This window comes from Rhinopithecus roxellana, chromosome 16 (assembly GCF_007565055.1).
Source record: "Rhinopithecus roxellana isolate Shanxi Qingling chromosome 16, ASM756505v1, whole genome shotgun sequence".
NCBI classification, from domain to species: domain Eukaryota; kingdom Metazoa; phylum Chordata; class Mammalia; order Primates; family Cercopithecidae; genus Rhinopithecus; species Rhinopithecus roxellana.
The window spans coordinates 102,643,422-102,787,600 of NC_044564.1; the positions used below are offsets into that span (position 1 = coordinate 102,643,422).

At 39.6% G+C, this 144,179-nt stretch overlaps 1 long non-coding RNA gene across 1 annotated transcript; it reads right to left on the reverse strand.

The window, feature by feature from the left end:
- Positions 1–12,363: 12,363 nt before the first annotated feature.
- Positions 12,364–70,497, reverse strand: LOC104682734. Its single transcript, XR_750732.2, has 5 exons — positions 70,487–70,497; positions 67,589–67,594; positions 57,506–57,617; positions 28,639–28,726; positions 12,364–13,403 (listed from the first exon to the last, which is right to left on the reverse strand). It is a non-coding gene; the product is annotated as an uncharacterized LOC104682734 (long non-coding RNA).
- Positions 70,498–144,179: the final 73,682 nt, after the last annotated feature.

Consider the following 144,179-nt stretch of genomic DNA (forward strand, 5'->3'; position numbering starts at 1 on the left):
TAGCTGGGCGTGGTGGCACATGCCTTTAATCTCAGCTACTTGGAAGGCTGAGGCAGGAGAATTGTTTGAACCGTGGAGGTGGAGGTTGAAGAGAGCTGAGATGGCACCACTGCACCCCAGCCTGGGTGACAGAGTGAGACTCTATCTCAATTTTTAAAAAAATGTATGGAGCTCCTACAGGTGACAAGCAGTGTTCTAGTAACTGAGACTATAGGTGCAAACAAGGCAGGCAATGTCCTTACCCTCCTGGAGTTTCCATTCTGGAAGGAAACTGACATTAAGAGTAGTTATCAAAAATAAAGTCACAGACAAGGCCCGTGATAAGAACAACATAGACAAAGCATATTACCTTGAAACCTCATAACAGCCATCCAGCAAAGCAGGTACAGGTTGTTTCATGTTACATGAGGATGAGCCCTGAGAAGCCAGTAACCCCACCAGACTGCTAGGAGACAGGAGCAGAGGTGAAGTTCTGCTTTTCCATGTCCGCCACACTGCTTCAGGGATCATGTGGGGGCCAGTGGTGCAAAATAAATTAATCCTCAGTTTCCTCATGGTAAAATGGGGAGAGTTCCTCCCTGTTCGGGTCATGAGGATTAAAGAAGCTAATAGAAGAAAAGCACTCAGAATTGTACCTTACACTCAAGGTTCATTAGAAACACATGGTAGCTGCCATCAGAAAGTCCATAGAAAACAAATAGCTACAAAATGGGGTAATAAAAGTACTAAGAAAAGGTGCTAGAAGCTTCTGGAAGAGAGAGTGACTAACACTCATTAGCCAGAGGAGAGAAGGAATCTAGATGGGTTTTGAACACAGAATAGGAGTGTGCTGTGGGCGCCAGGGCATTATGAGGAGAGGAAACAGCATGTACCATGCATGAAAGAGCACGACTCCTGGCGGGGGGTGGACTGTAATTGCTTCTTATGGCTGGAATATGACTGCCCTGGAGGAGGGGCAAGAGGTGAGCTGGCTAAGCCCAGAGAATAATCCCTCTTTCTATGGCTGTCAGGAGCTCTGGGAGGTGATGGGAGAATTGGAGAGCCAGAGAAAACCTCAGAGGCCCAGGCCCAGACGCAGTGGGCCATTTGAACCTCCATCATCTGAGAGGTAAACCCCAATCGTGTGCCAAATTGCCTCTTCAGGCTCCAGCCTCTTGCCACTGTGGACTGTTTCCCTGTCTGGAATGAGATAATTTGTCAGACACCAGCTGCTGATCATTCTTTCCTCATGGGCACATTTATTATTATGTTACTGTGTGCATGAAGAATCTTTACCATCACTGGAGTGAAAATGATTAAAATGTGGGGTTTTGTTGTTGTTATTGTGGGGTTTTTGTTGTTGTTGTGTGTGTGTTTTTTTTTTCCCAGAAATTCTCAAGTCTTCCCACTGCCGGGGACAGCATCATCGGTCATGAACCGTGTTCGGGTAGCAGGCTGTGGGGAATCATTGTCATAATTAACAAAACAACAAGCAGAGAACCCCAGGGTGTTGGGCTGGGGAAGGAGGACTGTTTGGAGCCTTTGTGATCAGAGCAGAAGTTCCGCAGCCACGAAGCTGGGCGACCCATCTCTGAAAGAGTGCCAAGGATGGGCTAGCTGGCTTCTAGAGCCGCACCATGTCTAATTATGTACCAGGAGGCAAGAAAAGGTGTAGGTCTGTCTTTCCAGTTCAGAGGGAGAAAAAAAATCTGTGGTGTCTCGAGTCTAAGAAACGAACAGGCTGACCTTTTCAGAGCGTCTGAAAGAAAAAACCAGATGTATTTCTCAAGAGTCACTGTGACTGAAGGCTTGCATTGTGCACTCACATAAAGGGAGAGCTAACCAGAAAACAGCAGCTGATGATCTGAAGCCAGGCTGTGCTATTGTCCGGCACACAAATGTTCTACAAGGACCCAGACCACCATGCAGTTCTCTGTGCACAGACTATGGAGGTTGGGGGGGTTGGGGGGTGAGGGCTTTTTTCCCCCCCTTCTTTTCTTTCTTCCCTTCCTGAAACCTTTTCCTTCCAATCCCTCTACAATCGCTCACATTCAACTGCTAGCAATTATTCCCATTGACCCTCTTTGCTCTCCAAATGGGGTGTGGGTCTCTGAAGGTTTTCCCTTTGTACCTGACAATCCCCTGTTACAGGCAGGCTCCAGGGAGGAGGTGAAGTCTCAGCTCCCTGGGGACAGTGACTGGGAATTGAGTGTCTGTGATTTATTTTCCATAGAGCAAAGTCAAAGCAAGGCAAGTATGTGCTGGGAGGCAGACAGGAGGATCCTCCAGCCTCATCAAGGGCTGCTTCTCTATTGTCCTTGGGGAGGCTAAGGGCAAACTCTGGCATTGTTGGAGGGGGAAGGGAGAAGCAGCAGCAAGATGAAAAAGAGTAGGCAGCCAAGTGAGATGGGGAAGCGAGACCCTTTTTCCATTCCAGCTCAGTGTTTTCAGGCTTTCTCCTACAGCGTCTACCTTCCTTAGCATTAGTGGACACATTTCGACTCTTCTGCAAACTGTAATGTTCTTGAAGGCAGATACTTGTCTTCCCCTCCTTCTTGTCTTTCCATTGCCTTCAGGGTTATATTTGCACCAAGCAGTTACTCAGTAAATGCTACTACATGGAATTAACCCTGTGCCCCTTCTGACTGGATCTGGCTCCTCCTATTCAGAGAGTACCTCCTTCTAGGAGCAGCCTTCCTTGACTGATGTAAAGTGGCTTCTGCTCCAGGAACTCTTGATCACTTAATTTAGCTGATTTTTTTTTTTTTTTTAGGTCATGTCTATAGTTACTAATACACCATATTTATTAGCTGGTAGGTAAAAAGTAGTTCATCTAGCAAGATGAAATCATAGCTCTTTGTTCTTTTAAGTGGTCTGACTACACTTTTATAAAAGCCCACAGGAGGCAGACTCAACAAAATTCCAGAAATATAATGTTACTACTTTTGTATTTGGGATTGGAAATCCTACTACCCAATGGCTGAACACAGGACCATTTGGGTTCAGACCTCAGGTGCTGTCCCTAAGGCTACAGGTTATAACTTGTTTTATATTTGCCATAGCACTTTGTATTAGAGATAATTCTGATCATATATATATTTGCTTTTTGTCTCTTGCCTCCACTAGACTGTAAGTTCTATATAATAACACCAGCAAGAAAAACAACAACTAATATTTATGGAATGCTTAGTGTGTGTTGGGTACTATTTTAAAAGCTTTACATGGATTATCTTTTTCAATTTTTCATTATGTGAAAGTATTCCCTGTGTCAAGAAGAGTAGTTGGCACTACATTGAATTTAATAAATACTTGTTGAACCAATAGAAGGAATGAATGCTATACCCTTCCAAGATTGCAACTAATAAGTCAAACCAAATCCTAGAAAAAGAGATGTTATGAGAACACGAGCAAGTCAAACGAGCATCCTAACGCATTCTTGAAAATACAGGTAAGCCTTGCATTGTGCAATAAATTGCAAGGACCCTGGATTTGTCAGAATATATTCTTCATTGAAATGCATCAGGGAGTTAACTATTTTGAGAGAATCCTGTTACAGGTTCTTTTGTTAAACAAAGAATTATTTTATAATGCAAATAAATTATCCCCCTCCTCCAAATTGTAATCACTGGCAAGAATGTCACAAATTAGCATTCTTCAAAGTGCTTTCTTATATATATATAGCCAAGTGCTTACACATAGGATTTTTGTGTCACTAGAGAACTCAGTGTGTTGAACATCCAGTCACTGACAGATCTCTTAAATACTGTAAGTAAATATTCCCATTGAACACATAAGAAAACGAGGTTTAGGGAGAGGATGAAATTTGGCCAGAGAACATCCCTTTGATGACTCTACATCTGAAGGGTCCTCTCATGACATGGGTTGATTGGAATTCAGAATTAGTCTGACTCCGTGGGTTGCTCCCCAGCCACGGATGCCTGTTTCATGCCTAGAATCATAAGTTTATTTAAAAACATTTATTGAAAGACCTTCATATACCAGGAACTGCTCTGGAAGCTAAGAGGTATGTCAAAAAGCAAAGTGGGAAAACACTGCTTTCAAGGATTCATCTATTACCACAAGGTCCAAATGGTAGCCACCAGCTACATGTGGCTATCTAAATTTAAATTAAATTAAGAAAAGTTTTAAAATTAAAAATGCATTTCCTCAATTTCACTAGGTGATCTCAAGACTCAAATACTTGAGTGTTAAGTACTTTCGTTGCAACCATACGTCTACTAGCTGCTGTATTGAGAAGTATAGATATAGGGTGTTGCCTCTACTGTAAAACGTTCTATTAGTATTGCTCTAGATAGAAAATAAATAAATCTATAATGTGTCTGCTGGTGATAAGGGCTGTGAAGACAATTAAAGCAGGGTCAGAGGAAGAACAGAGATGGACAGGGCTCATGTTTACAGGGTATTAAGGTAAGGTGCTCTGAGCCAGGGACTGAATGAATACCAGGAGCAAGTTTCATGGCTATCTCGGTGAAAAACATTCCAAGTCGGGGAGTACTTAGTACAAAGACCAAGAAGTAGCCTGCTTCTCAGTTGGAGGAGTAGCAGGGAGGCTTCTGTGGCTGGAGTGGGAATCACTGAATGCAGGAGCAATGATTGGAGATCAGAGCAGAAAGCAGGGCTGGGACAGAAAAACTGAGGCCTTGCAAGCTGCGTTAAGCTTTGGCTCCCCAAAAGACCTGAGGAAAAGTGATTCTGAGTTTTGTCTTTCTTCTCTCCTCTTCTTTTCACAATCTCTCTCTCTCTCTCTGTTTCTCTCTCCTCTCTCTGCACACCCCTGTACCTTATCACTCATGCCTTTGTGATAAGATAGCACCTTTTTGTCTGTAATACTCTAGGAAGTCAAAACACAGAACAGCATTTTGCATCAGGTAGCATCAAGTTCTCTTCTTAGTCCAGGACTCTGAGTCTGTGACTGTAGGACTTGGCAGGTCTGTTGCTTGTTGAGTGAGTGTGACAACTGGGAGATCTGGGCTCTGTTGAGGTTTGAACCTTATGGCTGGAGAGACAACATGGGTAATGAAGATTTCTTAAAACTAACGCTAGAGTTTATTATTCACGGGATAAAGGTGATACAGTATTTTTCTTTCTTTCTTTCTTTCTTTCTTTTTTTTTTTTTTTTTTTTTTTGAGACAGAGTCTTGCTCTGTCGCCAGGCTGGAGTGCAGTGGTGTGATCTCGGCTCACTGCAACCTCCAACTCCCTGGTTCAAGCGATTCTCCTGCCTCAGCCTCCCGAGTAGCTGGAATTACAGTCATGCGTCACAATGCCCAGCTAATTTTGTATTTTTAGTAGAGACAGGGGTTTTCCACGTTGGCCAGGCTGGTCTTGAACTCCTGACCTCAGGTGATCCTCCTGCCTCTGCCTCCCAAAGTGCTGGGATTACAGGCATGAGCCACCATGCCCAGCCAATATTTTTCATATTAATTCATTTAACACATTTACTGAGCACTTAATATGTACCCAGTGGTTTATCCAGTAATGAGGGGAAATTCCAGGACACTGGACTTTCTATGCTAAAACCAGAAAAGTGCTGGACAAATTCAGATGAGTTGGTCAGCCTATTTGTGGTGGACATTGCGACTGCAAAGATAAGAAATAGTGTCTGCCTTCCAGACAGCATAGCCTGTTACAGAAGACAGACCATGCACAATTCTCAGTGCTTTGATTGAGGGAAACACAGTTATTCTGGCATGTTGCATACCTGCAAGGCCCCAGTACAGTAAGGTAATGAGGGAAGACATCCTGGAGGAGGGGAATATCTGCTTTAATTGTTGAGGATGATTAAAGATGCCCACCTTGTGGCCCCAACTCTTAACACCTTCCCTGGGTCTTTTGTGAAGGTTCGTAACAAGTAGGTCAATGTGCACCCATATTCTCTTCTTGTTGGAGAACCAGATCACCACTGACCTCAGAGATTCTACTGCCCCTAAATGCTTCATATCTGATTGCTTTGTTTGATTAGGAAGCACTAGAAAGGAAAGGAATGACTACATATTTGTCCATGGGAGTATCACTATTTGGGCAAAAGGAGGTTGTCGATCACATCTGTCATTCTCTCCTGGCATAATAAGAACTAGAAGGCATCTACAAGAAGGTATATTCATCTAAAGTCGTGGGACAGAGGAGTCAGGCGGAAAGGCTTTTCAAAGGCATGCTGCATCTTGCTCAGTGAGTGCGCATTTCTCAATTCTTTCTCAGAAGCAGACATTAAAACCTGCAGCACAGTCATTTAGAATTTCAAAGGTTTCTTCTTCAGGGGGTGGGACACAAAAGACACCACCGTTATTCACATAATGCTGGGATGGTGGGGAACAGCAGCACACCATTAACGAAGACGGTGCAGCAAACCTTTATGGAGAAAGGCAAGAGCTATTCTGCCAGGATAAAGAAGATGCCTCATTACTGTTGCTTTTAAAAAAGATTATTATCATTATTCCTTTTAAAATTCACTCCTGCATTCCACCTAGGTTGGGAGAGCTTAAGAGGGGAAAGACAATTTTTAAAAGTAGTTCATAGATCACTAAAGAATCACAAAACACTCAACATTCAGTACACACATCTCTCTCTCTCTCTCTCTCTCTCTCTCTCTCTCTCTCTCTGGGGAGGGTGTCAATCAGAATTTGGAATAAAAGCAACATCCAAATCAAGAGATTTTTTTTTTCTTTCTTAAGGCAGACCTCTTATGGTATTGCTCTGTGTGGTTTAAATGGTGCCAAAATCCTACCCAATGGCTGAAGGACCAAATAAGATGAAGCTTCTCACACATAATGCTGCTGGTCCTTCAACATTATCTTGCATAGCTTTGCCCTTCTTCTCCCTCTCCTTTGTTTTGGAATTACAGAAGGCAAATGCCACAGATTTCAGTTGGAAAACCAGGAGCCCAAGCTGCAGGAACAGCCAGCAGACAACATTGTCTCTGAACTGCTATTGTTTCTATTTTAGCAGCACATTGAGTGATTAGCTTGGGTAACAGTAACATCGCATTACCTTGCAAAGGCTGGAAATGTCTTTCAATAAGGAGGCAACACCGAGTCCATGTGATACAATCCCGTAGACAGAGCCAAGTGGAATACATCAAAGAGAGCCTTGATGCAGATGTTTCATGCAGAAGAAAATTAGGTCAGAGACCACTTCAATTTCAGCTTCTGCCAGCCTCGTTTGAGAGCTTCCAGTGAATTCGTAATGAATAGCTTCTAGGGCACTTTTCTCTCATTCAGTCACAGGCTGCCACAGCCAGATGAGCGTTCCATGTGGAATCTTCTCTCATTATTTAAAACTGCTACTTTGTGTTCTAAAATTCCAGAACCCTTCCAATGCACCACAACTATGGGCCTGAAAGAAAAAGACTCCAAAAATACAGAGAGCCATTAATCTGTATCAGATTCTTGCGTGCTCTCTCTCTCCCCATCCATCATATACATGCATGTTTTTTAATACATCCCCAAGCCCTTTTTTTCATCTGCCTATGCAGGTACATAAACCGTTGCTGAGGAATATTGGAGATGTCGGGCTTTTTAAATCTTACTCAACTCTGAAGAAGCTGAGTGGCCTATAGATGACCAAAATGCTTTGTTGGCTTCTTGCCGGGAGTGTGCATGCGTGAGTGAGTGTGGCGTGCATGTATAAAAAAAAGCTTTTCTCTGAAAAGAGCAGAGAAGGGCAGTGTGACCTCGATGAAAGTGAATGATGCATCTTTTCCCTGCCCACCCCCCGCCCCATCTCACATGTTATTTATTATATTGGAGGGTTAGAATCTGGGGCACCCTGGTATCTTCCTGTATCCTGTGCTCTTGCTACCTACCCTTTTGGGGGTTCACAATGACAAATCCTTGCTGACTGGAGTAAGGGTGTGTGGAGTGGATCACTTCAATTCATGCCAGGAGAAGAATCATTAGATTCTAAATGCATTTGGAAGAGAGGGGGCAGAGAGACAGACTCGGAGGATCACAGAGGCTCCTCAAAGCTGGTGACGCTCCGATTTCCCATGGGAAAGGAAATGAAGTGGCAGCCCTAGCTTCAGCTCCCCGTGACACAATTGCTTTGTCTTTGCTACCTCCAAAGCACCAGGGCATTCATTAATTGGTTTTCTCAATTCTAGGTTTTGCAAAGCTGTGGCAGAAAGCCTCAGAAAAGTACTGGAAGGCTGGCTTCTGCTTCAATCCATCATGAGAAGCCATCAAGAAGATGTTGCCTTTCTTGTACTGCCATTAAAAATGCAATATCTGGCTTTAAAATATACTGGTCTTTCTGCCTTTCTTTCCCAACCTGGTCTCCTCCCTGTCAGCACTCTCCTGCAATCTTTTTTTTTTCTCTGTCACACACACACACACATACACACACAAACTCTCAAACTCACATGCTCAATTAAAATTTCTGAGGAAGGCAGAAGTGCAAGGGAAGAAGTGGCAGTGGAGTAGAAAGATGAGCTGACAGATAAACCTAGATTTAAGCTCTAACTCTGGGTGAGTTTGGCCAAGCAGCTCTCTTCTCTAGGTTCAGTGTCCTTACCTGGAAAAACATGAGTGCTACTCCCTGAGTCCCTCACGGCTTTGACAATAAATAATCTTTCTCTTGTGTTGTAGACAACTAATATCATTCTTGAAATGTCTGGCTATGAGTTGTAGCCACAGATCTACCTATTAAGGTGCTCACAAAGTTCTGCTCATAGGATTAGCGCCGAGGCATTAGGGGCATGTTCATATCAGCAGGATATTCTGATTTTTTCCAGACATGCTTGCAATGGGATGCAGCTCAATGTAGGAGAAATAACATTGCTTTTGAGTCAAACGGACTTGAGTTTGAATTTAGGATGTCACTTCCCGGCTGTGTGACTGCAGGTAAATCACTTAGCTTCTCTGATCTCTCTGATCTACAGTAACATAGGAATAATACCTGTAATGGAAGGTTGTTAGAAGAGTAAATGCAATCATATGAAGGTAGAGAGCTTGGCATGGTGCCTGGTACATGGCATGGCAGGTACTCAATACACAGTAGGGTGATTTTTTTTGCTCTTAAAAATGAATACTGGAGACATGCATGCATACATGCAGAAAAGGCACATATGACCTAGAGCAGTGAAAACAATTTAACATACTATTTGAATTGACTGTTGCTGCTCCATATGGAGAATATTCTAAGACACACACACACACACACACACACACACACACACACACACAGAGTTCAGCTTCTAAAGGCAGTAGCAACCAATCCTAATTTCTTTAAGGTAATACAGTTAAAATGCTGAGTAGAGATTTTGGCATATAAGTTCTCAGTAAATACTAGTTATACTCATTTTTATTTAAAATATCTTTCAGTATAGTAAATTCCAGTTTATTAATATACCTCTTCCCCATTCTCCTCTCTGAAAAGGCCTGGATTTTTTGTTTGTTTGTTTGTTTGAGACAGAGTCTCACTCTTGTTGCCCAGGCTGGAGTACAGTGGCGCGATCTCGGCTCACTGAAACCTCTGGAAGAGGCCTCTTTTTAAGAGCCAACATGGGGCACAGAAAATCTCTATAAGTAGGAGCCACAAGCCATCAGTCTGATGCTGAGTTCTTAATCACAAAATCATAGCATTTCAGAGCTTGGCTGGTAGAGAAACTGAAACACAAACGGTTTACGTGATTTGACCAAGGTCGTGGAGGAACCCCAGTTCTCACGGAGTTCTCCTCATATTCTTTGCCCTCGTAAGTTCCAACTAAGTCTATGAGAATGAAAATGCTTGACAAAGTCCAGGTGCTTTCCAAATGCCAGAGGCCCCTCTCCAGCACCTGCCAGCTCCTACAGCAGCCTTGGCAGAGGGCCACGGCCACTGGAGGTATTTAAGGCTGTCTGCAGCAACCGCACCACTGTCAAAGTAGAGCACTGCTGCCCAAAGCTGGCCTTGGTTTCTGTCAAGGCATGGAGCACAATACAAACTGGAAAGGGACTCCATGGCCCCTCATGCTGAGCAGGCTGCGCCAGCATCAAGACAGAGGGTAGCCCAGTTGGAGCAGCCCAGAGTTAAACATTAGTCTGCCAAACTCTGGCTCTGTGTGTGCTGGTATGTGGCCACGGGGATGCACAAAAGCTAGAAAGGCCAAAAGAAGGAAAGAAAAACATCTCTTTTTCTTTTTCTACATTTATTCATTCACTCATTGCTTAGTCATTTCCTTATTCAGTTTTTCTTTTTTACTATCATTGGAGAAAGGGCACGGCTAAGATTTCATTATTTAGTAAAAGAGACACAAATAGAGATACAAACCAATTATAATTCAATATGGCAAGTGCTCTAATAGCAAAATACTGTGGCAAAGGAGAGGGAAGCATTCAATTTTCTTGGTTTCCAAATATTAACGGAGTAGAGATTGTGTAATAATCAAAGTTTAATCAGAGAAATAAAACTGATAAATATATGTATATTCACAAACATATACATATATGCATGCATACATTCATGTATATATAATATACATATATACACCTATATACATACACATGAATGTACATACATATATACACACATGTGAATGTACATACGTATATACGCACACACGTGAATGTACATACCTATATACACACGTGCGCATTTAGGGATTTGACCTTACATGATTGTGCAAGTTGGTTTAATAGCCTGTATATGGTTACTGTCTTTGCTCAGATTTGGCAAACCTTTTCTTTAAAGCAGAAGACAATACATATTTTAGGTTTTGGGAGACATACAATCTCTGAAGCACAGAAGCAGCCCCAAGCAATTAATAAACACATGGATCTGGCTATGTGCCAATAAAATTTCATTTACAAAAACAGGCAGTGGGTTGGATTTGCTCTGCAGGTCATAGTTTGCAGACTACTGACCATCTTTGCCACTACTGGTTCTGGAGCCTGAAGTTAGTAGGGCAGAGAGTTGGGAAAGGAAGTTGATATGAAGTGTGGGAGAGCAAGGATGAACTGGAGCCTGCAAAGGTGGAGAACAGCCTAGAATCTGCCTCACTTTCTCATTGTCTTCCAGCCTCCAACTTTAGTAATGTTTGAGTCCTGAAGAGGTGGTGTCTCTTCATGCACTAAATTCACATGCAAGCCAGGAGTTAAAAAAACTGAAGAAGGATCCAGTGGGAGGTGGAATTGCTGCTAGTCTGGCTGTTGGCCCAGACCAACAAGGTTTGCAAGCAGATAAGTAGCAATGGACATGGTTTGCAATAGCACCTGGTGTTCCTGCATTGACCCTCTGAGTGTTAACTAACTACGGCTTCTGCTTTAATTTATCCTTCCAAAACTCACGCAAAATGTCTCCTATGACCCATGCTAACTTGAAACAATGTAAGAAAGGAAATTCTAGGAGGCATAAGTCTACTTGAACTAAGTTGACCCAGTAAAGTCCATACAGATGAGGAAGGTTTCAGACAGGAGCTTACATTGGAACTGGACCTCAAGTATGAATGAGCATTTTTACCAACTGAAAGACACCCCCAGAATCCTCAGAAAGCATTCTTTATGGGTGATCTGTTGTCACGTGACTCTAACACAGCGTTTATAAGGAGAAACAACCTGTTCTTTTGCTTGCCAACCATTTGAATAATTTATGTCCCCTTTTTTTTTTCACTAATTGACTACTTCCACTAGAATCCAGATGTGAGCAGGATGGTGACTTCTGCGACCATCTTGGCTCAAATTTTTCCATGAAAGTCCAGCCAGTTTGTTTGTCCATACCCGGCAGGAAAACCTACCTCTGGGAAAAAGAGGCTGCTCTGTCTAGGCGAATCATTCAATGCTCAAGCATATTCACATTTAACAATGCTTTAGCAGATAATTCCTATAAAAATTTTTTATTCTGTGTCACAGAACTGACTTCTTCCCCCCATTTTTAGCAACTTGTTCTTTCTTTTTTCTTCATTAACGTTGTCAGATTTTACTAGATGTTCCAGCACCAGATGTTATATTTAATTCCTCCTTCTTCCAGTTCTTTCATGTTTTGAGCTTACCTCCACACCTCTTGCAATCATCCACTCATTCACTGACTTTCCATATATCCATCTTGTTATTCATCTTCGTGTTTATTTATTCGCTCATCTATCCATCTATCTCTCCATTCATTTGTCCATCCATCCACTCATCCCTTCATCTCCTTTTTTTTTTCCCCTTGGGCTACTACCCTGAAATAGGGTAGAGAGAAGACTGAAATAGTCTTCTATCATCTCATTCTTAAATGATTACAAGGTCCAATAAACTGGTTTTCCTGAGAGGCTTAGTGAATGCATAGGATGTGGAGTAACATGGGCTTACATTTGAATTCTGTCTCTGTCCTTTACTAACTCTATGATCTTAAGCACATAATTGAAACTCTCTGGGTCCATTGAGGAACTAATAATATCCACCTCTCAGGATTGTTGTAGGCATTTATTGAAAAAAGGTTTATAAGGCAAGTAGTACAGTGTCGGAACGTGCAAGACACTCAATAAATGCTAATTCATTCCCTCCTCTCTATTTCTTATATCCTAACTACTTTATAATGTTTTTTCATATATCTTCACCAACACTTGAAATTGTCACCCAGCTCTTGGGCCTTTGCTGAAACCATCCTTCTTCCAACAACTGTGTCCACCCCAATTCCTAACTTCCTATCGAGACACATCACTCTTTCTAACTTCAGGTCTTCAATCATGTAAACTTTTCTTCTTGAATTATCTGTCTTCCTATTTCTTTTTGTAGAAAATGGATCTGATTTCTTGGACTCTCTCCTTCCCCTGTGAAAATGCTACCTCTTTCTATAACCTTCTTGAATCCCCCAATTTAAACCTTTACCCCCACTGTATTACTGTAAGACTTTATTTGCAAGTAAGAGAAAAGGGATCTTCATTTCTGAGCATACATCGTTGAGTGTGGATATACTTGTTATGTGCTTTTCACAGCAATTTCATGAAGTAATTAGTATCTTTATTCTTTTTTAGTAGAAGAACTTTCCCAAGGTCACTCAGTTAACAAAGACCAAAGCAAAAACATGAACCCAGGTCCAAATATCTTAATTCAAAATATCTTCCATTTCATACTACCTTGCCTTCCATCCTCTATCATATATAGTAGTAATTCTGTAAAAATGTTAAAAAACATAATTCTGACATTTATCAAAGATTTTGAAAAATGAAAAGCTATGATTGACCCCATAAATAAATGATATTAAAGGATAGGGATAGTGTTTTATTTATTCCTGTATCACCTTCACTGTCCTGGTGTAAAAAACCTACCAATAGGCATATGGTAAATGTCCAACTGAAAGACATCAAAAGCATAAATAGGACCTTTCACCAGAGTCGTATTCTTGAGATTCTGCCTCAATTTCAAATGTTACAAGTGATCATAAATCCTTCAGCCATCATATTGTCAGGGTAAGGTCAATTTCGGTGTTCTTTCTTTTTTGTAAGAATGTCTGCAACAAAAATGGAATTGTTATTGTTAAATTCTTATCATAATAAGACTCTTCATAAATTAGAGTCCTTGGCTATTTTGTGAAAATCCTTGGCCTGATTCCTGCAGCCAGAAGGCAGCAAGCTTCTTTATTTGTCTCTCCATAGCATTAGTAACCCTGTACAAGTTAAATTTGTTTTATTTATAGGTTGGAAGAGCTTTCACCCATAAGGAGTGCCGAATAAATAGACTTTTTCTATCATTCTCCAAAGAGGTTGGAAAGGAACTACTCAGGAGGAAAGCCTGGAGGGTACAAATTGTCAGAATGAAGTGTAGTCTTTTGTTCAGAATCAGAAGAGTTAACCACTCAAATCGTAAAACACCAGATGAAGCTCACTTCACCCAATAGGAGTAAGCAAAGTGAGAAGAAGGAAGACATGGTGACACAGAAAACCTCCAAGGAGTAATCTCTCCAGTTTAAGTCAAGACAAGTTCACTTGGGATTCTCAAGGTTATATTTTTGCCTAAAAGGCCAAGGAAGTATGCTTTCTGATAGCACAGAAAAGAGTCATAGTTTAAAAAAACAGAGATTGAGAGGGCAATGCAGAATAATCTGTTGATCTGTAGAGTGTCTAGGTCTAGTTATTTTTACTTGAGTGTGAGAAGAGCCACTCAAAGTTATTGAATTGAAGGAGTTCAAAGATCAATGCAACATGATTAAATAATCATATTGTGAATTAAATAAACATAAATAATCATATTAGACCTTACATCTGCTATCTCTTTGGAGAGAAATGAGATGGTTATGATCTTTGATAAACCCCCAAATTCTCTGTTGTCCTCATGAAAGGAACATGCTGCTGTTTCACCGTGAGCTTTGAGAACCTTTCGAAGAGAAAGAATGGGTTTTTGTTGCTCAGTACATACAAATTTGCCTCGTGCCCCTTCTAATTAATGGCATTTATTTCCCCCATAGAGTTGCCTAAGGCTGAAGGCAGGGATGTGGCATTGAGACAGAACTAACCTTACTGGCTCTCATGGGGATTGATCACATGCATTGACCTTCCACTACAGTGTTCTAAGCATTTGAGTTAACTGAGTGTGCCTTCTCTACAAATAAGTCTCAGTCATTCCATAGAAAAGAAGATGGGATTGTCAGGTATCAGGTTTAAAACACTGTATCTTTAAGGCAAGGTGAGGTTTACTTTCAAAGCAGGGTGTGGAACTTTCTAAAGAGAAGCCCTGCATGGTCATAAACTATTCATGAAAGTTCTCATGTTTCTAGAATTACCTACTTTCTAGTTCCCTTAACTGGTCTTATTACTACCTGTCTCATCTTCCTGACAACTCTGACCTCAGATCTACCTTTAATTTATTTTAATACATTCCCTTTTTTATCCTGGACATAAGGTGTATAAATTGTTGATATCTTATCCATTTGATACCTGACCTTGACCTTCCTTGATACCACTGTCCTTACTTTTGCTAGAGATGTCAGTGTCAGACACATTTTTCACTGCCTGCTCTTGATATCCCATTCCTACCCCCATTTTTGGCTTTGCTTTCCCTGTGAAAACTTTACAACTGAAAGAGTTTCCACTCCATGACACAAAGCCAAAGGCAGGACAAGGGACTGCAAAGGCTCCTAAGCAAAGTCTTCAGTGTCATAGGCCAGAGGGAACAAGCTCCATCACCCTTAGCATGTAAACAACAAGAGGCCTGGCCTAGTTTCATACACCCCAGAGAACCCTTAGCTAAGCAGGTGGTCACACCAACTTGAGACTGTGCTTCAACTGTATCTATGTCCTAGGAAAAGCCAACCATGTCATTTTGCATCAGCCAATGCAGTGCAATAGAATAGTACATGCTTTGGAGCCAGGGCTACTTGGGCTGGAATCCTGGTTCTACTCCTTGCTAACTGTGTTACTTCAATCAAGTTTCTTAACTTTTCTAAGCCTCAGTTTCCTTACCTATAAAATGGGGGTAATTGTACATGCCTTTCACCGTCATTGTGAGAATTTAGAGATAACAATTATAAAATATAGGACATTGAATATAACATACAATAAATAGAGTTTATTGTTATTTATCTTTCCTTGCTATTTTTGTCATTATTATTATTGTTATGACAGGGCTTTAATGTCTAGATTCTGGCAAGAATAGTGAACATTTCAAATATCCAGGCAGCTCATTTCTTGAGAGATGGACCACAGGTTTCCTCACAAACTAGGCTGGTTGCTCAGTGTTGTAAATCACCACTTGGCTTCCTGCCTGAACTTTTAATCTTGTCCCCATCTCAATTTAAAGAGGGTGAGAAAGCAGAGACATCAATCGTTTCCTTGTCAAGGACAACAGCCCCTTCCTTCTTCCTTGGATCTCTCCTGGGGACCCATCTGCCTGGTGCCAAGGGAGGGGGCTGTTGCTGAATACAAATCACCATGTGGTGGGGGAGGCTTGTGCTTCTATATCAGCCAAGAGCCATTTCGCCATCTCTGTGTGAGACTCCAATGAGCCCAACCCAGTCCTCTCACTGCTCCTGGGGTTAAGCGCCCCACTGCTTCACAGTCACCCTGGATAGTGATGTAACCATGAAGATGGCAGTTACCCAAGGTACTGGGACACAGACTTTATTGATTTGTTCTTCTAATGCATTAGGAGGAAACAGGAAACCTCAGGAAGGTCATAAGCGACAATTGTGCATTGACTGGCACAGACATTGACTTCATTCAGAAAGGCACGACTCAAGTGGCCTTGCTTTTAGAGAGGAGGGGGGCCATAGAGGCACGACTCAGAAAATAAAGACAATAAGCACGGGCTGGATCACAGGGAATCAGAAGGAACTGAAGAACCTAACGCTCAAGCTCACACTTGAGGGAAAGTCTTTGTTCAGTTCCTGGTAGAGCCAGATGTTCAATCAATGTTACTAAACAATTGGATGAAGGCATAAACCAGCAAGGGTGAGCCCCTTAGAACTTCCTCTATCGATTTTCTGGGCACCTCTGTACCATTTTCCCATTTGATTCTGTGGTTACATGCCCTTCTTTCCATCTCTTTTCATGATCTTTAAAGCTGAGCACGTCAGAGAACTTTTAATGGACTCCCGCTGTTTCCTTCAGCTTTCAACCTCTTGCGATGTGCCCTGTAATCACTGACCACTGCAAAAATCAGAATGACACGTTTGAAGATCTCCTGGCCCTCCTGTACCCTCTTTTCTTCTAGGTCTGTGTTCTGGATATTTGGGGTCTGCCTCTCAAAAGTTTTGCCTTCTCTGATGATTATATTAACAAGAAGTGCCATCTTTCTTCAAGGGTTCTGGTTATTTCAACTTTATCATCCAATTCTCACTTTCTTGTGAGCAATGATTCCAGATGAGCATTTGAGTTAACTGGGTGTGCCTCCTCTACAGATAAGTCTCAGCCACTTCATAAAAGGGAAGTTGGGATTCTCAGGTATCAGGTTTAAAACACTGAATCTTTAAGACAAGATGAGTTTACTTTCAAAGCATGGTGTGGAACCTTGTAAAGAAAACTGTCTGTGAAGCCACATCTTTCCAAATGTTTGGCTTTAATCAATTCAGTGGACTTTTGGATAGGATCCTAAGGTCTCTTCTAACCCCATAACTACAGTCAAATCATTAATCCAGAACTCAGTGGAACATTGCAGTTTTTGTAGAAATGGTTCTCTACTGATTGTTAATACCGAGAAACTATAGACCACCAAGCAGAGATGGAACTTCAAACCATTCTTTTGTTTAGGCTTTTGTGGGCTCTGTACAGGCATCAGATCTCTAGTCCTGGTTTTAGTATCCATATAAAACATCATCTTGGCAGAAGGAGACACAACAGAAAAGTGATATCTCCAATGAAAGACGTAATGCGGGGGTTTACTCATAAGCAGCGTGGAGATTAAGGACAAAGCCTTCTGTAGAGCTCAGATTCTAACACAAGGAGGTGATTAGTCCCAGCTCTGCAAGTTACTCTCTCTGTAATTTAGGCACATGACTTAAACTTTGTAGCCTCATTTTTTACTAATAAACTAATAGTGGCCTCAAGCTTAAAAGGGATTACTAATAAACTGATTTGGGGGTGTTATGAAGGTAAGCAGACAATGAATTTTCAATAGCCAAGCACATAGTAACTGCTCAATAAACAATTGTTGTTTTTTTCCCTCATTGCCCAAGATTCCAGTGAGTTCTGGACTAATAATTTGGCTTCAATTATAGACTCATGGGCTTAGAAGGAACCTTAATATCATATTTAAGGATAAAACATCTATATTTATTAACCACTAACTATGTGCCAGGCAATGTGGTAAGCAATTTGAAAATAATATTTTATTTATTGAGATAACAGATATTATACTCATATTTCAGATGAGAAAAGTGGGGCTCCCATGTATTAAATAGTGTTCTTTAGGTCATGCACCTAATCACTGATAAAGCAGAGGTGCACATCTTGGACTTTCTCACTCCAGAGCCCATTCTCTTAACCACATTGTTGTAAGAACATTTTAGAATGAGAAAGCAGTGGTATGACTTTAATAAGCTAAAAAATCAGTGAACTGTAGAGTCCCTGGGGAAATAGGGTTTGGAGAGTGGAGGTGGAAATGCACTAAAATAATAGATTCCAGTATCGATCTAGTGAGCAGAGCTGAGGAGACACAGATTAGTAGGATTTGTAAAGTTGTTATTAGTATTTGCCAAAGATGTTTGCCATTGCCCATGTTCTTCTTGGGAATGTTGCCTTTTGAATATTACTCTGGAAAACAGGATCACATAAAAATCCTTTCTTTCCTGTGTCCCAACATGCTTATTAAGTTTTCTCAGTACTGGGTACCACGACAGGCAGGGAGAGAACAGAGATATCAAACACAGAGCAAGTTTTGCATTTGATGTGTTTCAATTACAGATATAAGAAGCTGCATCTGGAAAAAAATGTGGGGCAGCATTTGGATGAGCTTTGAGTCTACACTGAAGAGTCTTGACTTCAGCAACAAACTGACATATGGAGTTATTTAGGAGGGGAGTGCTGTGAGAGCTGCAATTTCTAAAACTCACCCTGGACCAGAGATGATGCTATAGTTTGTTACTTGGTATCCCTGAACACAAAAAAGTCCACAGATGTGATGAGATGAATACCTTAAACTTGTAGGTGAAAAGCCATGTCTATGTGCACATGAGCTTTCTTTTCTGAAAAGAATGTCGAAAATGTTATTCTCAAAGAGTCAGTGATGCAAAATTATTAAGGTCAAATACCACTAGTATTGGCTCAGAAGGAAGAAAAATTAGAGGAAGATACCTAAGGGTTGGTGAAGAATACAGCTGAGAGATGAAGATGAGCAGAGATAGTGTCATGGAGATGGAGCTGGCAGATATAAAGGCTATGCTTCCTAGGACCTAGGAATGACACCTGAAATGGGCAATTAATCAGGCGTGGAAGGTAAGAGAAAAAGGAAAGATGAACCTCCAATGCCTCTTGATTTTCTAGCCTGGGAGATGAATCAACATACCAAGAAAGAAAATACAGAAGATACTATAAGTGTAGGGAGGAGATAATAAATTTAGTGTTGGTATTGGTGTAGATTGCTCCTTGGAATGTAATTATGGAATTGCAATTTTCTCTATGAAGCTTAGAACATATGTCAGAAAGTGTAATTTAACTCACTGACATACCAGACCAATGAAGATGAACTTGTTGATTTGAGATTTGTAATGCAAACACAAAAAGGATTATTTTCTATAAAATTTGGATGTATACCTAAAATTGAAGGTATGACCCCATCTCCTATTTTCACCTCTCTCATTCCCCAATAATCTCTGGGACGAAGGTAGTAATTCATAATGGCTTAAAAATGTTTACACAATGCCCAATGTTTAAATAAATTCTTAAGAATTGGCTCAATCCAGATCTTTTCCAAACTAGGTAAAAGAACAATCCAGTTATTGCCAGAATTTTCTTTTTTTATAAAGATATTTGGTATTTTGTAGATATAGTTCAAATTATACCAATGCCTTGACCATCAAAAGTATAAAACCTTACAAGGAAAATTTTCAGCAAATACTGTGTGTCAGTACTAGATCTCTTTGTAAATGTTAACCATTCTAGGCAATTAACATATTTTCATTGCATCAACCCTATGAGGTAGATATTATTTTCCCTGCTTTACAGATGAAGAAAAATGAGAGTGAAAAACTAAGAAACTTGCCCAAATGTGTCAAAGTAGGAACTGGCAGATCTTTTCTAATCCCTAGTCTATATATTTTCTGACTACATCTGCACCTCTGGGTCATTGAGCCCATTCCTTTTTAGTGTCCCCATCCCCTTTATGCCTTCCTTTCACTCACCACTCAGTTTAGGTTCCAGAATCTGAAGCTGCAATCATCTTCCAAATCCTCACCTTCCTGGCCCTTCTGTCATTCTCAGCCAGTCAAACTCAGTCCTCAAACCCAACCATGCCTCCCTCGTTCCTACACCAGGGTCACTGATGGTGAACTGGAGAAAAATACTCAACCATACTGTCTGGTCTAACCTCAAATTTGTGACCACAAACCTCAAGTGGACTTTCTATTTTCCCTAGCAACCTTGTCATGTTTTTTGATTCTCTCATTATCCAAGACAACCATAATGGAGTCTTCTCATTTCTCAACCTTCTTACGCTGCCCCCTTCTTTTTATTCTCAGATGATGACCTTGCTTCTTATCCAGCTAAGAAAATAGTTGTGATCTGAAGATAAAAACATGTATTCTCATTACCAGTTTTCCAACTTATCTGCATCTTAACCTCCAGAGCCAGCTTTCTCCTGTTTGTATATTTATTCATAAGGATTGTTCATGCTTCTACTAAAACCAACCCTTCTCCTTGTGCACTTGATCTCATCTCACTTCTTTCTTTTGGACTTTGTTCCTGTAGTAGTCATCCTTTTGTCCTCGTGATCATTTTTTCCTTTTCTGTTGATCATTGCCATCAGCAGACAAGCATGCTATTCTGTTATCCCGTTTCCCATGTTAAGAAAATGAAACCCGTCCTTGACTCACATTCTCTTCTAGTTCTTGCCATATGTTTTTCCTCTCTTTTAAAGCAAAACTCAAGAAAAGAATTGTCCATCCATACTTACTCTCTCCACTATCTCACTTCTAATCCTTTTTTTAAAAATGTGCCAATCAGGCATTAGTTCCCATTCTTTCAAAAACATTTTTTGAAAACTGTTATTATCAATGCCATCAAACAATGACATGTTGTCAAATCCAGTGATCAATTATCAGTGCTACTCTTAAACTCTCAGGTGCTCTGACAAAGTTATTCACTTTTTCTCTCCTCAATACTCTGTTCTCTTGGCTTCTGTGATAGTCAGTTCCAGATTTTCTTCTCCTTCACTGGCCAACCCGTCTTAGTACTTTTTTTTCTTTGCTGGCTCCTCCATCCCTGCTCTGACGATTCAGTGTGTTTCTCTACTGTCTCCTCGCCACCTGCATTTGTTTACGGATTATTTCATACAGTCTGATAACCCCCAACTTTCTATCTCTTGTCCTAAATTCTTCCATGATATGTGGGATATCAATTACCTGCCAAACATCTAGAATGTCTATTATTTATCTTATATGTAATACAGCTAAAACAGAAATCCTGATCTTTTCTTCCCTCTCAAAATACTCTGATTATTTCCAGTCTTTTTCAAAATACAGAAATCATTATTGATTTCTCATTTCCCCTTATTTCTTACATCTAAGCTATCGGCAAGTTTTGCCAGCTTTACCTTAATCTCACTTCCCTCCATCCGACAGTTCTGGTCTAAGTTACTATGCTGTCTTTGTCGGACTACAATTGCCTACAAATTGATCTCACTGCTTCTACTCTTCCTTCTTTCCTCTCCCCATATCTTTTCTCTACCTCAGTAGCCAGTGTTCCTTTTAAAATGGATTGCGTTTCTGTCTCTAAAATCACTTCAATTGCTTTCCATTTTACTGAGAATGAAATCAGACTTCTTAATGACCCACCAAGCATTACCTGATCCAGTCACTGCTTACTTCTCTAATCTTATATTCTATGACTTTCCCCATTGGCCAATTGTGCTGTATCTACATTGGCATTTTACTTTCTTCTAACCCATACAACTCATTGTTGCTCTAAGGGTTTTGCATTTCTCATTCTCTGGACTCAAATGCTCTTATCCCAGATACTTATGAAACTCTTGCCATTAAAAAACATAGAACATCTTATTGCAGCACTATTCATAATAGCAAAGACATGGAATCAACCTAAATGCCCATCAGCGGCAGATTGGATAAAGAAAATGTGATACATATGCACCATGAAATACTATGCAGCCATAAAAAAGAATGAGATTATTTCCTTTGCAAGAACACGGATGGAGGTGGAGGCCATTATCTTTAGCAAACTAATGCAAGAAAAAACCCAAATACTGCATGTTCTCACTTATAAGTGGGAGCTAAATAATGAGAACACATGGACACATAGAGGGGAACAACAGACTCTGGGGTCTACTTGAGGATGGAGGGTGGGAGGAGGGAGAGGATCAGAAAACATAACCATTGGGTACTAGGCCTAGTACCTGGTGATGAAATAATCTGTAAAACAAACCCCTTTGACATGAGTTTACCTCTATAACAAATCTACCCATGTGCTCTTGAACCTAAAATAAAAGTAAAAAAAAATATATGAAGAAGGTGACAATGTGACTAATAAAATAAAAATTTGGTCAAGACAGCAAGAATACCATAATTAGTATAAAACAAAAAGAAAACCACACACACTTGGCTGGGTGCGGTGGCTCATGCCTGTAATCCCAGCACTTTGGGAGGCCGAGGCAGGCGGATCACGAGGTCAGGAAATCAAGACCATCCTGGCTAACACGGTGAAACCCTGTCTCTACTAAAAATACAAAAATTAGCCAGGCGTGGTGGCGGGCACCTGTAGTCCCAGCTACTCTGGAGGCTGAGGCAGGAGAATGGCATGAACCTGGGAGGCAGAGCTTGCTGTGATCCAAGATCGCACCACTGCACTCCAGCCTGGGCCAGAGAGTCTCAAAAAAAAAAAAAAAAAAAAAAAAAAGACACTTGAACTACTTAGATAAAATTCTGCTTGTATTAATGTGCATCACATATTAGTATAAAAAGATTTATTTTTATACGAACACCCAGTTAAATGTTAAAACAATCTATTGTTAATACTTGCCTGTGTAAGTTGTGACTTTTTGTTGTATGTTTTACTATCAAAGAGATTGTATAACTAAAAAATGTAGAACATCTTTTTAAAATTTTATTTATTTATTTTTTTGTTGAGATGGTGTCTTGCTCTGTCACCCAGGCTGGAGTGTAGTGGTATGATCTCAGCTCACTGCAACCCCTGCCTCCCAGATTCAAGCAATTCTCCTGCCTCAGCCTCCTGAGTAGCTGGGACTACAGGCATGTGCCACCACGCCCAGCTAATTTTTGTAGTTTTAGTAGAGATGGGATTTCGCCATGTTTCCCAGGCTGGTCTCGAACTCCTGACCTCAGGTGATCCCCCCGTCTTGGCCTCCCAAAGTGCTGGGATTATAGGCTTGAGCCACCGTGCCCTGCCCAGAACATCTTAAAAGCCTAGAACTTCTGTGAAAAGAGCCTTAGAGATCTATAACACAAAACTCATTTTTGCATTTTAGAGCTGAGAAAAATGAAGCTTAGAAAGCTAAGAGACTTGCCCAAATCCAAAAAGGAAGTGACCAAGCAGAGACCTCCATTCCTCTGTGACCAATTCCCTTTGCTTTAAATTTTTTAGGAAAGCTAATTACTCTGTGCATGGCACTCTTCTTGTTTTCTACTCACATTAACTGTTATTAGTTACAAACAATAGCACAATTTGTGTATTAGGATTACATTCTTCTGAATTCTTTTCACAAACTCTTTCCTGGTACAGTATGCTTATATGGGCAAGATAGGTCAGAGAAAATATTATGGAAACTCAAGGATGATAGTATTTTAACTTAATAAATGTATTTGGCTTTTTCTCTGTGGAAATCGAAGTGCTTCACTCAGAGGTGTTAATTCTCCTGTGATCCCTCTGAAGTAACTTACAAAGACCATTGCACAGATGAGAAAACCAAGTTTGCATCCCCTGTCTATACTACTGACATCAGCTGGAGGGACATTTCTAAAATATATGACTGGCTGCTTTATTCCTCTGCTTAAAATCCTTCATGACCTCCTTTGCCCTCAGGAAAAATTCCAGACTCTTTCACCAAGCTAAGCAGCAGCCTTCATAACCCATACTCTCACAGTTAACCTCTACCCCTTCCACTTCCTTTGGTATACCCACTGCTATTGCCCGGTGGTTCTTAATGCTTCAGCCACACATGTCATGCTCATTGTATTTCACCTCCAAGGCCTTTACCCATTCTGTTTTCTGCTCTGAGCGCCCTTACATACCTGTTCTTTGTAATGAGGAACAGGTGTTACCTCTTCTCTGTATCCTCTGAGGTAGTGGCATTTGCTTCCTCAGTATTTTAAACATCTTATGCATGACCCTATTAAAGAATTTATAAGTGTATGAAGGGTTTTTGTTTGTTTTGTACTTCTCACTTCTCTTCTAGCTTGAGCTCTTGATGGACAAGCATTGGGCCTTATTCCTTTTGGTCTTCATGGAACCTAGTTCAGGACTAGGCTCATGGTAGTATCTGAAAAGGTACTGGATGAATGAGTGAATGAGTGAATGTGACTAGCATCCTGGCAGGAAGTGAGAACAGCCTCCCTACAGAATGTTTTAATGGATTCTCATCTGCCTCTGCCTTGACCGCACCTCTTCCAATTCCACTGATATTTCACAGACTTTAAAATAATCTCTCCCAGGGTTAAAGAGAGCAATTACTCTTGCCAGGCTCCTGGCAGGCACTGCCAACGGCTCTTTAAAGGCCTTCTTGAGCCATCTCTGAGACTCCAAACATGGACACATGCTATGGAATTTACATCCATTTGTTTAGTGCAGTACACTCACCTCTAGTGTTATACAAGATGATTTCTAGGTGATTTGTGGATGTTGTAAAATAGATATGCTATGTCATTTAAAAAGAATTCTTTTTTGATTGATGACAGCAAGTTACAGGTTCTGTTTAAAAATTATTTAGGTTTAAAATGAATAGATTTAAAGAGAAATATTAAGTTCAAAAAACACAGGTGTATGGCAAAACCTGTGAAGTGGTGCCTGGATGACTGATGGTAGAAAAATAGCTGATTTCATTCCTGTAATCATTCACATACTAATTCATCAAATGATTATGGCACGTTGCATGGCAGACCCTATTCTAAGTAAGCGGGATATAGGCAGTGAACACTTTGTTTTGGTCTCTGTCCTTTAAAATTTAGACAATCTCCTTAGGCACATTGCACATTCCACTACTGGAAAGAACAATTCGCTAGTGTTCACACTGGTGTGGGTTGACTAGATTGGATGAGAATGGCATAATCACTTTCTGGAAAAAGAAAAATATATACAAATATACATGTACATCTATATGTATGTGTGTGTACATGTGTGATCTTGTGATCTGGATTGCTGTTTTGCCAATTCTAATCAACAGAATATGCTAGTGGGTATATACATATACACTCACCACACAACCTCCCAAATATTAGAATTATTAAGTCACACTGCATAGGAAATGGAGCTGTAAAATAACTTGCCAGGAGTGGAGCTGAAAGGTAGACAGTGAGTAATAGGAACAGAACTGACATTGGCATCAGATCAGAATTCAAATATCAGTTTTGCTACTTACTTCAAGACTTTGGGCATGCTCACAACATTCAAGGCCTTAAATGATTAGTTATGCCTAGCATGGATATGGGAGGGGGAATTGGATGATTAGTTATGTCTGACAGTAGCATGAAAGGGGAGAATGGCAACATGCTTGCTGCACTGCATTTACTGTTTCTGAGCTGGATAGCTTTGAAGAGATCTTTGAAGGCTAACTTTACGCAGTTCTGCAAAAATCAACTTCTCCATATTTTTCAAAAGAGTAAGTAGTGAGTGAATATGGCAAAGATGGCAGTGATGGTGCTGGTGGTAATGGTGTGGAACAACTTCAATTTACCTCCACAAAACTGGTGGTAGGAGGCCTCTAAGATAGCCCCCAGTAATCCCCACCTCCTGCTGCTCCTCCCCATCTGTGATTCTCTGTCTTTCAATGTGAAAGATTTATCATTTCCCTTTTAACAAGTAAAATACAGCACAAGTAATGGAATGTCATTTCTGATATTCGGTTATAAAAAGTCTGTCACTTCTGTCTTGGGTTCTCTCTCTCCCTCTCCTTCTCTCCCTTTCTCTTTCTCTCTTGGAAGGAAGCCAGCTGCCATGTTTCAAACTGTTCAAGGGAGAAGTCCAAATGGTAAGGAGCTGATGTCACTGGTAAACAGTCAGTGAGGACATGAGCCTGCCAACAGCCACATGAGGAAGCTTGGAAATAGATCCTCTCCAAGATTACTCTTGAGATGACTGCAGCCCTATCTCACACCCTGACTATACCCTTTTGAAAGATTCTTAGTTAGAGACAAACAGCTAAGCTCCACCTGGATTCCCGACCCACAGAAATTGTGAGATTGCAAATGCTTAAGCTTCTAAGTTTTGGAGTAATATGTGGCAAAAGAAAACAAATACAGAACTCTAAGTTTGGCAATCACTAAGATGAGTCTTGACCTGTAATATGGTGGCCTGAGTCCTATATTTTGTATATTAAGAATTACCTTGAGCTCAGATCTCTATTTGGGTACAAAACCATCCTCTGCACATATAGACACTGGGGGACCAGAGTCACATGTTGCTGTGAGCTCCAAAATAGTATTCCAACTTCCAACTGGATATCGCTTAGAGAATGTCTCCACATATAACGTTCCTAAATTCTCCCTAGTCCTGTTCCTCTACTGTTATTCTCTATTGTAAGGCTCAAGTCACAAACTTTGGAATATCAGCAATTCCCTCTCACTCTCACTGACTATAGCTTATCTCTAGAATCCTCCCCTTACTATCACGGTTCAACTTCACTACCAGGATCTCATACCTGGATTAGGGCAATAGCTTCCTGTCTATCTTCTTGCTTGTCCCAAGACTTCCTCTTGTACTGCACCCATTACAATGCTTTGTCCTTTTATCATTGGATCTGTAAATTTGTAATATTTAATGTGGAAACAAGCATATAAAAACAAAACTATCTTGAATTCCATCATCTTTAATCTGATTTAATTTCTGTATAGCCTTTTAGTCTCTGTCTACCTGCAAAAAATATATCTCTGTCTATATGCAGAAATGTACATCATTTGATGGTAATAATATCTATATAATTTTTTGTGTGTGTTTTACTTTTAATCATTTTCTCAATTTGCCACATTTTGTCTTTGAAATTATTATTGCCAATGATGCATACTATTCCATGGAGGGGATATCCCTAAGATACTTAACTATTTCCCTATTGGACATTTGAGGTATTTCTAATATTTATTATTATAAGTGATATTGGATTATCTTCCTGTGAAAAATTGTTTTCCCCTTCTCAATTAGTTCACTATAGTAAATTTTCAGAAAGAGAATCACTAGGATAACCATTCTGAAAACTTTTTGTTATTAGATAGATGTGCCTCATATTTTTCTGAGAAGATTGAACCTGGGGCATTTTGTGCCAAGAATGTAAAACAACATCTTTTAATTTCCAAATTTTTTGACATAGCAACATAATTATTTTAAAAATTCCCATTATAAGTGACTCATTTGACAGCATCAAAAAATTCCCATAGTAATGTGGACAGATGAAAGCGTTTAGGAAGAAGGGAAGAGCAGAAGTACTTTAAAGTTTATTAGGACTGGACATATTTTTCTCCATTCCAACATGTGAGCAAACAAACAACTCTCACTCTATTTATTGACCTCTAGGAATGTAGATGCCTATTAATTTTCATACCAACTTTGTAAACGTAAGCCCTACTGTCAGTACTGTGCTCCTCCCTAGCGGGTGACAAGGCAGCTGTGCATAGAACCCACAGACCTCTCTTTCTTCAGAATACCCTGGGTACCTGGAATGCCAGCATACTCTGCCCAAATGGCCCTAGCCCAGATTTTCACGATCATAAACAATAAATGTAATTTTTATTCTAAATCTTCCTCCCTGTCCTTTTCTTCTCCTTCCTTTTGTTCTCCCTCTTCCCTTCATCCTTCTCTCCCATCCCTCCTCATTCTTTTTCTTCTTCCTCTTCTATTTATATCAAACTTTGTGCATAGAGGCCACACTAGTATAGAAATCAAGAGTGAGGACTGTGAAATCAGACCACCTGGGCTCACTCTCAGCTCTTACACACTTAAGCAGCATGAATATAGATACAATTGTCTCACTGTTCTTTGGTTTCCTCATCTGAAAAATGGGGATAACCTGACTGCTTCCTCCTGGAGTTGTTATGATGATTAAATAAGTTAATATATACCTGGCAATTATAACAGTGTCAGCACATGGTGAGTGCTCAGTAACTACCAGCCACTATGACCGAATCCTTTCACATCATTTCCTTAGAAAAGGTTTCCAGAAGGGGAATTACTGAGACGGGGTAATAACACCTTTTATGCTCTTTTCATGCTTAACCTCCTGAAAGTGCAGCACTGATTTCCACTGGATGGTGACAGTTTCAAGGACTCCACCTTACTCAGGGCTGGAGAGGAAGGCATGGAGGATAAATGATTCACTGTGGCCTGGCCTGATGTCACCTTAGCAGTGGGCAGCCAGGCTTGTGTCTGAGGAAAATGCAGCTAGACTCACCCACATTATACAGTTGGCTGCGCAGTGGTGTCAAGCAACAAGCTGATACTGGAGAGAAGTCAAGGAGAAATACGATTGCCTCAGGATAGGCACTGCGCTTGTCAAGAAAATTCCTAAGAACATGAAGAGAGACGTGCTTAAACGGTTCTGTGAGTCATATCTAGGAATTTGTAGAACAAAAGGGCAATCACTCCATGGCCACGCAGGGCTCCTGACAGAGGGCTTTCATGGAAGGACCAAGGAGGGCCAGAGAACACAGAGCAGACCAAGTCATTACCTCCCTGGTGATTCCTGACCCACATTTACAGGAGCCGGTTTCCCTTTCTTCTTCTATGAGGGACATTAATAGTTCAGTTCTTTTTAGTAGACAGAGAGGTTCTGGGTATCTGAGGGGTTTAAGAAAGACTGACACACAGGACTGCAAGAAACTCGACGCATGCTGACAAGACCTGACTTCCCCAAAATAACTTACTCACCAGATCCTTGTTGCTGGTAATTTAGCAGCAGTTGGGGCGTTTTCATGGTTGTCTTGAAAGTCAGGACACTGGGTTGATGTGACTGCTACTGACAATGATGAAAAAAGGTGAGAATGTGATAATGATGATAATGAAAAGAATGAAGAGAATAAGAAACTAATATGGACTGAGCATGCCAGTGCTGGGTGCTTTCATATGTTTTATCTCAACTTATTTTCATGACCTCCCTAAGAGGTGGATATAATTATCCCCATTGTACCTTACAGAGGTTGGGTATCATGCCCATGGTACCATAGCTGCTATGTGCCCACCAAGGATTTAAATTCCTGTCCACATTTAAAATCCTGGGGTTTTCCCCCCAAATTCTATGCAGTAGATAAAAACACCATGAAACAAAAACAAAAACAAACCACCCAAAACAAAACAAAAAACAATCCATCTTGGAGAAATACCCCCATGTAACCTTTCTGAAGGGCATCGGACTTTCTGTAATTACAAAACTAACTTTGCTGCATGTCATGTACTTTGTGTTTTCTGCCTTAAAGCCAATTAAACACATTACCCCTGCCAGGACCTTAGACTAAAAACCAGTTCCAGATTTGTGAGAGTCTGGAGATGTGGGGATTAAAACAGCCTGATCACAGAGGGTTAGACTATTTGAAGGGTGAGCAGCCTTCACCCAGCGATCCTAGCGACCTGGTTCCCCTTATGGGGCAGCCATCAGATTTCTCAGCAGATCAGTTGTTCCCAGCTGACTTGCTCATCTGAGCAGCCAGAGAGCCCTCACAGTTGCCCACTGAGAGCACACCTGAGACTGCCCGGCTTGTCAGTGCCCGGCAAGTTTGCTGACCTGATTAACCTATGATAATTATTTTGTGAAGCTACACAGAAGGCGGAAGGTACTAGACAGACAGCCCTGTTGGCCAGGGCTTCACAGTTCATTTCCACAGGGCATTCCCATTTAAGTCTCTGGACATGAGCTAGATTCATCCCCACATATTTCTTTCCCTTTTCTGCTTGTTCTCTTCCCTGCCCTCTATCGTGCACATAACAGGGCAGGGTCAACAAGTTCCTTGTATAAAAAGATGCAGAGTGAGGAAAAAAAGAGAAAGGTGACTAACTCATTTTCAGGACAAGCTAAGCAGTCTAATGCATATTTAATAGAACTGCTTTGCAAAGCAACAGTTGTGTCTCCCAAGAATTATGGAGTTTTTAAGGCAAATGACAGAAGGGAATTTCCCGAAATGTTCCTCAGTGGAAAGAGCAGAATGTTGACTTTTGTGGAATCATGATCTCCAGGCATGGTGACTGAGACAGTTTTTGTTGGTTACAAACCTGGTTTGAATCTTGTTCTTGAACACTTCTGGTCTTATGATTTTGCACTGAGTTTTTCATTTCCTGGAACCTCAGTGTCTTCATCTTCCAAGTGGGAATAATAATAGTCAGTCATAGGGTTGTTACAAGGACTACATGGGAAAATATAGATAAGAAGCTAAGCACAGTGCTCAGCACAGAGAAATACCAAATAACTGGAAGCTGTGATGATAACACATGTTGTTACTCGGGGTATCATATCTAAAGGAGAGTCCAGGAAACAAGATCATACAGTCCAGGTACCATGATGCAAGGTAGAATCAGGAGTCCAAGAATCATGGAATGAAGGGATTCCTGAAGGAGTTCTCTTAAGAAGGCTGGAGATGTCTTTTCTGCTATAAAGGGGATTGACTAAACGTGCATTCAGGAGATGGTATGTGGATGAGTAATTTTCTTTGGCCCCAGTAGACTGAAAACCAGAACTTCTTTTAATTAAACCACAGAGGTTGGGCACGGTGGCTCAGTCCTGTAATCCCAGCACTTTTGGAGGCCGAGGTGGGTGGATCACAAAGTCAAGAGACGGAGACCATCCTGACCAACATGGTGAAACTCCGTCTCTAGTAAAAATACAAAAATTAGCTGGGCATGGTGGCACATGCCTGTAGTCCCAGCTACTCAGGAGGTTGAGGCAGGAGAATCACTTGAACTCGGGAGGCGGAGGTTGCAGTGAGCTGAGATCACGCCACTGCACTCTAGCCTGGTGACAGAGCGAGACTCTGTCTCAAAAAATGAATAAATAAATTAATTAATTAAATAAATTTTTTTAAAAAACCATGGATACCCCTTGAGAATTATGACTTCATTCTTTTCTTGAAGTCAGGCTCAAAGAGCAGCTGTCAAATTATATCCATCCACTTCAAGACCTTGATCTCTTTCAGAAAGTCATATCACGTTCTAGGCTCATATTATTGAGGTCTGGTTTTCTGTTCTTTCATATTTACTCTCCCTTTTGCTCATGCAAGAAGACTAGATGTCAAATCATGCAAATAATCTGTTAGTTAAATTTTTTAAAGGGAAGAATGTAATGACACTAAAATTTGGAAAAAGAAAACAAATCATTCAAACTCATTTCGTGTCATCTCCTTTTATTTACTTTATCTGAATCCACTTAGACTTTAGGTAGTCATAATGAACTTTTAAAATGTTTGCTTCTTTCCCCTATACTTATATCATAAGTGCTTTGTGCTTTTCATTTAGTCTTCATGGTTATCACTGCAGATCGTTCCATAGTATTATTGTCCCTAATGTTAGATAGCTAGGGTTTTTCACATTTTTTTTCTCATTCGAGTTAATGCTACAAAGAACATCATCCTGTATAGATTCATTTTATTCTTTTTAATGATCTCTTCAGGATAAATTCCACATTTGGAATGGTTTATAATTCTTGATATGTTATCATATTGCTTTTTAGAAGACCTATACTAATTTTTATTGTCTCCAGAATAGAACACTTACAAAATTGCCAGACCTGGATGCTATTTTTCTTAATTTGCTAATTCTTTTTCTGATGATTTGTTAACATAGTCATGTTCACAAGACTTATTAATTGTTTACAATTCCTCTCAAATGATCTGCTTTTACAAAAAACAAACCTACCAGGTATCCTAAGTGTGACTGTGATGGGTCAACCCTGGGTTCCCCGAGGCTGGACCCTCAAGAGGCTATAATAGGTTGGATTGTCTCAGAAGCAGATCCTGATATAGAGAGTAGCATGGAGAAAATCTGTTAGGGAGGGCTCTTAGGATTAAGACCTTGGAAGGGAAGAGAAGAAAGCAGGATCTATTGGGCAGAGAGAGAAGTCAAGGTGTGGTGTAGTCTTGATGCACAGGAGTTCACAATGTCCCACAGGAAGTTGTGAAGATGGGATGATGGCTTTTGAGAGCTGTCGAATGTTAGCTTGAGAAGCTTGAGCATATAAACACCCTGACAATCAGTCACTGGATGCAGATGGCTCTGAAAGAGTGTGTGAACTTGGGTCAGGTCATCTCTTCAGCTGAGACCCTGCAGGGGCCAACAGTTGAGGGCTATCTTCCCACAGAAATCCTTCCAGGCAGTGACAAATTCTTGATTCCTGAAGCAGTACCTGGGCAACCAATCACAGTGTCCAGGGCCACATAAGGAGTTTAGACACAAACCCACTTCAGTTGCATTTTTTGCTCCAGCATTCACAGAGGTGTTATATCTCATTTCACCCTGGCCCTGAAAATCTGAGCATCTGAGCCTGGCCTCCTGCTCAGTCCACTTCTCAAGGCACTGTGGTGCTGGGGACGAAGGGAAGAGAGACTGAGCAGGTTAAGGGGCACAGTTTAGTGGGGGAATCAACAAGTGACACACAGTACTGTGCAGGGAGTCTCCAGAACCAAGATGGGGAGCTTAGGGAAGGCTTCTCAGAGATAAAGCTTAAGTTAACACTGGAAGGAGGAATAGGAGTTTATGAGGGGAAAAACAAACAAACAAACATTATAACCATCTGCCCCTCATCCCTCCACTCCTCTACATTCTTACATTCTTAACAGTACTTGAGCCTGCTCAGATCAGTCTGCCACGAATGCTCTTCTTCATCCTCATCCACTTGCTTAAGTCTTACTTATTCTTCAGAGCCCATCTAAATGCACCTCTTCCCTACAACTTTCCCTGCCTTAGTCCAGAGGTACAGGTGACTCCAAAGGAGGTTCTCTCTCCCTCCATATCCCCTCCCACAGCACTTAGCATCCATGTCTGCCACAGCCTTCATCACATGCTTTGCCTCCTCCACTGAACCACAAACTTAGATTCTGTGACTCCTCTTTTCAGGCTTGAGAGAGAGCTGGGAGACTGCTGGACTATGGTAAACCAATTGAAAGATCATTTCTTGAAATTCAATCCTAAAGGCCATTGCTGGAATTCAGTAGCTTCTCAATAAAAAATACACACTGAATAAATTTACATATTCAAGTTCATTTTCTATTAGCTTTCCTTTAAGGAAATCACTTTTTTTTATTTTTTTTTTCCCTCATTGGCATTTGGGAGAACATCCACTTCCTAATACGTGTGGTTTTCTCTCCTGCTTGAGAAACCTGAGCCTTCCTAAAGATCATCAGTCCACTCCACCAGCCCCACCCACCAACGAGCAGGCCAATGCATGTCTCCTTAATTAATACAGAGCCTTTTTTTTTTACTTGTGAGAATGCCAAACCTACTCTCCTATCTCAGATGAATAACCCCAGCTAAAATAGAACCCACTGAGTCTTCTAGCCAAGGAAGTGGCTGGCAGAGATGGGAGTGGGGGGCAGTTGGGGGGATGGGTAGAGCACATTTTGAAGCATAAATTTCCCAGGGTCAGGACATTTCATTAGGAGACTTCTAGATGTGTTTTTCTCTCTAAAGACTCAAATGAAAGTCCAGAGAATTTACCAACTGCAGTGAAACATTCTGGTGCTTTAAAACCCTTTCTTTATCACCAGGAGCCCTGTTGCCCATTAATTGTAAACAAGTTTGCTCGTTGATCTAACAAATGCCTATTTATTTTTTTAGGTTCACCCTGTTTCATTTTTAATTAAAATTGTTGCATTGATTTGTTTTTAAAATAATAGCGAAGACTCTGACTTTGTACGTTGAGAAACAAATTATCATTTGAAGGATTAGAGTGGCTCTTCTTTTGATTTTAATAAAGATTAGAAGAAGAAAAAGAAGCACAAAGGAATGAATGCAGCTCCCCCAATATAATGAGTTAGACGGCTTCCCCCCTTGATCAAACAAAAGAACAAACATATTAAACAAAGAGTATAGATTTGACAAACCATCTCTGCTCTGGCAAAGGATTTTCAAGGGGATTTGGAAAGTTGTAGCCTGCCCGTGTTCTGTTATTTCTGAGTATATTAAAGCCAGTACTCTGTTAGCTTAGGTATTGTTTTTGTGTGTGCTTTGCTTCCTGGCAATAGAGTCTTTCTTTAAGAAAAGCAATTGGGAGATACCCCGGTCCTGGTTAATCTGTTCCCCTTTTCACACACAGACCATTGTCTGTATATGCTTCCCAAGAGGCACAGGCGTTATGTCCTGGGCCCCCTCTCCCAAATCGGCAGGCTGTACAAAGGAACAGTACATCTTGGGAAGAGCCTGCTGGATTTCCATTTGACACTGGAGCTGTTTTGCTTTGTGTAAACCTCAATGCAAAATGTGCCAGTTCCCAAGGAAAAGCAACACCACCAAAAAAACAAAGCAAGAAATAAATTTGGCTGTGGTTTGTCAGTGTTTCACTCAGACCCGCTACCCCAAAGAAGAAGAGTTTGGGAGGTTCCTGCTGTCTTCATGGGTGACTTCAGGGCTCTGAATAACATCCATCCCCCATGGAGGTGCTGAGGGTCTGGCTGTATCCCTAGAATAGGAATTTCTGGAACTGCCCCTTTGTCCTAATGTGCACTGTGGCTTTCCACCCCGATGTAAATGTCAGGGGAGCTATCTATACACCTATCAGTCAACTCTGACAACTGGACTTGCACAATGGCTGCCCTTGTCATGTTGATATTTAATTACTCCCTGTTTACTAGTTCTTTTTTTCAGGTTATAAATATGGCCCCAGACAAATACACACACACACACACACACACACACACACACACAAATGCCTCTGATAACTCTGGATCTCCCTCTCCTTCTCCTTCCTTCTTTCTCCATTTTAGTTTCTTAAGAGTGTGCTATATTTGCTATCTCCTAGCTCCAACTTTTGCTTGCTCCTCAAGTTCCTGCAGTGTGGTTGCTGCCCTTCACTCCCAACCATGATTCCAGCCTGCCTGAGATCACTAGCTACTGCCATGTTCTTAGGCACTTGCTTATTTACTTCCTCTTCCTCCAGACCATGAGCAAAGTCAGTGTTGGGGTCATACATTATTCATCCCTGTGTTCATAGCATCATGGGGCTCAGTGCCTGTAACATGGTTTGGCTGTGTCCCCACCCGAATCTCATCTTGAATGGTAGTGCCCATAATCCCCACATATCATGGGAGGGACCCAGTGAGAGGTAATTGAATCATGGGGATGGTTTTTTCCCATGCTGTTCTTGTGATAGTGAATACATCTCATGAGAACTGATGAGGGCAGTTCCCTTGCACACGCTCTCTTGCCTGTGGTCATGCAACATGTGCCTTTGCTCCTCCTTCACCTTCTGCCATAATTGTGAGGGCTCCCCAGCCGTGTGGGACTGTGAATCCATCAAAACTCTTTTACTTTATAAATTACCCAGTCTTGGGTATTTCATCATAGCAGTATGAAAATAGACTAATATAGCCTGTTTCACTACATGGGTGTATTTCAAAACTATCACATTGTCACAGTTTCTTCTTAAATTATGGAAAGAAAAAAAACATTTCCTGAGCATTTTGCCTATAGTAGGCACGATACTGGGAACAGCCACAGACATTTTCTCAGTCATCTTTCCTACAACAAGGTATTTTGCAGATGAGGAGGCAGCAGAGGCTCTGAGAGACAAATTAACTTGCTCTAGATCACACAGCCAGTGCGTAGAAGATAGTAAATCTAGGAGGTTGTGTTTTAAAAGGCATTTCTGTTCTTTGGGATGGTTTAGATTTTGGTCCAAATGTTTCAGGCATTGAGAGCACTTCATAGAAATGGAAGACTCATCTGAGGTGAGTGTGGGAGTTTCAAATGCTGAGGAAGTGGGGAGTCATCTCCTAGCTGCCATTATGCCTATGAGACAGATTCTTCTCTTGGGCAGTGCATGGCCCACTTAATTGGAGAAAGGGTAATAGCATCAACAAATATACTTAATGAGATTTCTGCTCTGTTATAGCAATAGCTTGTGTTAAATTTATGAATTGTATGAACTCACTTAATCCTCACAATAATCCTAGGAGGAAAGTACTCTTATTAGTTTAATTTTATTGATGAGAACCCTGAGAGACAAGTTAGACAACTTACCCAAATGATAAGATAAATTGCCCAAGGTTGTATAGCTGGTAAGTAGTGAAAGTAGGGTTCAAACTCAGACAGGTATCATTCCACTGTCCAGTACTGTAACCACCATATTATCCCAGGTAAATTATCCCTCTTCTTAAAAGTCCTAGGGTTTCTATATTTGCCTGGGGGTGGGAATATCTGGAATTCATTTCATTGATTCTCCAAGCTAAACATGCTGAGTTTTTTCATCATTTCTCTATATGGTGACATTCTGATACGCTACCATCTTGTTTTCTCTTTGGGGATCGTCTTTCACTTTATATAGCTTCCTCTTAAAGCATAAACCCTAAAATGGAGCAAGATGTTCCAGGAGTTGTCTGTCTTCTTGATGTAGCATAAAGTCACTAAAGTACCAGTTTTTGTGGTCCTGTCACATATAATGGTTTATGCTGTTCTTCCTGCTAACCAGACTTCCTGAGTCTTTTTTCAATGAGCTGCTGGGACATTCTTCCTCACTTATTTGAGGGTACTTTTGGCATAAATTCAGACAGTATCTTAAATTTATCCTTGATAAATTTCACTTTGTTAGATTCCTTTAACCCATAATTTTTGCATGTGCTTTCTTTAAGTCAGCTACCAAGTTGCTAACCAGACATATTGAAAAGTGCATGAGATTTAGAATTGGGAAACCTTGAATTTAGAGTATGGTTTGTCACTTAACGAATTATTTTATCTTAGGCAATTTTCATTAACTGCCCTTGCCTCAGTTTTCCCATCTGTAAATTAAGTCTACTGGTGTAGACGCAAAGGACTGTGAGAATTCATTGAGAGAAAGGCTTTAAAAATAAAATCTTGCTATCATGATAATTATAAATATTTCAATCCTCACCGACCATTCAAGAGCCTAGTCAAAAGTCAAAAAAAAGTCCCAATATACATTTTAAGCTTTTATTTTTGTTCATTTGCATTATATTTATGTTACAAATGTAACATAAATAATTTCATGCAGTGTTCCTAGGGTTCTGCATTGGTTTTTAAAAATGCTTAGTAATTGTTTACACTGTTTTTTGAGAAACTAGCTGTGAAATATGAAATATGTATTCTTAGAAATGCTTCTAATGAGCTCTAGTATTTGTATAACAACTGTAGTAATACAGTTACCTGCACAAGATGTTAATAGAGCATTATCCTCTTCTGGAGATATAACCTGAGCTAGGACACATCAAGCAGAGCCTGATGATTTTCTGCCTTAGTCAGAGGCAAGGTCATCTTTACTTTCTGGGCTTCCTCTAAGGACTCAAGCAAATAGCCTCAGGAGGACATATGAGAGAATAAGAGAACAGAAAAATGATAACTAATTTCTGATCCAGATCTCATTCAGATTTGCACCTTGATAATACTAAGCTCTCTAACCATTTGAACCACTAAATTCTGAACATTTTGCTAGTCTTAACTTTCAAAGTCACCTCAATCCTTCACCATTTTACTGACTTCTCAGATTCTTCCATGACAGGCTCTGATCACCAATATTAGCCTGAGCTTTCCAGACTTTAAGAACTGGCCCATCGCCTCTTCTGACATCAGATGCCTGTCTAACCCTTCAAGTCTTCCACATTCAGCTGGGCCTACACTTTGAGCTGTAGATAAAATTCTGCTACTATCAGCAAGAAAAGAGCTACAAAATACATTCTTGAAAGGCTCTATTAGGTCTTCAGGATGAAAATAAAATATTTTTTTCTTACTCTCAGGCAATGTAAACCTACACAGCTGATTCAAATTGGATTTCAGTCTAATGGGACAGGCAATAAATCTTAGTGGTTAAGAGGGTGAGACAGACCTGGGTTTGAATCCTAGTGATTTCAATTGTCAGTGGAATGTGGGGCAAGCTCTTTCCTTCCTAATTCTCAGCTTTTTTACCTCTAAAATGAAGATACTGATTCCTATATCACAGAATTATTAGAAGAATTATATTAAATAATATGTAAAGTGTTTATGATACTGCTTTGTACATAATAAGCACTTCATAAGTACCAGATACTAGTTTATAATTTGATGTGGTGCACATTCTACAAAATTCTGTCCAGTCTGTCTGGCCCCAAGTCCCATGCTTTTTCCACTGTGTCAGGTGGCTTCAATTTATAACCTCAAATTTATCAGTCAGTTGGTCTTTTGTAAACAAAAGGTCTTCGTTTAATTGTAGACTGTCTATTGAATTTTTTATTTCAATAACTATATTTTTCATTTCTATAAGTTCTAATTAATTTTTTAAGTATCTAAAAAAATTAATTTTTTAATTTCTTTTCTCAGCGTCTCATTTTTGCAACTGTTTTTTGTGCCTTTCAACTGTTTAAATATACTTGTATGGTCTCTGTGAAATTGGTTAATTATTGGAGTTCCTTAGGGCTTAACTCTGTAATTTTTTTTTCTGCTGATAGCCACTCACAATAGATCAATTGTTAATGTGTTTTCAGTTTGGGATTGAGAGTTTATCTTGAGTAGGTCTTTATCCACAGGAATCATGTTCATTTTTGACTGAAAGTATTTGTCCATAAGAGTGGTATTCCAGATTCTCTAGGGATATTAAAAGCCTAGGACCCATTTTGTGTAATATTCTAGCTTGGAGGTTCCAGGATTATGTAATATAAATTATAGCCCCAGGCATACATGTTATTCAAATTGGTGTTTACAGATTTCAAGAATATATTATCCTAACCACAACCTAGCTGACAGAGATAAACTTTCTTCTCATCTGTCTTTGGGGACAGGCAGCTCATTTCTAGTGTATCCTTTTATCGTATGTGTCGTTCTTCATGGGTCCTGGTTTTACGCAAGTGTGTAAGTTCTGACTCTCCTCACATTTCATAAGCACAAGACTTCATTTCCTTTCACAACATGGGCATTAAAACCCAAACTCCTAGACTCCCATGAGTGACTGTGCCTGCCCTCTGTCACCTCAGGGAAGCGACAGCATAAGCACACATGCTTACAACTTTGCTTTTGAGTTCCTTCTTCATTTCTGACCTCTGACCTCGGGGGATTTCCCTTTCTTGTGAGCTCAGCCATGCATCTAAAAGGATGTTTGTTATATTTTATCTAGCATTTATATGTGGAAGGAGTTTTTTCAGAATATCTACTGTGCATATTGCTGGAACCACAAGTATTGCATGGAAGACTTTCTCCCATTGCTAAAGACTTCCCATCCTTTGTGCTTCCTTTAACATGAAAGTCTCTATTGCAAGGATAGTGCTCATAGGAGCAGAGTGGCTCTAGGATTGTTCTTTAAAAATATAAGAGGCCTCCTTCAAGCCTTTGTGGTTTAACTATTCCCTTTCCTTTAGGCATGAGTAATCCTTAAAGTGGGCTTTGCCATTTTGACTGAAATTATAAGGTGATAAGCAATATCCTAGATAATTTCCATTTCATTCAATTTGCTTGTTCCTGCCATTGGGAACACTTCCCCCAAGAGACTAAGAGAGGTACCTGATTATAAAAGTATATATTTCCTATGCAAATTAATATACTTTCAGAATTTAAGTCTGAAGAGAAGAGAGATACCTACATTTGCTGGAATACATGAATCTTGGAAGAGACAGTTGCTTTTATTACTTTGGCTAATGACATCTAATTTCTCTCCACAAAATGATTGGTCATTTTTATTGCTCAAGCCCACTGGGTCTTTTCTCACCAAAACCAAACAACTAGAATCGTTTGCCAGAGCAGGAACTAAACATGTGCCAAATGCACATATCTACTGCCACTTCCCTTCACTGCTTTTTGTACATAAATGGGCCTCAGATCTCAATAAAAGTCATCAAGTCTGTGCAGTCCAGAGAGCCTTTCTTTGGCCTGGAGATGTGTCTGTTTTGTTTCATATCACCTCATTCTGCAGTAAATTGTGACTTCTGGGGCATTGGGGCAGCATAATTACTGAGTTACTCTTTAAAGGGCTAAGGCTTCAAGACTGAAGGAGCAAAATGTTTGCTGATTGGCAAAAAGCCACAGGATTATTTTATTTTAACTAAAGATACATGAAGCATGGAAGAATGAACGTCAGCTTTGGAATCAGTTGGAAATGAATTCCAGTCTCAGTTCTCTAACTCACTGACAGTATATTTGGCAAGCTACTGAACTTTTCTGAGTCTCAAATATATGAATTAGAGACTATTTTCAAGGCATAGGAAACTAATATTTGGGAAAGGCTTCATTTAGGGGTAGTGTGGTACAGAGGAGACAACTTTAGAGTCATCTAGATACAGGTTCAAATTTTGGCTGTACCCCATTCCCTTTTGTCTAAAATGGGAACAACAATATCTTCCACTCAAAGTTGTTGTGAGGATTAAAGTCAGTAGGAAAACCTCACTCAGGACTTTGTTCACCATATATATTCTTTTCTTTCTCTCGTTAGCATGGTCTTTGGTTCGAAACATACCAGTGCTAGCTAGCCCCTTGCTCCCTGAGACACTCAGGAATTTGACTCAGGTCTACCCTCGGAGTGCCCTCTGTCCAGGATGAGGCCAACTGCTCAGGTTTTTACCTAAGTAAGATGACCCTTTCATTCTCCTTCCCTTGGTTTTCTAGACAGAGGGGTTATTGGAAGCTGGGGATGGCTCCAGGCCAGCAGGCTGCTTCCTGCCTGCCACCTGGCCCTCCCACGGAGCTTTCCATCTTTCAACCGCTGGGGTTGTGACAACAGGACCCAGGCAAGAGGCCACTGGTCGAGGCTTGGCCTTAGACTCCTGAGAGGCCCCTGGAATTTTCTGGAGACAGACTGGGCTCTGTCAGCAGACCACAGCTCGGAGAAGAGCGAACAGGGGTGTATGGGTTGTTACTCTGAGCCTACTCCCTCCCAGAGGCTTGTGGTTTTAAAGCTTCAATCACTGAGATCAGAGCCATCCTATTTTATTACAGTGCCAAAAAAGGCCACCCTGGCCCAACACAGGAGATGGCGGCTCTTTCCAGAGGCCATCAGCCTGGCAGAGAGAGCCATGGCTGCCAGGTCCCAGAGCTTCCTGCGGGGTTTGTGTTTCCCTTCCTATTAAATCCTCCCTGTGCTCAGAAGGCCGCTCCACTTTCCCATCTCTCCAGTTCTGCCTCTGGCTTCTTTAAAGGCCTCAGTGTTTCCTCAAATTAAGAAACCCAGCTGCTCGAGGCCCTTTGTTCAGTGTCTCTAGGATGACCTTTCAGATAATTCGTCCCCACTTGCAGGGGCTGAGCTTTGCTGGTATTTAGACTCAGAGCTTCCTTGGCTAATCGGAATTTATTATCCTCTTTGTTAGGAGACTATGAGGTTCTTTTTCTCCATGGAGGGCTGTCTTCTGGGTGAATGATACATGGGCTGGCCTGGCTCTCTAATCCTGGCAAGCCCTGTTTCCAGGTTGTGTCTCTATGGGCCCCAGAGACTGTGCGTGTGTGTGTGTGTGCATGCACACTCGCTTCTATGGAAAATAAAGATTTGCAGGATCTCAACATCATTCTGAGATAAAGGAATCAGCTTAGAGTTGAAGGAACACGGAGTCTTCACTTTAACCTTCCAAAAGCCCTCCTATGAGTTTTACTATGCAGTTGGCTTTACTATAGCTGTTTAATTATTCTGGCAGATCTGATTAAGCCTTGTTCACTGAGTGTTTTTATAGTGGTAGAGTATGCTTAACGTAAAACTTAACATTTTGATCATTTTTAAGTGTACAGTCCAGTAGAATGAAGTACATTCACATTGCTGCTATGCAACCATGACCACTGTTCATCCACAGGACCTTCTCATCTTCCCAAACTGAAACTCTGTACTCATTAAACAATAACTCCCCATTCTCCTCTCCCCTCAGATAATCACCACTCTGTTTTCTATCTCTATGAATTTGAAGACTGCAGATACCTCATGTAAGTGGAATCATGTGACATTATTTGTCCTTTTGCTCCTGGTTTATTTCATAGCATAATGCCATCAAGGTTCATCCACGTTCAGCACATACTAGAATATCCTTCCTTCAAAAGGCAGCATAATATTCCATTGTATGTGTACACATTTCATTTCTCTATTTACTTGTTTGTTGGTTGACGTGGATAGTTTCCACCTTTCGGCTATTGTGAATAATGCTATCATGAATATTGGTATACAAATATCTGTTTGGGTGCTTGTTTTCAATTCTTTTTTTGTTTTGTTTTTGTTTTTTTCTGAGATGGAGTCTCACTCTGTCGCCCAGGCTGGAATGTAGTGGCGCAGTCTTGGCTCAGCACGACCTTCGCCTCCCAGGCTCAAGCGATTCTCCCACCTCAGCCTCCTGAGTAGCTGGCATTACAAATGACCACCACCACCGCCTGGCTAATTTTAGTATTTTTAGTAGAAAGAGGGTTTCACCATGTTGGCCAGGGTGGTCTTGAATTCCTGACCTCAAATGATTCACCCACCTCGGCCTCCCAAAGTGCTGGGATTATACGCATGAGCCACCAAGCCCGGCCTCAATTCTCCTGGGTATATACCTAGAAGTGGAATTGCTGGATCATGTGGTAATTCTATGTGAATTTATTTGAAGGAGTCACTACACTGTTTTCCACAGTGGCTGCACCATTTTACATTCCCTGAACATTCCAATTTCTCCACATCCTCACCAACACTTGTTATGTTCTTTTTCTTTTTTTTAAATAGTCATCCTAATGGGTTTGAAGTGGTATGTTTGTTGAATTCTGAGGATAAGAATAAGAATAACTGCAATACTAATCACATATTAAATTGATACTATGCACTAAATATTTAACACATTTTCTCCTTGAATCTTCAAAACAACTCTATGTGGTTTATTGTCATCTCTAATTTATAGAAGGGGAAACTGACACCCAGAAAAGTTAGGTAACTTGCTTAAAATAAAACAGCTAAAAGTTAGCAGAATTGAGAGTCAGGTGCAGGGTTGTCCATTGTGTCCATGATCTTTCAACTATGCAACTGGTTTTCTAATCATGTAGTTGTGCTTAGATAAAAACTTGAGATTTTCCTTCTGCTAGTGCATTGCTAATTCTAAAAGCCTTCAATGTGTAAAGCCAAAGGCTTCCTATAAATGTTTGACTTTAGGATGTTGGCCAGTTTCCTGGAGACAACCCACATGGACCAATGAGCATACAAGCCACTGAAAACCTAGTTACCTGGGACGCACTCCAAGGCTTCTTTGATTAAGGCTTCCTTGTTAAGCGTAATGTTACTGTGCTGGGTCTGGAGGCTGGGGTGAGGCATGGACCCTTCCTTCAGGCAGCACACAGTCTACTGGGGCAAATACCTTCTAAGGTAGTTACAGTACAGGGTGCTGTGGGCTGTGGTACAGGAGATGATTACAGTACAGCATGCAGGGTGTTATGACCAAGGAATAGGGAGAGGGACTTAGGAGGACAAATTATGAGAATGATGAACTCCATCCTTAGATACAGGACACTAGGCAAGAATTCACATCAGAATCATCATGTGAATTGACCATAGGAGGGCAAGCTGTATGCAACATGAGAGTTGGAAGAATGGTGACAGTGGACAGGGAAAGGTATTCTGTACGTAGAAATAGCAAATACAAAGGCTTAAAAGAGGGAGGGAATGTGGTTTATGTGTAGTGGTGTAAATGTTTCTGTGGAATAAAGGGCACATTAAGGAGTGGCAACAGGATTGGACACAGAAATACAGGATATCCATTCAAAACCTTTTCTGTCCTACAAAACGTCTGGATTGGTATTGTAGCTGATGAAAAGGCATGGAAAAATCTATGTTTTAAGCATGAGAATAACTTGGTCAAATCTGTGTTTTAGAGAAGTCACATTTACGTAAACTATGGTGAATGGATTGATACTGCAGTGAGATGGGAGGTGAGGCCTGAGTCTGGCAATAGGAAGGCTAAATGTAAGAATAGGGTACACAAATTAATTGCTATGTGCTAGCACTGTACAGAAACATTACCTGCGTTGTTCATTGGATTACCACAACAACTCTGAAAAGTCTATTGTTATCCCATTTTACAGATGGGTAAACCGAGGTTAAGCAGATTAAATAACTTGTACAAAGTCACATTGCAGTAACAGTGGGGCTGGCATTTTAACCAGGGTTGTTTTAGTCCGAGGAAGAATGCCAACTGAAATTAGGGCAGTCATAGTAGGATAAAGAAACTGACTGATATGTGTGGTATTTAAAAGGTAAAGATAACTAAAAAGGGTGGATGACAAGGAAGTAACTGAACATGATGAATGGCTAGATTTAGGGAATAAAAGAGAATGGGCATTTGTGAAGACTCTCAGGTGTCGTTTGGAGGACTGGGCAATTGATCATGTCTTTTACTGAGAGGAGAAAGACCATATGACGGTGGAGGGAAGAGATGGTGGGCTCTTTCTGGAAAAGTTGTGGAGTCTGTAGAAATACTGTATTGATCAAAGAAATGTTTTGAAATATGGATTTATATCCATTATCATTAATGACGAATCTTTTCTTTTTTTAAAGTTCCAGGATACACATGCAGAATGTGCAGGTTTGTTACATAGTTATATGTGTGCCATGGTGGTTTGCTGCACCTATTGACCTGTCCTCTAAATTCCCTCCCCTTGTCCCCCACCCTCCAACAGACCCTGGGTGTGTGTTGTTCCCCTCCCTGTGTCCATGTGTTATGTGTTCTCATTGTTCAACTCCCACTTATGAGTGAGAACATGCGGTGTTTGGTTTTTCTGTTCCTGTGTTAGTTTGCTTAGGATAATGGCTTCCAGCTTCATCCATGTCCTTGCAAAGGACATAATCTCATTCCTTTTTATGGCTGCATAGTATTCCATGGTGTATATGTACCACATTTTTTTCACCCAGTTTATCATTGATGGGCATTTGGGTTGATTTCATGACTTTGCTATTATAAATAGTGCTGCAATAAACACACGTGTGCATGTGTCTTTATAGTAGAATGATTTATATTTTTTGGGTACATACCCAGTAATGGGATTGCTGGGTCAAATGGTAATTCTGGTTCTAGATCCTTGAGGAGTCAGCATACTGTCTTCCACAATGGCTGACCTAATTTACATTCCCACCAAAAGTGTAAAAGCATTCCTATTCCCCCACAGTCTCCCCAGCATCTATTGTTTCTTGACTGGTATGAGATGGTATCTCATTGTGGTTTTGATTTACATTTCTCTAATGATCAGCAATGTTGAGGTTTTTTTTTCATATGTTTGTTGGCCGCATAAATGTCTTCTCTTGAAAAATGTCTGTTCATACCCTTTGCCCACTTTTTGATGGTTTTTTTTTTTTCTTGTAAATTTGTTTAAGTTCCTTGTAAATTCTGGATATTAGACCTTTGTTAGATGGGTAGATTGCAAAAATGTTCTCCCATTCTGTATGTTGCGTGTTCATTGTTTCTCTTGCTGTGCAGAAGCTCTTTAGTTTAATTAGATCCCAGTTGTCAATCTTGGCTCTTGTTGCAGTTGTTCTTGATGCTTTTGTTATAAAGTCTTTGCCCATGCCTATGTCCTGAATAGTATTGCCTGGGTTTTACATTTAAGTCTTTAATCCATCTTGAGTTAATTTTTGTATAAATTGTAAGGAAGGGGTCCAGTTTCAGTTTTCTGCATATGTCTAGCCAGTTTTCCCAGCACCATTTATTGAATAGGAGATCCTTTCCCCATTGCTTGTTTTTGTCAGGTTTGTTGAAGATCAGATGGTTGTAGATGTGTGGTGTTATTTCTGAGGTCTCTGTTCCATTCCATTGGTTTTGGTACCAGCACCATGCTGTTTTGGATACCGTAGCCTTGGAGTATAATTTGAAGTCAGGTAGTATGATGCCTCCAGCTTTGTTCTTTTTGCTTAGGATTTTCTTGGCTATACAGGGTCTTCTTTGATTCTATGTGAAATTTAAAGTAGTTTTTTTTTTTCTAATTCTGTGAAGAATGTCTATGGTAGTTTGATGGGAATAGCATAGAATCTATAAATTCCTTTGGGCAGTATGGGCATTTTCACAATATTGATTCTTCCAGTCCATGAGGATGGAATGTTTTTCCATTTGTTTTTGCCCTCTGTTATTTCTTCAGGCAGTGGTTTATAGTTCTCCTTGAAAAGGTCCTTCACATCCCTTGTTAGCTGTATTCCTAGGTATTTTATTCTCTTTGTAGCAATTGTGAATGGGAGTTCATTCAGGATTTGGCTGTCTGCTTGCCTATTGTTGGTGTAAAGGAATGCTTGTGATTCTTCCACATTCATTTTGTATCCTGAGAGTTTGCTGAAGTTGCTTATCAGCTTAAGGAGTTTTTGGGCTGAGATGATGGGGTTTTCTAAATATAGAATCATGTCATCTGCAAACAGAGACAATTTGACTTCTACTCTTCCTATCTGAATACCCTTTCTTTCTTTCTCTTGTCTGATTGCCTGGCTGGAACTTCCAATACTATGTTGAATAGGAGTGCTGAGAGAGGGCATCCTTGTCTTGTGCCAGTTCTCAAGGGAATGCTTCCAGCTTTTGCCCATTCACTATTATATTTGCTGTGGGTTTGTCATAAATAGCTCTTCCTATTCGAGGTATGTTCCACCGATACCTAGTTTATTGAGAGTTTCTAGCATGAAGGGATGTTGAATTTTATCAAAGGCCTTTTCTCCATCTATTGACATAATCATATATTTTTAGTGTTTTGTTCTGTTTATGTGATGGATTAAGTTTATTGATTTGTGTATGTTGAACCAGCCTTGCATCCCAGGGATGAAGCTAATTTGATCATGATGGATAAGTTTTTGATGTGCTGCTGGATTTGGTTTGCCAGTATTTTATTGAGAATTTTGGCATCAATGTTCATCAGGGAGATTGGCCTGAAGTTTTTTTGTTGTTGTGTCTCTGCCAGGTTTTGGTATCAGGATGATGCTGGCTTCATAAAATGAGTTAGGGAGGAGTCCCTCCTTTTCAAATGTTTGTAGTAGTTTTAGAAGAAATGGTACCAGCTCCTCTTTGTACCTCTGGTAGAATTTGGTTATGAATCTGTCTGGTCTTGGGCTTTTTTTGGTTGGTAGGCTATTAATTACTGCATCAATTTCAGAACTTGTTATTGGTCTATTCAGGGATTTGACTTTTTCCTGGTTTAGTCTTGGGAGGGTGTATGTGTCCAGGAATTTACCCATTTCTTCTAGGTTTTCTAGTTTATTTGTGTAGAGGTGTTTATAGTATTCTCTGATGGTAGTTTGTATTTCTGTGGGTTTAGTGGTGATAACCCCTTATCATTTTTTATTGGGTCTATTTGAGTCTTCTCTCTTTTCCTCTTTCTTAGTCTAGCTTGCAGTCTATTTTTTTTTTTTTCCAAAAAACCAGCTCCTGAATTCATTGATTTTTGAGGGAGGCATTTTCATATCTCTATCTCATTCAGTTCTGCTCTGATCTTAGTTATTTCTTGTCCTCTGCTAGAGTTTGAATTAGTTTGCTCTTACCTCTGTAGCTCCTTTAATTGTGACGTTAGGATATGATTTGAGATATTCTAGCTTTCTGATGTAGGCATTTAGTGCTATAAATTTCTCTCTTAACACTGCTTTAACTATGTCCCAGAGATTTTGGTATGTTGTCGCTTTGTTCTCATTGGTTTCAAAGAACTTCTTGATTTCTGCCTTAATTTTATTATTTTCCCAGGAGTCATTCAGGAGCAGGTTGTTCAATTTCCATGTAATTGCGTGGTTGTGAGTGAGTTTCTTAATCTTGAGTTCTAATTTGATTGCACTGTGGTCTGAGAGACTGTTTGCTATGATTTCCATTCTTTTGCACTTGCTAAGGAGTGTTTTACTTCCAATGATGTGGTCAATTTTAGAATAAGTGCCATGTGGCATTGAGAAGAATGTATATTCTGTTGATTTGGGGCGAAGAGTTCTGTAGATATCTATCAGGTCCACTTGATCCAGAGCTGAGTTCAAGTCCTGAGTATCCTTGTTAATTTTCTGTCTCCTTGATCTGATACTGACAGGGTGGAGTTAAAGTCTCCCACTGTTGCTGGGCACAGTGGCTCATGCCTGTAATTCCAGCACTTTGGGAGGCTGAGGAGGGCAGATCACCTGAGGTCAGGAGTTTGAGGACAGCTTGGCCAACATGGCGAAACCCTGTCTCTACTAAAAATACAAAAAATTAGCCGGACGTTGTGGCGGGCGCCTGTAATCCCAGCTACTCAGTAGGCTAAGGAAGGAGAATTGTTTGAACCCGGGAAGTGGAGGTTGTAGTGAGATGACATGGCACCATTGCACTCCAGCCTGGGTGACAAAAGCAAGACTCTGTCTCAAAAAATAAATAAATAAATAAATAAAGTCTCCCACTATTATTGCGTGGGAGTCTAAGTGTCTTTGCAGATCTCTAGGAACTTGTTTTGTGAATCTGGGTTCTCCTGTATTGGGTGCATATATATTTAGGATAGCTAGCTCTTCTTGTTGAATTATTCCCTTTACCATAATGTAATGCTCTTCCTCATCTTTTTTTTTTTTTTTTTTGATATTTGTTGGTTTGAAGTCTGTTTTGTCAGAGACTAGGTTTGCAACCCCTGTTTGTTTGTTTGTTTTTGCTTTCCATTTGCTTGGTAAATTTCCTCTCTTGGTAAATATCCTCCATCCCTTTCTTTTGAGCCTATGCGTGTCTTTGCATATGAGATGGGTCTCCTGAATACAGCACATCAATGGGTCTTGACTCTGTCCAATTTGACAGTCTGTGTCTTTTAACTAGGGCATGTAGTCAGTACATTTAAGGTCAGTAGTATCACGTGTGAATTTGATCCTGCCATCATGATGCTAGCTGGTTATTTTGCACACTAGTTGATGTAGTTTCTTCATAGTGTCGTTGTTCTTTATATTTTGGTGTGGTTTTGCAGTGCCTGGTACTGTTTTTTTCTTTTCATATTTAGTGCTTCCTTCAGGATCTCTTGTAAGGCAGGCCTGGTGGTGACAAAACCCCTCAGTATTTGCTTGTCTGGAAAGGATTTTATTTCTCCTTCACTTATGAAGCTTAGTTTGGCTGCATATGAAATTCTGGGTTGAAAATTTTTTCTTTAAAAATGTTGAATTATTGGCCTCCAATCTCTTCTGGCTTATAGAGATTCTGCTAAGAGGTCCACTGTTAGTCTGAGGGACTTCTCTTTGCAGGTGACCTGGTCTTTCTCTCTGGCTGCCTTTAACATTTTTTCCTTCATTTTGACCTTGGAGGGTCTGATGATTTTGTGTCTTGGGGTTGATCTTCTTGTGGAGTATCTTAGTAGTGTTCTCTGTATTTCCTGAATTTGCATGTTGGCCTGCCTTGATAAGTTGGGGAAGTTCTCCTGTATAATATCCTGAAGTGTGTTTTCCAGCTTGTTTCCATTCTCCCGTCTCCATCAGCTACTCCAGTCAACCCTAGGTTTGGTCTTTTTACATAGTCTCATATTTCTTGGAGGCTTTGTTTGTTCCTTTTCATTCTTCTTTCTCTAATCTTGTCTGCATGCCTTATTTTAGCAAGGTGGTCTTCAAATTCTCATATCCTTTCTTCCACTTGGTTGATTCAGTTATTGATACTTGTGCATGCTTCCTAAAGTTCACCTGCTGTATTTTTCAACTCCATCAAATCATTTATGTTCTTCTCTAAACTAGTTATTCTAGTTAGCAGCTCCTCTAACCTTTTATCAAGGTTTTAGCTTATTTACATTGGGTTGGAACATGCTTCTTTAGCTCAGTGGAGTTTATCATCCATCTTCTGAAGCCTTCTTCTGTCAATTCATCCATCTCATCCTCCATCCAGTTCTGTGCCCTTGCTGGAGAGGCACTGCAATCATTTGGAGAAGAGGCACTCTGGCCTTTTGGGCTTTCAGTGTTGTTTTTTCTCAATTCTTTCCCATCTTCATGAGTTTGTCTAGTTTCGATCTTTGAGGCTGCTGACCCTTCGATGGGTTTTTTTGTGGGGGATTTTTTGTTGCTGTTGATGCTGTTGTTGTTGCTGTTTATTTTTCTTTCAATGGTCAGGTCCCTCTTCTGGAGGGCTGCTGTGGTTTGCTGGGAGTTCATTTCAGACCCTATTCATCTGTTTTGCTCCCAGGCCTGGAGATGTCACTCAAGGAGGCTGGAGAATAGCAAAGATGAGTGCCTGCTCCTTCTTCTGGGATCTTTGACCTCAAGGGGCACCAACCTTATGCCAGTAGGATCACTCCTATCTAGGGTGTCTGGCAACCCTGTTGGAGGGTCTCACCCAGTTGGGTGGCAGGGGGAACAGGACCTGTTTAACAAAGCACTTTGACTGTCCCTTGGTGAAAGGGGTGTGCTTCACTCAGGGGAAACCCACTAGTCTGGGCTGCCTGGCTTCCTCAGAACTACCAGGAGAAAAGGCCAAGTCTGCTAGTCAGCAGAGACTGTGGCCACCCTTCCCCAGGCCCAGGGAGATCAGGGTTCTGTCCCTGAGCCTCCAGCCGGAGTTGTTGGAGTTCCTGCAGGGAAGCCCCACCTAGTGAGGAAGGATGGGTCAGGGTCAGGCCTGAAGGCATGCTCTGGCTGCAGTCTGTCACAGTCGGTGTGTTGGCCTGTAGGGGACAGCTCTTGGGACCAAGCCATCCAGCCTCCCTGGCTCCAACAAGGGAATAGTGCAGCCTGGAGCTATAGAGATGGATGCCGCCCTTCCCCACTTAGTGTGTTAGACAGTTACGTGTCCCAGTGCTGGCTGCTGCCCCTTCCCCAAGGAGCTCAAATGGCTTAGACAGCAGGCAGAGTCTGTTGAGAATCTGCAAGGCTCCAGGGTTGGGAACCTAGACCCTGGTGGCAAGGGTTCGCGAGTGGAATTTTCCTATCCATGGGTTGCACAGTTCCGTGGAAAAAGCATGGTTTCCCCAGCTGGGTAGCACACTCACTCACCACCTCCCTTGGCTAGGGAGTAGGGGCTCCCCTGCCCCATGTGGCTCTCAGGTGGGCCCCCACACCACACCTCTCTTCCCTCCTCTCTGTAGATCATGCCAGCTGCCTAGTCTGTTCTGATGAGACAGCATGGATACCTGGGTTGGCGGTGCAGGATTCACATGCTGATTATGATTCTCTTTGATGGGAGCCTCTGATCGCTGCTACTTCTAGTAGGCCATTTTGGCCCCACCCCCCTGAGAAATTGAAACTTTTCTTGACATACCAGCCAATGATAGGCACATATATAATATACATATATGTGTGTATAATATACATTATACACATGTTATATAGCTATATATGTATTACATACATACTGTAGTATATATTGTATATATATTATATATTGCATAAATATATAATATATAGTATACATACTATATATTGTATGCATATATTTATAATATATGCTATTTATAGTACATATAATATATAGTACATTATACATATATGATATTTTATTCCCTGGTCATATTTTAAATTCCAACTTACATTCTTACCAGTATATATTATATATGTACAATATATAATATATTTTTGATAAATATAATATATATTTATTATACATCATATTATACATATATTGTACCTATATATTATACATATATAAAATATGATATTTTATTCCCTGATCATATTTTAAATTGCAACAACTTACCTTCTTCTAGAATTAATGCTTCTCAGGTGATGCGGGGGCCCACCTGAGAGTCACACAGGGCAGGGGAGACCCTACTCCCTAGCCAAATATATTATGTATTATAATACATAATATATTTTGATAAATAAATTATACATCATATTATACATATAATATATTGTACCTATATATTATACATATACATAAAATATGATATTTTGTTTTCTGATCATATTTTAAATTGCAACAACTTACCTTCTTCTAGAATTAATGCTATAAGCCCATTCTCTATAGAGTCCCTGCAGAGACCCTTTCAAGGTGGAACCCATCCATGTCACTTTTGCTGCTTAACTTTTCCCATTTGCCTCAAGAATACTTGCCAGAGTCACTTGCAGCTGCACTGTTTACCCTGTGATAACCTTTGCCATGAAATATCTGACTTTTATTATCATTTTTGTCTCACTCTAGTATATTGACTTTGGGAACAAAAGACATCCCTCTATTTATAGCACTCTGTTTTTAGTAGAGGTATTTCCATTTACAAAATATAGTAATTATTGATCACTGAAAATGTCAAATCCTAGAAAAAATAACATTTCTACCTGTGATGTTAATTAACATCGTCCTCAAACAGTTGTTGGCCGAAGATTCATTTGATGAATCTGATTTATCTGAAATAGATGATTCTGATGACTCAGACAATTTTTATATGCGTTTTGTCTGAAATAACTCAAAGAATGGTTTTTATGTTTTTTCACATTGAAAATCAGTCAGATTTGCTTGACCCTCAAAGAGTGTATTTATGTAAAATTAAATGAGTGCTGGCAGTGAGCTGCATCTTTTTTTTTCTAAATGGGAAAAGGGTTAAGATCTTTCAGTGGCTCGATATTGCCCATAAGGCACTCAAGGCCTTGGTCATCGGTGTCTTTTCCTCTTCTCCCACTGCCAGCTGCAATGAGATATTTACGATGTAATAAACAAGGCGTGCCATTTCATAGCACCATGTTTTTGTGCATGATGCCCAACATACCAATATGGCCTTCTGTTCTTATTGATTTGGAAATTGCCTGTTTACTTTTTTAAATGCCACTCGTTTCCTCTAAGAACTTCCCTCCAGTTCCCAGCACAGTCAATTGCTATTTCCCCCATATATATAATATACATATTTATAAAAATACATTTGACATCTGTTTTGTGTCATTGGCTATGAGCTACTTGAGGGTAAGGACTTGATCTGTGTATCTCTGTAGCTTCTCATAGTCCCTTATAACATGCCAAATACGCAAAATGTTTCCGAAGTTGGTGAACTAAATGAATGAATGAATATTTAGTATGAGAATTAAATATTATTCTTATGATTATTTATTATAAGAATATATACATACATATAGCTATTAATAGATTGCCTACCACAGGTGCCAGTAGTCCCAGCTATTCGGGAGGCTGAGGCAGGGAAATGCTTGAACCTGGGAGGCGGAGGTTGCCGTGAGCCCAGATTGCACCACCGCGCTCCAGCCTGGGCGACAGAGCGAGACTCTGTCTCAAATGCCTACCACATAATAGGTGTTATAGAAGTATTTTCTATTATTATTCTCCTGCATAATTTCTGTCCATATTTCTTTCCATTTGGTTTTGCCATCCAAGCAGATTAAAGGAAAGAAATGTCACATTCCTGTGTAACACCTTATATAAGCATTTAATGAACCTGTCCATACATTCATCAAGAATCTGTGATTCCCACAGTCCAAATCTCTGTGAATTTTCTTTCTAGCCATGTGTGGCATAGCTCTCTCTCTGACTATACTCTAATACCCCACCCCTCTGTAGCATGGGTATATTTACTTTGTTTTTGTTTGTTTGTTTTTAGATGGAGTCTAAAACAACAGCTCTGTTGCCCAGCCTGGAGTGCAGTGGCACAATCTCAGCTCACTGCAACCTCCGCCTTCTGGGTTCAAGTGACTCTCCTGCCTCAGCCTCCTAAGAAGCTGGGATTACAGGCACGTGTCACCACACCCAGCTAATTTTCTTATTTAGAGATGGGGTTTCGCCATGTTGGTCAGGCTGGTTTTGAACTCCTGACCTCATGATCCACCCACCTCTGCCTCCCAGAGTGCTGGGATTACAGGCGTGAGCCACCAAGCCCGGCCTATTTCCTTTCTTTTCCCCGCGAAGAATCCCCAATTCCTATTGCTTTTCTAGCCTTTTCAATGGCTAGAAATCTTAGAAATCTCAGAGGTTCTTCGCAATAACATTAATCTTTATTGCACAAGACTGCCACATTATTTTGCTTTGGATTTATCTTTGCAGATTCTGCCCCCATTTAAATAAATAAAATGAAATGACACATTTCTACAGCTGAACAGTGAAGTTTGTTTTTCTTCTATGAGGCTGAACATTTATTGATGAATCCATATTGTACTGACAGCAACTTCTTCAATAATTTCATGGGTTATATAGCAGTTGGTAATAGTGCATGCACGTGGGCAGGGAGAACTATGCAAATATCAATAATAATTATGCTTGGTGTATGCAAATTCCAGCAGGTATTTTCAGAAATTAATCTTCCAAATTACTTTTGCACAATTCAGGAAAATTGAAATGTGCATTTAAATAATTGTAGAAAAATGTAAAAGCAATCTCTACTCATTTAAATCACCCAGTTAAGGTGCTATTGTAAACAAAGGGATTGTAGATATTTCAGACACAGAAGCCATACTGTCAAAACAGAATTAGAGAGATCATGAGAGCTTTGCTTTGTTTGTAGACAACTTACCAGGGATGGCATTGTTTGGATTAGTTTGTTTGGTTTAAAGCATTATTATTAATATTCCTCAAAAACCATTAGTAAAAAGAAGCAATATTGTTTTGCTGTTTATATACTCACTTATATGTTTCATGCATCACTGTGTCCATTTATCAATCCATCTATCTATCAAACGAATGTTTATTAAGCATGATTATATGCCACAGACTGAGGTAAGTAAAGTTATGTGAGTAGGAAGACCTTTTGACTTGTGCCTCCAGCTCAGTAGGGGAGCCACAAGTTTACATAGTTTAGCCATTTTGGGGTCTTTTCATTTCCTCCATGAGTTTAATATCAATTGTAACTTCATATGAAAGCTAGAATATGGGGCAATAATTAATGCATTTATATAAGCAAAGCACTTTCAGTGTCTTCTGCTTTCATGCAGTTTTAATTCATCAAATTATGGCCAGAGGCTTTAATTGCTGAAAGTAACCCTAGGCTTCCCAGACTTTCTTGAATACCTAACATGCATTTCTCAGGGAAAATATTGAATTCATAGATAAAGGCTAGAAAGATACGCAATCCTTGCTCTTAAGAAGCTGACATCTCATAGGCATCTGAGACAAGGAGCATTCGCCTATTACTAATGGTTGTGACTAAAAGTACTGCTATCGGAGTCCACAGACATTTCGGGAACAAAAGGTCTCCTTCCAGGAGTGATCAGGACACTTTTGGGATGTCCTTGAGTTGTGCCTTGGCAATACATTTTACAAAGGAAAGTGGTGGAGACAGCTGTTGAAATAGGAAAGTCCAGGGTTTCGGACCTAGGTTCAGCAGCTATAGGACTGTGAAGTCTTACCAACTAGCCTCATCTGTAAAATAGGGATGAGGACACCAGCCTCATAAAGATCTCTGGGAGGATTTAGCTAATGTTTGCTAATGTGCTCATTAAATTATATGAAGCAGGGATTCCTAGGTAGAAGAGATGGTCCAGGGTAAAGGCACAGAAGGGAGGAAAAAAGACATATTAGGACCCTGGTGATAGGCCAGTTTGTCTACTACTTACGGTTCTTCTACTGCCTCTGCTTTTCTTTCTAGAAAACCACAGGCAGTAACCACAAATCTATTTGTCTGTTTTGCGATGTTGAATTTGTGACTTGACTGTTTTAACTGTCTTATCTTTAAAATGAATCAAGAAAACTCATTTTATGCTGCCCCAGGTGGTGGGAGGTAAGATGACAGATATAGTACCTGAAAGTAAGGCTTTTGTGTTCCTCTTCCAATTGGTGCTCTCTATTCATTTAAGTATTTCTTGTCAGCTTCTGACCAGGGAAAACCTCCTAACAAAAATACACATTTCCTTGCCTATATGTCACAAGTCAGCTGTTCCTTTAAAGGACATACCTATGATCTTGAACAATGGGTTCAAAATATATTATAAACCAGTATAATATTCTAGTTTTTTTTTTTTTCCGAGACAGAGTCTTTCTCTGTCACCCAGGCTAGAGTGCAGTGGCTGGATTTTGGCTCAATGCAACCTCTGACTCCCAGGTTCAGGTGATTCTCTCGTCTGAACCTCCCAAGCAGGCGGGATTACAGGTGTGTGCCACCACGCCCAGCTAATTGGTATTTTTAGTAGAGACAGGGTTTCACCATGTTGGCCAGGCCGGTCTCGAACTCCTGACCGCAAGTGATCCGCCTGCCTCTGCCTCCTAAAGTGCTAGGATTACAGGCATGAGTCACCACGCCAGGCCCTATTTTTTTAAATTTTAAATTTTGTTGTTGTTGTTGTTGTTTGAGGGAAATACTGAAACTACAAATAAATTAGCAGTCATTGTCACCAACTCATTTGATGAAAACCATTTATTCTAATTGTAACTGATAACCTGGCCTTTGTGCCCCAGATCAGATGATCTATTGTGTTTTCCCATGTTTTTGAGTGCTGCTTAGTTTTTCTTTTTTTTTTTTTTTTCGTTTGTTTCCCATGGCTCCACCTGTGATCCTACAAATAACATACTGATAACAGAAGGCAAACAGGTAGAGTGGTAGAGAAAGAAGGTTGGGAGCAGGGAAAAATGGAACAGTGTCTTTCTTGTCTTTCACTTATTTATTTACCAATTACCGCTGAAACTGTGGTGGAAGCCATAAAGACAAAGTCCAAGAAGGTACCACCTGTATCTCTGAGGCACTTGGCAGTTGAGAGATAACAGTAATCGGACCATAACCGTGATGACCAGTACTTCAATGGAGGATGTTCAGATGCTCCAGAAGCATTTAGGTAGGAGTGACGAACTGGGCTGGGAGAGCTGGAGAGGCTTCACAGAGGAGGTGATATTAGACTGAATCATGAATGTAAAAAAGAGTCTGGATGAAGGACATTCCAGACAAGGGGAATTATTATCTCAATGATTAAAAACTATGTCAGAGAAAGATTAGGCCATAGAAAGATACACAGCGCTAAGGGATTCAGAAGACAGAAATGTTACATTTCATAAAGAGATAAAGAGAGACACTTCAAGGAAGAAGTAATATTTTAAATGGGCCATGACATTTTAGAAGGGATAGATGGAGCTAAAGAGGGTCCTTCAGATGGAGGAAATAGTATGAACAATGACATGGAGGTAAGAAAGTTCAATGTGGGACTTAGGGAACATGAAAGAGTCATGTATGCTTAGAGTATAGGTTGGATGTAGTTAAGATGAGAAGGGTCAGGTGGGGTCAGATGGGGAGAGTTCCAGATGCTGATGTGAGGGCTCTGTACCTAGTACTATTATTTGGTGGGAGTCACCAACACTTTATTTGGGAAACGATAGTCCATTCAGTTTAATTCCTCCAGTATTTTTGGAGACCTTCCTTGCTCTGAAACATGTACTGTGATAGATTCTAGGGACACAAAATGAATCAGACATGATTCCTGACCTTTTGAATCTTTCATCAAAATATTTATCCATGTTTTTGTCTAAGTCAATGTCCATGTCTATGTTCACGTCCATGTCCATGTCTAAGTCAATGTTTATGTCAATTTCTATGCCTATGTCTATATCTGCATCTGTCTGCATCTGTATCTAGATTTTTAGACAGAGATTAATTTGACTGTGGTGTGTAGGATGTGTGGAAGTAGGGGAAGAGGGGCGGGAGAGGTGAACGGGCAGCAGCCATCCACATGGAAAGGGTTGAACCAGTCCAGATGGGAGGGCCTGAACAGGGGCAGTACAGCAGGAAGAGCACTGTCTTTGGAGTCTAAGGAATTTGAGCTTGAATCCAGGTTCTATCACAAACTCTCCTTGAGAGTTTATTCAAGTAATTTCCTCAGCCTGATTCTCTTCATCTGTAAAACAGGGAAAATAACACTTACCTTTGAGGGTGGATGAGAAGATTTAAGGTGATGTATTAAGCACTTGGCACATGGTCGGCATCAGCAATTGGCAGTGATGAAAGAGGCTGCAATGCCTTTGATTTGCCACTCCCTGTTCAGAAAGAAGTCAACACTTTTACCCCAGTGAAAGAGGCAGGTTTGGTGGCTCCAGGTAGGGAATGATGACTATGGCTTTAAGCCTGCCCTTTGACCTCTACATCTGTTTCCCAGGTAAGGAGCACCAATATTCCTTGCTTGGCTGGCAGAGCCAAGCTCACCTTGGGAGGTCCTTTCGTGGACTGTTCTTCCCATCCCACCAATGAACCCACTGACTAAGCCACTGAGAGGTCTGGCAGGAAGCACGGCTGCAGCTGTGACCAGGCCAGGTTGCTCCATCTCCAGCAAACATTTAGAGTGGCTCAGTGCCTGCTGCTCCTGCCTTGACACAGAGGAAGCTGAGAGCCAGGCCAGTGAGTGGCAGCCAAGAGGATGATGCCAGCGTGGCAGCCAGGAGCTACAAAGGCCCTGAGCACTAGACAGTTTTGCCATCACTGTGGGGAGTGTCCCCAGCTGTCAGTGCCACCGCTGGGGATGCAGCTTCTCCCAGGAGCTAACCTGAGCATGCAGGACTGTTGCCCGGGGCCCTTGCTCTCCCTGGCTGATGCGAGGTGGCTTCCAGGGGCAACAGCACTGTGGTGAACAAGGAGGAAGCCAGAATACAGTGAGGAAATGTGGAAGAGCATTTCCAAAGGCTGTTTCTGTTGGGGATTCTTGTTTGTCCAAGACTGTGATTTATCTCCAGGATACTTAGAATTTGTTAGCAGCAGGGTGCTAGTAGAGGCTTAACAACCGGGTCTGAGAACGGAGTCAGGGAGGGAGGGGGAAAAGGAGTGTCCTGATTTGTAGTTTTTGATGATTTCCATGGAGTAAAAATTTCCACCATAGAAGATGTCAAGGTACCAACATGGTACCACTGAAGTAAAGTTGAAGAAGAGATGGGAAGTGTCGCATCATTATGAAGTATTTCCACTATAGATAGACAGTAGATACAAATAACCTCACAACTGTTGATAATAGTAAAAGATAGTAAAATGATTAGGAAGTGAGGATTTTGAGTATTTATTTATTGTCTGTGCCTTTAATATAATTTACTTAATTTTAAGTTTATATACTTTAACATTTAACAATGGGCTAACTTGACAACAGCCTCTCAAAATTCCTCATCACTTTTTGAAGGCAGTGCAGAGTGTATTTGTTTTTACCTTCTCTGGAGAATAAACCTCCAGTCTTTTGCTTCATTTGCAAGGGAAAATTGCCTGGCTGACTGGTGGGTGGTAAGAAAGCTGGTGGGGGGGTGTCTTTTTTTTTTTTAATTTATTGAGGTGGCATTCACATGACATAAAATTAACTCCTTTGAAGTAACCAACTCACTGACATTCAGTACATTCACAGTGTTATGCAAACACCAACTCTATCTAGTTTTAAAACATTTCTATCACTCCAATACAAAACCCCTGAGTTAGTTTGCTAGGACTGCTATTAAAAAGTGCCAGACACTGGGTGGATTACATAACAAAAAATCATTTTCTTCACAGTTCTAGAGGCTGGAAGTTCAAGATCAAAGTGTCAGCAGGCTTCATGTCTGCTGAGGGCCATGAGGGAGTGATCTGCCCCAGGCCTCTCTCCTTGGCCTGTCAATCGCTGTCTTCTTCCTGTGTTTTCATGTGGTCCTCCCTTTGTATGTGTCTGTGTCCAAATTTCCTCTTCTTATAAGGGTATCTGTCATATTGGAGTAGGGCCCACTATAATGACCACATTTCAACTTATCTACCTCTGTAAAGACCCTGTCTCCAAATAGAGTTACCTTCCTAAGTACTATGGGTTACAACTTTAACATATCATTTTTTCTTTTGCAGGAGGTATTACAATTCAGCAGATAACAACAACTCCCTAACCACTAAGCAGTCTCCCTCTATACCCCCTTACTCTCAGTCCCTGGCAGCCAATAGTCCGTGTTTTGTCTCTATGGATTTACCTATTCTGGATATTTCATAAAAATAAATCATATAACACATGACCTTTGTGTCTGGCTTCTATCACTTCAAAACATTTCCATTTTCATGTGGTTCACAGAATCATTAGTTTTGTGTGCTGTGGTTTAAAAAAAAATGAGGAGCAGGTAAAGGGCTACCAACAGCAATTGCTTCCAAGTTAAGGAATTCTCTTAAAGACCACAAAACTGACCAGCATTTGGCAGATAATTTTGCCTCCTACTTACAAGAATAGAGACAAGAAGACTGATCAAGAGACCACTGGAATAGTTGATGCAAGACAGTTCTAAGGCACAGACTTAGGGAAAGGGCAAAAGGGATCAAGAGGAAAAGGTTTCATCAAAGTGATTAGAAAATGCAAACCACTTTCAAATGCTTAAACGTTACATATTTTAAAAGTATATGAAAGCTTAAAGAAAATAAAAACCACCTATGATAGCACAACTCAGTTATACATACTGTAAATATTTTGATATATCTACTATTTTTATCAAAAAATAACATATACACAGGAAACTGCAAAAGTGATACAATTTTAGAAACTTAAACACCCAATTATCTACCTCACAGGTCACAAAATGTATCCTAAAAGCCTTCCTCATGCCCTCTACTACCAAAGACAATAATTACTTCTTTTAGCCCTTTCTTTTTTTTTTCCTTTTTTGAGACAGGGTCTTGCTCTGTCGCCTAGGCAGGAGTGCAGTGGCACGATCTTGGCTTACTGCAATATCTGCCTTCCAAGTTCAAGTGATTCTCCTGCCTCAGGCTCCCAAGTAGCTGGAATTACAGGCGCCCACCACCATGCCTGGAAAATTTTGGTATTTTTAGTAGTGATGGGTTTCATCATGTTAGCCAAGCTGGTCTCAAACTCCTGACCTCAGGTGATCTGTTTGCCTCACCCTCCCAAAATGCTGGGATTATAAGTGTAAGCCACCATGCCTGACTAGTTTTAGCCTATTTTTGAGCCAGAGAGAAAGAAAATAAAATTACACTTTTATTTTTGGCTTATTTTCCTCACATTTTGTGAAATGGATCCATCTACTGAATTCATTTATTTGTTTTAACCCCACATATCAATAATTGTTTTAACAATTATTGAGACTTTAGGGTTTCTACATATATGATCATGTCATTTGCAAAGAGATAATTTTACTTCTTATTCAATTAGATGCCTTTTATTATTTTTTCTTTTCTAATTACTCTGCCTAAGACTTCTAGCACTATGTTGAGTAGAGGTCTTGAGAGTGAGCAAATTTGCTTTGTGCCATATATTAGAGGGAAAGCTGTCAGTTTTTCCACAGTTGATTATAATATTAGCCATGGGCATTTTATATATGGCTATCATTGCATTGAGGAAAGTTCTTTTTGTACTTATTTTGTTGAAGCTTTAATTATGAATGGATGCTGAACTTTGTCAAATACTCTTCCTGTACCTATTGAAACAATCTTGTAATTTTTTTCCTTTCGTTTTGTCAGTGTGGTATAATACACTGATTTACATATATTGAACTGTCCTTGCATTCCAGGGATGAATTCCACTGGTCATGGTGTATAATCCTTTTAGTGTGCAGTTCAATTCACTTTGCTAGTATTTTATTGAGAATTTTTGCATATGTTTTCATCAGGGATATTGGCCTGTAGTTTTCTTTTCTTAATTGTGTTCTTGTCTGACTCTGGTATCAATCAGGTGATGCTAGCCTCATAAAACACATTTGGAAGTGTTTCCTCTTCTTTTATTGTTTGGAAGAGTTCTTAGCTAGTTTTTATTGATGGCTTCTTTTTGTTACTGTTTAGTAAAAGTTTGTTACTCTGAATGACTCCCTCATCATATCTTAATCTTATAAATACTTATCTTTACCAATTCTGTAGTATGTCTTTTAATTAATAGGTGTTATAATTTTTTTCTATAGTCCAATTTGTCAATCTTCTCTTTTATGGTAATGCCATTTGTGTCTATTTAAAAAATCATTACCTATCCCAAGTTCATACAAATATTTATTCTGTTATATTGTAAAAGTTTTATTGCTTTAGCTTTTGTATTAAGCTATCTAGATCTATGTAGATTTGATTTCTATGTATGTTGCAGCACAGAAGTTTATTTTTTCATAAAAACATAAAACTGATCTTGCGCCGCTTATTGAGAAGATCATCCTTTTCCTTTGCTGTGGCATTTTAGTCATAATATTGAGGTTGTTCATGTGTGGTGCTGTTTTTAGACTCTTTATTTTATTTTATTCATCTCTTTTCTAACCTTCATATCAATATATCTTAACACTAATTTTTTAAAGAAGCCTTGCTATCTAGTAGGGTATGTCCTCTAAAGGTTTTCTTCTTAAAGATTATTTTTTGCTATTATTATTTTTGCTATTCCAAGCTATTTGCATTTCTGAAGAAATTTTAGATTAATTTTGCCTATTTCCCCCAGCTTACTAGATTTTGCTAAAAATAAGTTTTATTGATTTTTTTAACTGATGAGGAGGTTTTAAATTTTAGTAAATGTTTTCTCTGCATTATATGAAGTAAATAATATGGCTTCTCTCGTGGTGAATTGCATGGGCTGGTGTTTGTTGCACTGTCCTTCTATTCTTGAAACATACCCAATTGGATTGTGGTGTGCTATTTTTTCATATATATTTGCTAATATTTTTGTTATTTTAATAGATATCTGCTAGTGTTTTTACATGTATGCTCATAAATCTGAGATTCTTACTTTTTTTGTAATGTTCTTATCAGATTTTATATCAGAATTATTCTGGATTTATAGTATAACATAGAAGTATTTTCTCTTTTTTCTATTCTTCTGAAATTTTTTTTTCCTAAGATTGGTGTTATTCCTTGAATATTTATAAAAATTATACGTGAAGTTTCTTGGGCTTGGAGAACGTTCCATGGAAACGATTTTATTTGTAGATTCAATTTCTTTAATAGATGTATAGGTCATTCGGTTTTTAAAAATTCTTGATTTAGTTTTGATAAGTAGTGTTGTTCCAGATATTAATTTTATCTGATTTTCTAATTTATTAACAAAGTCTTTCTTAATAGTCTTTTATTATCTGTTTAAGGTTCATAAAGACTACAATTATGTCCTCTTTATATTTCCAATTGGTAATATATTCGTCCCTTCCTTTTTTTTTTTACTTCATTAATCTTATCAAGGCTTTATCAGTATTAGTAATTTTTTACAAAGAGCCAGCATTTAATTTTCTTAATTTTCTATTGCTTAATTTCTACTTGCTAATTTCCATACTCTAAAATTTATTTCATTTTACTTTTAGTTTTGATTTCTCTTCTTTCTCTAACTTCTAGAAATTAGTACTTAATTGTTTGCAGCTTTTTTCTTTTCTATTATACTATAGGCATTTAAAATAATACATTTCTCTCGAAGAACAGCTTTGGCTATATCCCTTAAGTTCTGCTATATAGTTTTTTTACTTGTCAAGTAGTTAAAAGTATTTTCTAATTTTCATTGAGATTTCTTTATTGACTTTTAGCTTATTTTGAATAATATTGTTTAAAATTCAAATATTAGGGAATCTTCTAATTTTTTTGCTATTTGTTTTCTAGCACAATTCCATTTTAGTTTTGTAATATTCTTCCACATTATTTCAATTATTCGAAATTCATTGAGACTTTATAGCTCAGTATATGGTGGATTTTGGTAAATATTTCATGTGCTTTTAAAAGAAAGTACATTCTGGCCTGGCTCGGTGGCTCACGCCAGCACTTTGGGAGGCCGAGGCAGGTGGATCACGAGGTCAGGAGACCGAAACCAACCTGGCTAAGGCGGTGAAACCCCGTCTCTACTAAAAATACAGAAACAAAATTAGCAGGGCGAGGTGGTGGGCGCCTGTAGTCCCAGCTACTTCGGCAGGCTGAGGCTGGAGAATGGGGTGAACCGGAAGGCAGAAGTTGCAGTGAGCGGAAATCGTGCCACTGCACTCCAGCCTGGGTGACAGAGTGAGACGCCGTCTCAAAAAAAAAAAAAAAAAAAAAAAGAGAAAGAAAAAAAAAGAAAGTACATTCTATAGTTGGTGGTTGCTGCATTCTATATATGTCAATTAAGTCAAGTTTATTAATTTTGTTATTTGGATCTCATAATTTCTTACTGGATTTTTCGTCTTTTTCTTTAATCATTTATAAAGAGCAATAGGCCAAAATCTTAGCTCTGTTTGTTGATCTTCTATTTCTCCATTTTGTTCTATCAGTTATTGTTGTATATCTTCTGAATCTATGTTTTTGGGGCAGACAAGTTAAGAATTGTCAGTCTTCTTGGTGAATTTACCTTTTGATCTTTTTGAAGTAATCACTTCAATTTCTGGTAATGATTTTTGCTTTAAACCTTTCTTCATCTGTTGTTAAAGTGCTAATAATATTGTTAGGTTCATCTTTACATGGTTTACCTTTTCCCCCATCTTTTTACTTTTGAACTTTCTCCATTAAGAATTGTTTCTCTTAAGTATCATGCAGTTTGATAATTTTTTCTTTTTGTTGAAATACTTAGCCTATTTTTATTTAATGCAATTATATATAATACATTATATATATAATTATATAATATATAATATATAAATATATATATATATTTTTTGAGGTTTGGTCCACAATCTTACTATTTGCTTTTTACTTGCTCCACTCACTTCATATTTCTTTTTCTCGACTTTCTTTTCTTTTGGATTAGTCAAGTCATTTTTATTATTCTATTTTGCATTCTATTAGCTTCTTAGTTATTACTATTGTTTGAGTAGTTATCTTTAATTATACAACATTCATCCATCATTTATTATAGTCTAATATAATATATATGAGGGTTTTGTTTTTGTCTTTTACAATTTCCCAGGAAGTATAAGAATCTTCCAAGAGTTTAATTTCATTTGACCAACTCCTTTGTTTCTTTTGTACACTTTTCACACCTCATTTTTTTCTTGTATTTCTATCTGGGACAGTTTTTCTTCTGTCTGAAGAACCTCCTGAAATAGTTCTTTCAGTACAAGTCTACTGGCAATGAATTCTCTTATATTTAGTCTGGAAATGTCTTTGTTTTTCACTTACCCTTAATATTTCTATTGAAGTGTACACATGTACAATATCTGTACAACTCTAATGTATAACTGCATTTTGTTTTGCAAAATATATATCTATGTAATCACCTAGTTTCATCAAGGTATTGTGTATTATCTGCACCTCAGAAACCTCCCTCTTACACCTTCCCAGTTAATATTCACTCTAAAGGCAACCACCATTCTGATACCTATCACTATGGTTTTGATTGTTTTTAACTTCATTTAAGTGTATTCATATAGTATATATTTTTGGTGTCCAACTTCATTTACTCAATATTGTATCTCAGATTCATCCAAATGTTTGAGTATAGCAGTAACTTCTTTTATTTCACTACTTTATGATAGTTTACTGTGTGACTGCCATATTTACTTATTCATTTTAAACTTGATTGACATATATTTTCTTATTTTGTGACTATCAATTATGAATACAGCTGTTACAAACATTGTTGTACATGATTTTGGTGCACATGTAAGCACATTGCTCTCGAGTACATACCCAGAAATGACAATGCTGAGTCACAGGACATGCATATAATCCAGCTTTAGTAGATACTGTCAGTTTTCCAAGTTATCAGTTTACTTTCCTATTTGTAGTATATGGATGTTTCGGTTCCACATTCTTGCTAATATTTGGTGCTACCACCTTTTAAAAACAATTTAGCCACTCTTGTGGTTGCATACTGACATCTCATTGTAATTTTAATTTGCATTCCCCAGATGACAAATCATTTTACATACTTTTCACATATTTATTAGTCACTTAGATATCATTGTTCTTAAGAGCTTGTTCCAATTTCTGACCATTTTTATGTAACTGTATGTGTTCTCCCTTATTTGTAGAATATTAAAAATGTCTATTCTGGAATATGATAATCAAAGTCATTCAATTTGTATTTCATTTATTTACTTATGAAGGACTTTTTTTCTAGGCATAGAATTGTGGTAGGCAGTTAATTTTCCTTCAGCTCTTACAGAAAGTTATTCCATTGCCTTTATGGCTCCCATTGTTTTGGTGGGAATTTAGTTATAAATCTTATGTTTGTTCATTTGAAGTTAATGTTGTTCTCTTCTCTTAAAAATCTTAAAAATGTATTTTGTATTTGTTCTTAGTTTTATGCTGATAGGCTGAAGTGTGTGTGTGTGTGTTTTAAATCTTGCTATTCTTAGTGCTTCTTGAATGTGTGGTTTAATTCCTTTAGTCGGTTTTGAAAAATGTATTGACATTATCTTTTTGCTTCTATTTGATTCTTTTTCTATTCTCCTTCTGATAATTACTTTTAAAATATATTTAATATTTTTATCATGTCCCATTTATCCCTTAGGCTATTTTATGTGTTTTCCGTTTCTTTTGCTCTTTATAATTCTCTTGAATATTTTCTAATAATCCATTTTCTAATTTATTAATCCTTTTGATTTTGTCCAATTTTTATTTTTTTAATTTCATGTATTTTATTTATTTATTTTGAGATGGATTTTTGCTCTTGTTGCCCAGGCTAGAGTCCAATGACGCAATTCCAGCTTACCACAACCTCCGCCTCCTGGGTTCAAGCGATTTTCCTGCCTCAGCCTCCTGAGTAACTGGGATTAAGGCATGCGCCACCATGCCCAGCTAATTTTGTATTTTTAGTAGAGATGGGGTATCTCCATGTTGGTTAGGTTGGTCTCGAAATCCCGACCTCAGGTAATCCGCCTGCCTCAGCCTCCCAAAACGTTGGGATTACAGGCGTGAGCCACCGTGCCTGGTCTAGTCAACTTTTAAATCAAGTTCTTAGTTTTCATGACCACATTATTTTTAGTTCTGGAATTGCTATTGAATTAATTTTTTATAGATTCAGTATTTTTGGTGAAATTCTCCATCTTGTCATCAATTTTCTTGAGCTATTAATTAGAGTTTCACGTCTGGTAAGTACAGTGAATTGACAGTGCATATCTCTCATCTACTTTTTTTTGGTCCTGTTCTTTGATATAGCTGACATTTAAATAATTGAATTCCAGGCTGGGCACAGTGGCTCACGCCTGTAATTCCATATATATGCACCATATATATATATTCTTAAAATAATCTATTTTGGGCCAGGCACAGTGGCTCACTCCCGTAATCCCAGCACTTTGGGAGGCTGAAGGCAGGCAGATCACGAGGTCAGGAGTTCAAGACCAGCTTGACCAACAAGGTGAAGCCCTGTGTCTACTAAAAATACAAAAATTAACCAGGCGTGGTGGTGCACACCTGTAATCCCAGTTACTCAGGAGGCTGAGGCAGGAGAGTCACTTGAACTCGGGAGGTGGAGGTTGAAGTGAACTGAGATCGCACCACTGCACTCCAGCCTGGGTGACTGTCTCGGAAAAAAAAAAAAAAAAAAAAAAAAAAAATAATAATAATAATCTATTTTGTTAACAATTTCTAATTTATTAGCTGGCATATTTGCCATTTTATTGCATAGATGTCTTTTATATTTTGGATTATAATTTCTACCTGTTTATAATTTAATTTCCTTGTATATCCTATATTTTATTATTTTTTCAAGAAATCGCTTTCAGATGGATTTATCAATATATTACTGTTTTTAATTAATTTTATATTTATCTATATCTATTTCTTCTTCATGTTTTGCCAGGATCCTGATTTCCTATTTCAAGCTTCTAGAACTAAATAATTAGCTCATTTATTTCCATTCTCTTGTGCAATGATAAAAGCTTAAACAGTCTTTTTTTATTGATACACAATAATTTTACGTATTTATGGGACATATGTGATATTTTGATACATTCATACAATGTGCACTGATTAAATCAGAGTAACTGGGATATTTATCACTTCAAACATTGATCATTTGTGTTGAGAACATTCCATATCTTCTCTTCTGGCTATTCTGAAATATACAATACATTATTGATAACTATAGTCCCCATACTGTACTACTGAACACTAGAACTTACTTATTTCTAACCGTATTTTTGCAACCATTAACCAGTCTCTCTCTATCTCCCCTCTCCCCCATACTTCCCAGCCTCTGGTAAGCACCATTCTAATTTCTACTTCCTTGAGATAAACTTTTTAAACTACCATATAGGAGATAGTACATCCCATTTTTGTCTTTTTGTGCCTGGCTTATTTCACTTAAATAATGACCTCCAGTTCCATTCATGTTGCTGCAAATGACAGGATTAAATTCTTTTTTATGGCTGAAGAAAATTCCATTGTGAACTTTTCCTCTTGTCACAACTTTTGACTGGATCCTGTGACCTAGTATAGGTACTGGTTTTATTTTGGCTATTTAAAAATAAAGTTTAAAAAGTTTTTCTTTTATATTAAAAATTATTTACAATAACATTGTTACTATTCCAAGTGACTGGGCTATTAATATTCCTCATTATTGATTATCAGTTTTATTGCATTCGTAAGATAGAATTGGTTTGTAAAATCTTAAAATATATTAAGTTCTTCTTGGGAGCTTATAATTAACATTTATAACTGTTTCATAAACCTGTGAGAAGGGTTGCATTTTCTACCTGTCGACTTACATTTCAATATGTGGCTATAAGAAGAACTTTATTCCCACAAATTAGATATTCTATCTCCCATTTAAAAAGGTACGTTTATTCTTTAATCTTTAACAATTCTTGCTTTATATTTTAAGACTTTTTGTTACCAAATATATTCCATATTCTCAGTCTACTTCTCATTTATTAGCAGTTTTTCACTTTTTGCAACAGATCACAAACTCTAGACTTTAACGCTCATTTGAGAGGAAGCGTTCACTGGTCCATCTAAATATTGAAAAAAATGCAGGCAATGTAATAAGAATACATTTATTCAATTTAAAGTGCAATTCTTTGAGATAATTTTTCCATGCTTTTGTTAAATTCTTAACAATTTGTTGTTACTTTTAAAATTACATTTACTTGTAAAATAAAACAAATGACAACCCATTGCTGAGTCCTAAACTTTAATTTGAAATTGTATTGATGTATAAAATTAGGAAGTCTAGATATAATGCACTCTGTTCTAGGAGTGTAATATCATTTCCTTTGCCCAACCACCTTTCTTCTTGTAAAGAAAAATAGATATAATAATAATATTTATGTAACACTTATATGCGGGGGCCTGCCTAAGCACTTGACATATATGACTTCTTTTAATTCTCACAATAACTCTGCAAGGTAAGTACTATTATTTCTCTCCCCATTTTACTGATGGAAAATCAGAGAGAGAGCTTCAAGGTCACCTAATCAGTAGCAGATTCAGGATTCTGGCACAGGCAGTCTGGTTCCTGGGCCTACCCTCCTAAATACCACACTGAGTTCCTTATTTATCAGCATTGCACTTAGACTGCAGTTCTCACTTTCATCGTTGTGCTCTTCTCTTTCCCACTCCAGCCCTAAAATTTATGGCATTATTTAGTTGCATTTCCAAGCAGGTAGTGTTGCTGTCATTCCTACTGATCTTTCCATTCTTGCCCTCTTTCCAAACCATTCCTGTCTTCCCTGAAGAAATAGAGAAGGTAAGAATGGGAAGATAGATGAACACGGGGAAAGGAATACAATGTTGCCTGATTCTAAATACAGCATAGAGCAGAGAGAGCCCCCTGTCCATTTCCTGTTTTCTTGACATCCTGAGTATCTCATTCTAACACTATAGAGAAGACACAAAGTATCATTGTATTTATTTTTAGGTCTCCTTTTTGCAAAAAGCAGTATTGATCTGTGCCACGCACTTAAGTTTGGATATGTTTTACTTAGTCCATCTCATGTGTCTTACAGGGCCAATAAATTTCATGATTTGAAACATTATTTCTCATTTTTATCTTTTAAGGCTGTTTGGTTGTGTGTTTGCTTTTTATTGTCTTTATGAGCATGTTGGTGAAAGCTGTATTAGTCAGCATTTTCAATTCCAAGCAGGTACTCCTTAATTTTGTTTCCTCTCTTTGCTTCAGTCAAGTTTTTCTAAAAATAAGCACTTCTGAACCTTGAGTGATGGTAACTCCTTTTATTTTGCAGCAACTTTTCACTGTTTCCATTTTGGTTCTATCTCTGTTCAGTGAAGTCAAAAGAGGACACATTTTATACAAGACTGATATTTTCTCATAAACAGAATGAGTGGATCATTCCTGATTTTCTCTCATCTATTTTTTCCCTTCATTGTTTGGCTGCTAGATGCCTCCTTTCAGATCCTAAGCTAGGTTAGCAATTTTGCCAGTATTTTCTGCTGTGGCGCCCTGAAGAGGGAGGGATCCTATCCTACCTTCATCTGTGTTGGATGTTCCTGCCATGCTGAGAACTCAGTGTCTGTCTCCAGCTTTCTCTGTCTTGGTCACCACAAGCGCACATGTGCCCTTCCTGCCTCCTGCCTTCTGCTGTTGCCCATGCATCATGGAAAAGCCTCACTGACCGTTTTTGGTAGCACCTCTGCAAACTGCTTTTGGAATGTTGTCAATCTGCAACTGTGGATGGAATTCTCAGTGCATTATTTCCTCTCTGTAGCTCTGCCTGCCTGTGCCCGCAGTTCTCCTTCCCTCCGACAAGACAACTGCCAGGATTTCCTATGTCTGATAACTTCCCTCCCTCCAGTCCAGCTCTATTCTTTCTATGAGAAAGTCCTCAAAGTTTGAGGAATGTGACGAACAAATTTCCTGAGCTCTCAATGCCAGTGCAGAATTGGTATTTTTATATCCCTTTGCTTATTTTGGTGGGGATCAGAGGGGGCCTTTAAGAAAATTGTACTCAAGTTACTATCTTCCATCAAAGTCTTTTAACTGATAGTTACTATTTTTCAGGCATTGTGCCAGCTGCTTTCACTTATGTGGTCTCATTGAATCCACCAAACATCCCTTTAAGATATCTCATTGTCATCCGTGTTTAACAGGCACGTAAACTGAGGTTCAAAACAGCATATTAATTTGCTTAAGTTGGTACAGCTGGTTAGAGAAGGATGCATGCAGGAATTAGAACCCCATCTTCCCAGTAAAATGTGCTGCTTTACTACCAACCTGCCTTGTTCCCAGCTAATTACTAGGTTTGTAGGAGTTCAAGTCCAGCCTTTGATGGCACTTGGCTCACTTTCTTACTTTAATTGACCCAATGTCACACAGCAAGAGTGTCAGTTTCAGTTTCAGATTCAGTAAAATGTAAATAATAACATAATTGGTTTTAGAATTAAGAACAAAAGTTCTCTGAAATGGAATTTGGAGGAATGATACTTTTGTTTGTTTGTTTGTTTTTTGAGACAGAGTCTCCCTTTGTCGCCCAGGCTGGAGTGCAGTGGTGCGATCTGGGCTCACTGCAAGCTCCGCCTCCCGGGTTCACACCATTCTCTTGCCTCAGCCTCCCGAGTAGCTGGGACTACAGGCGCCCGCCACCTCGCCTGGCTAGTTTTTTGTATTTTTTTTAGTAGAGACGGGGTTTCACCGTGTTAGCCAGGATGGTCTCGATCTCCTGACCTCGTGATCCGCCCGTCTCGGCCTCCCAAAGTGCTGGGATTACAGGCTTAAGCCATTGCGCCCAGCCAGGAAAGATACTTTATTCCCGGGAACAGTTTGCAAACTGGGGAGATGCAGTTGCTAATGTAAAAGGAAGGTGCATTCGAGAGAACAAAGGGAAGGCTCCGGTTTTATAGCAAAGATCCCACCCAGATTCCCAATGAGGTCTGTTCATCAAAGTGAAGGATGGAAACTTTCTTAGTTCTGCCAGGTTGGTAAAGCTGAACTCTAATTGGTCAATGCAGCTGAGCCATGATTGGCCAAGGCAGGTGTGCGCTGAATGGTTGATTCAGGTGAGCTCTGAAAGTCCCAAAGATAAAAAGGTTCTGGTTTTCAGGGAACTCAGAGTACATATGTGACCCCTAATCAGTAGATGGCTGCTTGACCCTATTTAAATTTGGCCGTTTGCCACTGGGGATCCATATTGAAGGACTGGCTCTTTCAAGTTCATATTTGTTCACAGAATTCAATGAGAGAGCACATGACAGAGTTTCAAACTAATTGCCTTTAGGCATGTAGCAGGTAGCATAAATATGTGAGGTGGCCTTGTGTGAGACTATAAGGACTGATGGGGTTTGTCAAAGCTGCAGATGGCTTGTTCTGCAGACATGAAATTCTACTTGTTAAAACTCACTGGGCTGACTATATACCCATGAAGAGGGCTAAAAAGAAAAGAAAAAATACAGAAAAAAAAAAAGAAAAATACCAAGTGTTGTCAATGATGTGGTACAACTGAAATTATCATAAACTGCTGGTGGAAATGTATAACCACTTTGGAAAACTCATGGGTGATGTCTACTGAAGTTGAACATACACATAACTTTGACCCAGTATTTCAACTCTTGAAAATACATTCAAATGAAATGAGTACAGGCACCCACCAAAAGATATGTTCAAGGACATCCATAGCAGTGCTATTTATAAGAGCCCCAAACTAGAAACCTATATCAACATTACAATGAATCAATATATTATAAAATATTCACACAATGGAATAATACAGAATGAGAATGAATAAGCTACCCTACCTGCAACAATATAGATGTATCTTATGAACATAAGGTTGAGCAAAAGAAGTGAGATATAGAAAAATATATATTGTATGATTCCAAATATTTAAAACTAGGAAAAATGAATCTATGTTGTAGGAGCCAAGATAGTGAGGAGTGGCTGAAAGGGAGTTTGAGAGGAGATTTTGGGGTGCTGCTACCGTTCTGGTTCCTGATCTTTTTTACTGGTGTCCATTTGTCAAAAATAATTGAGCTCTCCACTTAAAAACTGTTTACTTTCTTTGTGTATGCATGTTACACTTGGGTATACAATTTTTTCAAACAATAATAATTACTCTTCTTCTAAACAAAGTGATAGTGACAGGAGGCAGCCAAATGCCTGGGCAGATAGTAGCGGTATGCAGTGAAACTCCACCTCCAAGCTGAAGACAGTTTAACTCCTGAAAGCCAAGATACAAGTTAAATCCTTGGATTGGATTGAGAACTTGTCTTCCTGTTTAGTGTGCTTTCTTCTGATTGATCCCCACCCTTCCCCTATTTTACATATCTCTACCCTTTCCTAATTGGTGTTCTACACTGTCATGCCCACCTTTGAGTGGTGGCTTCACTTTAACCTGTTCTGCATACTCACGAATCAATCAGCATGCAATCCCCATCCTGTGCCTAGAAAGACCTCAGACTCAATCAGTAGAGGAGGAGATGGCCTGACTTTGGGGAAGAGACAACCTAACTTTGGGGAGGACAACCTGCCCTTCCCATCTCCTATCCATCCCCCCTCTCCATTAGGAGCCATTTTCATCACTCAATAAAACTCTCCGCCTTCACCATCCTTCAGTCATCTGTGTGACCTCATGCTTCATGGATGCTGGATAAGAGCTTAGGATCCACTGAATGTGGGTACCCAGAAAAGGCTGTCACACTGGTTCTTTGCTTTTGTTGGCTGAGGGCAGCCGCCCCACGTGACGAGGCAGGGGGCCAGTTGAGCTGCTAACACATCACTGTCCATTGGACTGTGGATGGCAGAACTAAAAGAGCACTGTAACACCCCCTCTGTGTCTTTGGGGTTGGGGACACCCACGACTGGGTGCTGCCACATTCCCCTCAAGGTGACATGCCATCTGACCGCAGGCACCAGACAGAGCTTGCTCCTGTGTCAGCACCTGGAATAGCCGGCTAGATCTTGCACTTGCTTGCTTACATGCTCCCTCCTGCAAGGGCCTGAGTGCAGTGGGCCTAGAAGAAAGGGCACCTCTGCTGCAAGTCTGGTGAAGGGGCCGAGAAAAATCCTGCATCAAAAGCACTACACTGACCATACCCTTATGTTAACTGGCCATGTTTGTTACTTACTTTTTCTCCCTTTATGTTCCCACAACGCTTTCTGTCCCTGGGATTCCGTTCTGTTCTGTAGCCAAAGCTGGGGAGAAGCTGCTGTCAATGTAAAAGGAAGAGGCCTTCCGATGCTGGCTACAGAAGAGAACAGAACAGATTTTCCTTTTTTTCATTGTATAGGTTTTTCTTCAAGTAAGCAAAGAGAAGGCACAGATGTGGCAAGGGTGCAGGATGAAGGCCGAAATATTATAATAAATGCAGACACAGGTCTCAGTCACTGTGCTGGCTCTAGTGCTTTGGGGTTCCCAATATACCTTGGTCTGCTTTTGTTACTCCACGTGTGTGTCGCGTGTGGAATTTGAGCAGCAATCATCCTGAACCATTCCTTAGGAAATCCTGGATTCTCCTACTTCCTTGGAGCAGCATGGGAATGCAGGGTGTTGGGGGAAGTGAGTGAACACATGTCTGTGCAAGTGCTTCCTGAATAACAGTGGGCTGTTTCCATCTCTGAGGAAGAGGTTTCTCCTGGTCACCAAAGTATCACACTCAAATCAAGAATTTCAGTTAATTCCAACAACAGAACTGAGGCTGAGATCTTACACCTATTTTGCAGAAAAACCTAGATAAATGAAATAATTTAACTACACTCTGCTGAGTGACAGTGTCTGAATTTGAACTCAGATCTTCTGAATCTCACAGTGGGGTTCCCATGTAAAGGAAACTGGAAGCCTCACCTCAGGGCATTTCCTCTTGAAGCCATGCAGGCCTTATTTTCCTGCCATGCCACCATTTTGAGTAAGTGGGAGACAGGCCCTGATGCTGTGTAACATAGTGACAAGTCTTCAAAGAACTTTCTGTGGCTGCAGAAAAGGCAACTGCTAAAAAAACTTGGCACGATACTTTGTGATTTCCTTTTCTCAAACTAACTACTCTGGAAAACTCCGTTGACTGGATCCCACTGCTTTCTTAGCAAAAGCTAATTAGAAGAGAGACACTGGGGCTCCATCAGTGCCCTCTCATGGAGGGACCATCCGCTTCCCTCCTTAGCAGCCACTCTGAGACCTGGACCTGGCCCAGCTTTGCTAAAGAGGAAGGAGGAAGTCTGGGAAGTGCCAGGGTGCTGACACAAGAGCAGGTGCTTTGAGCAAGCAGAACTGAGTTCGAATCCTGGCTCCTTTATTTCCTAATTGTCTGCATTTGCCTTTTTTGAGCCTTTGATGCCTCAGCTGTGAATTTAAGGTTGTAATAATAATTGCAAAACTATTTGAGGGAATTTATAAAACTTAGTATACAAAAGGTTAATGCATCAATTTGACGTTTTAAAACTGTGGTCCAGGTTTCCTCACTCAGAATCCTGTAGATTAAAATGCAGATTCCTGAGCCCATTCATGCCTTATTGTCAGATCTCTTAGGGGCTGGGCTTGGAAATTTATATTTTAATAAGCCTCCAGGGAGAGACAGTTGTAAGACAGAAATGTAGGTTCTGTGGTAAAATAAGCAAAGAAGCCCAGGAAGCATAAAATAAGGTCCCCTAAAGGATCAACAATCACTGCCCATAATGCTTGAGCTGAATCTCTTAGGGTATATGAGAATTGGTGTGAGGATTGGCCTCTTTAGGGAAGAGGCTGACCTGCCAAATCTTGTCACCAAAAGTGTGAATGTAAAATCCACAGGTTCTACTGGGTGTGGTGGATCACGCCTGTAATCCCAGCACTTTGGGAGGCTGAGGCGGGTGGATCATCTGAGGTCAGGAATTCAAGACGAGCCTGACCAATGTGTTGAAACCCATCTCTAACAAAAATGTAAAAATTAGCCAGGCATGGTGGCATGCACCTATAGTCCCAGCTAGTCGGGACGCTGAGACAGGAGAATTGCTTGAACCCAGAAGGCAGAGGTTGTAGCGAGTCAAGATTGTGCCTCCAGCCTGGGCAACAGAGTAAGTCTCCATCTGGGAAAAAAAAAAAAAAAAATTCCACAGGGTCAATGGTCAGGAGCAGTCGGGGGGAAAAGAAATGGTTGAGAGACACAGGCACTGGAGAGAGGAGAGTCAGAAAGAAACCGATTCAACACAACAAACAATGCTTCTGAGTAGAGTTATGAGATTCTCACTTCAGCTCATCTGCTCTGGATGAGCTCAGAGCTAGTGTGGTCTAGGGTGGTTGGTGCCTAGGTATCCTTGAAACCTATCAAATTAGTTTCTTGTGCTTTTCTATTTCCCGTGGATCTCTTCAATAAATGCTAATTACCACTTGAGTGTGGTATGGGTTTCTTGCCACATAAAAATTTACCAACACATCATAATAAGAGGTTTAGACCTTATCATGTAAAAAAAAAAAAAAAAAAAAGAGTAGCTGGGGAAGATACTAGTATTTGTTTAAAACCAGTCATTCTTTGCTGCACCTTTGTAGCCATCTGCTGCTTCTTTTTTTTTACCCCACTGATGGAATCTCGCTCTGTCGCCCAGGCTGGAGTGTAGTGGCATAATCTGGGCTCATCCCGATCATGAGCAACCTCCACCTTCTTGGTTCAAGCTATTTTCCTGCCTCAGCCTCCTGAGTAGCTGGGATTACAGACATGTGCCACCAGGCCCGGCTAATTTTTGTATTTTTGGTAGAGACATGGGATTTCACCAGGTGGACCAGGCTGGTCTCAAACTCCTGACCTCAAATGATCCGCCCCCCTCAGCCTCCCAAAGTACTGGGAGCTACCTACTTCTTTTTTACTGACACAGCCCATCTCCCATTGTGGAGGCTGGACTCCACAGATTCTCAGTGTCCCAGACTCAGCTGTAGCAAGCTGATCTATGACTCAGATCTGGCCAGCAAGGCATAAGGTAAATTTCTGGAGGATTTCTAAAAAGATTTTCCTCTGTGATAAAAAGAGAGAGAGAATGTCGCGATTCCTTCATGCTTTTGTCAGTGTATGAAAATGTGATTTTCGGACCCATGGCAAACATCTTCTGTCTAAAGATAGAAAACAAATAGACATTCAGAGAAACCAGTGCAGGGCTCTGACATCACTAACTGCTAACTGACCAACTTTTCAACTGGTTAGCTTTGGATCTATTATTTGCAAGAAAATAATTATCTTAATTCTTCAAGACATTTTTACTCTGAAAGAAACTTAACTAACATAAGATCCATGGAGAGGTTCCAAGCAAGAGGTAGATATGACAAGTTTTGTGTTTTATGAAGATTCCAAGTTGAGGTACAAAGTATGTTTCTGAATAGGAAAGTGACAGACAGAAGGCAGGGGGACCAGTAAGGAAACTTTTGTAGTAATCAAGGCAAACGTAATAAAGATCTGCACACAAATTGAAACCGTCTATGTACTAAGCCAACGAACTGCAAATATCAGTGTTTCTTGTATCATATGTAACTTCTTTACTAGGTAGTTTATTTTCTTCAAATGACTTCCTTTTCAAATTAGGTCACAATGTGCTAATTATTCTTCTAAATACACATTAAATAAGTAAAAATTTGTCTCCAGTTTTGACAGTGGCCAAATAGCATTTAGGGACAAATGTTCCTATTGAGAATAACTAGTAACCTGGGTACAAATACTTAAAAGTCACTTGTTTGTAAGCTTCGGGGAGCTACTAAGGCAGCCAGGACTTGAGGGTCCAAGGATCTTGAAGGAAAGGGAGCACTGAGAAGCTGATCCGAACTTTCCGCAGTCTCAGATTTGGTAAGACAGAAAGTGAGAGTTCAGGGCTACGAAAACACGATGAGTTTTCAGTTGGGACCACTGAAGGTTCAAAAGTATAAGGTTAGCCAGAAATCAACCAGCTCTCTCAACGGCTAAACCCAGCATCAAATCAGCTTAATATCTATTGGCGATAGATATCTATTGGCAATATCTACTGGCATTCCCAGTAGTAGCCTAACTAATGTTAGTTGAGACTCTTGTCATTTTGTGGGAGGATCCTGCAAATCTACTTTCTCCAGAGAGGCAGAGATATGGTGAGAAAAAATAACTACAGGGATGCCTACCACTTAATAAGCATTTATCATGTGCCAGATTCTTACTACTACACTGTGAGAGAGATGCTGTGATAATCCTAGTTATCTATTCAGAAAATCGAGTCTCAGAGAGTTAAATAATTTGCCTAAGGCCACAAAATTAGTACATGATAGAAAGTAGATCTGAATCATTTGCGGCTCCAGAGCCTGCCTGCATTCATCATACCAGGAACCTTTTGTCTTGCCAGTTTCTGGCTGGCCTTGTCCTACAGGCAGCTCAACAGGGCTGCCTATCTACAGTCACAGTAGCTCCTGGTTTGCATGGACATTGAGTGCCCAACTGTCAGGTCAAAGCACTTCCTCTTTTAGGCAACAATGGTCAAACTTAAGTCCCTGGAACTGGGTAATAATTCCAAGGGTTCACCTTGGTTCTGTCTCTTTCTTTCAAAAAGAATTTTTTTTTTTTTTTTTTGAGATGAACTCTCACTGTTGCCCTGGTTAGAGTGCAGTGGCGCGATCTCAGCTCACTGCAACCTCTGCCTCCCGGGTTCAAGTGATTCTCATACGTCAGCCTCCAGAATAGCTGGGATTACAGGCATGGACCACCACCCCCAGTTAATTTTTATATTCTTAGTAGAGATGAGCTCTCACCATGTTGGTCAGGCTGGTGTCAAACTCCGGATCTCAAGTGATCTGCCCGCTTTGACCTCCCAGACTGCTGGGATTAGAGGTGTAAGCCACCATGCCTGGTCAGTTCCCTCTGTTTCTGAGGATTCCTAGTTACACGTGACTTTACCTCATCCCACTTTATTAGTTGTATTTTTCTACTGCGGGACCACAGCACCAGCAGTCCTTTACATTCAATCTTTTCTTTGCTTTCCATAAGACAACTATCTTTCCTGAGTCCATTCAGTTAATGTTTCTGACATTTATTTCAATAAAATTCAGTGCATTTGATTCCATCATTCAGACTAAGCTCTAGGCCAGGGATAGCAAACTGTTTTCACCTCAAATTTTCTCTCCAATCAATTGATAGTGGCTGCCTGGAGCACCGTGGTTAAAAGAAAGGATTGTGAGGCCCATTTACACTCATAGTTAGAGCCTGCCATGCTTGATTAATGATGTCTGATGTGAGCACAGGTTGGGAGGGAGGGGAGAGGCAGCCTTTACACCACATAGTGGTGTCTATCACTCAGTGCTCTGGACACTGTTCATCTTCACACCCTCCCTGATTTTACTTCTAGAAGGATGACCTATGTTTTCCAAGTTGAGGAATGAAATACGTTTTTGAATGGTACAGTGAGAGATAGAAGGCAGGGAGACCAGTAAAAAAACTTCAGCAGATGCTGATTTTGTTGGGATTCTTTTAAACTTGATACTTAGAGAGATTCAAATGCCTGATCTGACAATTTTTTTTTATTATTTTTAAATAAAGAAGCCTAGCAAAGTTACAAAACTGGAATCACATTTAGTTACACATTTAATGAATCGCCTTCTTTACTGCAAAGAATCAGGTTACATGAAATCAGGATGGTTCCTGAACACCAAGAACATATATTTTGCATTAAAAAAATGTGTGAGAAAGAATGATTTACATCACTCACCTGACAGTGGCTGTGGACACCTTGAAGCAGCTTTTCTTTCTTTCTTTTTTTTTTTTGCCTCTGAGGTGTTTTTCTTTATAAGTCTCCCTTCTTCCTTGCCTTCAAGTTCCTCTCTAACAAATTTCCCCTATGTGTTCAGTTTCACTTTTTCTGCAACTTCAATTACCTTCTGCTCTCTCAGTGAGGAGTTTCAGTCAAATTAACAACTTCTAGCCCTGGAACTTGCAGAAAATTAGTTTTAATATTTATAAACTGACTTTTCTATCTTTAGACCAGGAAAATGTAGCTATCACTTACCTATACTACATAGTATCTTATATGTTAATCTATTTGTGAATAGATGGTGCTTACAATTATACTGCAAATGATAAAGCCTTGGGAAGGTGGAACGGGAGGAAGCATAGAGTTCATGTAATCTTACTTTAAATGAGAGCACAATGAGTGAGATTCAGAGAGTTGAATGGAATGTTAATATCACTTGACAAAGGCTGGGATTCAAACCCAGGTCCTACATCAAAACCCAGGGTGGTTTTGTCTGTGCCATTCTATCTGTTATGATCTCTGATGCTGTTCACTACAGCATATACCTTGCAAATATACATTTCTTTTTAGATTTATAGATTACATATTGCTGTTTTGGGATTAGGTTGAGCTATGAGTAACAATAAACAATGACAGAAAAAACATAGAAGTTCATTTCTTTCCATTTTAAAGAAATCTGGAAGTAGCAGTAGAAGGCTGAATTAACTGCTTCCTCATCTTCAGAAACCTAGGCTTTTGTTAGCTCACTGCTTCATTCACCCTAGAGTGATCCTCACCTTCATGAGGAAATATGGCTATGAGAACTCTAGCCATCACATCTTCTTTCTAGGCAAATATCTTTCAAGAAGGCTTCCCCGGGCCGGGCGTGGTGGCTCACGCCTGTAATCCCAGCACTTTGGGAGGCCGAGACGGGCGGATCACGAGGTCAGGAGATCGAGACCATCCTGACACGGTGAAACCCCGTCTCTACTAAAAAATACAAAAATAAAACTAGCCGGGCGAGGTGGCGGGTGCCTGTAGTCCCAGCTACTCGGGAAGCTGAGGCAGGAGAATGGCGGGAATCCGGGAGGCGGAGCTTCCAGTGAGCTGAGATCCGGCCACTGCACTCCAGCCTGGGCGACAGAGCGAGACTCCGTCTCAAAAAAAAAAAAAAAGGCCGGGCGCGGTGGCTCAAGCCTGTAATCCCAGCACTTTGGGAGGCCGAGACGGGCGGATCACGAGGTCAGGAGATCGAGACCATCCTGGCTAACACGGTGAAACCCCGTCTCTACTAAAAATACAAAAAAAAAAAACTAGCCGGGCGAAGTGGCGGGCGCCTGTAGTCCCAGCTACTCGGGAGGCTGAGGCAAGAGAATGGCGTAAACCCGGGAGGCGGAGCTTGCAGTGAGCTGAGATCCGGCCACTGCACTCCAGCCTGGGCGACAGAGCGAGACTCTGCCTCAAAAAAAAAAAAAAAAAAAAAAAAAAAAAAGAAGGCTTCCCGGAAGCTGCTACGTGTCATTGGTATCTCCACGTATAGGTCATTGGCAGAAATGTAGTCACAGGGGATAACTAGCTTTAAAGAATCTGAGAAATATAGCCTTTGTTCCATAGGTGCCATGTATCCAGCTAAGAATTGGATACATCCCACCTTCTAAGGAAGGAAGAAAATAATAAATATTGAGGGAGGTCTCTGTTTCAACATCAAAGCACACTTACTGCTTCAATGACATTTAATAGGTAAAATGTACACTAGATACATGGATCAATTTACTGACTTTTTTAAACCCATTGTTGCATTTAATCCTCAGATCAAGTTTATGAGATAGGTACTTTGTCTCATTTTATTTATTTATATTTATTTTTAATATTTCAGTAGCTTTAGGGGTACAAGTGGTTTAGGGTTAAAAGGATTAATTGTATAGTGATGAAATTTGGGATTTTAGTGCACCCATCAACTGAGTAGTGTACATTGTTCCCAACAGGTAGTTTTCCATCCCTCACTCCCCTTCCACCCACTCCCTTCTGAGTCTTCAGTGTCCATTATATCACTCTGTATATGCCTTTGCATACCCATAGCTTAGCTCTCACTTATAAGTGAGAGAGAATACAGTGTTTGGTTTTTCATTCCTGAGTTACTTCAATCAGGATAATGGCCTCCAGTTCCATCCAAGTTGCTGCAAAAGACATTTATTCATTTTTCTTTCTTTCTTTCTTTTTTTTTTTCTTTTTTTTTTTTTTTTGAGACAGTGTCTCACTCTGGCTCTGTCACCAGGGCACGATCTTGGCTCACTGTAACCTCCTCCTCCTGGGTTCAAGCGATTCTCCTGCCTCAGACTCTCGAGTAGCTGGGACTACAGGTGTGTGCCACCACACCCAGCTAATTTTTGTATTTTTAGTAGGGATGGGGTTTCACCATGTTGACCAAAATGATCTTGATCTCTTGACCTCGTGATCCGCCCACCTCGGCCTCCCAAATGCTGGGATTACAGGCATGAGTCGCTGTGCCCAGCCTATTTTATTCTTTTTTTATGACTGAGTAGTATTTCATAGTGTGTATGTATATATGTGTGTGTGTATATAAACGTGATATATATACACACACATATATATCCACTCATCAGCTGATGGGCATTTAGGTTCATTGCATATCTTTGCTATTGTGAATTGTGCTGTGATAAACATACACATGCAATATATAATGAATTCTTTTCATTGCTGGATCAAATTGTAGATTTACTTCTAGTTCTTAGAGAAGTATCCATACTGTTTTCCACAGAGGTTGTACTAAATTCCCATCAGCAGTGTATAAGTGTTTCCTTTTCACCACATCTGTACCAACATCTATTGTTTCTGGCTTTTTCATAATGGTCATTCTGGCTGGATTAAGGTGGCATCTCATTGTGGTTTTAATTTGCATTTTCCTGATGATTGAACATCTTTTCCATAAGTGTGTTGGCCATTTGTATGTCTTCTTCTGAGAAGTGTCTCTGTATGTTTCTTGTCCACTTTTTAATGGGATTACTTGTTTTTTTTTCTTGCTGATTTGTTTGAGTTCCTTGTAGATTCTGGTTACTAGTCCTTTGTCAGATGCATAGGTTGCAAATATTTTCTCCCATTCTGTAGGTTGTGTGTTTACTCTGATGATTATTTCTTCTGTTGTGCAGAAGCTTTTTAGTTTAATTAGGTCTCATCTATTACTTTTGCTTTTGTTGCATTTGCTTTTGGGGTCTTAGTCATAAATTCTTTGCTGAGGCCAATGTCCAGAAGAGTTTTTCCTAGGGTTTATTCTAGAATTTTCATGCTTTCAAATCTTAGATTTAAGTATTTGATCCATCTTGAGTTAATTTTTGTATATGGTGAGAGACAGGGATCCAGTTTTATTCTTCTACAGGTGCCTATCCAATTTTTCCAGCACCATTTATTGAATAAGGTGTCTTTTCCCCATTTATCTTTTTATGTGCTTTGTCAAAGATCAATCGGTTGTAAATATTTGGCTTTATTTCTGAGCTCTTATTCTGTTCCATTAATCTATGCATCTACTTTTATACCAGTACCATGCTATTTTAGTTACTATAGGCTTCTGGTATAATTTGAAGTCAGGTAATGTGATGCCACCAGATTTGTTCTTTTTGCTTAGGATTGCTTTGGCTATTCAGGCTCTTTTTTGGTTCCATATGAATTTGAGAACTGTCTTTTCTAGTTCTGTGAAAAAATGACAGTATTTGATAGGAATTGACTTCATTATGTAGATTACGTTGGGCAGTATGGTCATTTTCACAATATTGATCCTTCAATTCCATGAATATAGATGTGTTTCCATTTGTGTCATCTATGATTTCTTTCAGCAGTGTTTTGTAGTTTTTCTTGTAGAAATCTTTCACCCCCTTGGTTAGCTGTATTCCTAGGTACTTTTTTGTAGCTATTGTAAAAGAGATTGAGTTCTTGATTTGATTCTCAGCTTGGTTGTTGTTGTATAGCAGTGGTGCTAATTTGTGTACATTGATTTTCTAACCTGAGACTCTTCTGAATTCATTCATCAAATCTGAGAGTCTTTTGGGAACATCTTTAGACATAAGATCACATCATCAGCAAACAGATAGTTTGACTTTCTCTTTTTCAATTTGCATGCCTTTATTTCCTTCTCTTGTCTGATTCCTCTGGCTAGGACTTCTAGTACTATGTTGAATAGAAGTGGTAAAAGTGAACATCTTTGTCTTTTTCCAGTTCTTAAGGTAAATGCTTTCAGCTTTTGCCCATTCAGTATAATGTTGGCTGTGGCTCTTATTATTGGCTCTTAGATGGCTCTTATTATTTTGAGATATGTTCTATCTATGCCTATATCTATGTCCATGTTCATACCTCATGGAACATATGTATGAGATATGTTCTGTCTATGTTTGTTGAAGGTTTGTATCATAAAATCGTGCTGGATTTTATCAAATACTTTTTCTGCATCTAATGAGCTGATCATATGATTTTGTTTTTAATTCTGCTTATGTGATGAATCACACATATTGACTTGTGTATATTGAATCATTCCTGAATCCCTGGAATGAAAACCCACTTGATCATGGTAATTTTTTCTTTTGATGTACTGTTAGATTCAGTTTGCTAGTATTTTGTAGAAAAATTTTGCATCAATGTTTATCAGGGATATTGGCCTCCGGTTTTTTTGTTTTGTTATTTCCTTTCCTGGCACTGGTATCAGAGTGATATCAGCTTTGTAGAATGAGCTAGGGAGAATTCCCTCCTCGATCTTTTAGAATCGTTTCAGTAGGATTGGTACCAATTCTTCCTTGAATGTCTGATGGAATTCAGCTGTGAATCCACTTGGCCCTGGGCTTTTCTTGTTGAAAGGTCTTTGTTTTGTTTTGTTTTGTTTTTTTGTTTTACTGATTCAATCTCACTGCTTGTTGTTGGTCTGTTCAGGATTTCTGTTTCATCCTGATTCAGCTAGGGAGGTTGTATGCTTCCAGGAATTTATTCATTTCTTCTGGATTTTCTAGTTTGTGTGCATGGGGGTGTTCATAATCAGTCTCAAATAATAATTTATATTTCTGTTGTCAGTTTTAATATCTCCATTTTCATTTCTAGTGGAGCATGTCTGAATCTTTTTTTCTTGGTTAATCTAGTTAGTGGTCTATCAATTTTGTTTCTTTCCAAAGATCCAACTTTTCATTTATCTTTTTTTTGCGGGTTTCAGTTTTATTTAAGTCTGCTCTGATCTTATTCCTTTCTTCAGCTAGCTTTGGGTTAATTTGTTCTTGTTTCTCTAGTTCCTTGAGGTGTGATATTAGGTTGTCAATTTGTGATATTTCTGACTTTTTTTGATGTGGGCACTAAATGCTATAAACTTTCTGCTTAGCACTGCTTTTGCTGTATTCCAGAGGTTTCGATACTTGTGTCACTGTTATCATTCATTTTGAAAAATATTAAAATCCTCATCTTGATTTCTTTTTTTTTTTTTTTTTTTTTTTTTTTTTGAGACGGAGTCTCGCTCTGTCGCCCAGGCTGGAGTGCAGTGGCCGGATCTCAGCTCACTGCAAGCTCCGCCTCCCGGGTTCACGCCATTCTCCTGCCTCAGCCTCCCGAGTAGCTGGGACTACAGGCGCCTGCCACCTCGCCTGGCTAGTTTTTTTGTATTTTTTAGTAGAGACGGGGTTTCACCGTGTTCGCCAGGATGGTCTCGATCTCCTGACCTCGTGATCCGCCCGTCTCGGCCTCCCAAAGTGCTGGGATTACAGGCTTGAGCCACCGCTCCCGGCCTCATCTTGATTTCTTTGCTAACCCCAAAGTCACTCAGGAACAGGTTGTTTAATGTTCTTTTTCTTTTTTTTTTTTTATGAAGTCTTACTCTGTTGCCCAGGCTAGAGTACAGTGGCATGATCTTGGCTCACTGCAACCTCCGCCTCCCAAGTTCAAGTGATTCTCCTGCCTCAGCCTCTTGAGTAGCTAGGATTATAGGCACACACCACCATGCCTGGCTAATTTTTGTATTCTTAGTAGAGATAGGGTTTCACCTTGTTGGGCAGGCTGGTCTCAAACTCCTGACATCAGGTGATATGCCCACCTTGGCCTCCCAAAGTGCTGGGATTACAGGTGTGAGCCACTACACCTGGCTAATTTTCATGTATTTGTAGAGTTTTAAGCTTTCTTTTGCAATTGATTTATAATTTTTTTCCACTGTGGTCTGGGAAGATACTTGATATAATTTCAATGTTTAAAAACGTATTGAGATTTGTTTTGTGGTTCCTTATATGATCTATCTTGGAGAATGTTCTGTGTATTGATGAGAAGAATATACATTCTGCATTTTTGGGGTAGAATGTTTTGTAAATATATGTTAGGTTTATTTGTTCTAGAGTACAGTTTAAGTCCAGTGTTTCTTTGTTGACTTTCTGCCTTGATGATCCCACTAATGCTGTCAGTGGAATATTGAAGTCTTCCATTACTACTGTATTGCTGTCTATCTCTTTTCTTAGGTGTGGTAGTAATTGTTTTATGAATCTGATAGCTCTGGAGTTAGGCACATGTATATTTAGGATTGTTACATCTTCTTGATGAATTCATTCTTTTATCATTATATAATGACTTTTTTTTTCTTTTTTACTGTTGTTGCTTTAAAGTCTATTTTATATGATACAAGAGTAGCTACTTCTGCTTGCTTTTGGTTTCCATTTGCATGGAATATCTTCTTCCACTCCTCTACCTCGAGTCTACAAGAATCTTTATGTGTTAGGTGTGTCTCTTAAAGACAGTAAATAATTAGTTTGTGGTCTTTTCACCCATTCTGCTAATCTATATCTTTTAAAGGGGACATTTAGACCATTTATATTAGTTAATATTGAAACGTTAGGTACCGTTCCAGACATCATGTTGACTGTAATTTATCTCAATGTATAAGAGCTATTTATGACAAACCCACAGCCAATATCATACTGAATGGGCAAAAACTGGAAGCATTCCCTTTGAAAACTGGCATAAGACAGGGATGCACTCTCTCACCACTCCTATTCAACATAGTATTGGAAGTTCTGGCTAGGGCAATCAGGCAAGAGAAAGAAATAAAGGGTATTCAGTTAGGAAAAGAAGTCAAATTGTCCCTGGTTACAGATGACATGACTGTATATTTAGAAAACCCCATTGTCTCAGCCCAAAATCTCCTTAAGCTGATAAGCAACTTCAGCAAAGTCTCAGGATACAAAATCAATGTGCAAAAATCACAAGCATTCTTATACACCAGTAACAGACAAACAGAGAGCCAAATCATGAATGAACTTCCATTCACAATAGCTTCAAAGAGAATAAAATACCTAGAAATCCAACTTACAAGGGATGTAAAGGACCTATTCAAGGAGAACTACAAACCACTGCTCAGTGAAATAAAAAAGGACACAAACAAATGGAAGAACATACCATGCTCATGGATAGGAAGAATCAATATTGTGAAAATGGCCATACTGCCCAAGGTAATTTATAGATTCAATGCCATCCCTATTAAGCTACCAATGACTTTCTTCACAGAATTGGAAAAAACTGCTTTAAAGTTCATATGGAACCAAAACAGAGCCCACATTGCCAAGACAATCCTAAGCCAAAAGAACAAAGCTGGAGGCATCATGCTACCTGACTTCAAACTATACTACAAGGCTACAGTAACCAAAACAGCATAGTACTGGTACCAAAACAGAGATATAGACCAGTGGAACAGAACAGAGCCCTCAGAAACAATACCACACATCTACAGCCATCTGATCTTTGACAAACCTGACAAAAACAAGAAATGGGGAAAGGATTCCCTATTTAATAAATGGTGCTGGGAAAATTGGCTAGCCATAAGTAGAAAGCTGAAACTGGATCCTTTCCTTACTCCTTATACAAAAATTAGTTTAAGATGGATTAGAGACTTAAATGTTAGACCTACAACCATAAAAACCCTAGAAGAAAACCTAGGCAATACCATTCAGGACATAGGCATGGGTAAGGACTTCATGTCTAAAACACCGAAAGCAACGGCAACAAAAGCCAAAATTGACAAATGGGATCTAATTAAACTAAAGAGCTTCTGCACAGCAAAAGAAACTACCATCAGAGTGAACAGGCAACCTACAGAATGGGAGAAAATTTTTGCAATCTACTCATCTGACAAAGGGCTGATATCCAGAACCTACAAAGAACTCAAACAAATTTACAAGAAAAATCAAACAACCCCATCAAAAAGTGGGCAAAGGATATGAACAGACACTTCTCAAAAGAAGACATTCATACAGCCAACAGACACATGAAAAAATGCTCATCATCACTCACCGTCAGAGAAATGCAAATCAAAACCACAATGAGATACCACCTCACACCAGTTAGAATGGCAATCATTAAAAAATTAGGAAACAACAGGTGCTGGAGAGGATGTGGAGAAATAGGAACACTTTTACACTGTTGGTGGGACTGTAAACTAGTTCAACCACTGTGGAAAACAATGTGGCGATTCCTCAAGGATCTAGAACTAGAAATACCATTTGACCCAGCCATCCCATTACTAAGCATATACCCAAAGGATTATAAATCATGCTGCTATAAAGACACATGCACATGTATGTTTATTGCAGCACTACTCACAATAGCAAAGACTTGGAATCAACCCAAATGTCCATCAGTGACAGACTGGATTAAGAAAATGTGGCACATATACACCATGGAATACTATGCAACCATAAAAAAGGATGAGTTTGTGTCTTTTGTAGGGACATAGATGCAGCTGGAAACAATCATTTTCAGCAAACTATCGCAAGAACAGAAAACCAAACACTGCATGTTCTCACTCATAGGTGGGAATTGAACAATGAGATCACTTGGACACAGGAAGGGGAACATCACACACCAGGGCCTATTGTGGGGAGGGGGGAGAGGAGAGGGATAGCATTAGGAGATATACCTAATGTAAATGATGAGTTAATGGGTACAGAACACCAACATGGCACAAGTATACATATGTAACAAACATGCACATTGTGCACATGTACCCTAGAACTTAAAGTATAATAATTAAAAAAAAAAAAAAAAAAAGAAACTAGTATTTAGAGAAACTAAAGATTTGTCCAAGGGTTCCACTGTAAATAAGTGGAAAAGCCTGAAGTTTATTTGATATTTATCGAATGAGTGAGCCCAAGTTTATCTAACATCAAAATTCAATGCACTTTTTGCTTCACCAAAGCACAGAAACTGGAAGAACTGAGGTAGCTAGACTCACTGGACACTATAGAATGGTAGAAGGTCATATTCAAGGAACTTGAAATGTCTTTATCTGCCCCACTATCCATATGAAATCACTGGCCTATTACTTCTCAAACCTGGATTAAATATGTGGAGCACTCTGCACTTTCATTAGAAACTTTATTATCTTGTTTCTAATGGGGATAGTGTTTCTTATAAGCCAGGACAGCACCTTCTTCACCTCTGTGAAATGTCCAAAATAACGAGTGCTCTTGACTGTAGAATTAAAAGGAAAAGTAGGTAAAAAAAGAAAGGGGTGATTATTGTTGTTGATGAAGCACTCACTGCAAGATTTTCTGGTTTATTGTAAAAACATCTGCTCATACCTCTCTCTAGATTAAAACACTAGTTGACTCCCTCTTCACCTACAAAATTAAGCTTAGTTTCCCCATTATGGAACACAAAGCCATGCAGAGTTTGGATGCTGGCTACCCCTTTAGCCTCATTCTCTGCTACTGTTGCATAATCTCATTGCCCTGGTTGTAAGTCATGGTCACTTGTGAGACTGTGATGTCTCCCTAGGGTATGTTGACATTTAGAAAGGACTGGTAGAGATATATTCATCACATCCAAGGAGGACTGATCAAATAAATTACCTCTCATAGCTACTTTCTGCTTTAAAAATCCAGGTCCCATGTTGCCTCTTTTACATCAACAATATCACATTAGCATTCTCATTGACCGTGCCCTTTACATTCCTCTATGCTCTCTTGCAGTGGTCTGTAGCTTTCAGATTATAAATTGACACCACCTATGAGAAATGAGTTTTCAGCATTAGCTGTGATTTCAAATTCCTTGCCCCAAGCCACAATGTATACTCTTCAAAACACACAACAGTCTTACCTTTTGTGATATTCTGTTTTAATTCTACGTGTCAACTTGGCTAGGCTATTGTTTCCAGTTATTTAATTAAATACTAATCTAGGTGTTGCATGAAAGTATTTTATAAATATAGTTAACATCCATAATTAGTTGGCTTTAAGTAAAGAATAATATCCTAGATGATTTGGGTGGGCCTCATTCAATCATCTGAAAGTCCTCTTGAGCAGAACTGAGGTTGTCTAACTGAATAAATTTCACCTGTGGACTGTACTTTCTACTTGTGTCTGAGAGTTCCAGCCTACCCTTTCTGATGGCCTATCCTTATGGACTTTAGACTTCCCTAGCCAGTCTCCAGAATGGCATATGCCAATTCCTTGGATGAATAACATAACACATATCTCCTACTGGTTCTGTTTCTCTGGTAGAAGCTTAATACACCAGTCTCCCAAGGAGTTAGTTATTGTATAGATATTTTTTGTTAGGATTACCTAGTTAGAAGACTGTACAGAATCTGTCATATTTTGTGAATTTTGTTTTTCAGAAGTCATATTTCTGTTACACAATTCAGAAAGTTTTCGACTTGGCTCTGTGCCCTTTAGCACAGTGATTACTAAAGCATATACACAAAAGAAAGATGAGTTTCTCATAGTGTATTTATTCTCTGCCTGAAAACATGTCTTGAAATATTTTTTATTCCTAAAATTAGTCCTCTTTTCTCTTAAACATTGTTGTCCACATTTCCATTGTTAACATATAGAATTGCAATATATGATTTTGTATTTATCTTGTGTCTTGTGATCCTACTGTACTTATTAGTCCTAGGATTGTTTGTTGTGGTTGTTGACCCCTTGGGATTTTCTCTGTGGTCAGTTACATTATCTGCAAATAGTAACAGTTTTATTTCTTCCTTTTTGATTTGTACAGCTTTTATTTACTTTTCTTGCCTTATAATGCTGGCTAGAACTTACATCATTATGCTGAAAAAGAGTTGTGTGAGTGAACATCTTTGCCTTATTGATCATAGAAAAAAAAATCTTTTTCACCATCAAAAATAATGTAAACTGTAGGGGGTTTTTGCAGATGTTCTTTAATAAGTTGAAACATTTCCACTTTATTCCCAGTTTGCTAGGAGTTTTTTATCATAAATGGATGTCAAATTTTGTCATATCTTTTTTCTGAATAATTGATATGATCATGTGTTTTTTAATCCTGTTAATATGGTAATTATGTTGGTTGATTTTAGAATATTGAACTGTCTTTGTATCCCTGAATAAACCCCAGTTGGCCATGGTGTATAGTTATTTTTGTATGTTGCTGAATTGTATTTATTAATGTTTTGTTAAGGATTTTTAACTCTTTATTCATGAGGGATATTGGTCTTTTTCTTTTTTTGAAGAGTATCATCTTTGTCTGATTTCAGTATCAGGGTCATGCTGCTTCATAAAATGAATTGGAAAGTATTCCCTCTTCTATTGTCTGGAAAAGATTTTGTAGAATTAGTGTTAATTCTTTTTTAAAGGTTTGGTAGATTGTTCTGGATTTAAAGATTTCTTTGCATGAAATTTTTTCACTCAAAATTTAATTTCCTTGACAGTAATGTGGCTATCAAAATTATGTATTTCATATTGGGTGACTTGTGGTAGTTTGTTTATGTCAAAAAATTGGTCCATTTCATCTAAGTTGCTGAATGTGTGTAGAATTGTTCATGGTATTCCCTTATTATCCTTTTGATAGTGCAGGGTGTGTAGTGATACAAACAGTTTCATTTTTTATGTTGTTAATTTGCGTTTTCTTTTTTGTCAGTTTTGCTAAAGGTCTACCAATTTTTTTGATGTTTTCAAAGAGCCTGTTACTTGTTTCACTGCTTTCTCTGTGGTTTTCTAGTTTCATTTTTATTGATTTCTGGCTCTTACTTTTATTTTTTTCATCCTTCTGCTTGCTCAGGGTTGTTCTTCTGCTCCTAAATTCTTGATGCAGGAGCTTAGATTACTGACTTGAGACATTTTGTCTTTTCTAATATAAACATTTAGTGCTATAAAATTTCCTCTCAGCACTGCTTTAGCTGTGTCCCATCAATTTTAGCAGTCATATTTTCATTTTTATGCAGTTTAATGCATATCTTTTATTTTCTCTGAGACTCTGACTCATGGGTTATTTAGATGTGTTTTGTTTAGTTTTCAAGTGCTTGGAGATTTTTCTGTCATCCTTCTATTGTTGATTTCTTATTCAATTCCAGTGTAGTCAGAGAACACACTGTGATTTCAATTCTTTTAAATTGAACTTTCCAGGATGTGATTTACATTGGTGAATGTTCCATGGGTGCTTGAAGAAAATGTCCATTTTGCTGTTGTCAGGTAAATGTTCTATCTATGTCAATTAGAACATATATAGCTTGATTAGTTGACAGTGTTGTTTAGTTATATATCTTTGCTGATTTTATGTTAGTTCTATCAATTTTCTGAAGGTGAGGAGTTGCAATTCCCAGCTTTGATTGTGAATTTGCCCTTTCAGTTCTATCACCTTTTGCTTCATATATTTGAGGCTCTGTTGTCTGGGGTACATACATTTAGAATTTTTTTGGGGGGGATGGATTAATCCTTTTATCTATGTAATGTCCCCCTTTGTCTCTAGTAATGTTTTTGTTGTGAAGCATAATCTATCCGATACTAACATAGCAACTCCTGATTTTTAAAATTAATGTTTACATGGTATACATTTTTTCCATCATTTTGCTTTTGACCTACTTATGTTGTTGTATTTGAAATTATTTTTTTTAGACACCACAGAGCTGGATCATGTTTTTTTCTTGATCTATCCTGCCAATCTTTACATTTCATTGTGTGTAGTTAGATCTTTGCTATTTAAAATAATTATTGGCATGTGAGAACTTACTTATGTCATTTTATCATTTATTTTGTCTTATCTCTTTCTTGTTCCCTTATTTCTCTTGTATTACTGTGAGTTACTTGCATGTTTTTTTCCAGGATTCCATCTTGATTTATTTATATAGTTTTGAATACATCACTTTGTAAAGTTTTCTGATATAGTATTAACATTTTCATACATCACTTTTCAAGATTACTGGTATTATTTCATTGTTTTGAGTGAAGTGTAGAAAACGAATTCCACTTGTAAGTACTTTAAGCATTAAGGATATTAGTTATTTGCTAAGTAGGATTTATTTTCTCACTTTGTGACTTTGAACTTGAGTTCCTACATACAGAAAGAAATTTAAATTAGTTCTTTTAGTATTGCTTCTTTTCTTCATGTTTTCACTGGTTGTTTAATGATTCCAAAGTATTTTTATAACCCCATCTATTAAATATTTCTCAAATTTTAGAAGTATCTCATCAGACTTGATATAAAACACATATAAATCTTTATGAATTTGAAAAGAATGGCATTAATTGTATAACAATGTGGAAAAATTAAAATCTCATTAGAATTTGGAAACACATACCCTTCTACCTTTAGACAGATAGATAAACAGATGGTAGGTAGGTAGATAGATATCCATATGAGCATAGATATTACCTCAGTAATATTCTGTAGTTTTTCCTGTAGAAATGCAAAAAATATCTCATTAGGATAAATTCAAAGTATTTAATATTTCATGCCATTCTTGTATGAAAAAGAGCTGTTTCGATTTGCATTTCTCTAATAACCAGTGATGATGAGCTTTTTTTCATATGTTTGTTGGCTGCATAAACGTCTTCTTTTGAGAAGCATTTGTTCGTATCCTTCACTCACTTTTTGATGGGTTTTTTTTTCTTGTAAATTTGTTTAAGTTATTTGTAGATTCTGGATATTAGCCCTTTGTCAGATGGATAGATGGAAAACTTTTCTCCCATTCTGTAGGTTGCCTGTTCATTAGATCCCATTTGTCAATTTTGGCTTTTGTTGCCATTGCATTTGGTGTTTTAGTCATGAAGTCTTTGCCCATGCCTATGTCCTGAATGGTACTGCCAGATTTTCTTCTAGGGTTTTTATGGTTTTAGGTCTTATGTTTAAGCCTTTAATCCATCTTGAGTTAATTTTTGTATAAGGTGTAAGGAAGGGGTCCAGTTTCAGTTTTCTGCATATGGCTAGCCAGTTTTCCCAAAACCATTTTATTAAATAGGGAATCCTTTCCCCATTGCTGGTTTTTGTCAGGTTTGTCAATCTCATGCCAGTTAGAATGGTGATTGTTAAAAAGGCAGGAAACAATAGATACTGGAGAGGATGTTGAGAAATGGGCACACTTTTACACTGTTGGTGGGAGTGTAAATTAGTTCAATCATTGGGGAAGACAGTGTGGTGATTCTTCAAGGATCTAGAACCAGAAATACCATATGAACCAACAATCCCATAACTAGGTATATACCCAAAGAGTTATAAATCATTCTACTATAAAGATACATGCACATGTATGTTTATTGCAGCACTGTTCACAATAGCAAAGACTTGGAACCAACCCAAATGCCCATCAATGATAGACTGGATAAAGAAAATGTGGCACATTTATACCATGGAATACTATGCAGCCATAAAAAGAATGAGTTCATGTCTTTTGGAGGGCCATGGATGAAGCTGGAAACCATCATTCTTAGCAAACTAACAAAGGAACAGAAAACCAAACACCACATGTTCTCACTCGTAAGTGAAAGTTGAACAATGAGAACACATGGACACAGGGATGGAAACACAACACACAGGAGCCTGTCAGGAGTTTGGCCTAGGGGAGAGATAGCGTAGATGACCGGTTGATGGGTGCAGCAAACCAGCATGGAGTGCGTATAACTATGTAACACGTTCTGAATGTTCTGGACATGTATCTCAGAACTTAAAGTATAATAAAAAAATTAAAAATCAGCTTTAGTGAGCTATAATTTACATAGAATAAAATTTACCAGTTTTAAGTATATAATTTGATAGATTTCAACGACTGCATACAGTTGAGTAACCACCACCACCACAATCAAGATATAGAACACCCGCATCATCGTGAAAAATTCCCTTGCACACCTTTGGGATCATCCCTGTCTCCACTTCCAGCTCTTGGCAACCACTGATCTGATTTCTGTTCCTATTTTGCCTTTCACAGAATGTCATATAAATGAAATCACAGACATGTAACCTTTTGTAGCTGGTTTCTGTAACTTAGAACAAAGCTTTTAAAACTCATTCAAGTTTGCATATATCAGTAGTTCTTATTTTTTATTGCTGAGTATTCTGTTAAAAGGATGTACCAGTTTGTTTACCTATTTACTAGTTGAAGAACATTTGGACTGTTTCCAGTTTGGGATCATTATAAATAAAGCTGCTATAAACACTTACGTATGGGGGGAAAAAAGAAAAAGAGCTGTTGATTTTATATATTTATTTTAGTTCTAAACTCTTTTTTAGTTTAAGACAAGCTTGTCTATCCTGCAGCCCAGGGGCTACATGTGGCTCAGGAAAGCTTTGAATGTGGCCCAACACAAATTCGTAAACTTTCTTAAAACATTATGAGATTTTTTGTGTGTGATTTTTTTTTTTCAAGCTCATCAGCTACAGTTAGTGTTAGTGTATTTTATGTGTGACCCAAGGCAATTCTTCCTGCAACGTAACCCAAGGAAGCCAAAAGACTGGACACCCCTGGTTTAAGAGTATTTCAGGAGATACTCTTGAGGTTTCTAGCTGTATAATTAGATACATTCTTAATAACAGTAAAGTAGTTTAAATATAACTAGTCTATAAGTTTGATCCTATCAAAGAGGGACAGCATAATTGGTGTAAGTGATAGAACACAGCGTTTGAGTTCATACAGACTCTAATCACTTTTCTACCTACATTATCTTTATGGTAATTAATTTCTATGAACCTCAAGGCTATGAATTGAATGTATCTCCTTCAAATGCAGGTGTTAGTGATATGGTAGCTTTAAGAGATGGGCCCTTAAACAGTGATTATGCCAAGAGGACTCCTTTCTCATGAATGGAATTAAGGTCCTTGTACAAGAGGCTTCTTTCAGCATTCAGCTAGCTTGTTAGGTTGCCATTCTGCCTTCTGCCATGTGAGGACATAGCATTCCTCACTTCTGGAGGATTCAGCCCTCATCAGAGAACCAAACATACTGCCGCCTCGACCTTGGACTTCCTAGCTTCCAGAACTGTGAGAAAATTAATTTCTCTTCTTTATGAATTATGCAGTCTCAGGTGTTCTGTTAAAGCAGCGCAAACAGACAGAGACATTCGGTATCCTTAGCTGTTAAGAAAAGTTTTTATCATAGAGTAGTTGCAATGAGTAAATAAAGGTGTGAAGTTCTTCGCATAGTACTGATAGAGTGACTAATCAGTAAACAGGTATTGTTTATCTTTTATATCATTTAACTTCACACATTTTGCTTCCACTCTATTATATTATAGAAATCTTGGTGTTGGTATTGGTAGTTAGAAAAAGCTTGTTGGTTTATTGGCTTTTTCGCTGGAATGTAGGTTTGCAGATATCAGGAATGACAAATAGTATCAGCTAATACAGTAACTCTGACTGATTGTGAATTTCCGTCTGGAGATCTGGATTACCAACAATGAATGTTGAATTGATTAGTGATGTCTGCCATAGTATATATTGGGAAGATAAAGGACATGTGCAAATACATCTGGTGCTATGCTTTGTCTGATTCACCATTACAAATTATAGGCAGGAAGACAGTCCTTAATCAATACTGAATAAAGACAAAAATGAATGAATCTCCCACATTCTGGCATAAAACAAATAATGGACACAAATTTATACATGTTCAGTGTTTAAAAAAAAAAGAGAGGCTAATTTTCAAATTTAACAAAGCCTATTTGCACATATAGACTTTATAAGAAGCAGTATCATTAGAATGTGAGCTCTAGAATCAAAATAACTCTCTAAATTTTAGTATATTATTAAAATAAATAACTATGTTCAAATTCTCTTAGCTTTCTTTATCTGAAAATGTCTTGAGTTTTCCTTCATTCCTGGAGGATATTTTCTTTGGATGTAGGATTCCAAATTGACAGTTTTCTTTTCTACTCGAGAAATGTACCATTTATTTCTGGCCACCATAATTTCTGATAATAAATCCACTCTCATTCTAATTTTTCTCCCTTTCTAGGTAAGGTGCTTTTTTCTTGCTGCATTTTAGATTCTTGTTTTGTCTTTTGTTTTCATACATTTGACTTTGTTGACAAGTATTGAAATAAATTTCTTTGGTTTTATCCTGTTTGAGGTTCAGCTTCTTGAATATCTAGCTTAGTGTATATGTATCTCTCTATATATGTATATGTCTCCAAATTTAGGAAGCTTTCCACTATTATTTCTTTGAGTGCTTTTTTCTCCTTTTCTTTTTTCTTTTTTGAGACAGAGTCTTACTCTGTCACCCAGGCTGAAGTGCAGTAGCTTAATCTCGGCTCACTGCAAACTCCGCCTCCTGGGTTCAAGTGATTCTCCTGCCTCAGCCTACAAAGTAGCTGGGATTACAGATGCCCACCACCTCGCCCAGCTAATTATTGTACTTTTTTAGTAGAGACAGGGTTTCACCATGTTGGCCAGGCTGGTCTTGAACCCCGACCTTAGGTGATCCGCCCACCTCAGCCTCCCAGAGTGCTGGGATTACAGGCGTAAGCCACTGCAACTGGCCTCTCTGAGTGCTTTTTAAACCTATTCTCTTTCTCCTCTCCTTCTGAAACGCTGATGAAACAAATGTTAGACTTTTTGTTATTGTCCCATGGGTTGCTGCTAAGGCTCTGTTCATTTTTATATTCTAGTTTTTCTCTGTTGTTCAGATGGGGTAATTTCTATTGTTTTATCTTCCAGTTTACTGATTCTCCTTCATTCTGCTGTTGAGCCTATCCACTGAGATTTTTATTTTAGTTACTGTAGTTTTCAGGTCTAAAATTTTAATCTGGTTTTACTTTATATCTTATTTCTTTGTCAAGACTTTATTTTTTCATTTGTTTTAAGTATGTTCATATTTTCTCCTTGAAGTAATCTTATGATGGATGCTTTAAAATCTCTGTTAGATAAATCTGACATCTCTGTTATATTGATATGGATGTCTGCATTTGTCTTTTGTTCATTCAGGTTGAAATTATCTTGGTTGTTGATGTGATAACTTTTTTATTGAAACCTGAACATTTTGGTTATTATGTGATGAGACTATGGAATGTATTTAAATCTTCTCTTTTAACTGACTTTTTCTGACACTCCTCCAGCAGGGGTGTAGGGGTCATGGCCTCATAACTGCCAGGAATACACAGAAACTTGGGTTCCCCACATGACCTCCACTGACATCCAAGTTAGGGGAAGGGGCTTCTTGCTACCGTTGGGTGGGGGGAGACATTTTACTTCCCTAGTTGCCTTCCTTTGCTACTACCACCTTGCCAGAAAAGAATAGGAGTGCCTCATTGCTGCTCCTCAAATGACCTTCACTGACATGAACTATTATACTTTTTAAGAAATTCAAGGGTGGGGCACTTGCCCTAGCAGATAGTAAGACAAATAACAAAGTTGTCACAATTAAGGCACTGTCGTTGATCTCAAAGGTAAGCAAACTGATCAAGAGAACAGAATATAGAGCCTAGAAATGCACATATGAATGGATAAAGACTAAATATGTGACTGATCATATATTAAAGAATGACCTATTGCATAATTGCCCTGGAAAATTGTTTATCCATTTGGAAACAAATATAATTAGATTCTTTGGCACTAAATAATAACAAAATAATTGCAGTTGTACTAAAACATAAAAAGCAAATTTTTTAAGAGTTAAGAATAATACATGGAAAGATATTTTTGTGAACTAGGAAAAGTATTTCTTAGGGGAAAAAAAAAAACAAAAAAAGCACATAGCATTTATTTTTTCATTCAAAAATCTTTATTAGGCACCTGCTATATGCCAGGTACTATTCTAGGCACATGTTAACAAAACAGCAATTCCCCTTCATCTAAAAAGGCTTATATACTTGTAGAATAGATGAAGAAAATGATAAATTTGATTATATTAACATAACAACCTTTGTACAAAGAGCAAGAACAGAGAAACCACATGCAATATACATAACCCAAAAAATTTAGTCATAATAATACTAACTTATTTAGGCACAATTTAAATTGATATGTATATGTAGTTCAATTTTCAAAAAATATAAAGACTAGTTCACAGAACATATGAAGACACCACAAGAAAATGAGAAAAAAACCAGATACTATGCTTGATCTTAGCCGAAATGTTAGTGCAACAGAATAGAGGCCTCAGAAGGAACACTACACATCTACAACTATCCGATCTTTGACAAATCTGACAAAAACAATGCAGAAAGGATTTCCTATTTCATCAATGGTTTTGGGAAAACTGGCTAGCCATATGCAGAAAGCTGAAACTGGACCCCTTCCTTATACCTGATACAAAAATTAACTCAAGATGAATTAAAGGCTTAAACATAAGACCTAAGACCATAAAAATCCAAGAAGAAAACCTAGCAATACCATTCAGGACATAGGCATGGGCAATTACTTCATGACTGAAACACCAAAAGCCAAAATTGGCAAATACAATCTAATTAAACTAAAGAGCTTCTGCACAGCAAAAGAAACTATCATCAGAGTGAATAGACAACCTATAGAATGGAAATTTTCCATCTATCCATCTGAAAAAGGCCTAATATCCAGAATCTACAAAGAACTTAAACAAATTTACAAGAAAAAAACAATCCCATCAAAAAGTGGGTGAAGGATATGAACAGACACCTCTCGAAAGAAGACATTTATGAGGCCAAGAAACATGAATAAAAAAGCTAATCATCACTGTCATTAGATAAATGCAAATCAAAACCACAATGAAATACCATCTCCCGCCAATTACAGTGGTGAGCATTAAAAAGTCAGGAAACAACAGATGCTGGAGAAGATGTGGAGAAATAGGAACTCTTTTACACTGTTGGTGGGAATGTACATTAGTTCAACCATTGTGGAAGACAGTGTGGTGATTCTTTAAGAATCTAGAACCAGAAATATCATTTGACCCAATAATCCCATTACTGGGTATATACCCAAAAGATTATAAATCATTCTACTATAAGGACATATGCACATGTATGTTTATTGCAGCACTATTCACGATAGCAAAGACTTGGAACCAATGCAAATGCCCATCAATGATAGACTGGATGAAGAAAATGTGGCATATACATGCCATGGAATACTATGCAGCCATAGAAAAGGATGAGTTCATGTCCTTTGCAGAGACACGGATGAAGCTGGAAATCATTATTCTCAGCAAAGTAACACAGGAACAGAAAACCAAACACTGCATGTTCTCACTCATAAGTGGGAGTTGAACAATGAGAACACATGGACTCAGGGAGGGGAATATCACACACTGGGGCATGTCAGGGGGTGGGGGGTTAGGGGAGGGATAGCATTAGGAGACATACCTAATGTAGATGACGGGTTGATAGGTGCAGCAAACCACTATGGCACGTGCATACCTATGTAACAAACCTGCACATTCTGCACATGTATCCCAGAACTTAAAGTATAATAAAAAATAAAAAAAAAAAAAGAAAAGAAAATGAGAAAAAGAGAAATAATAGAAAAATACACAAGGGATTAAATCATGGAAGGAAGACTTAATTCACAATAGACATGTGAAAAGATGCTCGATCCCCTTTAGAATTAGGGAAATGTAAGCTGAAATAATATTGATATGTCAATTCATATTAATCATTTTAGCAAAAATTAAGAAGTTGACCAATACCAAAGCCTGTCTATAATGTGGTACAATAGTAATGCTTGTATGATACTAGTGGGTGCAGGGTGGCAGAAGCATTTTGGAAAATGGGTTACCCTCCAGCTGAAAAGCTCTACTTCTAAGTGTTTACCTCTTGCACATGTGGTTAAAAGGTTATGGACAAGAATGTTTACTTGATCATTTGTAATATCATTTGTACTAGCAAAAAATCATAATCTAAAGATTGTTCAACAGGAAAATGAACAAAGTACTTACTTGAAAATAGACTATAACAGTAAAAAAACTGAAGTACTTATTTGAAAAATAGACTGTAACAAAGTACTTATTTGAAAAATAGACTATAACAGCTAAAAACTAAATTTTAAACTACAATTGCAGTTTAAATTTTAAACTATAATTTAGTTTTTAACAATATATATTATTAAATACTATATATTATGTATAAAATACTATATATTTTACTATTTATGTATTAAAATAATACATATATATAAAGATGAAGCTAAACAAAAGAACAAGTTGTACAAAAGTACAACTATAGTTATGCTTTATAACTTTTAAAACATATAGAATACTCTTTCTATTATTGGTTCGTTCATATGTGATAAAAAATAAAAGAGATATGAAAAAACAAATACTAAATTCAGTAGTTTACTTCTGTGGAAGGATGACAAAAATGGACTGAGGTAGGTTACCACTTTATCTGTACTAATGTATTTTTTATTTTAAAAAATTTATATTAGTTTTTTTGAACACATACTATTTCTTAAAAAGAGAGAGATAATTTCATATTTGCAATTTCCCAAATGTATAGCATGAAAATCTGTCAGTTTGGGCAGAAGCTAATTCGGCAGGAATTTCCTGAGGGATATTTGTTTTCATTTTTGTTTTATAGGATAATTCATTTATTCTCTCATTTAATATACTCTCCAGGCCGGGCACGGTGGCTTATGCCTGTAATCCCAGCACTTTGGGAGGCTGAGGCGGGTGGATCACGAGGTCAGGAGATAAGAGACCATCCTGGCTAACATGGTGAAACCCCACCTCTACTAAAAGTACAAAAAATTAGCCGGGCGAGGTGGCGGGCACCTGTAGTCCCAGCTACTTGGGAGGCTGAGGCAGGAGAATGGCATGAACCCGGGAGGTGGACCTTGCAGTGAGCTGAGATCACACCACTACACTCCGGCCTGGGCAACAGAGCAAGACTCCGTCTTAACAACAGCAACAACAACAAAATAAAAAAATAGAATAACTCTCACCAAAGAAACTGGAGGACTATATAACACATCAGCAAACCCGAAACTCACTTTTTTTTTTTTTTTTTTTTTTTTTGAGACAGAGTCTTGCTCTGTCGCCCAGGCCGGACTGCAGTGGTGCAATTTTGGCTCACTGCAACCTCTGCTTCCCAGGTTCAAGTTCAAGCAATTCTCCTGCCTCAGCCTCCCGAGTAGCTGGGACTACAGACGCACTTCACAATGCCCGGCTAATTTTTTGTATTTTAGTAGAGATGGGGTTTCACCATGTTGCCCAAGCTGGTCTGGAACTCCTGAGCTTAGCCAATCCACCCGCCTCGGCCTCCCAAAGTGCTGGGATTACAGGTGTGAGCCACCTGTCCAAGATAGTGTGGATGCCTTTTCCTTTATCTTAAGTGAAACTTCACCACTGATTTCCGGTGTGGTCTATTAGGGAAATAGGCTACATTTTTAATAGGCTTTGACAAGCTCTTTTCTTTCTTTTTTTTGAGACAGTGTCTCACTCTGTCATCCAGGCTGGAGTGCAGGGCGCAATCTCAGCTCATTGCAAGCTCCGCCTCCCAGGTTCATGCCATTCTCCTGCCTCAGCCTCCTGAGTAGCTGGGAAGATGTCTGCCACCATGCCCGCCTAATTTTTTGTATTTTTAGTAGAGACGGGGTTTCACCATGTTAGCCAGGATGGTCTTGATCCCCTGACCTCATGGTCAACCCACCTTGGCCTCCCAAAGTGCTGGGATTACAGGCATAAACCACCACGCCTAGCCAACAAGCTCTTTGATTTTTAAGTTAACTCTTTCCCCTTTTTCAAATCTCCACTTTTTCAACTTCTCAAATGTCCTGCCTGTGAGTGCAAAGCCAAAGTAATTTGGTGAGGTCTATTCCTGGCCCTTTCTCTTCCTTCTACTTTCATCAACTATTTTAGATTTTTGAAATTGTGTTTATATATGCCACCCATATAGACACAGAGAGATGCACAAATTTCTTCTAGTAGTGTAGAGATTCTAGAAGGCTCATAGCCAGAAGTTATTTGACAGTCACGCGTTGTGTGTAGATTCCATCACAGCCTGTGGTTGTGATGCTTTGTCAGAACTTGCAGACTCTTTTCTTTATAGAAATCAGGTATTTCTTGCTGCTACAGTCTGAAATGTTGAATGCCAAGCTCCAAGGCTGCATCAAGGGCAGAGAACCAAAGAAGCAAAGGGTCGTCTAATAGGATTTCTATACTTGTATTTCACTTCATTTGTCAGCCAATGCAGAAGCCGTCTCCATATTATATACTGATGGTGAGCTCGAGGGACCTCTAGATCCAGCCCAGTCATCTCATTTCACAAAGGAAGATATGGAGTCTCAATTATGGGAAACTGGCATATTTTCAGGTCACTTGATATGACAGTGGAAGACTTGGGACAATGCGTTGTGTTCTCAACTCCAATTCTGGAATTCTTCCCTTGTACCATCACATGTACCCAACAGCCTCAACCTGGATGAGTTTTGATCACCAAAATGTGAGATACATATGATAAAGCTAAACTGCTAGGAATAGGGTTTGGCAGATCTGGTCTGTGCTAGCTAAGACCAGACAGCACAAAAGTGAACTAGTGCCTACTTCCTTTCTTCAGGCTGCGCCACAGCCATGCTGGCCAAGAAATGGGAAGCACCACACTTCTTAGGCCTCAGGCAGTAGAAAGGACCTAGGCAAGTGTCATCCACTCACTCGCACTCATTATAAAATATGGTGGTAACTAATGTATGCATGGCCTCATTGCTTCAAGAGTTGAAATCTGCTTGGGACCGAGGTGTAAGAGACCTAGGTCCTCATCCCAACTATGCTGCTTACATGCTGTGAGGCCTTAGGCAATACACTTCCCTTTCTGTTTCTCAGAGTTCCCATTTGTGATAGGCAGAATAATGGTCTCCAAAGATGCCCATATCCCAATCACTGGAATGTATTAATGCATTACCTTACACAACACAAGGGATTTTGCAGATGTGATTTAAGAGATGGGGAGATTATCCAGGTGTGCTCAATTTAATCTCATGGGCCCTTAAAAACAGAGAAACTTTCTCAGCTGTGAAGGGGAATGTGACTATGGAATATGTGACTACGAAATAATGGCCAGAGAGATGGAATGTTGCTGGCTTTGCAGAAGGAGGAAGGAGCCACAGGCCAAGGAATGTGGGTGGCCTCTAGACTCTGGAAAGGACAAGAAAACAGTTGAACCTTGGAGCCTCCAGAGAAGAATGCAGCGGTGATGACACTTTTGTTTTAATGCATTTAGACTCATGTTGGATTTCTGACCTACAGAACTATAATATATTTGTATTCTTTTAAACAGCTTCAGAGTCATTTGTTACAGCATCAAGAGAAATCTAATACACCATATTCAACTCTGAAAGTAATAATAAGTTACTTTAACAGTCAATTATTTAAGGGATCTACTCTTCAACCACTGGCACGCTCTTGGTTGAGGTGTCGCCATCTCTCATCTTCCTTCGGTCTGTCTGCCTTTACTCCCCCATGCATCCTCCACACTAGTACTGGAAAAGTCAGTCTTAAGTATGTTTCTGATCCCACTACCACTTTCTTAAAATCCTTTAGTAATTTATTATTTTCTAGACCGCTGATCTCATATGTGTTTTAGGAGGATGTGGTGTCAGGAATGCAGTGGAAAATAAGTAAAAATGAAGCTATCCCTCCCAGTAACAGTTATATACACATAGATACAGAAACACGTATTGTAATTTCCAGAGGTTTGTGGATCCCTTGAAGTTCATTCATGGACTCAAATACAAGACACTTTGATCACAAAGACAAAATATGAATTCCTTCACTGGAAGTGATAAGGATTTTGCCTACTTCTTCCCAATATCCCTCTCAACTCCCATCATACCCTATGCCACATCAAACTCCTTCCACCTGTCCAAATGTGCCAAGCTGGTTTAGGTCTCAATGTTGTTCTATCTGGCAGAATAATTCTCCCCTTTCCACTCTTATTGCTTAAAAGGCAAACAGCCATTAATTTTTCAGGCTTATCTTAAAAGCCTATGCTTTTCATGACAGCCCTCTTACTCTTTCCCCACCTACCCCACAGGTATGACAGTACACACCTTCCTTCATGACCCCACGGCACTTTGCCCAAAGTCTAGCCAGCCCAGTCCTTCACCTGTGCTCACCTGTTCAACCTCTTCTCAACTAGATGGTGTGCACTGGATTTGGAAGGGAAGGGGACAGAGACCACACCCCACTCGTGTTCCTACCACCAAACATGGCTCACACTAAGAACACAAAGCGTGGCTGGGTGTGGTGGCTCATGTCTGTAATCCCAGCACTTTGAAAGGCCAAGGCTGGTGGATCACCAGAGGCCAGGAGTTCAAGACCAGCCTGGCCAACACGGCAAAACTAAAATATACTAAATATGCTAAAATATACTAAATATGCAAGTATACTAAAAATATAAAAATTGGCCAGGTGTGGTGGCTCATGCCTGTAATCCTAGCACTTTGGGAGGCCAAGGTGGGCAGATTACTTAAGAACAGCAGTTTGAAACCAGCCTGGCAAACACGGTGAAACCTAGTCTATACTAAAAATACAAAAAAATTAGCCATGCGTGGTGATGGGAGCCTGTAATCCCAGCTACTCGGGAGGCTGAGGCAGGAGAATCCCTTGAACTTGGGAGGTGGAGGTTGCAGTAAGCCCAGATGGTTCACTGCACTCTAGCCTAGGGGACAGAGCAAGACTCTGTCCCTCCCCCTGCCCCCCATAAAACCAAACCATACAAAAATTAGCAGGGCGTGTTGGCACATGCCTCTAATCCCAGCTACTTGGGAGGCTGAGGCAGGAGAATCCCTTGAACCCAGGAGGTGGAGGTTGCAGTGAGTGTAAGTAGCACCACTTCACTCCAGCAGTGACAGAGCAAGACTCTGTCTCAAAAAAAAAAAAAAAAAAAAAAAACCACAAAGCATGATTGAGTGGATGACTGATTCTGAAATCGACACTTACTTTAGGATGTTTCTTTAATTTACTCATCTTCTTCTCTTTGCAATGCATCTCTTTGCTTTACAAGCCACCTAGCTTTATTGTTTCCTAAGTATTTGTCTTGCTGAACAAAGCCATTTAATTTCAGCAAGGGTCTGTAGCTGATGGGAATCCATTTGCTGGTCTTTGAGTTTTTTCATTCAGAGTAACTAATACCCATCTTGACCAATATTGTACAGTTTGTTCTCAATTCACAGCTCCTCACTGAGGATTATCTCCCCATTGACCAAAGTGTCTATTTTCTGCCAGAAACAGATCTATTGTCTGGAACACAACACTGTGCTCTAGATTATAAAATCATTATGCATTAACAGTGTCAATTCCATCTGAGGATCTAAAAATGTGGCATCAAGAACACTGAGCTGATAGCCAAAAGGTCTGAGTCTGGTCTAGATGGACTTAGATCACATACATTTTTTCAGCTTCAATTTCCTCATTTGTACAATGGAGGAATTTGGACTCAATCACCGTAAGGGCCCTCTGGATTGAAATTATATCAGCCATAAGGTCATATAGTTTCCTAATCCTCACCGTATGCTTACTAGCCTAATATAGTTTTCCTATTAGCAATTAGGATACTAGAGTTCTGAAAGGGATGCATTCAGAACACCAGAGAAAAGTTTAAATGTTTGTACCTAAATCACTCATTACGTAGTCAGTCAACATGTATTTTCTGAGAATCTGTTATACGACTGGCACCCCACTAGAAGAGAATCCAAAACTGAATAGGAGGAGATCCTTGCCTTCATGGGGCTGACAGTCTACTGTGGGAGTCAGTTATATAAACAAACAACCTGCAGTGAGATAAACAGCATGTCAGAGGGAAGTCCCAGGGTCTTTGGGAACAGGAGAGAAAGTCACTAACTGCTTGAACTAATGACAGGGTCTGCTGTTTACCAACACTTTAACATGCAAAACTCCTGATTGTCACAACCTCCATGAGGTAGAGAAGAAGTATTATTGCCTTCCTAACTTAGGAAACTGAAGGTGAAAAGTAGGGTGACTTCATAGAGCCTACAGGGCTGTTAAAGGCAGGCCTAAGGAATGCAGAAGAGCTCCTTGGGTGCCTGGTTCTGTGTCTGCTCCCTCACACCGAATTGCTGTCTCTTTTAGATCCATAGACCCAATCCTCAGACATGTTGTAACACAACAGAAATTCACCTGAGGTTCACCACATGCCTTGATAGATACGACCAGGCCTCAGGTACCTTTGCATTGAGGAGTTCTAGTGGGATCTAAGTAGACTCCACCAGAATTTAACTGAGTGAAGACATTTGTGGTGGGCTGGTGACAATTTGCAAGAGTAATTTGAAGGCCTGAGAGGTACATGTGCTGGTGAGGAGGGCAATTAGGAGAGAGGGTGGGGTTTGTTGCAGAGATTGATCCTTCAACACCTACCATGAACAATCACCAGAGCCTGGCACAGGAAGGTTAAAGGAGGTATTTTCAGTTAGAATTTCATGAAATTTCTTTGAGTACTAAGTCACAAAGCGTGGTAAAGATCACTGTGGAGTAAGATGTTCTCCTTACTTTTATGGGGAAACCAATAGCTTTGGCATGCTGTGGGCTCCCTTAGAAAGCTCAAGAGAGACATGCCACCCCAGTAGAGGATGCTACCGTTCAGGACTAGCTACACCCATGTTGTCTTGCAGCATCACTCAGTGGTGGGCTTGGGAGGGAGAAGATACAGCTGCTCCTTGAGTTATGATAGGGTTACATCCCAATAAACGTATCATAATTTGAAAATGTCATAAGTTGAAAATGTATTTAATACACCCAACCTACTGAACATCATAGCTTAGCCTAGCTTACCTTAAATGTGCTCAGAACACGTACATTAGCCTACAGTTGAGCATAGTCATCTGGCCACACAGTATACTGAAGAGTGTCAATTGTCTACCCTTGTGATTGCATGGCTGACAGGGAGCTACACAAGAGTGTATTTTACTGCATATCATTACCCGTGGAAAACATCACAATTCAAAATTCAAAGTATGAATTCGACTGATGCATATTGCTTTTGCACCATTGTAAAGTAAAAAGTAAATCATAAATCAAACCAGTCTAAGTCAGGGACTATCTGTACTTCTCACAAGGTAGCAAGTGGAGGAGGTCTTGTGAAAACATTCCACTTCAATGAGCCAACTTAAGACACATTCATGAGTCCCTATGATGTATCACCTGGGATGCCCAGAAAGAACAGGGTAGAATTTGTTGGTGAGTAAAGCTCAGTGAAACATGAGTTACATTTGCATCCTCAGCATCTACCTTAAACCTGGCACACAGCAAGAGCTCAATGAATGTCTTTTCAACTTAAGGGAGGTACCTTTTCACCATTGCCCCAACCCCCACCTGACCACAGGTCACTCCACTCACACCTTCTGGTGGCTTTTCCCTATAACTGGTGGCTCTGCACTTTAACCCTTTTCAGTTTCATCTACTCCCCTCCTCTTTCAGGTCTCAGGACTCTCACCCTCTTTATATATCAGTTTAGAACTTGGAATTCAGAAGATGTTTGAGCCATAGGATTTAATTTTGAATACACTAAATGCATGATGATTAATCTTATTCTGACTTATGGAGTTGAAATATCCCAAGTGCTAATGGCACAACCTAAGTTTGTCTTCTTTATGTCTTCGATAATCTTCCTTGCTTCCTAAAGTAGCAAACCCAGAAAACACGTACAGTTGTCAGAGGCAGATACCATTTGAGATTTTGAACAATTACCTAGAGGAGGTCACTGAACATAAGAATAACAAGAGGACCTGAGGAATTTTTAACAGACATTTATTGAGCCTCAGTTGTGCAGCAGGTCGTCTGCTGTAATACTTGGTTGTATTTACTGATTTTCCTGTTGTTCTCCCACCTCCCCCATGTCTATTCCCTGTGAGTTCATTAGGGACTCTGTACCTGCAGAACCTTCCCACAGCACTAGTAGTGATTCGGTCTTAACTTCTCTAATTCAGAAGTGACCAAACTTCTGGAAAGCTCTTCAGATGTTTAGTGAGCCTCCAATTCTCCTTTTGTAATCAGAGCTGTGAATACTATAATTCACAAAGTATGAGACAATTACTTCAGAAAGTATTTCAGTTCCTCTTCTGCATTTAGTCCAAGAATTTTGTTTTATTCTCTTTCTCCCTCATTTGAGGTTCTAAGGAATAAAGAGTAAATGATTGCTACTTAAAGAAAACTGGGCTCTTTTCATCTTACTTACCTCTGACCTAATAAGTCTAACAACTCATATAAACAACGATTGATTGAATTTGTCCAATCAAATTCAATGTAGGGGCATCAAATTCAATGTAGGGGCATCAAATTCAAAAGCTAGGGGCATCAAAACCTAGAGACAAGCAACTTGGATTTGAATTCCGGTTCTGCCACTTAACAGCTGGGTGACACTGAGCAGTTTACTTAAATGTTTCATGCCTCATTTTTCTCAACCATAAACTCAGGAAGATAATAAAAGTGTGGAGACTTGAGTTCATATATGGAAAGCTATTAGCACAGCCACAGTAGTAACTCCTATATAGGCTTGCTATAGCAGTAGTTATAGTAGAACTACTAACAGAAGATGTAGAAGTACTGGTAAAACAAGACGTCCATTTACACACTAATAATACAAAATAAAAAATGAGAACTCATGGAAATAGAGAGTAGAATATTTGTTACCAGAGGCTTGGAAGGGTAGTGAGGTGAGGGTAGGAAACGGGGATGCTTAGTGGGTACAAAAATATAGTTAGATACAGTGAATAAGATCTAATAGTTGATAGCATCACAGGGTGACTACAGTCAGCATTAATTTATCGTACATTTTAGAACAACAAAAGGAGTACAGTTGGAATGTTCATAACAAAAAGACATAATGAATGCTTGAGGTGATGGAAACCTCATTTGCCCGATGTGATTATTACACAGTACATGCCTATATTAAAATTTCTCATGCATTCCATTAATATATATTATATACCTACTATATCCCCATAAAAATTAAAAATTAATTTTTTTGAATGAAATGATTCATACCTGATATAAACTAAATTTTAGCCTGCTCAGAAGTATTCATTGCTGTGTGGCAATTTCTCCACAGAGAACGATATCAAAGTTCCCCATCTCCCTTCACTAGACTTCCATACCTTCCAAGCAATCTTCCAAGGACTAATTCAACTTTCCAGGTACCTCAATACTGGAAAGGTGGTGTGGTAAATAGAGAACAGAATGATCCTGGCCACAAGGAATTGGTAAATTGACATTTCAAAATCAATCTTGTGTGAATTATTATTAGCATGTCACTGGAAGTCTCTCCTCTCCAGGAGTATGGATAAGATCATGTTCTGGACCTCCAAGACTGTGAACCTAAGACTTCAGATCATGGTGAATTTATGGAAATTGACTCTCCTGAAGATTTGTTGTCAACCTTGCCCGGAGACATTGCTTCTGCTTCATGATGTGCTATGCCTCTTCATTGCAGTCAGACTTTAACAGGCCATGCTTTAGCCGTAGTGGAATCTCTAAGCACTGCAATCCACAATGAAATAATACTTTTGCATGGAAGACATGCTTCAGGAAGTAGGACTGGAAGCTCTGTAAAATTAGAATCTGTGTCTGTCTTATATACACAGTGCCAGGCATGTAGTAGCGATCAGTATTTGTCATACAATTTTATGCACTCCCAACAATCTTAAAGCCTTCCAGGAAGAATGAGCTTATCCTCCTTTCACAAATAATATAAGCAAAATTTAATTAAACAATCTATACATCCTAATTTGCTGCATACAAATTATTTACACTGAAAACCCATTTAAACTCTCATTCTGCTAAAAAAAAAAAAAAAAAAAAAAAAAAAAAAAAACCATAAATAAAGACCCTCCTTTTCACATGTCGCATTTCTAACACTTTCAAATAATTTTAATCTACCACTAGTAGTGGAGAAGGTCACAAAATTTCTCATTCCACAAAGGCAATGTAAAAGAAAGGAAAGCTAGATAGTACATTCAGAATGAGGGATATTCTGATGTCTATTTTGAGGAGAAGGTCAACTCAAGGTTAAAAGACAATGTAAAGAATTGCCAAAAATGAGAGACTATACTTCTTGCACTTTAGGGATTATGGCAAAAGTCTGACCTGCTTGAGATGCCCTTAGAAGTCTGGGACCTCTGGTTCAGATGATCAAGTGCAGTATTCAGTTAAAAGATGCCATTTTTGCAACACAAACCACAAAGCAGCTACCCACATTCATTATCGAGTCCCAGACGCCATCTGGGAAAACCAGCGAGAGCAACCACCAATAGTATTGGGCAGATTTTCTATTTCAAGAATTTCTGCTTATATCTTTATTCTTTCTTTAGACATTAAAACATATATATTTTTAAAGTTTTTTTCTTGGAGTTTTTTGGGGCACTTCTTTAGTTAAATTCCAAAGTTTCCATTTGGATTTCTCATTAATCAGAAAATTGTATAGAACTATGTGCGTGGGGGCTTGTGTTTATATTTAGATGCCTGTTTGGGTTTTGTTTGTTTTTGGACATCTTGTAGTTGTTAACTTCTAATTTTATCGCATAATGGTTAGTAAATTTGGCCTATAAAATTAGCTTTTTGAAATTTGTTAATTTTTTAGTTGTCGCCTTGTTGATGGACAAAGTTTATGACTGCTGCACATGTTTCAAAGTGATATAGAATCTCTGTTTATTGAGTACCAAATTTTCTATATGTTAGGTGAAATCTACTGATATATTATTAAAATTAATATCCTCTTCTATTTTCTATCTGTTTAATTTTTGTTTCTGAGAGGTTTGTTCAAGCTCTCAAAAATAATTTTGTTTCTTTCAGTTTTTTGTGATTATTCTCTCAATTTTGATTCAACTATTTTTAACTATTTTTTACGTGTATAACGGTCTATTCTTGGTTGCATTTATCAATAGTATATATCATCATTTCTTTCAATTATTTTTCCCTTGAATCTTATTTTCATACTTTATTTTTAAATTTACATAATGATACTTATTTATGGGGTTCATGGTGATGTTTCAGTACATATAAGTATAGCAATCAGAGCAGGGTAATTAACATATCCATCAGCTCAAACATTTATCATTTCTTTGTGTTGGGAATATTCAATATATTTGAATATCTCCTTGATTCTAATATAAATATTATTGTTAAATTCATCCGACAGGGGTATAGCACACTATAACTTATCTCTCCTGTCAAATTTTGTATCCTTTAACAAATCTCTCCATATTCCTCCCTTTCCCCTGCCCTTCCCAGCCTCTAGTATCTTCTATTTTACTTTTTACTTCTATGAGGTTAATTTATTTCGGTTCCACATATGAGTGAGAACATGTGGTATTTAACTTTCTGTTCCTAGCTTATTTCACTTACTATCGTGTCCTCACTTTCAAAAGTGTTGCCAGGATTTCATTCTTTTTTTGTGGCTGAATAGTATTTCATTGTATATACAGCACATTTTCTTTATCCATTCATCTGATGTTGGACACCTAGGTTGATTCCATGTCTTGGCTATTGTGAATAGTGCTGCAAGAAACATGAAGCACAGATGTCTCTTCAGTATACTGATTTCCTCTCCTCTGGGTAATGCGTGGCAGTGGGATTGCTGGATCATACAGCTGTTCTATTTGTAGTTTTTTGTGGAACCTTCATACTGCTATCCATAGTGACTGTGCTAGTTTCCATTCCTACCAAGAGAGTATAGGAGTTCTCTTTTCTCTGTATCCTCAGCAGCATTTGTTAATTTTTGTCTTTTTGATAATAGCCACCCTACCTGGAGTGAAATGATACCTCTTATTTTATATGATATTAATACAATTATGTCTTCTTTAAGTTTGTTAACCATTTATAACCAAGTATTTTCACTCCTTTATTTTAGTGAAAAGATTGTTCTGTCACTTGAAAATAGCAAATGATTAGATTTTTAAAATACAATCTGAGAGTCTGTTTCATATAGATGAGTTTAACCCATTTATATTGATGGTCCTTACCAACTTTGGGCTTATTCCTGCATCATAGTTTGTGTTTTCAATTTACCATGCTTGCTGATTGCTTCTGTCTCCCTCCAATTTATGCCTTCACTTGTCTTTATTGAGTTTTCTTTCTTTCTAAAAGATAGATTATTAGTCATGAAATCTGTGACTAAAACACCAAAAGCAATGGCAACAAAAGCCAAAATTGACAAATGGGATCTAATTAAGCTAAAGAGCTTCTGCACAGTGAAAGAAACTATCATCAGAGTGGACAGACAACCTACAGAATGGGAGAAAGTTTTTGCAAACTATCCATCTGACAAAGGGCTAATATCCACAATCTACAAGGAACTTAAATTTACAAGAAAAAAACAAACAGGCCGGGCGCGTTGGTTCACGCCTGTAATCCCAGCACTTTGGGAGGCTGAGGCGGGCAGATCACGTGGTCAGGAGATCGAGACCATCCTGGCTAACATGGTGAAATGCCATCTCTACTAAAAACACAAAAAATTAGCTGGATGTGGTGGAGGGTACCTTTAGTCCCAGCTACTCGGGAGGCTGAGGCAGGAGAATGGCGTGAACCTGGGTGGCAGAGCTTGCAGTGAGCTGAGATAATGCCACTGGACTCCAGCCTGGGCAACAGAGCAAGATCATCTCAAAAACAAAACAAACAAACAGAAAAAAAGTAACCCCAACAAAAAGTGGGCAAAGGATATGAATGGACACTTCTCAAAAGAAGACATTGGCCAGGCGCAGTGGCTCACACCTGTAATCCCAGCACTATGGAAGGCCGAGGTAGGTGGATCATGAGGTCAGGAGTTCGAGACAAGCCTGGCCAAGATGGTGAAACCTCGTCTCTACCAAAAAAAAAAAATACAAAAAATTAGCCGGGCATGGTGGCAGGTGCCTGTAATCCGAGCTACTCAGGAGGCTGAGGCAGAGAATTGCTTGAAACCAGGAGGCGGAGGTTGCAGTGAGCCGAGATCGTGCCACTGCCTAGGCAACAGAGTGACACTCCATCTCAAAAAACAAACAAACAAACAAAAAAACCCCAGACATTTATGCGGCCAAGAAACATATGAAAAAAAGCTCATTATCACTGGTCGTTAGAGAAATACAAATCAAAACGACGATGAGATACCGTCTCCCACAAGTTAGAATGGCGATTATTAAAAAGTCAGGAAACGACAGGTGCTGGAAAGAATGTGGAGAAATAGGAACGCTTTTACACTGTTGGTGGGAGTGTAAATTAGTTCAACCATTGTGGAAGACAGTGTGACAATTCCTCAAAGACCTAGAACCAGAAATACCATTTGACCCAGCAATCCCATTACTGGGTATATACCCAAAGGATTATAAACTATTCTACTATAAAGACACATGCCCATGTATGTTTATTGCAGCGCTATTCACAATAGCAAAGTGTTGGAACCAACTCAAATGCCCATCAGTGATAGACTGGATAAAGAAAATGTGGCATATATACCCCATGGAATGCTATGCAGCAATAGAAAAGGATGAGTTCACATCCTTTGCAGAGACATGGATGAAGCTGGAAACCATCAGTCTCAGCAAACTAACACAGGAACAGAAAACTAAACACCGCATGTTCTCACTCATAAGTGGGAGCTGAATAGTTAGAGAACATGGACACAGGGAAGGAAACATCACACACCGGGGCCTGTCAGGGGCTGGGGGATAGGGGAGGGATAGCATTAGGAGAAATACCTAATGTACATGATGGGTTGATGGGAGCAGCAAATCACCATGGCACATGCATACCTACATAACAAACCTGACCGTTCTGCACATGTATCCCAGAACTTAAAGTATAATAATAAAAAAAAAGATTCTATTTGAAAGATTTTCATCTATGTCTTCCAGTAGTTATCATTACATTTTAACAGCCTTATAATTTATTCATAAATTTTACCCATTTGAAGTGTACAATTCGATAGTTTTTAGTATATTTACGGTGATATGACCATCCCCATAATCTAACTTCAAAACAGAAGGGAAATGGTTTTCCCCTGGAGTCGGTCTGCTTGGCGGCCTGGGCTGGCGTGCCAGTGCCTGTCAGTAGTGCGTTCCTCTCAACATCTAGCCACCCGTGGGTTCATCTGCTAATGTGCTCCTCTTGATGTCCAGCCGCTTGTGTGTGCCTGCTAGGGTCTCGGGGTTTTTTATAGCCACAGGATGGGGGTGTGGCAGGCCAGGGTGGTCTTGGGAAATGCAACATTTGGACAGGAAAACAAAAATGCCTGTCTTCACCCAGGTCCATGGGGGTGGAACCCTAGCCAGGGACCACTTCCACTTCTAAGCAGCACTTCTCTTCCCCTAGACACTGCTGTGGGTTCAGAGCCCCACAGCCTGCCTGTCTGTATGCTCCACTAGAGGTTTCAGCAATGGGACACTGAAGAAGTGAGCCACACCCCCATTGCATGCCCTGTGAGGGGGACAAGGAAACCTTTCTTATTTCACAGGTTTGTTACAGAGATAAGCGTGTGCCATGTGTGTGTGTGTTTGCTGCACAGATCATCCCATCACCAAGGTATTAACACTAGCACCCATTAGCTATTCTTCCTAATGCTCTCGCATCACCCCCACTCCCACAGGCCCCAGTGTGTGTTGTTCCCCCTCTTCAAGTGTCCATGTGTTCTTATAATTCACCTCCCACTTGTGAGAACATGTGGTGTTTGGTTTTCTGTTCCTGCCTTTGTTTGCCCAGGGTAATGGCTTCCAACTCCATCCATGTATCTGCAAAAGACATGATCTCGTTCCTTTTTATGGCTGCATAGTATTTCATGGTGTATATGTACCACATTTTCTTTATCCAGTCTGTCACTGATGGGCATTTAGTTTGATTCTATATCTTTGCTACTGTGAATAGTGCTGCAATAAATATATGCTTGCATGCATTTTTATAATAGAATGATGTATATTCCTTTGGGTATATATTCCATTACCCAGTAATGGAATTCTAGGTCAAACAGTATTTCTGCCACTAGATCTTTGAGAAATTGCCACACTGTCTTCCACAATAGCTAAACTAATTTACACTCCCACCAACAGGGTAAAAGTGTTCTGAAGCACAAATTTTAAAATCTAATGAAGTTCATGCCTTATCAATTGTCTTCTTTTTTGATTGTGCTTTTGATAGCACAGCTAAGAAATTGTTGCCTAACCTAAGGTCATGGAGATTTATTCCTGTTTTCTTTCAAGAGTTTTATAGTTTTAGTTCTTACATTTAAGTCTTTGATCCAATTTGAGTTCATTTTTGTATATTGTTTAATGTAGGGCATCTACAATTTTTTTGCATAAGGATATCCAATTTTCTAAGAACCATTTAATAAAAAGGCTATTCTTTTGCTATTGAATTGTCCTCTACTCTTCCATTGAAAATCAACTGGCCATAAATGCTGGGTTATATTTTTGGCCTCTCAACTTATTCCATTGATTTATGCCCATCCTTGTGCCAATATCACATTGTCTTGATTACTATTACAACTTTTTAGTAAGTTTTGAGACCACAAAGTGTGAGTCCTGTAACTTTGCTCATTTCCAAGATTGTTCTCACTATTCTGAATTCCTTATATTTCCATATGAACTTTAGGATGAACTTCCTGATTTCTTAGTTCACTAATATTTGGATAGGGATGGTTTTGAATCGGTAGATCAGTTTGGAAAGTATTGCCATGCTAATGATATTAATATTTCCAATCCATAAAAATTGGTATCTATTTATGTAGATTTTCTTTAATTTCTTTCAATAATGTTTTTTAGCTTTCCAGTGTATGTTTTACATTTCCATTATTAAGTTTATTCCCAAGTACTGTATTATTTATGATGCTATTATAAATGAAATAATTTTCTTATTTTTATTTTCAGCTTAGTTTACTAGCTATAGAAATATAATTTTTCTATGTTGATCTTATATCCTACCACTTTGTCAAAATTCTAGTCAGTTCTAATAGTTTTGTTTAGTGGATTCCTCAGGATTTTCTTATATGCAAGATCTTATCACTCATTCATAGATGATTCATTCATAGATTTCATTCATAGATGATTGAGAACATTCCTTTATTTTAGTGCTTTTTATCATGAAAGGGTGTTAGATTTTGTCAAATGCTTTTCTGCATATGTTGATTTGTCATGTAATTTTTTTCATTGTTTTATTAATGTGGTCCATTAAGTTGATATTTGGATATAAACCCACCTTGCATTGTTAGGATAGACACCACTTGGTCAGGGTGTGTAATTCTTTATATATCTTGCTGGATTCAGTTTGCTATTCTTTGGAGGATTTTTTTGAAAATTGTTGCATTCATATTTGCGAGGAACATTGATCTATAGTTTTCTTGTGATGCTTCTGTCTAGTTTTGTACTATGCATTGAATTTTTAACATCTACTTAAACATATTTTAACACGTTTTTCTAAGAACTACTATATTAATATCTATATTTAGCTTTTCTGCAAACAAAACAAACATTAATGTATTTTTACATTCTGCTCTCCCTATCAATTCTTCAATTCATATACCAACCTATAGTCTACATGGAAACAATAATTTTTTTTTTTTTTTTGAGACAGTCTCATATCATTGCCCAGACTGGAGTACAGTGGTGCAATCTTGGCTCACTGCAATCTCCACCTCCTGGGTTTAAGCAATTCTCCTGGCTTAGCCGCCTAAGTAGCTAGGATTACAGGCATGCACCACTACACCCGGCTAATTTTTGTATTTTTAGTAGAGACAAGGTTTCACCATGTTGGCCAGGCTGGTCTTGAACTCCTGACCTCAAGTGATCTGCCTGCCCCAGTCACCCAAAGTGCTGGGATTACAGGCGTGAGCCACTGCGCTCAGCCTAAAACAGTAATTTCTTATTTCTTGGACTCATCATTGCTTCATGCATCTCACCTTCTACTTCCTGATTTTTTCTCCTTCCTGTAGAATATCCTCTAGCTATTTTTTTCTTTCAGCGAATGTGGGTTATATATTTTCTGAGATCACGTATCTCTAGAAATATCTTCTTTTTGTCTCTAATCACCAGTGAAATTTTGGCTGGTCACAGAACTCTTGGCTTGAAGTAATTTCCATCTAGAACTTTTCATTTTTCATATAGCTTAAGCAATGGCTGATGGTAATCTGACTCTTCTTCCTTTGTAGGTGAAGTTCCTTTTCTTTATCTGGATGATTTTCTGACTTTCTTTCCCCACTGGGATCCTGAAATTTCTATGTGCAGGCTTTTAAAAGTCTTGCTGAGTATTTTCAATCTATGAAATGTCTTTCCTTAGTTCTGGGAACGTTTATTATTTATTTAAGGATTCATTTCTTCCAGAACACCTAGTAGACGGATGTTAAAATGTGGAATTCTTTTTCTATAATTCTTAACCTTTCTTTAGCTATCCTAATCTCTTCATTCGTTTCTGCCACATTCTGTGAGAATTACTGGCCTCAATCTTCCAGCCCACAATCTTCCAGCCCACTAGTTCCCTTGTCATTTGCGTCCATTCTACCACATAAGTGGTTTGTTGGATGCTTTTCTTTACATTCATCAACTAAATTTGTAATGAATGAGCCCTAGGTGATGTTTCATCACTACAAATCCTTTTAAACTGTGTGATTTTAACTTCATTTATCCTTGAGACATGTTCTGCTTCCTCGCACCCCTCTGATTCACCAGGTAGAGGTTGTGAGTTTGAGTCTGCTATTTCTTTTTCATAGTGTTGGCTTTCTTCAAATTATTTGGTGAGGGTGGGTTGTGTATGTACCTTTGCAGCTGAGTTTCTCTGTTTGGCTCTGCTCTCTTTGTTCCTGCAGTCTGTTTGAGGGAGGAGTGAGCACACTTCCTAGATTGTACTCACCCTTTTCGCTGAGATCTGGGAAGTGGCGGGACCTGCATTTGAATAGCTTTGTGTGGTGACTTGTGTGCCCACTGTGGATGCTCTCCTTTCTCCTGGGTTTTGCCAGCCACCTGTGGTCTTGCCTTATCTCCCTAACCCAAATTCCTGCAAAATCACTGCGCCTGGAGACAAGCACCCCTGTAGTAGCCAGTTGCCCTAGTGGGAGGAATGGGGTCAGAATGGTGCAACCCCATTGCATCAGCTCAGTCACCTTTGGGTCTCCTCCTCTTCTCTGTATCTGCCCTTTCTGGGCAAGTAAACTTTTTCAATAGAACTTCTTTGGTGCTTTTTGGGTTATAGTTTCCCTTTCACACCAATCTCATCTGCTTTCTGCTTTTAAAGAATTCTTTGTTGCTTTTGAATCCAACTGGGGCCTCACTTCTTGGTTTAGGAACTCAATTTGGAATTTTTTTCTTTCATATTTTTTCCTATAATGTTTAGAGATTTGGTATGGCAGAGGAGGCTGTAGCAAAGTTGAGACTGTCATCTTGTAACAAAAGTTAGGGGTCCTTTATTGGAACACAGAGTTCTGTGGCCACCATCATCCTCCTTGTTCAGCTGAATCCTCTGATTGAGAGAAAGGGACAGAGCAAGGGAGAGGAACTCGGAGAGCTATTTGAGACTCATTTGAGGAAGGGGCATCTCTTAAGTAGCCCAGGGCTGCCTATTCTATTTACATGCCCTGTAATGACAGGTGCCACCTGCAGCAAAGGAACAAAGAGGGTATTTTTCAGAAGTATGGGACAGAATCAGAAGCTCAGCTATAGACAAACCCCAGCTGGCTCCTTTTACCCCATCAATAAAAGGCCCTGTGCTTGCACTGTGGCTCCATTATCCCCTGCAGCATCAAAGCCAGGACAGGCTTCTCCTATCTCGGATGCTGACTGCAGCTCTTCAGCTGAGCTCTGCTTCCTGGTGCACACGCAGCTGCACACACTCCACATGCTCTTTGAGTGTCTTCTTATTCTTTCTTCAGACTCACCAAAGGCAGCAAGACATTTCTTCCAAATGAGTTGCTTCAAAGCTGCTAAAGTGTTTGAATTTTCAGCTTGCCACATTATTCTTTTTCTTTAACCTCTATCTTTACTGTTAGATATGCCAAAACAATTATTAATAAACATTCATTGAGAAGATGCTATGTGCAAATCCCCTGGATAAAGAAAAGGTCAGGAAATCCATGGTATTCTCAGAGAATCATCCGACGTATCCCTGAAGGAGGAAAGCCCATAGATGAAGTGGACACCTGCAGTTTCGTTTGTCCAAAACCATTTCCCGTCTTCTGGTAACAGCAGTCCATCTTCCTTTGAGGAACTATTCCTTGACTCTGTGCGGTTTTGGAGATCCAGCAATCCTAGAGCCTTAACGTAACTTAGGCATGTCACCCAGGCCTGCTCAAGCATGTACTCCACAGTGATGACCAGGAGTTAGTCATGGAGGCATTCATGTGACAAGCAGGCCAATCCGAGCCCTTCCCCGGGATTAATATATGCTGAAGCAGTATTAGGTACTGAATGTCTGTGTCCCCCTACCTCAAATTCTGATGATGAATTCTGACCCTAAATGTGATGGTAATTGCACAAGGGGTCCTTGAGAGAAAGGTTGTGAGGGCAGAGCCCTCCAGATGGTATTAGTGCCCTTATAAGAAGAGGCCAGAGAGCTTGCCTGCTATTTCTACCACATGAGGATACAAGGAGAAGATAGCAATCTACAACTGGGAAGAGGGCCCTCACCAGAACCAGACTATGCTGGCACCCTGATCTGGGCCTTCCCAGACTCCAGAACTGTTGAGAAATAAACTTCTGTCATTTAAGGCACCCCATCCATGGTACTTTGTTACATCAGCCAGAACTAAGGCAAACAGTGAGAAAACAATTCCTTCCTCTGAGTCCCTTCAGCTGCGATGATGTAAGCCTGAAGTTGCGTCTGCACATGCCACCTTCTTCTCCTACCCACTTCACAAGGAAGACGCTCCTCCATCAGAGAGAAAATGAGACCAACATCAGGGAAGAGAAGACAAGGGAGACGGAGAGAGAGAGAAAGATCTGACGACACCACGTGAGGTCCCGCAGCCACTGATAACTCTTGCCTTGTGACACCTGCTCTCTATTCAAGTATGCCTTGTATTCTAAATATTCTACACCTGTGTCTTCTATGCATCTTTGCACATGGTTTATAACACAGAGAAAGCTTTTAGCTCCTTCTGTTGTTTTCCTCCTGGGAAATGCTTAATCATCGCCTGAGGACTAGCCCAGATATCCTGAGTTCCTCCACATACAGTTAGAATCTCTGCCCCTGCCCCCACCCAGAGCACTTTGGGCACACTTCTAGGATGGCCTTGTGTATTAGTCCATCCTCACATTGCTAATAAAGACATACTCGATACTGGGTGATTTATAAAGGAAAAGAGGTTTAATGGACTCACAGTTCCACATGGCTGGGGAGGCCTCACAGTCGTGACAGAAGGTGAAAGAGGAGCACAGTCACATCCTACATGGTGGCAGGCAAGAGAGCATGTGCAGGGGAACTACCCTTTATAAAACCATCAGATCTCGTGAGACTTATTCACTACCACGAAAACAGTATGGGGGAAACTGCCTCCATGATTCAATTATCTCCACCTGGCCCCTCCCTTGACATGTGGGGATTATTACAATTCAAGGTGAGATTTGAGTGGAGACACAGCCAAACCATATCACTTCGTGATAACTGTTTCTACTTTTTTTTTTTTACATCATACTGTGCATTCCTTGAGGGCAGGGGCTGCGTCTGATTCATCCCTAAATCCAAATCTGGCATCCCTATCTGGTGCCTCAGAGAGGTCTAGGCACAGGGTAGAGTGTCTCAGTCCCTATGTGCTACTAGAACTTCCTTATGAGAGGAATGCGGGGGAAATGTGTGGGAATAGGAAGGTGATTCTTCTAGGAAGAGGGCTTGCACCTGCCATCAACCACCCCACCGCTGTCTCTTGAATCTTTCCTTTGCCAGAGGGTCTCTGACTCACATGGTGAGTGAAGACTGAATTCCCTCTTGAGGGATAGCAGGAAGGGGTTTAGGGAACTCTTGTATGTCATCTGAGGTGCTTGGATTCTATAGAGTAACTGGGGGCCACTAAAGGATTCTAATCAGGGGCATCTAAATTATGCTCAGGTGATTTAGAAAGACCATCAGACTTCAGTGTGGAGACTGGACTGGTAACAAATTGAGGCTGAAGACTGTAAAGATAGTAGGGCAGCTAAAGGGGATGCTTTGGTCCAGGAGAGAGGGAATAAGGACTTGGACAGTGCCATGGGCCTAGAGAAAAAGAGACAATGGCCCTTCTTATCATCCTGCCTCCCTTGTTCCCTTCAGCTGAGCTGCCGAGACCTCCACCCTGGTGGCCTTCCGCCCTGGCTTCTCTCGTTCTTCTCTGTCTTGTCTATAAACCCCACAATGGCTCTAAATCATGAGAGAATGATGCTTTCTCCTTGCCCCACAGAATCCTTGGGAGTTACATCTTTGTCAGCACTTCTGCTTCCAGCTCCCATCGGATCAGTTAATGTTTCTTTTATGAAGCGAGGACACCTGATTTCTCTCAGTGTAGGGCTTAAGACTGCCTTGTCAGCACTGTCTCCCTGGCTGGCCATATCAAATAGTCAGAGGAAGAAGGCAACCAAACCAGTGATCAGATTCTAAGACAACGATGGCAGGGCTGCACACTGGGCGAGTGGAGTGAGATGAAACAAAAGGTCCCGTAATGCTAGGATGATAGAGTTACACATTCAGAAGGGGCTGCCTATTCTAGCAGTGTGGGAAAAGCTGAGCACCATCTGCCAGTCATTTGACCATCTAGTTAAGACCTTTCCCTTGTCTAGTTTCAGTTTCTCATCTGTAAGGTGGCAGTGGTCTTTGAAGGCCTATTCCAGGCTTGACTAGTCCAGACTAAGGGATGTAAGGGGTCTCTTCCTTGTTACCACCTGTGGTGGTCCCAAGAGTTAAAGCAGTCCTCACTCTACTTGGTACATTTATATAATCATTCATTTATGAAATAAATTAATCATTCATTCCTTTATTCATTTATCCATGAAATAGCCACTCAGTCCCTACTCTTTGCCAAGTCCTATGCTCAATGCTATGAACACAGATATAAATGAGAGGTATTCTGGCTGTTAAGAGTCTACAATCCAGAGAGAGAGCCAGAAATGTAAATGGATAATCACCACAAAGTGACAAAGTCAGGAGAAAGTTCAGAGAGTACAGAGGGCAGAGCCATTGCTAAAGGATTTTGTTTTATTCACCCTCAAAGCATCTGGCATTTTTCCTGGAACAGAGGTTAGGTCCTCAATGAATGAAGTAAAATTTTAGCTGGGCCTATGAGTGAGTGAAAATTTCCCAGGTAGGCAATGTGAGGGAAACTATATGCATCCAGACTTGTAAGCATAAAAGGACTTGTCTATCTGGGAAAAAAAATGAGCAATTCTAAATTCCTGGGGTTCAGGACACTGCAAAGTCCTATTAGGAGGTAAGGCTGGAGAATCAGATGCAGGGAGGGTTGTTTTAGGTCCAAGAATTTGGGCTTTATCCAGAGAAATGAGGGATCATTGAAGGTGCATCACAGCAACTTTTGAAAGGTTGTCCTAGGCTCAATGTGAGTGGATTGGGGCAGGTCATGCCTTAGATAGGGAGGCCTGTTAGGGATGTTTTTCAAGGTAATGCTACTCTTAAGCTCAAGGCCAGCTGGGATGAACAGGGCATCTCCAAATCTGGATTCGTTTCCATCTCAACAGAAAAGATTGGGTTATTGACTCCTGAAGATCCTGATGAAGGAGAGGTGGACTATTTGAGGAGCATGTTCACCTAAGCAGTGCCCCTACAGATGGCATATATCAGGAAGACAACTGACATCTAGTCAGAGACTAGGAAACAAGGAAACAAGAAAGCACTAACCACTTGAAATTCCTGGCTCATCTTTCTCCAACATCTCCTAACCTAGGCCTGTTTGATTAACAGAAATCACCTTTATTGCTATGTTAAATGTAAAAGTCCAGAGAGCATTTTGGCTAAAAGCGAATCAGAGCAGTCAGATACTGCCAGCCTCACGGAGAAGCACAGATTTGTTTAATCTCCTCATTGTTTGGGGTGGGGAGCTGAAGACCACAGCCCAGGAAAGATTTGGCCAAGGTCCCTCAGCAAGTCTGTACCTGCAGGTAGATCAGAACCAGGGTCTCCTGACTGCCAGGACACTGGTTTCCCAGTGTGATCCAAGGCTTCTGGCTGTATCTACCAAAGGAAGAGTTAAAGCAATTGTGTCTTAGTAAGCACAGGTGGTCAGGCTCTCAGAGAAGATGAAGCCAGAATTTCCCCTGAGGCTCAGCCAACCAAAGCTTTTCCATTGTGCTGACTCATTTCCTATAAGTAAGGTCACTTGGCTGTTTAAAAATCTTGCATGTCCACAGGGGAAGCTCAAAGTGTTTAGAGTGGCATCCAAGGCCTTTCATCTCTGAGTCCTTACTTAGGCTCCGTACTCATCTCTCACTCTAGCCTAGATGTAACCTGGGCAGTATACCAGTGGTTCTCAACCTCCCCTTGGAAGTTTTAAAAAAATATATGTGTTGATACTCAGACAGTTCCTCTGGAGATTTTGAGGAGTGGATCTCTGCCACCTGTATGTTTTAAATCTCCTCCTGTGATTCTAATGTGCAGCTAGAGTGGAGAACCATTATTCACCCGCAGCTAACTACTTCCTATTATCCATAGTATTATCCATATGTGCCTTGCGCTCTCTGAGAGTTTGCACATGGCTTCCTTATTCTGCCTTGTCCCACTTTTCCACATACTCCCCCGTGCTAACTTGGATCTCTCTTTTTGCTTTGGGCCTTTGAACATACCACCATCATAGCATTTGGAAACCTTTGCTTATGTATCCTTCAGTCACCCTAAGGAGACTGTGAACTCTGCAAGAAAGATGCTGTTCTACCTAATCATTTCTTCATTGTCAACATCACAGGACCTGACAAATAGTAAGTGCTTACGAAATAACAGTGATCCGAATAAGAGTTTCTGAACTCCAGAGTGGCCTCTGTTCAGAAAGCTTCCCACCTTCCTAGAGTAGTGAGTCATGGGGCAGAGCTTTGAGAGATCCCTAGGGTACTGTGTTCTAGTGATTGGTCTATGTTCTGTTTCCAAGGAAGGGAAATCATCAAAGAATTTCTACTCATCTGCAACTGAAAATGGGAGGCTAATCTCTCTTTTGTGTAGCTGGGCAACCCCATAACTAAAAAAGGGAAGTGAGAATATTTAGAGCCAGAGAGACCTTGGTAGAAACCTGTGGCCCTAGCTGTATGACTTGCATGACAAGTTAGTGGAAGTGTGTAAGCCTTCATGAAATAATGTATAAAGAGTTCAGGACGGGCGCGGTGGCTCACGGCTGTAATCCCAGCACTTTGGGAGGCTGAGGCGGGAGGATCATGAGATCAGAAGATCAAGACCATCCTGGCTAACGCAGTGAAACCCCATCTCTACTAAAAATACAAAAAAATTAGCCAGGCGTGGTGGTGGGCGCCTGTAGTTCCAGCTACTCAGGGGGCTGAGGCAGGAGAATGGCATGAACCCAGTATGGTGAGCCAAGATCACGTCATTGCACTCCAGCCTGGGTGACAGAGCAAGGCTCCGTCTCGAAAAGAAAAGAAAAGAAAAGAAAAGAAAAGAAAAGAAAAGAAAAGAAAAGAAAAGAAAAGAAAAGAAAAGAAAAGAGTTCAGCACATTGCCTACCACATACCAAGTTCTTTATAGGTGTCAATTTCCTTTCTTCCAGAAGAACTGGTTTCAGAATCCCCCAATGTTTCTTTCAACTGTCTTCTCCTAAATGCACTCATTCTGTTATCTTTCTCACTCTCTCTCCTTCCTATTCTCCCTACTTCTCTTTCCCCTGACCCTTTCCTTTTTTCTGTCTCCTTCACACTTTCTTACTCTGTATGCCAACCGGTTCTTTTTGGATTCATATTTGGAGAGGGAATGAAGTCCTCTAGCACCCTTTCTTTCCACGTGTCATTTTAGAGACAAGATGAGCACACCCAGCAGGATTCAAGGAAGTTGGGAGGAAAGTCTAATACCAACTTTTGCTACTGTACAGTGCCAGAGCAATGAGGGCCTGGTTTCTCTATGCTCGGACAGGAGGCAGGGAAGGAGAGAAGTAAACCTCTGACCTAAATTCTGCACCGTGTGTTTTTATTACCGAATAATCCATGCTCGTGCCACTGGTCCGCATACCACCAGTTAATGGAAACCTCATGTTCTACTGATCTGGGATGCCTCATGGTTAACCCTTGCAGGGCCAGCTATGCACCAAGGCCAAAGGAAATCCTTTCCAGAAAGAAGCTGGGTTATCAGACATGCAGTCACTGCCTCACATGTTGAAGAAAACCACCATGGGGTGTGGTTAATGATAAAAGCTGGAATGTGACAGGCAGGCACTCATCTGGACCTGTCTGCAGAACTACTCATGAAATACCACGTGGCATTTAGGTACCCTCATCACCCAAAGCCTGAGCTACCCCTGGATTCGTGGAGCTGGCTGCTCCCGGCTTGCTGTTCACTCTCCTAGAGCTTTGTTTCACCCAGTAGAAAGATCTGAGGAGTCTTCCCACAGATCCAGCCAGGAACAGCAGGAATACACGACGGAAGGAGGTCACTGCATTGCAATACAGTGTGTGCTGTGGATTCGCACAAGGGATGTGGGAACTCCAAGGAGAAAACCATTAACTGTGCCTAGAGGTGCCCAGGAATGGCATCCAGAAAAGGGGATATTTGATCTTGAAGGTCTTGATGAACAAAGATATGTTTTTAAAACCAGGCAAATAAAGAGAAAGGCCAATTAATCCTATGCAGACAAAGCAATGTGTGCAAGGTCTTTCTCATCCAGACAAGGAGGTAAGAGAGTGATGATATGGTTAAGGCCCGGCCATGGGGTTGCACTGCCTTCTAATCTCAGCCTTCCTGAGTTGTGACTCAGTTTTATATCCTCTATGCTCTTGTTTCCTCATCTGTAAACTGAGGGCCATAATAGTATCTACCTCAGAGATTGCTCTGAAGATTAAATGATGAAATGCATAAAGCTTTTAACCCTGTTCTTGGCATTTTAAAGGCCTGGATAAATGTCGGCTATTACCATCAGGGAATAAATGACAGTTTGGAAGGGTTAGAACACATGTTTGGGAACAATGGAAAGACCCAATGTTAGTCAGGGGCCAGATGGTGAAGGAACTAGAATCTGTACTGAGGATTTGGACTTAATCCTCTGGGACATGGGAAATCACTGAAGGTTAATTCATTCAAATATGATCCTCCGGATGGTTTCCCTTCTTGGAAGATCCTCCCCAGAAAGCCTTTTTACCTTCCCATCAGAAATCTAAACTGTCCTGGTGATGTCCATCTCTCTCCGAAAAGAAACACCATCCCCATGTGGCTTAGCCCATACTCACTACACTGCTTACCACCATCAGACCTCCTCATTGTGACAGTTTAGCCTTGGGGTATCAGATTCAAGAGCCTGCACTTGGATATTTCTTTGCATCACTGCCAATGAATGTCCATGATCACAAAACGAGTAGGAACCAGGTCTGGATCTCTCCAAAGTTCTGTGCCCCAAAGCAAAGTCTGTAAAACAATGTCTCCTTGTCCTAGTTAGGATGAGTTGCTTGGCATCTGAAAACCTCTGGAAATTTGCCACAAAGTGGTGATGCATCCTGCAAGTAATGCTGATGGGATTTGAGCAGCAGTTTGCCAATGGAGGCTGCCGGTCTGTTTGTGGGGTTATCAGGGTAATGGATCCTGGCATTCTGCTCGCAACGTCTTTACAAACGTCACTTTCACTTTATTGTACATTAACCCCAATCTCTTCACAAGCTCCAAAATAAAACTTCTTTGCAAACAACCAAGGTCCATCTGCTGTGCTGTTAAAAATACCCCAGCATGAAAATACAGAAGCATTAGATGCACTCATGATTAGAAAGCTTACAGTGGACTCACCTGAAAATCCCTGGCTTTTAATAGGAGAAATCATTCTTTTTTTCTCTCTTAGGTGAGATTGATACCTCCCATTCCCATGGTAAAAATAGAACCCCAAATTCCAAGACTGGTTGGATTCCAAATATTATAGCCAACTGTCCTGAGGAGCCCATATATACCTAGTACTATGTACTCTTGACAGAACTCACCATATCAGCTGCTGCCAGGTTAATCCTGTAGCTGGGAATGAATGAATGAGCCAATGAATGATTAGCGGGTAGAGGTCCCATGTCCCCACATAGTGCACATGAATTGTATTCACTTCTTTTTCCATTCCTTGATCAATTATTCATTGCAGAGAGAGAAGACTTTTCTATATTATTGACAACAATCTGCAGGTTGGGTCTCATTTCCTCTAAAAGAGCAACCCCCAACCGTGGGTATTTAAATTAATCCAGCTCTGCAGCCATACTGCACAGCCTATCTATCACAGCAATTTTTACAAATGCCACTCTGGTATCCAGGCCTATGTATCATGTATTTTGAGATTGCACAGTTCCTGAGGCCTTTGTAAAGCAAACCTTTCATGAATAAATCAGGAAATACCCTGATGCATGCTTTATGTAGAGGAAGATATTCTATTTAGGTCATGCAGGGAAGTTCTGCCAAGTTTGCTAAAATGAACAAATCCCCTGAGTGCAGTCTACCTCTACACATTCTGAAACACAAGCAAGTATCTCTCAGGCCCCCGCGGCTGTGCTATATAGACACTGAGGGCTCTAAGTCTATAAAGTCTTAGTTTGATTACCTGAGGCTCCAAAGACTTTCAAGTCAGGAGCCAGGCAATGAGTTTTGCTAGTCCATGGGAAGAGCTTTGCAAATGGAAAATTTGTCCACTGTGGAGCCTCGGGCAATGGGACTTCTGCAAAGCAAAGGAGGAAAAAAAAAAAAAAAAACAAAAACCAGGAAAAATTAACGTGAACCTGTTGTCCTAGTCTGTTTTTTGAATCCACTTAAGAAAGTCCCTGAATTTGTTTGAGTCTAAAGTATTTCTACTGACTCGTGAGCCTCTCCCAGAACACAGGATGTGGCCTAGTGCACCCTCCCCTTTAGCAATGGAAATTCTCCTGATAAGAATAAGGATTTCCAGATTTCCAGCCAACCTCAAATTAGAGAGGGTTATCTGGGGTAGAAGAATGCAGAACAAAATGCTGAATGATTCCCTTCCTTTTAGCAAGGGCAGGCAGGCCCAGCCCCTTTTGCCCAGAAAAAGCTGTGTGAGATCGGAAGATCTAGCTTGAAGAAACAGATAGAGCCATTGATTTGAATGACTTGGAGGAACAACTTTGTGCTCTCAGCATGAACAACAGAGCATGGAGAAGTGGAGATGTCATCAAGAAGGTGGACAAAATGCTTGGACAGGGTTTAAAATAATAGAACCTTGTTTGGATCAAGAACTGATCTTTGCTTTGTTGGTTTCCAGATTAGTCTCTGGCAGTGCAATTAAAGCCAGTCAGGCACTTAGGGACAGATTCTTTCTAACAAAAGTCAAAAGAAACAAAACAAAAAAAATTTAAGAACTTAAAGTTGTTGCTAGGAATATCAGCCTATACCCTGATTCGTTGGGAAGTTAAAAATAACCCGAAGGTTACCTGTGAGTATAGAATCTGAACAAAGGGACTTTGTTCTTATTGATGTCCCTAATGTGAAATGGTGCCTCTTCGCAGCTTTGCCCCTTTGGTTGTGCTGAATACATAAAGACCATATCCACTTTCTTCCTTCTGTTTCCAGTACTCTCTTCCAAACATCTGACTTTGGTTGAAGCTTTCTTTCTTAGGTTCATCAATATCCAGCTTTAGAAAATTGAACTACTTTGAGGTTATTCTTTATAAAGGTCGCATTTGGTGGCCCCCAAACTTTTAGCCTCCATTACCATTTGTTGCCGAGGTGAAGAGTTTACTTACAGTTGGTCACAGTAATTTACTACTTGATTTGCCAGTATTACCTTCTCGAAGTGTCACTATTTTTCAACATCTTAGGAATACTGATTTATGCTGTTATACCACTCATGTGATTCAGAAGTTGAGTTTAACTTCATTGCTAAAAGATTAAGTGACCTTGGCTAAGTTTCTTCATTGATAAAATGTTGACCAAAATATATACTGTCCCTAATCTAGAGAGAAAGACCAACTGAGAGAATTTATGTTCAAGCATGGTAGGAACTATAAGTTGCTACACAAATGGAAAGTGATTTGCTGAAGATTTTTCATGCAACATGTCTGGTTTTTCCTTTTACTTCTTCTTAGCACTTTCTGCAGTGTCTGGCGTATTGTAGACAATCAATAAAAGCTAGTCACTTGATGGTTGCTTGTAAAAGGGAGCCTGAATCTGGGAACCGATTCTCTAAGGAGAGGAAAACAGGAGAGGACTTGAAAGAAGATGTACCTTTTTTTTCGCTTTATAAAAGTAATTTAAGCTCAAATGATAAAATTTAGAAAAGTCATGAGAAGAAATTGAAAATACTTCATATTTGCAAACTGTTAGTGTTTTGCTGTGGTGCACAGAACACTGGGCCTGTAATCTCCTCTCTCTCTCTCTCTGACTTGTACATACATGTGTCCTCAAAGCACAAAGTTGTTCCTTTATATGCTGACTACAGCTCAGACTAGAAATATATTTTCTCATCAGGCAAAGGGATGAGAGATTACCCCTCTGGCAACTCTATTAGTTCACTAATTAATACAAATCTGAGAAATGTCCATTAAGGCCTGTTAAGCCTCATTCTCTCTTGGTTTTACTCTTTAAGGTAATAAAAGTAATAATATCTAATATTTATTCAATAATTACTGTATGCCAGGGATTTGTCTAAGCAGTTTACACATATTAACTTATTTTATCCCCATGCCTACACTAAATGGCAGGTAGTACAGGTGTATAATCCTTTATCTATAATTCCATAGTCCAAAAAGCTCTGTGACTCACGCCTGCAATCCCAGCTCTTTGGGAGGCCCAGGTGGGTGGATCACAAGGTCAGGAGATCGAGACCATAAGGGCCCACATTGTGAAACCCTGTCTCTACTAAAAATATGAAAATTAGCTGGGTGTGGTGGTGCACACCTGTAATCCCAGCTACTCAGGAGGCTGAGGCAGGAGACTTGCTTGAACTCGGGAGGCAGAGATTGCAGTGAGCCAAGATCGCACCATTGCACTCCAGCCTGGCAACAGAATGAGACTCCGTCTCAAAAAAAAATAAAAATAAAAACATAAAACAACAAAAAAGGCATGTTTGTTACAAACTTTTTGACAGCTAACCTTATCAAACCTGATGTGATGCTATTCATGGTCTTTATTCATCCCACTTACAAATAGTCAAGTTTCATTGAAAAATAAAACATTAATGTGTTTAATTACATGGTGTTGTCCCAGAACCTTCTGAAGGTTTTAAGTATTAGATAGTTTGTACACTTTATTACCTTTATAATATTTGAAAAATTGTACATCCAAAACATAATCCAATCCAGAGATTTCAAGTGTGTGATGCTGAACATATCTTAATACTCCCACTTTACAGATGAAGTGGATAATAGAGATAGTAAGCAACTTATCCAAGTTAGGTCAGGATTCTAATTCAGATGGACAACTGGCTTTAGAGTCTGCAGTAAAAACCTTCACATTTGTGTGGCACTCAAAAGCTTATGCAACTCTTTCCAGCACACTAATTTAAAAATTCTGCTTAGATTTTACTCATTCTATACACTGAAGACAAGTGAGATTTGGAGAAATTATTTGACTCGCCCAAGGTCCCATAAGTCTAATGCAACAGAATTAGGACTTAAGCTCCCAGTCTGCTGGTTCTTAGCCCATCTTATCCCAGTGTCCTTATGGCTTGGGACTACCTGGATAGTCACCAAACTCACGTCATAGCACAGTGGGGTTTTTTTTCACTTATATAAGCACGGCTACCCAGGCAGGCTGCACAAAAACAGTTCTACCTCACAGAAATCATAACAAACAGTCTCTCAGACCACAGTGCAATCAAATTAGAACTCAGGCTAAGAAACTCACTCAAAACTGCACAACTACATGGAAACTGAACAACCTGCTCCTGAATGACTACTAGGTAAATAAGGAAATTAAGGTAGAAATAAATAAGTTCTATGAAAGCAATGAGAACAAACACACAATGTATCAGAATCTCTGGGACGCAGCTAAAGGAGTGTTTAGAGGGAAATTTATAGAACTAAATGCCCACAGGAGGAAGCAGGAAAGATAAAAAATTGACACCCTAACATCACAATTAAAAGAACTAGAGAAGCAAGAGCAAACAAATTCAAAAGCTAGCAGAAGACAAGAAATAATTAAGATCAGAGAAGAACTGAAGGAGATAGAGACACACAAAAAGCATTCAAAAAATCAATGAATCCAGGAGCTGGTTGTTTGAAAAGATTAACAAAATAGATAGACTACTAGCCAGACTATTAAAGAAGAAAAGAGAGAAAAATCAAATAGACACAATAAAAAATTATAAAGGGGATATCACCACTAACCCCACAGAAATACAAACTACCATCAGAGGATAATATAAACACCTCTATGCAAATAAACTAGATAATCTAGAAGAAATTGATAAATTCCTGGACAAATACCCCCTCCCAAGACTAAACCAGGAAGAAGTCGAATCCCTGAATGACCAATAACAAGTTCTGACATTGAGACTGTAATTAATAGCCTATCAAGAAAAAAAGCCCAGGGCCAGACAGATTCACAGCCAAATTTTACCAGAGGTAGGAAGAGGAGTTAGTACCATTCCTTCTGAAACTATTCCAAACAATAGAAAAAGATCGATTCCCCCCAACTCATTTTATGAGGGTAGCATCATCCTGATACCAAAACCTGGCAGAGACACAACAAAGAGAAAATTTCAGGCCAATATCTGTGATGAACATAGATGCAAAAATCCTCAATAAAATACTGGCAAACTGAATCCAGCAGCACATCAAAAAGCTTATCCACCATGATCAAGTTGGCTTCATCCCTGGGAGGCAAGGTTGGTTCACCATATGCAAATCAATAAACATAATCCATCACATAAACAGACCAATGACAAAAATCACATAATTATCTCAATAGATGCAGAAAATGCCTTCAATAAAATTCAACAGCCCTGCATGCTAAAAACTGTCAATAAACTAGGTATTGATGGAATGTATTTCAAAATAATGAAAGCTATTTACGACAAAACCACAGCCAATATCATATTGAATTGGCAAAAGCTGGAAGCATCCTTTTGAAAACTGGCACAAGACAAGGATGCCCTCTCTCACCTCTCTTATTCAACATAGTATTGGAAGTTCTGGCAAGGACAATCAGGCAAGAGAAAGAAGTAAAGGGTATTCAGATAGGAAGAGAGGAAGTCAAATTGTCTGTGTTTGCAGATGACGTGATTGTATATTTAGAAAACCCCATTGTCTCAGCCCCAAAGCTCCTTAAGCTGATAAGCAACTTCAGCAAAGTCTCAGCATATAAAATCCATGTGCAAAAATCACAAGCACTCCTATACACCAATAATAGACAAAAAGAGAGACAAATCATGAGTGAACTCCCATTAAAAATTGCTACAAAGAGAATAAAATACCTACTTACAAGGGATGTGAAAGACCTCTTCAAGGAGAACTACAAACCACTGCTCAAGAAAATAGGAGAGAACACAAACAAATGGAAAAACATTCCATTCTCATCAATAGGAAGAATCAATATCGTGAAAATGACCACACTGCCCAAAGTAATTGCTATCCCTATCAAGCTACCATTGACAATCTTTACATAACTAGAAAAAACTACTTTAAATTTCATATGGAACCAAAAAAGAGCCCGTATATCCAACAATATGCTAAGCAAAAAGAACAAAGCTGGAGGCATCATGCTACCAGACTTCAAACTATACTACAAGGCTACAATAACCAAAACAGCATGGTACTGGTACCAAAACAGATATATAGACTAATGGAACAGAACAGAGTCCTCAGAAATAATGCCACACATCTACAACCATCTGATCTTTGACATATCTGACAAAAGCAATGGAGAAAGGATCCCTTTTTAATAAGTGGTGTTAGGAAAACTGGCTAGCCATATGCAGAAAACTGAAACTGTACCCCTTCCTTACACCTTATACAAAAATTAACTCAAGATGGATTAAACACTTAAAAATAAGACCTAAAATCATAAAATCCCTAGAAGAAAACCTAGGCAATACCATTTAGGACATAGGCATAGGGAAAGACTTCATGACTAAAACACCAAAACAATGGCAAGAAAAGTCAAAATTGACAAATGGGATCTAATTAAACTAAAGAGCTTCTGCACAGCAAAAGAAACTATCATCAGAGTGAATAGGCAACCTACAGAATGGGAGACAATTTTTGAATCTATCCATCTGACAAAGGGCTAATATCCAGAATCTACAAAGAACTTAAACAAATTTACAAGAAAAAACCAAACAACCCCATCAAAAAGTGGGCGAAGGATATGAACAGACACTTCTCAAAAGAAGACATTTATGCGTCCAACAAACATATGTAAAAAAGCTCATCATCACTGGTCATTAGAGAAATGCAAATCAAAACCACAATGAGATACCATCTCACACCAGTTAGAATGGTGATCATTAAAAAGTCAGGAAACAACAGATGCTGGAGAGGATGTGGAGAAATAGGAATGCTTCTACACTGTTGGTGGGAGTGTAAATTATTTCAACCATTGTGGAAGACCGTGTGGCAATTCCTCAAGGACCTAGAACCAGAAATATCATTTGACCCAGCAATCCCATTACTGGATATATACCGAAAGAATTATAAATCATTCTACTCTAAAGACATATGCACACGTATGTTGATTGCAGCACCATTAACAATAGCAAAGACTTGGAACCAACCCAAATGCCCATCAATGATAGACTGGATAAAGAAAATGTAGCACATATACCACATGAAATACTATGCAGTCATAAAAAAGGATGAGTTCATGTCCTTTGCAGGGACATGGATGAAGCTGGAAACCATCATTCTCGGCAAACTAACACAGGAACAGAAAACCAAACACCACATGTTCTCACTCATAAGTGGGAGTTGAACAATGAGAACACATGGACACAGGGAGGGGACCATCACACACTGGGGCCTGTCAGGGGGTGGGGGGCTAGATGAGGAATAGCATTAGGAGAAATACCTAATGTAGATGATGAGTTGATGGGTGAAGCAAAGCACTATGGCATGTGTACACCTATGTAACAAACTTGCAGGTTCTCCAAATATATCCCAGAATGTAATGTATAATAATAATAATAATAAATAATAATAATAACAGTTCTACCTCATTCCAAGTCACCAATGATCAGAAGCAGGCTTACTTGGAGTAAAAAAGCTTGGATCTGTCAAAAGTAACTGATTGATCTCACACATCAGTATTCCCCAGCCAAAGCATCAGGCTTAAGCAGCACTGCTTATACCTGTCACTTCAGAAATCAAGGCATGGATTTTGAAGCTAACAGATCCTCCTTGCTAGAATAAAATAATCATGAAAATGAAAAGTACACTGGAACATGAGGTCATGGATTTGAGACCTGGGTCTAGCCTTTTCCACTTTAGACAAGTCAGGACCTCTCTGAGACTCTCTGGGGACATGCCCTGTCCAACAAATGGCACATAAATATAGTGTGGATCCAGAAGAAATTGCATGTAGTGGAACCCAGAGACACACTGGTATCATTGAGAAATGTAACAACATGAAAATTAGCTGGGGCTCAGGATTTATGTGGTTTTAGGATAGTCTAATCTTGTGAATGCAGCTGGACAGTCCAATTGATAAAAGAGTATATTCCAGGTGCTTAGTCTAGAATGTGGAAGGAAGAGACACTTCTGCTCCTCTATGCTGGGGTCAGACACACCTATAGTGCTATTACCAGTTTTGAGTCTCATGTTCTAAGATAGATACAATAATCCTAATGAAGCTCGGCTCTCTGATAGTGAAAATAGCTTGACACTGTATTTTCTGACTCTAGTGAGCCCTAGACCTAGTTCACGCTCTCCCCTCTGCTTGGAGTGCTCCACTCTGCTATGATAGAGACGTTGACCACCAAAATGAGCTTTTAACATTGCAATTCAAATTTTGGCAAAAGTCCTTTGGTTCTGCTTTGCTCCAAGCACCTGGCTCAATTTTTGTTTGATCTTGGCTGCTGACTTTGGCTTTATCTCTACCCCAGGCCAGAGTTGTCCCTTCCAGCAGATGAGGGATGCAGCATCTCTGGCTTTGACCTCTGTCCATCTGGCTGAAGAGTCAAAGGAAAAGTGACTTTCCCTTAGAGTTTGCCCACATGTCCCAAATATTCCAGAACTTTATTTCCCTTCCTCTCCTCTACATCCCCTCAGATGGGTGAGGGACTGCATTCCTGAGTGCTCCTCTACTTCTTCATGTTGGGACCCTGGAAAGGAACTCAGGCCCACAACCAGTTCTGCTATTCTTTGGAAATGCCTGAGACCCCTATCGAAGGCCCTGATGGCAACAAATGGACTGTGGGCAGGAATTTAATAGAGGAGTGTAATAAGCAATTGAGGATGAGGCAGAAGACTTTTCCAATTCCTTTTGGGTTTCCACAACCACCATGCATCTCTCCCAATATCAACCATATTGAACTCTGGTCCTTTGCATGTATTTACCCCTCTTTCATTGGCCTATAAGGACCTTGCAGGCCAGTACAACTCCTCTTACTTGCATCGAATTCCCCAGGGCTTAGCCTGGGATCCTTCTCCAGATAGGGGCTCAGAGCAGCTGCTGAGCAAATAAATAAATGACTATGAGACTGGATCACTCAAGCATTACTATTGGAAATGAGTGTTGCCATCAAGCATACCCACTGCTGGTAACCAGACCTGTTAGAGGGGGCTGACAGAAATCTATGATTAGAGAAGTTTTATAAAGTTGGGATGATCTATTCCCAGATTGGATACTGAATGACTACTTAGTCCGGGCAGGATAAAGCTGGAGGTCATGAGGTATGTTGTATTAGTTCATTTTCACACTGCTATAAAGAACTACCTGAGACTGGGTAATTGATGAAGAAAAGAGTCTTAATTTACTCAGTTTTGCAGGTTTAATAGGAAGCATAATGGAGAGGCCTCAGGAAACTTACCATCATGACAAAAGGTGAAGAGGAAGCAAGCACCCTCTTCACATGGTGGCAGGGCAGAGAGAACTAAGGGAGAAGTGCCACACACTGTTAAACCATCATATCTCATGAGAACTCACTCACTATCTTGATAACAGCCAGGGGAAATCTACCCCAATGATCCAGTCATCTCCCACCAGGCCCCTTCTCCAATTTGACATGAGATTTGGGTGGGGACTCAAATCCAAACCATATCAGATGTTGAGATACAAAACTCTACTTGTACTCCAGCCTTGCCTGATGCACATCACAGGTGATGACCCTTGCCTTCTGCATACCCACAGGCCCAACACCACACAGAAGCTGCCAAGTCTTGGGGCTTCCACCCTCTGAAGCCACAGCTGGAATTGTACCTTGGGCCCTTTTAGCCATGGCTGGAGCTGAAGCAGCTGGGACACAGAGTGCCATGTCCCGAGACTGCACAGAGCAGCAGGGCCCTAGGCCTGACCCATAAAATCATTTTTCCCTCCTAGGCCTGTGGGCCTATAAGGCAGGGGCTGCTGTGAAAGTGTCTGCAATGTCCTGGAGACATTTTCCTCATTGTATTGGCTATTAACATCCGGCTCCTCTTTACTCATGCAAATTTCTGCAGCCAGCTTGAATTTCTCCCCAGAAAATAGGTTTTTCTTTTCTACCACATGGTCAGGCTGAAAATTTTCCAAACGTTTATGTTCTTCTTTCCTTTTAAATATAAGTTCAATTTCACACCATCTCTTTCACCATGCATACACTTTTGCAAACAGCCAGGTCACTTCTTGAATGCTTTGCTGCTTAGAAATTTCTTCCACCAGATACTCTAAATTATCTCCTTGAATTCAAAGTTCACAGATCTCTAGGGGAGGAGCAAAATGCTGCTAGTCTCTTTGCTAAAGTATAGCAAGAGTGACCTTTATTCCAGTTACCAATAAGTTCCTCATCTCCATCTGAGACTACCTCAGCCTGGACTTTAGTATCCATATCACTATCAGCATTTTGGTCAAAACCATTCAACAAGTCTCTAGGAAGTTCCAAACTTTCCTACATCTTCCTGTCTTATTCTGAGCCCTCCAAACTGTTCCAACCTCTGTCCTCTACCCAGTTCCAAAGTCACTTCCACATTTTCAGGTAGTTTTATAGCAGTACCCCACTCCTAGTACCAATTTTCTGTATTAGTCCATTCTCACGCTGCTATAAAGAACTACTTGAGACTGGGCAATTTATGAAGAAAAGAGGTTTAATTGGCTCACAGTTCCTCAAGCTTAACAGGAAGCATGACTGGGAGGCCTCAGAAAACTTAAAATCATGGTGGAAGGTGAAGAGGAAGCAAGCCTTCTTTACATGGTGGCAGGAGAGACGGAGAGAGAGAGAGAATGCAAAGGGGGAAGTACCACATATTTCTAAACCATCAGATCTCATGAGAACTCACTCACTATATCAAGAGAATAGCAAGGAGAAAACCCACCCCCATGATCCAGTCACCTCCCACGAGGCCCCTCCTCTAATTTGACATGAGATTTGGTTGGGGATACAAATCCAAACCACGTCATATGTTGAGATGCAAAACTCTACTTGTACTCCAGCATCGCCTGATGTCAGAAGTTCTCATTCCTGGTGGCACATGTAATCACCTGGTATTTTCAAAAATAATCCCTGGGCCCCACCGTAGACTAATTGAGTCTATATCTGATACTGGGGTTCAGGCACTGGCATTTTTAAAAGCTTCCCATGATACCCTAGTGCAGTCATGGCTGAGAATCGCTAAGTGATGGTTAAGCTCGGGAGTTATATTTAAAATATTATTTCATCACTACCAGCTGTGTGGCCTCAATTTCCTCATCTGCAAAGTGGGACTAATTATGTCTCCCTCCAGAGATTACATGAAGATAAAATTAGATAATGCGTGCAAAGAATAAGCCTTTGTGCATTAGTGATTGCTACTATTTTCATTAGCATTATTATTTTTATTATTGCTTGATTTCAGTGCCTTAGAATGTTTAAGTAGCAAAAAACGTCCTGTTTACTATAATTGATCAAGATTTCATAATATTTACAAACTAAACATCTGACAAAGGACTAATATTCAGAATCTACAAGGAACTCAAATTAGCAAGAAAAAAATACAAATAATCTCATTAAAAAGTGGTGAAATGACATGAATAGACATTTTTCAAAAGAAGACATACAAATGGCCAACAACATATGGAAAAGACGCTCAATGTCACTAATCATCAGGGAAATGCAAATTGAAACCACAATGAGATACTATCTTACCCCAGCCAGAATGACCATTACTAAAAGGTCAAAAACAGTAGAAGTTGGAGTGGACGTGGTGAAAAGGGAACACTTATACTTTATTGGTAGGAATGTAAATTAGCACAACCTCTGTGGAAAGCAGTGTGGAGATGTTTTGAAGAAATAAAATTAGATCTCCCATTTGATCCAGCAATCACACTACTGGGTATCTACCCAGAGGAAAATAAGTCATTATATCAGAAAGACGCCTGCATACATATGTTTGTCATAGCACAGTTTGTAATTGCAAAGATGTGGAATCAACCTATGTGCCCATCAACCAATGAATGGATAAACAAATGTGGTATATATCCACTGTGGAATGTTACTCAGCCATTAAAAAGAACTAAATAATGTCTTTTGTAGCAACTTAGATGGAGCTGGTGGCTATTATTCAAAGTGAAGTAACTCAGGAATGGAAAACCAAATAACATATGTTGTCACTTTTAAGTGGGAGCTAAGTTATGGGTATGCAAAGGCATACAGAGTGGTAGAATGGACATTGGAGGCTCAGAAGGGGGAAAGGTGAGATAGGGTGGGGTGTAAAAAACTACATACTAGGTACAATGGACACTATTTGGTGACGGGAGCACTGAAATCCCAGACTTTACCACTATACAGTTCATCATGTAACCAAAAAACACTTGTACACCTAAAGCTGTTGAAATTTAAAAAATATTTTCATGCTGAAAATGTGACAAAATTATAAAAATACAATACAAAAAAATGAATCAGATACAGCATCTGGGCAAAGGAGATCATATATAATAAATTACCTATTATGTGGTAGGCTCTTTATGTACATTAGCTCATTTAATACTCTCACTTATCCCATGAAGTAGTCATTACCACTCAGGTTTACAGAGGAGGAAATTGAAGCTGAGATAAGTCATCTCCAAAGTCTCACAGATTTAATGTGGGAGAATCTGGATTTCAGCTCAGGCCCTCCTGTTTCCAGGTTTGTGCTCAGTCCACTGTATTATCATTGAGTACCTACTATGTGTTAGCCTTCCCCCTCTCAAGAAATTTAAAAACAAGAGAAACAGATGACTTGTGTTGGGTAAATAAAAATCAGAGAAGGCCTTTTGAAGGAAGTGAAAGCCCAACTGGGACTTGAAAGATGAAATGAATTTTACCAGATGGGAAATGGGAGAGTAAGAACATTTCTGGCAGGGGAATTCAACATGAGCAAAAACAAAAGGACAATGGTACACTCTGATGAGCTGGGCTGGATGTGTTTCATACAGTTGGCTACATCAGCTTTATTTTCACCTCTTACATCACTCCCTTGAGAGAGACTCCATTCCTCTGGGCAATAATAATAATAATAATAATAATAATAATAATAATAAAGAGATTGAAAAGTAGTGTCAATAACATTTTCCTCTCCCCCTGTCTTCTTATCAATAGCAAAAATCGCTTATGCATTCTGAGTTACTCTCCTTCTGATGTCCATGGGAGTTTTATATGTCAGTCAAATGCCAAATGTGCAATAGGGAGCTCCAGCATGGACCAGGGTGCTTGTCTTTCTCCTGCATGTCAGACACAGCCGGTGTGTGTATATATGCACATGCAAACACACACGCGCACACACACACACACACACACGCACGCACCAGGGAGGAAGAGACTGTTGGGTCCAGCTCTTGTTCTTCAAATACTATCAAGGAGGTTCAGTTCATTTTTCTTTGCTAACCAGACTCCAGGTCCCATCTGCTCCTTGCAAAGCAGCAAGGTCAATGCCAATTTCCCTTTCATCATCCATATCTGTGGCTGAGCTGTCTGCGGTGGCAGAAATGAATATTCTCCATAGCTCTCAGCTCTGGGGTGGCCACTTCCAGCCTGCCTACAAATTGTAATTATGCTCCATTACAGCCAAGCAAAATACACACTGCTGTGTCTGTGTCCTTTGCATGGCAAGGCCACAGGAGAGAAGAGCCTCCTTTGGAGGTAGCTATTCCACCACCCAAGGTCAGCTTGAGCCTGTTGAGAATTGCAGCACACACACACAAAGCCTAATATATGTAACATGAACTCTATGGTTTTCCTCTGGTGCTTGGCTTAGCTGAGGCTGTTACATTTCAGATCTTCAGCTCTATGGAAACAAAAAGACCATATGTGTTAACCATGGCGCCCCTGAGATTAGATCAAAATTCTGATTGCAGAATAAGGTTAATCATAGGTTCATCACATGGTGACCTATGCAGGCAGGGCTGCAACTCAATGAGATTGTTATTGTGCAAAGACCAGATTCAGAGGGAACCCTATAGGTTTCCACAGCTCTGGCTGCCTGGATTCCAAGGGGAGGGGTCTCTAAGCTCCAGGCTGATGCCTGCAAGGGAAGGGGGTGGGGTGGGGAATGTTACAGGAAGTGAGCTTGTAAACTTGGTCTTCATAGAACTTCCCCTGGTCAATTAGTGATGCTGCATTTAGTAATGGGAAGGAGAAAGAAGCTCTTAGCAAGCTGGCTCATGGGCTTATTGAAGGGAAAAAACCCGTGTCTCCTCTTGGGCTGAAAGGCTCAGCTCCATTTGGAAGGGCACAAAGAAACACGACTTTGTAATGCAAGGTTAAGAGGACCTGGTCAGGGATCAAGGAAGAAAAATATTTCCGGAAATTGGCACGGTAGGGCTAAAAATGAACTCTGTTACTTTGTTTACAATGATCTGGGGTCATATGACTTTCCCCACATACTAAAGCAGGTCTTAAATGCTGGCTGTAGTTTAACTCAGACCTCTTGGTAGAGAATAAGCACATGGGTTCGAATCCTGGAGCCAGGTGTGAATCCAGGCTCCTCAGTTTACTAGCGACGTGATCTTGGGCTAGCCATTTACCCTTACTTAATCTGTTTCTTCATCTGGAAAATGGAATTAATGATAAAAGGGACCATATTTTGTAAGCAAACGCACCAACAGGCCTAAATACTTATTATGTATAAGTTAGTAATATTTTTCCCAACCTCTCAAACTCCCTCTACTGCTTCTGTCTCATCTGCGAGCTCTCTTGCACTTACTTTATTCTGGAACCACAGAGAGCTTCTGAGGTTCTCTTGTTAGGCCAGTCTAATGTTTATTGCATTGCTATAAAGAAATGCTTAAGACTGGGTAATTTGAAGAAAGGAGGTTTAATTGGCTCATGGTTCTGCAGGCTGTATAGGAAGCATGGTGCTGGCATCTGCTTCTGGAGAAGTCTCAGAAAGCTTACAATGATGGCAGAAGGTGAAGGGGAAGCTGACATCTCACGGGGCAGAGCAGGAGCAAGAGAGAGAGCATAAGGTTCCACACTTTTAAACAGCCACATTTCGTGAGAAGTCACTATTGCGAGAACAGCACTAAGATGATGTTGCTAAACCATTGATAAGGAATCTATCCCACTGTGATCCAATCACCTCCTACCAGGCCCCACCTCCAATACTGGAGATTACAGCTGGCATGAGATTTGGGCAGGGACACATATCCAAACTATATTACTTGCCATCTTATCTACCATTCTCAGGGACACACACATACGCACGCACACACACACATGCACACATGCATACACACACACAAAGGAGAAAGAGAATTCTGGTCCAAGGCTTCCAGGGCTCTATCCCTTGACACCTACTATTTCCTCTGCCTGGAAACCCTTCTACTATTCCCAAATGTCTTCAAAACACTGCTCAGGCTTTGTTCCCTTATGAACCTTCATTGAGGCTTAAGTCCTTCCAACACAACAGAGTTCATCAGTCTTATTTCCCTTCTCTTTGTTCTGGACTATAATAATACATGCCTCTCATTGCATGGATCACATTCTGTTATATTTATCTGTGCATATGTCTCTTGCTCCTACTGGTAGGTAGAGCTTGAGGGTAGGGTCTATGTCACTCTTTGTCCCAAGTTCTTTGCATAATGTCTGAAACATAATAAATGCTCATAAAATATTTCTTAAATTGACCTGAATTTAGCTCAGTGGGGCAACTGAGAAGAGAATGGTTTTGATTCAAATATTTATGTATTATTTTAAGGGTACCCAAATTTTTTTTTTTTTTTTTTTTTTTTTTTTTTTTTTTTTTTTTTTTGCTGACTGCCTCATTTAATTCTTACAGCAATCTTCTGAGGCCAGGAGGGCTTCAGGAATTTTATTGTCATTTTTGGATATGTGGGAACTGAGGCTCAGAGTGTAAAAGTTGTGTGCATGGACATCCCACTAGTAGATTACAGAGACAGGACTAGAACCAAGGTCTGTCTATTTCTAAGGCATTTTCCTCCACTGAGATTTGTTGATACAAAAAGCAATTAGGGCATACTTCTGTTTTTTCCATAGCACTTCATCCATACTTCTATTTGTCAGGGACCATATTGTACATATGTCATTCTCTCTCTCTCTCTCTGTAAATCACGCTGTCTTTTTTTTTCCTTTAGAGACAGGGTCTCACTGTGCAGCCCAAGTTGGAGTGCAGTGGCTATTCATAGGCACAGTCATAGCTCACTGCAGCCTCAAACTCCTGAACTCAAGCAACTCTAGTGCCTTAACTTCCTGAGTAGCTGGCATTCTAGGTGCTCACCACAGTGCTCACTGCTCACCAATTTCTTTCTTTTTTTATTTAATTTGAGATGGAGTCCCACTCTGTCACTCAGGTTGGAGCGCAGTGGCACCATCTCAGCTCACTGCAACCTCCACCTCCTGGGTTCAAGCGATTCTCCTGCCTCAGCCTCCTAAGTAGCTGGGACTATAGGCATGTGCCACCACACAGGGCTAATTTTTGTATTTTCAGTAGAGATGGGTTTTCGCCATGTTGACCAAGCTGGTCTCAAACTCCTGACCTCAAGTGATCCACCCGCCTCAGCCTCCCAAAGTGTTGGGATTACAAAAGTGAGCCATGGCGTCCGTGGTCACCAATTCTTAACCTGCACTGCCCCATGATGTGCAGGAAAGATGAAGTTTACTTTGACTACAAAGAATGAGATGGCACACACACAAAATAAGCTCTAGACAATGCGTTCTTCTGGTGCCAGGTGAAATTCCACATATTTTCCTCCATTTTGGAAATGATATATGAATACAACCAAAAGTAATATTATTACAGAGATACCTTCAGTTCTTCCTAATTAAAATTAAAAACCATTTACAAGTGACATTTCTTTACATTGTATTAATAACAAATGATTTGCCATTTACCTTACAATTATTCACATTGTATAAATGCATTGTCAAACAGCAATTGAGAATTGTTGAACTTTCATACATATTTACAGAGACCCAAACTGTATTGATGGCTGAGGATAAATATTAAAAGAAAATGGAGTCTGCAAACAAACAAACATAAGCTAGCAGACAAATAAATGACTGTAAATGTTTAAATAACTATAAATATAAAAATATACAGTTAACCCTTCCACAACATGAGATTAAGGGTGCTGATCCTAAGAACAGTGAAAAATCCATGTGTAAATATTGGCTTCCCAAAAACTTAGCTACTAATAGCCTACTATTGACTGGAAGTCTTACCAATAACAAAAACTGTCAATTAATATACATTTTGTATATAATATATATTCTATACTGTACTTATAATAAAGTAAGCTAGGGAAAAAATGTTGAGAAAATCATGAAGAAGAGGATATGTATTTACTATTCACTAAGTGGAAGTGAATCATCATGAAGATACCTTCATCCTTATTGTCTTCACATTG